The 144,179-nt window shown below is 43.2% G+C and overlaps 2 protein-coding genes across 5 annotated transcripts in view; both read right to left on the bottom strand.

Moving 5' to 3' along the window:
* Positions 1-3,316, bottom strand: part of NEK2 (NIMA related kinase 2) — a 12,584-nt gene extending 9,268 nt beyond the window's left edge. The window contains exons 1-3 of the mRNA XM_061161012.1: positions 3,093-3,316; positions 1,754-1,971; positions 1,232-1,472 (exon numbers count right to left, since the gene is read on the bottom strand). Of these exons, the coding sequence (XP_061016995.1) occupies positions 1,232-1,472; positions 1,754-1,971; positions 3,093-3,188 (555 nt within the window). The 5' untranslated portion in view covers positions 3,189-3,316. The remainder of the gene's footprint in view (positions 1-1,231; positions 1,473-1,753; positions 1,972-3,092) is intronic.
* Positions 3,317-60,603: 57,287 nt separating this feature from the next.
* On the bottom strand, positions 60,604-143,288 carry LPGAT1 (lysophosphatidylglycerol acyltransferase 1). Of its 4 annotated transcripts, XR_009695852.1 has the most exons (9): positions 143,168-143,287; positions 141,542-141,806; positions 104,909-105,027; positions 99,415-99,510; positions 96,393-96,666; positions 92,935-93,061; positions 70,397-70,503; positions 66,650-67,123; positions 60,604-60,968 (listed from the first exon to the last, which is right to left on the bottom strand). XR_009695852.1 is itself a non-coding variant. In XM_061161010.1 (8 exons), the coding sequence occupies exons 2-8, from the start codon at positions 141,777-141,779 to the stop codon at positions 60,850-60,852; spliced, it is 1,080 nt and encodes a 359-aa protein (XP_061016993.1). In that variant the 5' UTR covers positions 141,780-141,806; positions 143,168-143,288; the 3' UTR covers positions 60,604-60,849. The 4 variants fall into 4 exon arrangements, 3 of the variants coding, with proteins under 3 accessions (XP_061016993.1, XP_061016992.1, XP_061016994.1); XM_061161010.1 differs by lacking the exon at positions 66,650-67,123 and having other exon boundaries at positions 143,168-143,288; XM_061161009.1 differs by having other exon boundaries at positions 60,604-67,123.
* Positions 143,289-144,179: the final 891 nt, after the last annotated feature.

Here is a 144,179-nt window from a genome sequence, read left to right as displayed (position 1 = left end):
TGGAGTGGGTTGCCATGCCGTCCTCCAGGGGGATCTTCCCAACCCAGGGATCAAACCCATGTCTCCTGCATTGCAGGCAGATTCTTTATCATCTGAGTCACCAGGGAAGCCCAGGAATACTGGAGTGGGTAACCTATCCATTCTCCATGGGAACTTCCCAACCCAGGAATCGAACCAGGGTCTCCTGCAGGTGGATTCTTTACCAACTGAGCTACCAGGGAAGTCCCAAGAGTCACTAGAGAGCCATAAATAGTTCATATCCTTTGACACAGCAGTTTCATTTTGAGAGCTATACACCAAGGAAATAACCAAAGCAGAAGAAAGAATAATTCCTACAAAGATATACATAGCAGTCCTCCTTAGAATAGTGACATATTTTGGAAACAAATTATCCAGCAATTGAGGAAACCAGTAAGTGGGTGGAAACAGTACCTCCACAGTAGGAAAAGGCAGCAACAACAAAAAAGAACAAATACTAAAGGTTAACACAGCAAAAATATGCTGTGGGAAGTGAGTGAGTCTCCTGGGTCCCGAATCTCCACATACAAGAATCATCCAGGGTGTCTTAAAATACAGAGTCCAAAATAAAAAGGTGGGGGACAAAAAGACAAAAAGTTGAGTGCAAAGACCTGTCCAGAGGGCCTAAGTCCCTGGATTGGAGCCCAGGACTCTGCATTTTAAACTATCACTCCAGCTGAGAACAAGCTGGTGTCCAGACCTATGGCACTTTGGGAAGTACTGTACATAAGGGCAGAGACAAAACCTATTTCATCTCTGTGATCCCAGAGCTTAGCACATGGCAGCACATTCAGTGAAAGTCTGACTTGCATTGCTGATATAGGAGTTTAGTGGTCTAGTGGTGGGACTTCCCTGGGGGTCCAATGATGAAGACTTTGCCTTCCAATGCAGGGAGTGCAGGTTTGCTCCCTGGTTGGGGAGCGAAGATCCCACATGCCTTGTGGCCAAAAAAACAAAACATAAACAACAGAAGCAATATTGTAACACATTCAATAAAGACTTTAAAAATAGTCCACATCAAAAAAAAAAAAAAAAAAAATCTTTTAATGGTCTGGTGGTCCATTTGAAAAACATCAATTTAAAATAAAACAGTATTATTAATTCTTGGCTATTAGATATTACTAAACAAAGAAATAAACAAAAAGCTCAATTTCCTTGCTTGAATGCTTAGCATTAAGATGTTTTAAAAGTATATAAATTTTGAAATACTTACAGGAGACATGTAATAAGGTGTGCCAACAAATGTTTTTGCAAAACTCGTATCGTGGTTTAATATTCTAGCTAGTCCAAAGTCTCCAAGCTTAACGTTCTGCTTGCCATCCAGAAAGACATTGGCTGGTTTCAGATCCCGATGCAGCACAGTGTGGCCACCATCACTTCGTCTGTGACATTCCTTTAGAGCCAGAGTCAACTGAGCCATCACACGAAGAACAAACTCTTCATCCAAGTATTGTCTGAAATCAAAGCAGTTATGTAGCATGTATCTGCTGAATAAAACCATTGCAAAGATGAAAGGATGTGAATTATCTAGTTTTCTAAGTATACACATAGGGAAATAAATTATTTGGATACGAAATTCAAGTGTTGACTTACCAGGGATTTTCTAAAGTACTGTGGACCCATTGAACAAACACAAGAAGACTCTTCCCCATTACTAAGTACTTTGTCCCTGATCCTAATATAGGATGCTTACAGAAACAAAACTAGGCCCATTTAAGAGATGAATTTATCTTACCTTTCCTTGGTTCCCTTTGAAATTACACTAGCTAGGTCTCCTCCTTCACAACATTCCATTACAATGTACAGTGTCGTGTTGGTCCGGTCAATAATTCTATCATAGTAGCGGACAATGTTTGGATGTTTCAGCTCACGAAGCAAATTCACTTCAGAAACAAGCATTTGTTTCTCAGTTTCTGTCATGGAGCCATAGTCAAGTTCTTTCCAAACTAATATCTGAAATAAAAATTTCCAAGGTATAAATGAACTCATTATAACTCCAAATTTTTAAAATTAAAAAAAGTTACTTCTCTAGTAAATAGATCATACAGTCACTATTATCTAATTTAGTTTAATGAACTGAGGACCCCTGAGTTTATTTACATCACCTTCCCCTAATTTTTAAGCAGTAAATGATGCAACAGAGGGTGATGAGGTAGGTTGGGCTGCCCCCAACCCCCTACCCTCAGTGCCTAGTGGGAGGTTGGCAGAAGGTACTCTAGTCAAAGCTGGAGCAGAGGTAATTCAAGTCCCCAACCATTCCAACTAGTCAAGATTTCCAGGGTAAGAAAACTTAGTAAAGACCCCTCCATCAGAGCTAACTTCCTTTCCACTTTTTTTTTTTTTTTTTCTGTGTAGGTCAACCCACACACCTTGGGAGATATGACTCTAACAATCAGGATAATGGGTAACTTAAATATTAATTCTGACTACAAAAGTTCTAGGTTCTGCTGGTTATGACAGAGAGAATTACACTTCTCTAAAAACAGCTCAGGAGTCAGCTACCAGTCACCAACAGAAGGCCCATGGCAGGTCAAAGCAGGAAAAAGGAAGAAAATGGAAGAGAACAGAAAAAAGACAGGAGAAGAAAAAATACACATATATATATACCTTCTACTTGGCACATTTTATTAGTTTTACTTTGGCCACATGATGAGAAAAGCTGACTCACTGGAAAAGACTGATGCTGGGAAAGACTAAGGGCAGGAGAAGGGGACGACAGAGGACGAGATGGTTGGATGGCATCACCGACTCAATGGACATGAACTCGGGCAAACTCCAGGAGCTGGTGAAAGACAGGGAAGCCTGGCGTGCTGCAGTCCATAAGGTTGTAAAGAGTCGGACACGACTGAGCGACCGAACAACAACAAAGAATTAAGGGACAGATTCACAAATTAAAAAAGAAAAAAAAAAAAAAGGATGCGGCTTCCCATCCCTTGAGAGACCCGGGTCAGGCACAGATCTAGGGGAAAGGGCTGCCTCTTCTGAGCAGTCTTGCGTTTCAGAAGCACACCGCCAGGCTCCCTGCTTCCTCTGGGCGGCCGGGGAGCGCAGGCAGGGACCAGGCCCGCGCTCACCTTGCCGTCGCTCTTCCTGCGGATCTTCTGGCAGCGGCCGTAGGAGCCCGTGCCAATGGTGTACAGCACCTCGTAGTCCTCCACCCGAGTCGGCATGGCGGGGCCCGCGCAGGACGCCTGCAGGCCGTACCGTCTCCTCGGAGGTGCAGCCACCGACCCACAGACCTCCAGCCCGGGTGCCCGGCCGCCCTGATCTGCGGCTCCGGTTTAACCGTCGCGGGCCCCGGCCTCGCAGCCTATTGGCCCGCGGTAAGGCCGCTTCGCCTCTCTAATTGGTTAAGAAGAACACAACACGCTGGGCATCTTGGGAAAAAGGTATCGCTAGGCAACCGCGTCGGCGTCGGTGTCGACTTCCGCTCCCAACCTCCCGGGAGAGAGGGGCGGAGCTAAAGCCTAAGGTGGGGCTGGGGACGGAAAGCTGCAGCGGGGGCGAGTCGGGGGGGCGGTCCCCGCCACCTTGTGCCTCCTCCGGCTGAGGTTGCCGAGGCAACCGAAGTCCAGAGATCTTTCTTCACTTTTAGGCGCACAGCCTCAACCGACTGCCTTCTGACCTTTGCACTCTGACCTCTCACACTACCCCACTCTCCGGCCCGCGCCCTCCGCTTTCAGGTTTCCGCCCCCTGAACCCGGGCGGGGTCATATACTACATCCTGGGAGAAAGCTGAGTGCAGAGATGAAAAGTACTGGCCCTCTCTAAAGGGTGCGCGAGTGAGGCCGACACTGCTGCGGGATTGTGCCAAGCACTTTACATGTATTGTCTGGTTTGTAATGCAGGAATTAGTGTTATTTCCGAATGAAGAAACGGAAGCGTAAAAAGCGAGGAAGAGAAGACTCAATGCAAAAACTGGATATTCATAGTAATGATTTAAAGTTTTCACATGACTTTAGGGTGCAGACATCCTAGAGAGACTTTATTTTTGAACACCAAACTTAGAGAGGCCTATTTAACATGCAGACGACGTGTATAAAATCTCCAGGTGGAAAATGGAATATGGAAGTCTTTGATGTTTTGAACCCAGAAGAATATGGTGGTTCTATAAGACAGAGATGGGCTTACCTGGTAGCTCAGTGGTGAAACAATGTGCCTGCCAATGCAGGAGAGGCGGGTTTGATCCCTGGATGGGGAAGATCCCCTGGAGAAGGAACTGGCAGCCCACTCCAATATTCTTGCCTGGGAAATCTCATGGACAGGGGAGCCTGGTGGGCTACAGTCCATGGGGTCGCAAAGGATTTGGACACAACTTAGTGACTAAACAAAAACATAAAGCAGAGACAGTCAGGTTTACCTTTAAGACTGTTAAAATTTTTTGTTGTTGTTAGAAAAGACTACTGAATAGGTTATCTGAGGTGCCAGACACATAATTAATTGAAACACTTCATTGAATGCAGCCTCTTCTGAGTGCACACAGAAACCAACATTTTCAACTCATCCTGCCAGCTGGAATTGTCCCACTTTTACCTGGGAGACTGCACCTGGAGCCCTCTATCCACGGGTGGATGGAGGAATTTATACACTACAAGAAGGCTAATAATTTGGCAATGCACAAATAGGTCAATTTTCTTTAACTATCTGTTCAGCAGGGGATTAAAAGGAAACTGATTTTCTATTAATAAGAATTACAATCCTCTTTATGTTAAAAATGAGGAATTCATTACATGTGCTGAATATTACATAATTGGAATTGCCAGCCAGGAGATTTTTTTAAAGTAATATTCAAGAGCATTGTCTTACCTCAAGGGAATGGAACCATTCTATTACAAAAATTATGTAAGGTGCCACACATGGCTGAGTTAATTGGCTTTATATTTTTTAATTTTAGTACCTCTTAAAGATTTGATGGGCTTCCTTGGTGGCTCAGCTATAAAGAATCTGCCTGCAATACAGGAGGCACAAGTTTGATCCCTGGGTTGGTAGGGTCACCTGGAGGAGGGCACAGCAACCCACTTCAGCATTCTTGCCAGGAATATCCCATGGACAGAGGAGCCCAGCAGGCTTCAGTCCATAGGGTCGCGAAGAGTTGGACACGACTGGAGTGACTGAGCATGAGCCACTAGCAAAGCTTGACATCCACGGAATTCTCCTGCTGGCCTGCCTCACGTTCGCTCCTGTACCTTCTCCCTGGCCATTGTCACGCTCTCCTGCTTTGCCCCAGTTCCCCAAACCCAGCACACTTTCTCAGTTCCCTCCTACCACCTCCCTTTCACCTGTTTCTCCATTTGTCTGTAATACTGTCCGTCCCATTCCCTTAGCAACTCCCCTACCCTGATGATGTCTGTCTAGGGGGCACAAGTTGTCTTTCAAGACTCAATGCCAGTTTTCTCTCCTTTCTCCTGTACCCTTTACTCTTTTCCTAGCATCCTGAAACAATGCAAGCATCAAGCAATTCCTCCATCTACAGTGTTCTTAGACCACTTTGTACATAAATCCACGTTAACTTGTTGTATATCATTATTTGTTTACATGGATCACACAGTAGCTCAACTCCAAGCTCCTTGTAGATAGCATAAGTCCTGTAATAAAAGAAGCGTGCAATAAATCTTTATTAAATGAAAATATAAGAAAGCAGTTTATTAATGATCATGTAAGAATTTGTTTCAATAGCCTCCAGCCCTATGGCAGAGACTAAATACCAGGGGGAAAGCTATCCCAAGAATATGGAGAGTGGTTCTGAAGCACACGTGTTCATTCAACAAATGTTTATTGAGTACTTTCTATGTGCCAGATATAATGATAGGCATTAATGTGCTGGGTGTTCATTAAAAAAGAGACAGAGATGATAAAGAGTGATAGAGGTATGGCATGGCAAACCCTAATAACTGGCTGGGGTTAACCCCGATCATTGGGTGGGAGTAAGGGGCAGAACACTTGGGCAGAGACCACTAGATACTGAGTAGAAAGAGACATTGGTGGCTGAAGAGCATGTGAAGGGCAATCAGGGACTCTTTAGGAAATACCTCTTCCTCCATCACTTCCTCCCTCCTTCCTTCATATCCTAGCCACTCTTTCAGACTCAGCTCAAGCCTGGTTTCTTCCCTTAAAACTTCCCTGGCTGCCTTCAACCCACAGAGATCTCCTAAAAGAACAACTAACTGTGTTCTTTACTCTTTTAGAATGTATAATATAATAGTCTGAATTACAGGCTTCTCACATACATCTATCTTACCTAATCTGATGATTATCTGACCTAATTATCCTTCAACAAATATAAGCCAAGGCCCCTCCAGGTGCGGAAGATGCCGTGGCAGTGGGACGGACATGCAGTCCTGGAGTTGGAGAAAGTAGACATACCAAAGTAGACAGAGAAATTCAACCATTCCAAATTCTGCTAAGAATTAAGAAAACAGGGGCTTCCCTGGCAGTCCAGTGGTTAAGATTCCATGCTCCCAATGCAGGGGGAACAAGTTTGATATCTGGTTGGGGAACTAATCCCACATTCTACACAACTCAGCCTAAAATAAATAAAAACAAGCAAACAAACAAACAAAAAAGAACTAACATAGAAACAGAGAAAATTATGTTGAAAGAACTAAGAGACGACCAGCTCCATGAAGGTGGGGTCAAGGCTTGAACTTGTCTATAACCAGACTCCTATGCCCAGGGTCTGTCTGATTCACTGTCTTCACAATTTTCTTGCTAAATATGCTCATGGTTGTTAGTTTTAATTTGAATTTGGTGAAATCTCAAAGATTTTTAACAGTATGTGTGTTCTGCTCACAAGTGTCCTACAGGTGTTCCCAGAGACACCAGCTAATTTTTAAAAGAAGATACTGGGAAGACTAATGTGTATGTGTATGTATTAAATTCCAGAATCAAACTCTTGAGCTTTGCCCCAAATTTGTTCTACTTACTGTCTTCTTCGTCTTAAGCAACTAATGTATATGATTGTGGTGGTGTTTGTTTTGTTTACTGCAGTATCTCCAGCACCTAAACTATGCCTGGACGGTAGTAAGCACTGCATTGGCATTTTACATTGAAAGAAAGTACTAGCGAAAGGACAAACAAATGAACCATCATACTCCACTGCTCTTGGCATTCCTTTGCAAGTTGCATAAGGACCCACTAGAGGGCTGTAAATCACCGCATGACAAACGAGGCATCAGCACCTCTGGACCAGTCCACCCCCAGGCCTGTCCTGATGGGACAGTCTGAGATTTGCATGTGGAGACTTCCAATCTGAGACAAGATGTTTTGTATGCCTTATCTCCACAACTACTTGGGGCCATTTGAAGTCAGGGATTATGGAAATTCTTTGAAGTGCTTAATAAAGATTTCTAGAAATCAAAAAAAGAGAGAGGGAGATTCTTTGTTTGGGAAGAGCAGAAACTAAAAGATGTTAAAGAAAGTTGCGTGGGATAGTATGTGATCAATAAATAACCAGCTGAGTGCTGAAGAATTGATGCTTTTGAACTGTGGTGTTGGAGGAGACTCTTGAGAGTCCTTTGGACTGCAAGGAGATCCAACCAGTCCATCCTAAAAGAAATCAGTCCTGAATATTCATTGGAAGGACTGATGCTGAAGCTGAAAATCCAATACTTTGGCCATCTGACGTGAAAACCTGACTCACTGAAAAAGACTCTGATGCTGAGAAAGATTGAAGGCAGGAGGAGAAGGGGATGACAGAGGATAAGATGGTTGGATGGCATCACCGACTTGATGGATGTGAGTTTGAGCAAGCTCCGGGAGCTGGTGATGGACAGGGAAGCCTGTCGTGCTGCAGTCCATGGGGTCACAGAGTCAAACACGACTGAGTGACTGAGCTGAACTGACTGAATAAATAACCATGTTCTAGAAAAAAGAATGAGTGTTATGGAGATTGACCCTAAAAGTGATTCGCTTCTTGATATAAACAGAAGGACAAGATGAATGGCAGAGACAGCTTTGAATTTAATGACAGGCAGCTGATGGAAAAGCGTGATGAGAAGAAATTTATCTTTGAAACCACATTGTGGTTGGTTCTGTGCTCTATCACATTTTAAAGAGGGATAGTGTCAGGCTTACAACCAAAGATGCAAGTTAGGGGAAGGCCAACATCTGTTCAATACAAGGATAAACTTTCAGACACAGATATTCACAAATTTTACATGCTCAATGACATTTGTATATTCACAATATGTATTATCAAATCTCTAAGAATATTGATAATATAAACTGGTTAAGAAGAGTGTTAAAGTGAATCACATATGGGAAGCCATAATGTATATCTAAGAGACTTTAGGACCTTTTAGAAAACACTCCTAATTTTCCCTTCAGGTGTCAGCACAGTGAAATTATAGGAGCGGTGGGCTTGAATTCTAGGAACCCAGGTTCCCCTAGTTCTGTTTTGATGAGCTGTATGACCAAGGGAGGGCTTCCCTGGTGGCTCAGTGGTAAAGAACCCGCCAGCCAATGCAGGAGACACAGGTTCAATCCCTGGATGGGGAGGATCCCCTGGAGAAGGAAATGTCAACCCACTCCAGTATTTTTGCCTTGAAAAATACTGTGGACAGAGCCTGGTGGGTTACAGTCCACGGAGCCACAGAAGAGTTAGACATGACTTAGTGACTAAACAACAAAAGAACAACATGACCTAGGGAATCCACTTTGTCTCTCTGTAAAGTAATACTCTGTAAAGTATTACACTAGATGGCCTTTAATGACCCTTCCAGTTTCAGAAGCTATGATTCTTTCTCCTCCTCCTAATAATTCACCAGAACTTCTGTCAGAGCCAGAACACTGCTTAGTTCTTGGTTTGGCCCCCAGATGACAGTTCTTATTAAGTAGCTATGTCTGCATTAGCTTTCTCAGCATCCTCTCTCTTCATTCTTGATTTTTATTAGCAACAGAGTGAGAAGTGCTGGAGATAGAAAGATAGAAGATCAGCCCTGGACCTCAAAGAGGAACCCCTTGAAAGGGGGACACAGGTGTAAATCAGTTATCCCTCTTTGGTGTGATAATCTGTCTGAAAGAGCTTTGCCTAAATGTTAAGGGACCCTGGAGGGAGGAGACAGGCTCTGATAAGAAAGGCAGGAAGTACAGGTCAGGGCAAATGTTCCTAATGGAGGTGACCCCTGAACTACATCTAAAGGATGGGTTAGAATTAGGAGAGAGGGGACTGTGGTTTGTAAAAACATGGAGGCAGGCAGGGACCTGCAGGCTGGTGAAGCCAAGGGTGCTGGTGAGACTTTGTGAGACAGCCAGTTAGACCAGTGAGCAGGATGACCCAGGAGTTGAGGCGATCTTCTGCAGGTGACGGAGTCCCAGTGGAAGCTTTGAACAGTGGAGCATTACCAGCTCGTGCTCTAGAAAGGTCACCCCAATAACAAGATAGAGAATGAACCTGGGAGGGCAGGAACATGGTGTGGGAGGGTGTGGCCGCAGCCCAGGAGGAAATGATACCAGCTGGACTAAGGTAATGGAGAAGCAGGGAGTCTAGAACCACTGGAGAGGCCGATTTGATGAGGCGTGGTAAGCAACCACATGTAGGGGAAGTCAGGCGGACAGCTCCGGGCTTGGGTGCCCAGAAGCTTGGGGGTGTCGTCCACTGCAGGAGCCAGCACTAGAGGAGGAGCAGGCTGGGGTGGGCACCGAGGGCATGCGAGCCCACAGGCCTGTGGGGGCGCCGACCAGGGGGCACTCGGATATAGAGTCTCAACAGAGTGGTTTAGGCGGGAGCCAGAGAGCAGGAGTAGTTGGGGAGAGAACCCAGTTGTGGGGATGAACATGCCCCGAGAGTGGCAGAATGAGAGGGCACATGGGAGGGGAGCCTGGAGGTTACACTGGGCTGGAAAGAAAGAAGGGCTTCCCAGGTGGCGCGAGTGGTTAAGAATCCACCTGCCAACGCAGGAGACATAAGAGACAAGGGTTCGATCCCTAGGTCTGGAAGATCTGTTGGAGAAGAACATGGCAACCCATTCCAGTATTCTTTCCTGGAAAATCCCATGGACAGAGGGTCCTGGTGGGCTACAGTCCTCAGGGTCGCAAAGAGTCGGACACGACTGAGCGACTAAGCACAGCACCGCACCGCACGGCACAAAAAGGAAGAAAGACCAGCAAAGGAGACCAAGAAACAGGACTAAAGAGGTAGGAGGCCACATGGAGACAGTACCTAACCCCGGTTCCAATAGGAGAGATGGTTTTAAGAATGCGAGAGTGCAGATGTTGCAGAAAGAGCATGTAAGGGGAAGGCAGAAATGTAAACACTGGATTCGGTCATTTGGAGAGTACAGTGCATGCGTGCATGCGTGCTCAGACACTGCAGTCGTGTCCGATTCTTTGCCACCCCATGGACTGTAGCCCACCAGACTCCTCTGTCCATGGGCTTCTCTAGGCAAGAGAGGGTTGCCATTTCTTCCTCTTGGGGAGTAAGGTGACCTCCCTAAGAGACTGGCAAGTTAGGTGGGGCAGAGACCAGTCTGCAGGGTTTGCAGCTGGACCCGATGGGGAGGGAGGCTAGATGAAGCGTGTGTGTGGACAGCCCTGGGTGGCCTTCCAGAGCAGCTGTGGGCCCAGCCTGTCTGCCCCTTCTGCACCTTGGTCCTGTGCCCCAGGAGAATGAACGACCCGTCCCAGAGGCGTCTCCACCCTCCTTCAGTCTGCAGCTGCCACGCGGCACCCCGAGTCAGTTACGTAACATCTCTGTGCCTCCAGCTCCTCATCTGTAAACCCCCCACGGGCCGCTGTCATGACACCAGCCATCCACCCATCTGGTCACTCAAACCAAGAGTTGTCTGCCCGACTTCCCCTGACGTCACAGAGCATGCTCAGGACGTATCACCCAGAGAGGCGCGTTGTTCTTCACAACAAACACCTGTCCCAGGTTCTCAGCCGGTGCCAGCTGCCGCCAAGGCTGGCGTCCGCCAAGACCCGAGTGCCAACCCACGGAGACCCTGGGAGAGGTTGCATTTGCTTAGTGAGGAGGGTCTGAAAAGAGATCAGGGGAGGATCTTCTATTTTGACTTGCAGGAGGCAGAACTCAAAGGCACCCGCTGGGGCCTGTTCCACCACCAGGGCGCACGCTAAGCTTCCAGGTTACCTCCGATCAGCAGCATACTTGAGTCTGGATTCAGTGCGGAAAAGCCCTGGGCTCTTTGGGCTGCTTTTCTGCATTAATCCTTGAACAAAGCCCCGCTGGACAGTCACCTCTGTGCTGCTGCCTCTCCTCAGTGAGGATGCCCCGGGGCAGAGGCGGAAAGGAGAGCCTGCAGCCACAGCCGTGGAGACCAGTGACCGTCATGGAGCTCAGGCCCAGCACCGGGGAGCCCGTCTCGCTCCATCTCTCAAGGGCCCGTGGGGGGTTTACAGATGAGGAGCTGGAGGCACAGAGATGTTACATAACTGACTCGGGGTGCCGCGTGGCAGCTGCAGACTGAAGGCCGGGTGGGCTCCAGCGCAGGACCCAGGATCTTGACGGCGAGTCTGTGAGGCTTGCCTGGTCTCGTCTAAGAGGGAGAGGGTTTCAAACAGGCAGCCACCCAACGTCTGCTTCAGGTTGTGTTTTAACAGCCCCGCCGCGAAGCCTGGCATCCCCCTGCTGATCAGACCTCCCCACCCTCGCTGGACCCGGGGAGCTCACCTACTGAACTGTGGGAGACAGAGGTGAGCGTCCATGTGGGGCTCTGAGCGCCTGCTCCTGAATCACACAGACCCGAGGCAGACCCCCAGCCGGGCATGCGAGCTGGGTGAGACCTTAGCAGTGGCCCTGTGGAATCAGGGAGACACTGCCAATCTCCTGGGGCTTCACTGAGCAGTGGAAGAAATCATGTAGGAAGTGTCTGCCCTTCGGCCAAGACATCCGTGATGGCTCTTAGGGTCTTTCGTACCATTCTCTCGCTGGGTGGAGCCCTGGAGGACAGCACAATACCAAGGCCTTTCTGCTCACTGCCAAGGCCCCCTGACCGGCACTTTACACGGCCTCCACCCCGCCCGCCCTGGCTGAGGGCAAACACCTCCCTGCACTGGCCTGGCCCCTTCCCCTGGCTTCTGTTCTGTCTGCCCACACATGGCATCCCGGCTCGGGCGGGATCTCAAGCCTGCATTCAAGGGCATTTGAGTTCATAGCTCTCAAGACGAGGCCAGGGGAGCAAGGCCGAGACACGGCTGTTTTCTGGGTGGTTTTAAATCCACTTCCCCATGGAGGAGCAGGTGCAAACGGCCCCCAGGTGCCTGCCAGCCTCCTCTGGCTGCTCTTACCTCATCTCTCTCCTGTCCCCTTCTCTTCCTGTCCTCGGCTACCCTCACATTGCAGAGAGGAGGGGATCTGAGGAGAGTCCTCGGCCCTTCAGACTTTATTCCCTCCCCCACAAGCCTCCAGTTTCAGAACTGGCCTCACTCAGGTCTGAGACACGATGTGAGACCTCACTCTTCCGCTCTTCATGTTCAGGAAACATCTGGAAGCTCCCCTGGGGAGATCTGTCTGTTCACATGGCCTCTGGTGAACTTCAGACTTCTGCATACTCTTTCAGAATTGTTCTTCTGTTGGGTTTTATGAGAAATTATATATATATATATATATATATATATATGTATGTATGTGTGTGCATATATTTATGTATACATATATATGTATAGACATGTACCTATGTATGTATATTTATGTATGGATGGATATATGTATGTATGTATATATATTTATGGGCTTCCCAGGTGGTGCTGGTGGTAAACAGCCCACCTGCCAAGGCAGGAAGTGTTAAGAGATGCAGGTTCGATCTCTGGGTCAGAAAGAGCTCCTGGAGAAGGCAATGGCAACCCACTCCAGTATTCTTGCCTGGAGAATTTTACGGACAGAGGAGCCTGGCGGGCTACAGTCCAAGGACTCGCAAAGAGTCGGACACGACTGAGCGACTGACACTTCCTTCCTTACTTAAGGTCTCAGGCACTATACTGGTTCTCATCTGAAAAAGAGAAAGCAGAAATGTGCCCACCCTAGAGATGCTTAGAGGTCTGGCTCATGAATCTCTGAGGAAGCTCCCCCATCCCAACCCCTGCACCCTGGACCACCTAGAAAACAGATGACTCCTGCAAGGACTCTGTTTGGTACTAGCGCCTGCAGGGGGACAAGTCAGGGGTGTTGGCACGGGCCTGGCACGGCAGGCGGACCTGTCACCCTGGGTGACTATATGCCACGGGTAGGCATGTCCCCACACAGAGGCAAAGGTGCAGGTGGGGATGCGGGTTGTTTCTATAAATGAAAAGGCTGCAGTCTCCTCACAGTCTCACCACAGGAAAAGGGAAGCCAGACAAAACCCGAACAGCGGGGCCCCAGCAAGCCCTGCCCAGCAGGGCGGCGGTGCGGGGCTCCCTGGGAGACAAGGAGGGCCTGGGGGGCAGGTCGAGGCTGCTCAGCACTGCCCGCTTGCCCAGGGACCCAGCCTGAAGGTGGGTTCCTCTCTCCTCCCCATCCCCGTGATGTGAGAGGCCTGGCAGGTGCCTGGCGGGGCCCTGGCCTGGGCTGGGGCTGACAGGAAGAGCAGCCAGCCAGGGAAGGGCGTGGGGATGTAGGAGGTCCAAGGAATCGAGGGTGTCCAGCAAGAGCCACTGACTCGCCAGAGGGGCACGTTAATGCAGAGCCTGGGTTGTTCGGTGCCTGGCAGAGACTGACCTCCGCGCTCGCCGTGACGGAAGGGTTTGCTGCGCTCCGCTCCAGGGCAAAAGGCCACGGAGGAGAGAGTTCTGTACTCTGAAGCAGCTCTGCCGTCTCCTAGTCCGCGCTTCCTCCTTTGTGAAAGGCAGCTCCACAGTGTGAAGATCTGTCAGGGCATCAAAAACAAGGCCAGTCTAAGAAACTGCCAGTCTGGAGAACCTCAAGGAGCTGTGGCCAGGACAACTCAGCATCACGTGGCATGCTAGACGCCATCTTGGGACAGAAAAGGGACATTAGGTTAAAAAAAAAAAAACCCATTGTAAAGTAATTAGCCTCCAACTAATAAAAATAAATGGAAAAAAAAAAAATCAGAATCCAGAGAGGACTTTGGTCTGTGATGTCCCGGTGTTGCTCCGTTCTTCGTCAGCCGTGCCACACCAGGATGTTAGCAGCGGGGACACAGTGTGTGGGGCAGGTGAGGAGTCTCTGTGGCAGCTTTACAACTTTTCTACAAGTTGAGGACTCTTCAGAAATAAACCATTTATTTGAAAAAATAAGTCCGCCTGATCTCTAAGTTCTGTGAACTGAGAATTTTGATCTCCTTGAGCAGACATGGATTTCTAATACATCTTTTCAAACCACTTGGCAGCATCTTGGAGCTTTCAGTTACTATGTGCCAATGACGAGTGGCTCTAAAGGAGGCCCAGCAGGGGTCCTGCCCGGCTCCTTCTCCAGGGTTCTGTGAAACTGTGACAATATCAGTGACCACAACGTGGCTTCTCTTCTGGGGCCCTGACTGCGTGCCAGCCGAGGCACCAGGCGCCACAACCCAAAGACCAGATACTAACATACTCTCTGTTTACAGATGAGGAAACCAGGGGTCTGGGGGTTAAGTAATTTGCCAAGGTCAGACTGCTAGAAAACTCCAGAACTGACCTTGCCCTTATTCCTGCCCAACTCCAAAGCTCATACCCTAACCACTGCTGAAGAAATAAAGCTGCACTTATTTCAATATATTTTATAGGAAGCTTTTCTGTGCCCCAGCCCAGAGTACAGTGTATTCCAAACCCACACACTCTGAATTCTAGGAATCAGAACCCAGAGGCCAGAGTATGGCTGCGTTGCTGAAAGCACTGTGTGTAGTCTTGGTGTCAGAGCCTTCCCAGAGCAGCCCCCTGGCTTTCCCAGGTCTGTCAAGCTTTGGTGAGGCCCCATGTCTCCAGGAGCCCCTCAGGGCCCTTGTGCCCAGGCTGCAGCCCTCAGACCTCAGCACTGTGTGACATTCTCCGGAAGCCATCTGGGCGGGGAGGCCAGGGCAACTTCTGTGCAGGCCACCTGCTGTGGGCATGCGGGAAGAAAGTGGCTATTAAGAATTAGATGGAGGCCTTCAATACAAATACACCAGAGCGTGCTTGGACATGATTTTTAATGGCCTTGTAGCTCCTGACAAACGAGACAGAATGGCTTCAGGCAAAATCAACACCCACCAAAGCTGGCTTGTGTAGGAGTGAGAACCCTTCCCCTCACCCGGGCCTCGGGTCACTCTCCAATCTCTTCATGTCCCATCACAACTCAGAGCTCAGCCTTCGGTGATCATCCCCACTTCTCGGAGACCATGAGTTTAATTCACCTACCCCCAATGCTTTCCTATGGAGTCGACGTGTCTTGGGTTTAACTAGAAAGAACACACATTTAAAAATTTTTAAATCGACTTACCAGCACTTATGGATCTCAGATTGAGACCCATGTAAGACAATGTTTTAGTCTGTGACTCGGCATATTCTTTTATAAGTGAAATTTTCAGAGAATAAAAATTGGGGGTAACATGATATGAAAAAGAAGTCCCTTTTCTACAGGAAAATGATTTATAACATCTTGTTTGTTACTTCATAAGTGTTCTTGACCACCGCCCTGCCCCACCCCCCATGTCTATTTCAGGTCTTCACCTAAACTAACTGTCCGGGGACATGGGCTTATAGGCGGGTGGTCCTCACATGGTGGGGATTCCCTCAGTCCCAGGCAAACCAAGACGGTTGGTCACCATGGCTGTGGTATGTCCTCTCTGCAAGCACCCAGACCCATTCATAGCGAGAGCTGTGTTGTTTGTAAGTGGTGTAGATCTGAGTGTGGTCCTTGGACAGTAGCAACGGCCTCCCCTGGGAGCTCGCTAGAAATGTAGACTCTCAGGCTGCACCCCAGACCCTCAGAACCACAGCCTGCTCTGGAACACAGTCCCCAGGGGATCCCTGGGCAGGTTAAAAGCTGAGAACGGCCGCTCGGGATTGCTGACTTCCAGCCTTTTTCTGCTGAGAAATATAGCATAGACAACGTCTTCTTTCAAGACACACTTCCTTGGATGTCTCAGACTGGCAGTGAGCCCGAGGTTTGGAGAGGCAATAAATCACTAGACCGAGTTCAGAGCATCCTGGCTGTGAGTGGGTGTCAGGGGCAGGCTGTCAGGGAAGGCTCACCCCTCAGAGCTGCCCCATCTGCCTTTTCTCCTTGAGAGTGTGAGCCGGAGGAGACTTAGAGGACCAGCCTCAAACCTGCAACTCACGTATTTCAAAACGTCGAATGTTGACACCTTAATAGTGGTTGGCATATCTGATCTTCACACCCTGCAGCTCTCAACTTGGGTGCAGGTCAGAAGCCCTGTGTGGCTTTTTTTTTTTTTTTTAAGTAAAAAGTGCCAGGGAGTAAAAGTAAAAATACCCTGGGGAGTCCAAGTAGTTGGACTCCTGGTCGGGGAACTAAGGACTGATGCTGAAGCTGAAGCTCCAATACTTTGGCCACCTGATGTGAAGAGCCAACTCACCAGAAAAGATGAGTTTCCTGATGCTGGGAAAGATTGAAGGCAGGAGGAGAAGAGGAAGACAGAGGATGAATCGCTGGATGTCATCACCGACTCAATGGACAAGAGTTTGAACAAGCTCCAGGAGATGGTGAAGGACAGGGGAGCCTGGCGTGCTGCAGTCCCCTGGGTTGCAAAGAGTTGGACACGACTTAGTGACTGAACAACAACAATGGAGATCTAAGATCCCACAAGCTGTACCATGGCTAAAATAAAAGATAACTTGAATTGTGATTGATTGAATTATTAAAAAAGGAAAAAAAAATGTCAGGGCCACAAGTCAGCCATCCTGCATCAGGGTCTCTGGTGAGGACCAGGCTTCAGTGACGGGAAAGTCCCCTGGGTGGTTGTGAGGGGCATCCAGGAACCAGGACCACTAGCAGAGCCTGCGGCCCTCAGTGTGGCCTTCTGTCCACCACCTGCCTGTCACCAGAGGTGGGTGCCCTTCCCTCCGGGCTCTGAAGTGGGAGGAGCCTCGGCCCTCACCTAGCTGGGCTGGCACAAGCTTTTGGGAGGAGGGTTGGGGAGTGAGTCGTGAAAGGAGGGACTCCAGGGAACTCAAAACCCTTGGGAGGCTTAGAGACTGCACAGCATCCAAATATAGAAACATCAACTCCATTCCAGAAAAGAGAACAGCAAACAGCCACTTCTCAGGGGCAGACGTGTTCTAGAAGGTGCTTGACCAGGTCTGGGGGTGGTTTGCTCTGAATCATCCCATCCCTTCACTTCCAGTTTTTCTCCTACCCACCCAGATTTGACTTGGAGAAGAACCTGTCCCTGGCTGTCAGGCATTTTCCTCCTGTGCCATGAATGTTTCTCAGGAAGCCTTTGCAGACACAGCCTCCCTGTTTGGAGGTGAACTTCACAGGGCTGGGCCTTTAGGCCAGATGCCAAAGCAGGGGGCTGCACTTGAAGAGCCATTCTCCAGGCATAGGGAGGGGACATGGACACAGGAGCTGGGGGAGGAAGAGAAGGGCCAGGGGCGGGCCGTCGGGGAGCCTGCCTCCCGGTCCTGACTTGTCCAGATGGTTGTGAGTTGCATGGCCTTAGCCATCTCTTCTCCTCTCTGGGCCTCAGTCCTCTCCACATGATGTTAGAGGCTCCGTGATGTGGGTCTCTGAGTTCTGCTCCAGCTTCATGAAACTATGCTTCCATGGCTTTCTATGATTCCACGATTTCCCCATGATTCCATGGCACTTTTATGGACGTGGGTCCCTGTCCACCAGATGGGCCAGAGAGTACCTGTGCAGGACACATTCCTGCAGACACACTCTCATGATGTAAGTTCTGAGGAGCACGTTCGGGAGAGCTGGAGATACAGGCCACCTCCTGACCCACCAATATCCTCCCCAGTGTCCTCTATGTCCCTGCTTTGCACATTGGTCTCTTTCAACCCTCCCCCCAACTCAATGAGGAAGTATTATTATCCTCATTTTGTTTTATCTTAGTTTTATAAAAAGCAATTTTTGTGTGAGTTTAAACTGCATCAAATGTACCAGGTCCGCTGAACTGTGTAATGTTTGGTCTTTTCCCTGTTTAACTTGTGTCATCCTTTGGCTCTTAAAGCACTAAGCGTTTGTCCATTGAGAAGCAACAGATCTCACTGGGGGACAAAACCAAGATAGTTTCTTAAATCATCACGAAGTATTTATCCCCTCTTTAGCATGTAACCGATTACCCTGAGAGTGAGTTGAACTTTTCTCGAACCCTGGGCACAGGTGTGATTTAGTTTGATTCAATGCATCCCAAAACAATAAAGTCTTAGGGGATTTTGTTGTTGTTATTGTGTAGGTTTTTTTGTTTTGTCAAAAATTCTGAAGTATAATCAGCACAGGGTTTTAACTAAAACAGCTGGAGCACCATTAACATATATTCTAAACCCTACATCCCACACCCGGCCCTCTCATTTATTCTCATTTTACACATTAGGCAACTGAAGCTCAGAGAGGTAAAGACACTTGCCCAGGATGACAGAATGGTGAAGCCAAGATTTGGACCCGAGCCTGGCTGATCTCAAAACCCATGCTAGTGCCACGACATCAGGCCATCTTAGTGACGAGATGAGTGTGTGACCACCGCTGTTCACTGTGGATCAAGTGCTGGTTCTATACCATATAGTCTGAGTAACTGACCAACCAAAGCCATCTCTTCTGGATGTGCCAGGCCGTGTTCTAGGTGCTGGGGATCCCTTGATGACTAAGACTCAGAGACCGGTTGGGTTGAGAAAAGAAAAAAAAAAAATTGATCATGGCCATATAGTGTGTTAAGTGCTTTGATAGAGTTAAGTACACATGCTCAGGGTCCATGTTAGAGCATCACCTACCTCATCTTCGGGATCACCAAAGGCTTCCCAGGAGATGACCCTTGAGGTGGGTTTTGAAGGTCAAGTAGAGGTTGGCCAGACAGATAAGAGCTAGGATAGGGGACAGTGTCAGACATAGAGAACAAGGGATAGTCCTGGGTGTGTATGAAGATGCTACTGGGAAGTAAGAGGCTGAATCAGGTGTCAAAAGTTCTTAAATCTTTGCTAAGGCGGTTGTACTTGAGCCTTACAGTGTCAGGAAGCCACTGATAGGCCCTCGGCAGGGGATGGTAGGAGCATAACCATGTACATTTACAAAAATCACATCAGACTCAAGAAGAAAGGTAAATGTTATGCCTGAATACAGGGCATCCAGACAAGAGGGTCTTTTGGGATCCTGGGCACCTGAAGGTGCCTTAGCCAAGGCACTGGGGCAAAGAGGACACCATCTGGTCCCAGTTAGAAAGTAGAATGACTGGGATGTGGTGACTCAAGGTGGGTGAGACATAGGTGGGAGGAGCTGAGGCAGACAGGCCGGCTCCTGGGTGTGCAACCCAGGAGTGATGTTCCTGGAGATAAAGAGGAGAAGCTGTGGGCGGAGCTCAGGCTGGCCCAGACCTGGAGATCTGAAGTATCTGTGGCCCTCCCACCGGAGATTCGGAAACAAGGCAGATTGACAATCCGGGAAGGAGATACACAGAGATATGGGGTCATCCAAGGTAAATGGTAATGGAAGCCACAGCTGTGGGTGTGGCTGAGGAGGCCCGGAGGGTCAAGTGGAGGGAAACACGTGGGGCAGACTGAGCTGAGCCGGGGGTCACAGGCAGGTGGCACAGGCGGCACGTGTGATTTTGCCAAACTCCTGAGGAATCCATAACCAGCTAAATTCTACCTGTATGTGTGTGCATGTGTGTGTGTCTGACCTGTCTGTCAGTTATGTCTAGCTCTTTGCAACCCCATGGACTGTAGCCCACCAGACTTCTCTGTCCATGGAATTTTCCAGGCAAGAATACTGGAGTGGGTTGCCATTTCCTCCTCCAGGGGATATTCCCGACCCAGGGATCGAACCCACGTCTCTTGTGTCTCGTCCAATGGCAGGCGGATTTTTACCGCTGCTCCACCTACAGTCACTAAATTAAAAAGCAGAGACATTACTTTTGTCAAGAAAGGTCTGTCTAGACAAGACTATGGTTTTTCCAGTAGTCATGTATGAATGTGAGAGTTGGACTATAAAGAAAGCTGAGTGTGAAAGAAATGATGCTTTTGAACTATGGTGTTGGAGAAGACTCTTGAGAGTCCCTTGGACTGCAAGGAGATCCAACCAGTCCATCCTAAAGGAGATCAGTCCTGGGTGTTCATTGGAAGGACTGATGCTGAAGCTGAAACTCCAATACTTTGGTCACCTGATGCAAAGAGCTGACTCTTTTGAAAAGACCCTGATGCTGGGAAAGATTGAGGGCAGGAGGAGAAGGGGACGACAGAGGATGAGATGGTTGGATGGCATCACTGACTCAATGGACATGAGTTTGAGTAAACTCCAGGAGTTGGTGATGGACAGGGAGGCCTTGTGTGCTGCGGTTCATGGGGTCGCAAAGAGTCAGACACGACTGAGTGACTGAACTGAACTGAACCTCAGATTGAAAGTTGTTTTCCAATAAATTGTTTTATGTAGTTATTAGCTACTGCCTTCTTTAGGAGCTATGGATCAAAGCCTGAAAACCTAGTTTATTGAAATAGATGCTAGAGAGGGTGTGGAGAAAAGGGAACTCTCCTACACTGTTGGTGGGAATATAAGCTGGTGCAGCCACTCTGGAAAACAGTATGGAAGTTCTTCAGAAAACTAAAAATCAAACTACCATATGATCCAGCAATCCCACTCCTGGACAGATGCCTGGACAAAACTCTAATTCAAAAGGATACATGCATCCTGATGTTCATAGCAGCACTATTCACAACAGCCAAAACATGGAGACAACCTAAATGTCCACTGACAGAGGAATGGATAAAGAAGATGTGGTACATACATACAATGGAATATTACTCAGCCATAAAAAAGAATGAAATGATGCCATTTGCAGCTACACAGATGCAACTAGAGATTGTCATACTAAGTGAAGTAAGTTAGAAAGAGAAGGGCAGATAAATGATATCCCTTATATGTGAAATCTAAAATGCAAGGCAGGAGGAAAGGCCCTGAAACAGCGGCATGGGGCGGCACTGCAGCAGCTCAGCCTGGCCCAGGTGGGTCCATGCCCGAAAGTGACCTTCCTGCCTTCCTTCCTGGGCCACACAAAAGAGGCGGCGGAGAGGTGGCAGTGTTGAAATTTGCATCTGGGACCAGAAGCACCAGAAAGGGAAGTCTGCAAGGGGAGCATGAGTCTTTTTGTTCCTCTGGTCACTTCTGCCCTTGCCCGGAGGTAGTGGACTGGGTTCAGGAAGGCCACCTCCCAGAGGAGAGCTGGTCCAGTCCCAGCAGCACCTGGGGGATGGGGCCTGCATTCTGGCCCACCCTCAGCCTTTCAACCTATCTGCCAGCTCCAGGAAGCAGGTGCAGCTGCCCTGCTGGTATGGTCTGAAGCCTGCTGTCCTGGGGACAAGCACCTCAGCCCGCCTCCTCGGCGAGGCTTCTCGTGGTTTTACTTTCTTCTTCATTTTTAAAAAAATTTTGGCCACACTGGTGGGCATCTTGGATCCTAGATCCCCAACCAGGGATCGAACCCATGCCCCCTGCGTGGAAGCAAGGAGTTTAAACCACTGGACCGCCAGGGAAGTCCCACCTGGTCTTACTTTCACACTGCCTCTAGCGTGTTTTCCTCATAGACTTAAAAGCTGTGTTAACAGATTACCACTAGCAACTAAAGAAAAGGACCTACTTTTGGAAATTGTACCTGAAAGCACAATTGCTGCATAGACCTCTCTGTGGGGTTGAAGTACGTCCCCCCCAGAAAAGTTATGTTGGAGTCCTAACCACCAGTACTTCAGAATGTGACCTTACTTAGAAATAGAATCATTGCAGATATAATTAAAGACAAGGTCATTTCAGGGACTTCCCCGGTGGTCCAGTGATTAAGAATCCATCTTGCAATGCAGAGGACGTGGGTCTGATCCCTGGTCAAGGAACTAAGATCCCACATGCTGCAGAACAACCAAGCCCTGTGCCACACTAGAGAGTCCACGCACCACAGCGGTGGATCCTGAATGCTGCAACTGAGGCCTGACACAGACAAATAAATGTTTATAAGAGAGAGAGAGCTAAAAGGCAATCCGTAGGATGGGAGAACATTAAAAAAAAAAAAAGACAAGGTCATTTCAGTGGGGCCTCATCCAATATGACTGGTGTTCTTATTAAACAGGGAAATTTGGAGACAGGTACACAGGGAGAATGCCCATGTGATGCTGAAGGCAGAGAAAGGTCATGCTTCTACAAGCCAAGTCACATCACAGATGTCTGCAAACCACCAGAAGCCAGGAGAGAGGATGGAACAGGCACTTCTCACAGCCTGTAGAAGGAACTGGCCCTGCCCATACCTGGATCTCAGACTTCCAGCCTCCAGACCTGTGGGATGTCAATTTCTGTTGCTTCCTCCATCCAGTGTGTGACATTTGTAAGGGCAGCCCTAGCAGACGAATACACCTTTGTTCAGATGACTGTGTGGGCAGGACACCAGGTCCCACCTCTTACACCTGTTGAAAGTATTTTTAGAAAGAAGGTTCGAGGAGCTGAGTGTCCCAGAACAGTCTTTCTTCTGATTTCTCTTCTCAAGGTCCTATCCCAGCTTCTCACCAAGTCACGCTTGGCGCTCTCCAGGGCCTGTTTGTGGTCCTCTGCATTTGGTCTTTCGTGTCTTCATCTGTTTGTCCATTGTCCACCTGTCTCTTCTTTCAAGACACCTTTCTTGCCCACATCCTGTGTGCAGCTGCTGTTCTAGCTGTTTGGCAACGGTGGGAACGAGGCCGACAGGAGGCCGGCCCTCACAGAGCTTTCACAGAGTCAGAGGACGGGGCGTTAGTGGAACAGCGCTGAAGTCAGAGTCAGTTTCGACCATGGTCAGAGCTGCAATGACGGGAGCAGCAATTAGCGAGGAGGGTCTTGAAGTCCCAGAACCGTGACCCTGACCCCCATCTGCTTCCACCAACTGAGGACAAAGATGACTCAGTTATACATAAGCAGCCTCGTCGAGCTCTGAAGTGTCTTGCTGTCTGCGAAAAGCTCTGCATCTTGGGTACAGACAGGGACATGAGTTTGTGTCTGCTCCACCCCTGCATCGTGCTTTTTTGGGAGATGCGCTGTCTAGCCAAGATGGCAGTGACGCATCACTCGTGCAGTGGCTGGCCTTCCTAGGTGAAGACCACGAGATGACAACACCGGGGGCTGTGAGAGACTCAGGTGGTCTCTGCAGGTCGGGCATCCTAAGTGTGGTGCGGGGCAGTGAAACATGAAGGGTCCCTCCTGGGACCACAAGTGCCACCCGCTCGTGAGCCTTCGAAAAGTGCAAGTCCAGGCTCCCCGCCAGACTCACCGAATCAGGACCTCCGGGTGGGAGCCTCAGGAGTTGCTGCTGCTCCTGGAAGTCGAGAAACACTGGTTACGGGTACAGTTATGGTTCACGGGACGAATGGAGTCCACTTTGAGAACTGACTCTCTGCTTTCTTAGGTTTGGTTCTCCTATCTTATAAGGACATAAAGTGAAAGTGTTATTTGCTCAATTGTGTCCAACCCACGGACTGTAGCCTACCAGGTTTCTCTGTCCATAAAATTCTCCAGGCAAGAACATTGGAGTGGGTTGCTACTCTCTTCTCCAGGGGACCTTCCCAACCCAGGGATTAAACTTATGTCTCCCTCGTTGCTGGTAAAGTCTTTACCATCTGAGCCACAGGAAGCCCATATTGCCACAAGGTAGTACCTAACTTCCAGTACTGACTTCTAAAATTATGCAGAGGATTGTAAATAATTCATGTAAATGCCTGGGGCCTGGCACACATACAGTAAGTTATTCTTACTCAGCTAGTTATTCTTTTAGTATGATGCTATTCTCCTGTCTGCTAACGGACAGCAGGGCTTCCTACCCAAAGCTTTGGAGGTTGTCGAACACAACAGCATGAGCTGAGGCGTCCTCTCTTGATCTGGCTGCCTGGCTCGCTCCAGTGCTCTTTGCCACCCAGCCGAACTGGTGAGGCTGGTCAGCTCACCGCCTTGCGGCCCCGAGGGTTTATAAGCCAAGAATTGTCAGAAATCTGGCCTCAACTTGCTGTACGAAATATGGCCTCAGATAAGGTTACAAGCGCACACCGTCCTCACAAGACTGGATGGTGCAAAACCAGTGCCTCGTGCAGGGTCTGAAGAGAGGAGGCCGTGGGCACTGGGATGGACACAGGAGGCGGTGGTGATGTCTAGGTGTATGTGAGAGGGAGGGAGTCCCAAGGACCCGGGAGGGTGGGAGCACAGTCTTGGTGTTCGTGTCGCCTATTTGACTTCTTGATTAGATCTCTTTAAGCACCTCTGTTCATCTCCCCAGGGAGTAGGAGGTTGTTTGAAGCTGCAATAAAGCTCTGTGCTTGAACCAGCTCTGCTACTGCTGGGGGCACCCGCCCAGAGCAGTTAGGAAATGCAAGGGATATGTGTGTGCACACGGAGCTAATTCCCAGGGTGTGTGTTTCCTGAGTCCTGCCCCCAGCCCTCTGCCGGGAAAGCTTAACCGGGTTTTGCTGGTGGGGCCCCTCCACGGCCTGAAGACTCCCAGGGTTGGCCACAGGGTGCAACTGGTCAGAGACCGGCTAGCCTCCTCTGGCAGGGGGCGGAGGCGGGACTCGCTCACCTCATCAGAGGATGTCCTCAGCACCAAGAACTCCCTGGGAGGTGATCCTGTCTCCGGGCCAATATGTCAAGGTCACCCGGCCCCAGAGGAGGACCCACAGCCCAGTTTACAGTCCTTGCCTGCTAGGATGAGGCCCTGGAGAGGCCGGGGTGTGGTAGCCTCACCTGCACACACAGGTGGCACCTTCCTGCTTTGTTCCTGGGTTTCCTCTGCAGAGGGCTCGCCACCGTAATCCCATCCCAACCCTTGCACAGACCACCAGCAAGCCTCCGTCTGGCCCGTTCTCTGGTGTGCTCTCCTGGCCTCCCCCTGGGGCTCAGGAAATGGGGAGAGAAGGCTAGCATTACAGCAAAAGATACGCCAGGTCAGGGACAAGTCAGAGACAGAAAAAAGGTCATCTATTCCTGTCGCTCTCACGTTCAAGTATGTGTTTTCCCCAGTGACCCTGATTTTTGTCAAATTATTTATATGTCTTTTTGTTACCTGAATTCTTGAAAACCACCTAAAACTGTTGATGAAAAGGATTTTTTTTTAGTGTTCATCTACTCCTTCTCTTGTGGCCTTCCTGTGGCTTCCCTCGTGGCTCAGACAGTAAAGTGTCTGCCTGCAATGTGGGAGACCAGGGGGTCAGGAAGATCCCCTGAAAAAGGAAATGGCAACCCACTCCAGTATTCTTGCCTAGAGAATCCCATGAACGGAGGAGCCTGGTGGGCTACAGTCCATGGGGTCACAAACAGTCGGACTCGACTGAGCGACTTCACTTTCTTCCTTTCACTCCGTCTCTCAAAGGGGGTGAAATGTGATTATGGGAAGAAAATGCTCCCCAGGGCAGGGCACAGTCCTGTCTATGACACGTGGAGGGGGCTGGGGTCTGGAGGACCTGGTGAACTGGCCACTGTGCCCATTCGGCCTCTGTGCCTCTCTCCTGCTGCCCTCTTTCCCTAGTTCCTGCCCACAGAAGAGGGTCTGATGCTCCTCTGTTCCTCCAGGAGCCCCCACAGAGGTAAAGGAAGCAGGTCAGCACCCCCCTCCCCCTCTCCCCTCATTAACCTCGGCTCCTTGGCACAGCCACCCTCACACAACCTCCCGCCCTCCCGCCCAGTTCCACCATCTCAGGTTGTCGCCTCTCCCCACACACTGGTACTTTTCTGTCTTCCTAAAGCCAGAGCATCCCATCAGATCTGAGAGCCCCGTGTGGACCGCTCACTCCTGCTGGGAGTAAGCCCCAGGCCTGAGTCTGCAGCTGGGCACATCTGTGATGACCTGGAAGTCCTGGGGGCTTCAGGCTTTATGTGCATCGCTTCTGTTCCTGGCGGCGGGTAGGCACAGCGCTGGCCCCGGCACCCGCCCATTTGGGTGTGGGTCTGCTGCTGACTGTGTGCCCTTGAGCACGTCTCCTCACCTACTGTTTTGTTTTTTTTTTAACTTGGCTGCACCGGGTCTTCATTGCGGCATGTGAACTCTGAGTCGAGGCATGTAGGGTCTAGTTCCCTGACCAGGGATCAAACTGGGAGCTCGGAGTCTCTTAGTCCCCGGAGCACCAGGGAAGTCCCTCCTCACCTGTTTTTGTTGTTGTTATTTTAATTGTAGTAAAATACAAATAACTTAAAATTCACCATTTTCACGCGGCATTAAGTACCTTTGCATTGTTGTACAAATCACCACCACGCATCTCCAGAATTCTGGTCAACTTGCAAAACTGAACCTCTGTGAAATTCTGTCACAGGCTACAACACAGACAAACCTTGAGGATATTATGCTAGGTGAAGCAAGCCAGTCACCAAAGGACAAATACTGTATGATTCCATTTATATGGGGACACCTTAGAGACAGAAAGTATAATGGTGGGTGCCAGGGGCTGGGCGGAAGGGGACGTGGGGAGCTGGTGTTTAATGGGTACAGAGCTTCAGTTTTGCAAAAGGAAAAGAGTTTTGCAGATGGATGAACAGCAATGTGAACATATTTAACACTACTGAACTGTACATTTTAAAAAATGGCTAAGATGATGAATTTTATGTTGTGTGTAATTTACTACAAATAAAAAATTTTAAACTAAAACAACAGCAACAAAAAACTCCAAACAAAGCTGGAAACTCTGTACCCTCCTCTCACCTCTTTTTGGCGCGATTTCCTCATTTGTAAGTTAGGAATAATCACGCTACCCCTCTGATAGCATTGTCATGAGGATTTGTTGGGTAATATATATAATGGGTTTGGGGACTTGGTCCCGTGGTTAAGAATCCCCCTTGCAATGCAGGAGACACCAGTTCGATCCCTGGTCGGAGAACTAAGGTCCCACATACTCAGGAGAACTAAGCCTTCAAGCCACAACTAGAGAGCCTGTAGCTGAAACAAAGGATACCGCATGATGCAACAAAGATCTGATGCAGCCAACTAACTAAATAAATATTTTAAAAAATTTGTTTAAGAAAAAAAGCTTTAAAAAATAATTTTTAAAAAATCACACCTTTGTAAATATGGGAAGTATAGACCCCAATTATTTTGAGATCCTATCACAGTGAATCCTCGGTCCTGAGCTCCTGAACTGTCCCCCTCACTGTCCCTGTTCCATGACCCTGACTGCAGGATAGCGACTGGGCAGAGGCCCCCCCACTACCCAAAAGATGCAGTTGTAGAGAGGCGGCAAAGACTAATGAAGCAAAGAAAGGAGATTACTCCAAGGGGTTTTCCAGCATCTGTCGGACCAAATGTTTTCTGACATTTGTATCAACTCTCAGGGGCTCTGGCTCCAAGGTCTCTAATGACCTTATTTCCCCTAACGTTCCCCACACCCCATGGCCAGCCCCAGCCCACAGGCAAGCACGGGGGTCTCCCGAGGGAGGGGCTAAGCAGTGGGGACCACAGCCTGCTGCCTTTGCATCCAGTGTCCAGGGTTTGAGTGTGGAGTGGGTGGGCTTCATGGCTGCCTAGGGGTGAGGGCCGTGGGACCCCTCAGTGCCTCGGCCCTTCCGGCCCTCCATCCTTAGGCAAGTGAGGCTGGGAGCACTGGAGACATTGGTTTTTCTTTTTTCTCATTTTACAGCTTTTTGAGGCTTACCTGACACACAGTAAACTGCACCAATTTCAAGCATGCACTTTGGTAAGTGTGACACATGTTCCCCATGAAACCATCACCATGAGCTAATGAATATATCCACCCTCCCCTCCAATTTCTCCCCTCTCCTCCACACCTCCCTAAGCCCCTACTTTAGGCAGCCATTGATCTGCTTTTTCTCACTATAGATTCGGTTCATTTTATAAAATTTTACATAAATGGGATGGTGCATTATGTACTTTTTTTGGTCCAGATTCTTTTCACTCGGCTTAACTATTTTGTGATTCATTCATTGTTGCATGCATCACTGGTTTATTCCTTTTTACAGCTGTGTAGAAGCCCATTGTATAAGTACCTCAGTTTATCTGTCCATCTAACTGCTGATGGCTATTTGTGTACAGGTCTCTGTGTGAACGTGTGCTTTCATTACCTTTGGGTAACTACTTGGGAGTGGAATAGCTGGATCACGTCTAGGTACATGTTTACTTAAAAGCCATCTGTCTTCTGAAGTGGCTGTACCATTTTTGCATTCCTGCCGGCAGTGGGTGAGAACGCCAGTTGCTGCCTTCTTGCCAGCATTTGGAACTGAAGGTCTTTAATTATAGACATTCTGATAAGTGTGCAGTAGTACCTTGCGGTTTTGATTTCCATTTCCCTAACTAATGATTTTGAGCATCTTTTGTATGCTTATTTGCCATCTGTGAAGCATCTATTTGAATTTTTGTCTACTTTTAACACTGGGTTGTTTGTATTTTTATTACTGAGTTCTGAGAGTTTAAAAAATCTATAATTTAAACCTGAGTCTTTCATCCGATATATGCACGGCAATCTGTGACTCATCTTTTCATTCTCTTGATGGTATCATCTGACGAGTACAAGACTTTGATTTTAAGAAGTCCAGTTTATCAGTTTTTAATGGATCATGCTTTGGTGTCACGTCTAAAAATAATCTTGCTTAACAGAAGGTCACAAAGGCTTTTTCTTAAGAGTTTTTCCAGATATTTCATAGACTTGGTTTTCCATGTATGTACCATTTTGAGTTAATTTTTATATATGCTAAAAGGTATCAATCCAAGTTTACATATTTGCATATTCACATCCAATGGTCCCAGCACCGTTTGTGGGAAAGACTGTTTTCGTTCCTCTGACTTGCCTTTGCACTTTTGCAGAGTATCAGTTATGTATTGTATTCTTTGGAATCTAGGACTGCCTAACAAAATACCACAAACCTGATGGCTGAAAACAACAGAAATGGACTCTCTCCCAATTCTAGAAAAGCCAGAAGTCTGAGACCAAGGTATTGGCAGGCAGTACTGTCTCCGGAGGCTCTCGGCCTCTTCCAGCCCCTGACTGCTCTCAGACATTCCTTGGTTTGTGGCAACAGAACTCCAACCTGTCTTTACCTCGCCCTCTTCCCAGGTATTTCTGTCTTCCCCTCTTCTTATAAGGATACCTGTCATTGGATTTAGGGCCTATCCTTAATCTGGGATGATCTCATCTTAAGATCCTTAACTTAATTACATCTGCACAGACCCTTTTTCCTGATGTCACAATCACAAGTCCCAGGTGGACATGGGTCTATCTGGTTACTGTATCTTTATGATACATTTTGAAATCAAGTAGTTTTGGCCTCCAACTTTGTTCTTTTTCAAAGTCGTTTTGGCTATTCTAGGTTCTTTGCATTTTTCATGTGAATTTTAGAGTCAGCCTGTCAATTTCTATTAAAAAAAAAAAAACTACTGGGATTTGGGGGAGATTGTGTTGAATCCATTTGAGGAGACTTGACAGCTTAACCACCTTGAGTCTTCCAAACTATAACCAAAGTATATACACTCCTTCTTTAATTTCTCTAAGCAATGTTTTGTAGTTTTCAACATACAGGTCTTTCTCGTCTATTGTCATCCCTATTTCATGTTTTTTTGATGCTATTGAAAAGGGTATCGATATTTTAATTTCAACTCTATTTGTTCATTGCCAGTGTGTAGAAATCCAGTTGATTTGTGAATATTCACTTGGATCTGACAGTCTTACTAGACTCACTTACTAGTTCCAGTGGCTCTTTCATAGAGTCAGTAAGATTTTCTTCATAGACGATCATATCATCTGAGCATGAGAACAGTTTTATTTCTTCCTTTCCAATATGGATTTCTTCTCCTTGCCTTATTAATTGGCTGGAATCTCAAATACATTGTTGCTAAAGTAATGAGTGAGTGTGGACATTCTGTTGTGCACCTGATCTTAGACAGCAGGTATTCAGTCTTTCACTAAGTACTGATGTTAGTTGCAGTAAGGGTCCAATTGTCCTAGACTTCGCTGAACTGAGGGATTTGCTGGGATGTACCACTTTAAGTGCTAAAACTGGGATGTGTGTGTGTGTGAGTGCTAATTCGCTTCAGTCATGTCTGACTCTGCAACTCTATGGACTGTAGCCCTCTAGGCTCCTCTGTCTATGGGATTCTTAAGGCAAGAACACGAGTGGGTTGCCATGCCCTCCTCCAGGGGATCTTCCCGACCTGGGGAGCAAATCTACATCTCCTGCATTGCAGATGGATTCTTTATCACTGAGCCACCAAGGAAGCCCCAAACTGGGATATCCCCAGATAAACTAGGACAGTTGTTCACCTAGTTGTAGGGCCAGTTTCAATTTTTCCTCTTCATCATGGGTTGTATTTTCCTGTTTTCTTTGCATGCCTGGTAATTTTTTATTGGATGCCAGACAGAGGGAATTTTACTTTATTGGGTGCTAGGTATTTTTGTATCCCTATAAATGTCCTTGAACTCCTTCCAGGTTGTGGCAGTTTTATCCTTTCAGATCTTTTAAGATTTGTTAGATGAGATGAAAGCAGTATTTAGACCAGGGCTACTTTCCACTATTGAAGCAAGATCCTTCTGAGTAATCTCCCTAAAAATTATGGTTTTTTCCAATCTGACTGGTGGGAGTAGGAAGTATTCCCAGCCCTGTGTGAGCCCTGGGCACTCTTCATCTTTTTGGGTGGTTCTTTCCCCAGCTGTGGGTAGTTGTCCCATACATATATGCTAATCAGTGCTTTGCTGAAAACTTGGTTTTCCAGGGTTCTCTCTGGGCAGCTCTCTCCTCTTGGGTACTCTTTTGCATGTACTATGTAGGAACTGAGGGCTTGAGTCTCCCCAGACTCCCAGTTCCTTTTCCTCACTCACAAATGCTCCTGGACTCTGCCTTGGTTTCCCTTCCCTGCACTGTGGCTTAGACATTCTCCCAAGGCTGTACACTGGGGCATCTCTCGGGCATCGCTGACCTTCGTTGCCTGATGTCCAGTGTCTTGGAAGCCATCATTTCCTATGCCCCGCCATTAGGCTGGGAGCTCCCAGGAGGTTCTGTGGTTGCTCTTATCAGGCTGGGGCTGCTTGAGCACGGAGACCTGGGCTCCCTCTTTCCTATCTATCCTTGTTTCAAAGCATGTTCCAACAGATATTAAGTCCATCCCGTTAACTGCACAGTTATTCTCCCCCAAGTACATATCTGCTTTCATGTGACACAAATTAGCTCAGTCCCTTCGAATTGCCCTTTCTTCCCTCGATTGTTCCCAAGGCCACACATCCTCCAGGAAGCCTTCCTGGGTGGAGTAAGATAGATGACACATCCCCTTGCCATACCATCTGCCCGTGAGTTAATGAATTCTTTTTCCCCTGTTTACTCATGTCATAGTGACTTCTCAGAACTTCCACCCACAATCTTGCACAACTTTAGGGGGTGCCCTACACTTGCTTCTCCTGTAGTCATACAACACCCAGTAGTTGCATGGGTATTGCAGACTAAGAATGGGTTCATAAGTAAACACTCTATGGGCTTCCTCATTTCTCATCTCCAATCACACCATTGTTCTGCTTGGAATGCTCTTGGAATGCACACTATCTTGTTGAAATTCTCCTCAAGTCATAACTAAATGCAGCCTCAATGAAACTACCCCGATTTCCTCAAAGGGTGGTAGTGACTTCTTTTTTTTTTTTTGTAGAGTTTAATTTTTTTAAATTGGAGTGTAACTGCTTTACAATATTGTATTAGTTTCTGTTGTACGCAACATGAATCAGCTATATGTCAACATACATCCCCTCCCTCTGCTTTTCATTTTATTCATCTGTTTTTAATTGGAGAATACTTGCTTTACATTGTTGTGATGGTTTCTGCTGTACAATGATATGAGTCAGCCATAGGTACACATATGTCCCCTCCACTTTGAGCCTCCTCCCACCCACCCCCAGTCCACCCCTCTGGGCCATCACAGAGCACTGGGCTGAGCTCCCTGTGACATACAGCAGCTTCCCACTAGCTAGCTATTTTACACATGCTAGTGGATATATGTCAGTGCTGCTCTCTCAGTTCAGGTCCCACCCTCTCCTTCCCTGTGTCCGCAAGTCCATTCTCTATGTCTGCATCTCTATTCCCACCCTGCACATATGCTCATCAGTAGCATTTTTCTAGATTCCACATATATGAGTGGTAGTGACTTCCTTCTCGGCCATAGTCTCACCAGGGTCTGCCTTTGAACACGACAGGTTGTGTCCACACCTTTTTCCCTGACTGGAGTGTGCCTTTCATGGAGACAGGGGCCATGAAATACTCGTTTCAGTATTTCTGACTTTTAACACAGGGTCTGGCCCAGCAGAAGCTCAGTGATTGTTTGAGGAATAAATGACCAGATGAACTGAGGTCCAGTGGAAGCTGCAAAGAGCAGACATGCTCAGCTCTTCCGGGGAAGCCTCAGGTGTAGCAAACCAGAGTCCTGCAGGGACTCAGGCAGACCGAGCGGAGGGGTGGTTGCGGATATTCGGATACACACGTCAGCTCTGGGCAAAGCCAGGGGAGCGGCAAGACTCAGTTCAACATCCGGCCCACTGTGTTGATGTCATCACATTGCTGGACGCTAAAATCTGGAAGAAGAACACTCAGTGTGTTTGAAAAAGGGGATCCCCACCAAGTACACCTGCACACACTGGTGTGTGCACACTTAGGCAAACAGGAATTACCACATGCGGTCACACCCACGTGGAGATGTGTGGATGTGCACTTGGATGGCCCGGCGTGTAGAGATGAACACGAGGCTTCCGTGAAGATGTACACACACACAAGCTTGGCAGTTTTTGAGAGCCCACGAAACACAGCGAATGTGATCACAGTTGTTAAACAGCAGAGAAGTGAGAGTCTGGAGCAGACGCTCAGGTTGTCTCCTGATAACCAAAGCTGAAGGATGCTCAGAGGGGTTGAACTCCTCCCCGCCTTCCTGTCCTCTTCCTGAGAGGAGTCTGGGACTTTAGCAAGACCTTTTCCGCTTTGCCCTGGGAACCACAGGGTTTGATGTTCACCAGCTAGAAACAGCAAGCGTGTGTGTGTGTGTGTGTGTGTGTGTGTGTGTGTGTGTGTGCGCGCGCGCGCGCATGCGTGTGTGTGTGCACGTGTGTGTGCGTGTGCGCATGTGTGTGTGTGTCCTCCATCTGTCCAGGAGCTCCCCAAGGGCAGGCAGCGTGTCTTCCATGATGCTGCTGCTGCTGCTAAGTCGTGTCAGTCGTGTCCGACTCTGTGCAACCCCACAGACAGCAGTCCACCAGGCTCCCCAGTCCCTGGGATTCTCCAGGCAAGAACACTGGCGTGGGTTGCCCTTTCCTTCTCCAATGCATGAAAGTGAAAAGTGAAAGTGAAGGCTGCGTCTTTCTTGAGGGAAGACCCTCCCCCACCTGGGCCCCTCCTGAGGGAGCAGACATTGCCTCCTCCTCCTCACCTTCCCACACGCCCAGGGTTAGGGTTAGGCCCCGGGGGAGTGCTTCTAAGCTGGGTTTCTCAGTAACCTGATGCACTCTCTCCCCTACAGATCTTGGGAAATCCTGGCTGCCGAGGTCCTGGGGAGCGATCAGGCTTTGGGGTTCAATCACTGCAGGTTCAGAGCTCAGAGGCCTGGGCAGTGATGCTGTCCAATCCCGGCGGCCAGGTCCCCAGAGCCAGTCTGCTCAGGTTTCCAGGCAGATTGGAATGGCTAGGGAGTTGTTGAGAACCTGAGGTTTCCTCAATAATTTACATCTCTGCTTCTCCCTGGACGGGATCGCATGGCTCTGGACAAAATCGGTGAACACTCAGCTGGGGGAACCTGATCTCTTAGGTCGGGTGACAACAACAAGGGGAACAATGTGAGGATTACCTTGAACACCGGCCAGCGCTCCAGGAGATCTGGACCCGGTGGGAGGTGGGTGACCTGATAGGGCTGTTTCAGCTCGGCGGTGGCCCATCCCTGGCGGGGGTTGGCGAGTGATTGTGGAAAAGAAAGCTGAACACTTTGGGAGCTTTAGGAACAAGATGGAGGCTCTATTTTGCCCAACCTCACTAGCCTGTGGGCTGCTGAATGAGGTCACTCTGGCATGGACTCCCCCCCTCTCTCCACTGGCTCCTTTCCCTCAATATATAAGCACATTTGGGACCTTGGAATATTTTTTTAATGTTTGTTTATTTTTTTGGCTGCACCAGGTATTAGTGGCCACACACAGGAACTTCAGTTTTCATTGTGGCATGTGGGACCTCGTTCCCTGACCAGGGGTCAAACCCAGGCCCCCTGCATTGGGAGTGCAGAGTCCCAGCCACAGGACCACCAGGGAAGGACTTTGGAATCTTAAAAAAAATTCTCCCTTCGTCCCTCCAGTCACCAGCCCACTTTTCTCCTTCCCTTCTTGGAGAGACAGAGGGCACCCCACCCTCTTCACTGCCCACAGTCCACTGGTCTCCACCTCCTACACTGACACAGAGACCCCCCCTCCGATTTGTAGACCCACAACTCTCCTGGGCACCTGAATGCTCCACACATGGACTTTGAACTTATTATTCATTCATCATAAGTTTATAAAACTCTTTCTTTGTGCCAGACATTGAGCTGTAAGGTGAATACAATGAGGCTCAAGGAGCTTATGATTTGACGGTAAACAGAGATGTAAGCCAACTCTTACAGATTTGATTAGGAAGGGATGCAATTGAAATCTGCCCAAAATAGTATGCACAAGAACCCAGGGAAGTGCACCAGATGGGGAAGGGAGGAGCAACTGGTCACAGTAGGCTTTCTGGAAGAATTGGGTTAGAACTGAGTTTGAAAGGGTATGTAGGAAGTGGGCAGAAGAAACCAGAATTTTGGTTGCAGGACTCTTTCAATTTTAAGTGACAGGACTAACTTAAGCACACCAGAACTCTCTAACTGGGAGGACTGACTGGGGGAAAAGCCTCCATATCTGCAGCTCTTGCACTCACATCTGTTGTCTCCCCCTCTGTGTTAGACTCATTTTCTCCTAACCAGTGAGCTTCCTCTGTGTTTCATGGGGCTAAAGGAGCATGGCCACACAAATTTCCAGGCTTATGTCACTTCAGTGTGTTGGCTCTTTAAGAAAGAGAAAACTATCCCAGCACCCATATATTAAATCCCAGAGAAGGGCTCTGATTGGTCCAGACTGGATCATGTGCCAATCTTGGACCAATCACTGAGGGTTGTGATACTATGCTTGAGGAGGCTTGGATCTCCTGCCCATCCCTGGGGTCAGAGAGCAGGATACTGTGATGTTCCATCAGGATCACATGGAATGAAACAAAGATAAGCCAGAGGAGAGGATACTGAAAACACAAAAACAACATATACCCCTAACAGAGAACTTTCTAAACAGAGAGAATCACATGTTCAAAACTATACAACAGCCACATGGAATGGGCAGACACATGGAATGTGTCTGGGGAATTACTAGTAGTTTCAAATAGCTGGATTTGTGGATGAACTTGGTTGACTAGCAAGAAATAAACTTGGAGAAGAAGAAAAAAATTGGAGAGCCATATGTGCTGAACAAGAGTTTAAATATCTTCTTAAAAGCTATGGCAAATTTTTGGAAAATATTCTATCAGATATTTATATGATCAAATTCTTATATTTGGGGGGAAAAATAATTTTGGCCATAAACCTGTTCTTTTCTTCCCTGTTTCAGTTAATGGCATCCTTATCTTGCCAGTTCCATGAGCTGAAATCGGTGGCAGGGGCAGGGGGAACAGGGTTATCACCCTCAGCCAAGTCCTCCTTGGACCCCCTCCCCATTAGCCATTCCTTTCCATTCTATGGCACTGTCTTAGTTCAGGCTTCAGGCCTGGGTCTGTTCTTGCAAGGACACCTATGATGGACCCTGCTAACTTAGACCGAGGCATCCATTCTTCCTGGTGGGTTTCTGTGGTGCAACCCAGGCTGGGTTAGACTGGGTTCTCCCTGCTTCCACCCATAGTACACACCCTCCTCACAGCAGCCATCTCTGCATTGTTAACTGTACCATCTGGCTCTGACCATATGCTCTGTGTACACAGGCTCTGTGGATGCCTTGGGAGTATGACCTGGTTTTTCATTTCTCATCCCAGCTGCACTGATGCTGTCCAATACTCTACAGATACTGGGTAAATATTTGTTGATTAATGAAAAGACAAATGAATAAATGAACCTCACCTCCTGACACTAAGGCAAATTTAAATGCACCCGTAACTGGGAAAAAAAAAAGTTATAAAGACTTAGTGAGGCTCTGAAACAAAGGTGTTTTCCTCATCAACTTCCAAAGCTCATGTTCTTTTTCTCTATCCTTCCAGGTCCACTTTTCAATTTCCCTCTGTCTATGGAAGCGTAGACAGGGAATGTTACCTGCCATTCCAGTAAACAAAGAATATTGCCCGCCATCTCAGTTCTACAAAGATCAAGGCATTAGCCACTGCAACCATTCACCTATGACGCACCCTGAGGGAAATTCAGGATGGAGGAAAAGCAGGACACATTCTGTGTTTTGGATGCTGGCCCTGGATAGTTAAGATACATATCTAAGCAATAATTTCAAGTGATCCCAGGTTCTTGCATCTTCCATACATAGAAAAAGCACTAAAATCACTACCTTGACGTGTCTGTTCTTTATCATTAGCAATAAACTTTAGGTCTAAATTTAGATTATTCCACTTTGTTCAACTATATGTTGTTGTTGTTTTTTTCCCAGCAAAAAACACCTTCAATATATGCTGGCGCCTCCCTTACCATTTCAGAGCAGTTCCTCAGAGCTATCTGAGAGACTAGTTTTCCAGGCTATAGTCCTTAGCGGGTCCCCAAATAAAACTTAACTCACAACTTCTAGGCTGTGCAAAAATTTTTCTTCAGCTGACAGAATTTTCTATCTGTCTAGCCACGCAAACTGAAGTCTGTAATGTGTGTATATGTGTGTGTGTGTGTGTGTATGTGTGTGTGTATAGAGGAAATGCTTTGTAACAAATTCCCCCAACCATTAGTGGCTTAAAATATCACACAGAGTGTCTGTGTATCAGGAGGCTGGGTTCAGCTGATCTGAGCCCTCTGTTTTGGGGAATCTCACCCAGCTGTAACCAGGTTTCAACTGGGGTCTGATCTACTTCCAAGCTCCCTTACATGGTAGTGGCAGGGTTCAGTCCCTTGCTGGCTGTTGGCTGGAGGCCACCCTGGATTCCTTGCCCTGTGGGCTTATCCACCATGGCAGCTTCTTTCATCAAAGTCAGCAAAAGACAGACTCAGCAAGATTATCTTTTGTAACCTAATTGTAGAAGTGACACTCCCCAACTTTTGCTGTGTTCTATTTGTCAGAAGCAAGTTACTAGGTTTATCTCCTAGTGAAGGGATAGTCTTGAGTACCAGGGGATGCAGTCACTGGGGACCATCTTAGAAGTCTGCCTATCACAGAGTGTAGCCATTAAAATCATGAGGCTATTTGAATATCACTTTTGTTCTTTCTTACTGAATTTAAAAAGAGCTCTGTCAACACTTCTGTGGTAACCTGTTGATTAAATAAATTTATTTATTTAAATATGAAATACTTTGCTAACATTAAGTTGAAAACCAAATATGATTTCTAACTTTGTTTACTGACCTCGTTATTGTCAACTGAGCTTGTTTACACATTTACATTGCTATACGAAGCCCTGAGGTATACATCGCGAAGAAGAGGCTCTGCTTTCCTTTGAATCACGTGTCCATCTCTGGACCATCGAGGGCAGTCAGCAGGGATGCCCTGGCACTTATTTTGGGGCAGGTGTTGGGCCCCAGGTGAACTCCTGTGCTGGGCAGGCGGGGAGGTCCTGTCAGAGCATCGTTGTCTCCACAGCACCACATGACTGAAAAGGCCGAGCCAACTTGATAGAAGAGGGGGGAGAGCTGGACAGTCAAGACGAAGCTCCTTCTTGCCCTCCCTGTCTGTCTCTCTCGCACACACACAGCACTTGTCTAAAGGGAATAACACTTGGGTGGTAGGGCAGGAATTGAAATCTGAGGATCTATCCCCACCTACTAATTATATGACCATGGGGTGGTTCACTTCTCTCTAGACCCTGGCTTCTCAATGCCTAAAAAGGGAATTAGAGTACCTGTAACTAGAGGAAGGCTCTGGGGGGAGGTGCAGAGGATTAAATAGTGTCTACCAAAATTCATGTTTACACAGATCTCAGAATATGACTTTATTTCAAGAGTATTTGTAGATATAATTAACTAAGTATCCTGAGATGAAATGATACTGGGGTTGGGAGCAGTGCCTAAATCTAGTGACAGGTGTCTCTGTCAGAAGAGAAGAGGACACAAAGAGACAGAGAAAAAGGTCACGAGAAGAGGGAGGCAGAGACTGGAGAGGTGTGTCTATAAACCAAAGGATGCTGAACATCGAGGGAAGTCTCCAGAAGCCAGGAGAGAGGAACAGGGTGGGCTCTCCCTCACAGCCCTCAGAAGGAACCAACCTGGACAGTACCTTGACTTCAGGTTTCTGGCCTCCTGAAGTGTGAGCGAATAAGCATCTGTTGTTTTAAGCCATTCAGTTGGTGGGCAATTTGTTATGGCAGCCAGAGGAGACAATGTAGTTGTTCGGTGGCTAAGTCATGTCTGACTCTGCGACCCCATGAACTGCAGCATGCCAGGCCTCTCTGTCCTCCACTATCTTCCAGAGTTTGCTCAAATTCATGTCCATTGAGTTGAGGATGTTATCTAACATCTCACCCTCACCTCCTTCTCCTTTTGTCTTCAGTCTTTCCCAGCATCAGGGTCTTTTACAACGAGTTGGCTCTTCACATTGGGTGGCCAAAGTATTGGAGCTTCCACCTCAGTATCAGTCCTTCCAATGAATATTCAGGGTTGATTTCCTTTAAGATGGACGGGTTTGATCTCCTTCCAGCCCAAGGGACTCTCAAGAATCTTCTTCAGCACCACGGTTTGAAAGCATCAGTTCTTCAGTGCTCAGCCTTCTTTGTGGTTCAGCTCTCACATTCATACACAACTGCTGGAGAAAACCATAGCATAGCTTTGACTACATAGGCTTGGTCAGCAAAGTGATGTTTCTCTGCTTTTTTATACGCTGTCTAGGTTTGTCATAGCTTTCCTTCCCAGGAGCAAGTGTCTTTTAATTACATGGCTGCAGATTTTGGAGGCCAAGAAAATAAAATTTGTTCACTGCTTCCACTTTGTCCCCTTCTATTTGCCATGAAGTGAAGGGACTGGATGCCATGATCTTAGTTTTTTAATGCTGAGTTTTAAGCCAGCTTTTTCACTTCCCTCTTTCACCCTCTTCAAGAGGCTCTTTAATTCCTCTTCACTTTCTGCCATTAGAGTAGTATCTGCATATCTGAAGTTGTTATTTTTCCTGACAATCTTGATTCCAGCTTGTGATTCATCCAGTCCAGCATTTCACATGATGTACTCTGCATGCATAAAAGTTAAATAAGCAGGATGACAATATTCAGCCTTGTCGTACTCCTCTCCCAATTTTGGACCAGTCAGTTGTTCCGTGTCTGATTTTAACTGTTGCTTCTGACCCACATACAGGTTTCTTAGGAGACAGTTAAAGTGGTCTGGTACTCCCATCTCTTTGAGAATTTTCCAGTTTGTTGTGACCCACACAGTTAAAGGCTTTAGCATAGGCAATGAAGCAGACATAGATTTTTTTTTAGAATCCGCTTGCTTTCTCCACGATCCAATGGATGTTGGCAATTTGCTCTCTGGCTCCTCTTCCTGGATCACAGCCCTGCTGTGGTGAAGGGACTTGTGTAACTCAGTGAAGCTATGAACCACGCTGTGCAGGGCCACCCAAGACAGACGAGTCATCGTGAAGAGTTCTGACAAAACACGATCCACCGGAGGAGGGAGTAAAAACCCACCCCAGCATTCTTCCTGCAAGAACCCCATAAACAGTATGAAAAGGCAAAAAAATATGACATTGGAAGATGAGCCCCTCACATCAGAAGGTGTCCAATATGCTACTGGAGAATGGCAGAGGGCAATTACTAACAGCTTCAGAAAGAATGAAGTGGCTAGGCCAAAGCAGAAGTGACGCTCAGTTACGGATGGGTCTGGTGGTGAAAGTAAAGTCCAATGCTGTAAAGAACAATATTGATTAGAAACCTGGAATATTAGGTCCATGAATCAAGGTAAATTGGACATGGTCAAGCAGAAGATGGCAAGAGTGAACATTGACATCTCAGGAATCAGTGAACTAAATTACATGGAAATGGGCAAATTTAATTCAGGTGATCATTACTGTGGGCAAGAATCCCTTGGAAGAAATAGAGTAGCCCTCATAGTCAACAAAAGAGTCCAAAATGCAGTACTTGGGTGCAATCTCAAAAAAGACAGAATGATCTTGGTCATTGAACAGGAAAACTGTTCAACATCACAGTAAGACAAGTCTATGCCTGAACCACCGATGCCGAAGAAACTGAAGTTGACAAGTTCTACGAAGACCTACAAGACCTTCTAGAACACCAAAAAAAAAAAAAAGACAGGAAGTCAAGAGGTACCCAGACTAGTAGGCAAGTCTGGCCTTGGAGTACAATGAAGCAGGGCAAAGGCTAACAGAGTTTTGCCAAGAGAACATGCTGGTCATAGCAAACACCCTTTTCCAACAACACAAGAGATGACTCTACACATGGACATCGCCAGATGGCCAAAACTGAAATCAGATTGATTATGTTCTTTGCAGCCAAAGATGAATAAGCTCTATACAATCAGCAAAAATAAGACCGGGAGCTGACTATGGCCTAGATCATGAGCTCTTTGTTGCAAAATTCAGGCTTAAACTGAAGAAAGTAGAGAGAACCACTAGGCCATTCAGGTATGACCTAAATCAAACCCCTTATGATTATTCAGTAGAGGTGATGAATAGATTCAAGGGATTAGATCTGATAGACAGTGTGCCTGAAGAACTACAGATGGAGGTTCATAACACTGTATAGGAGACAGTGACCAAAACCATCCCAAAGAAAAAGAAATGCAAGAAGACAGAATGGTTGTCTGAGGAGGCTTTAAAAATAGCTGAGAAAAGAAGACAAACAAAAGGCAAGGGGAAAAGGAAAGATACACCCATCTGAATGCAGAGTTCCAGAGAGAGCAAGGAGAGATAAGAAAGCCTTCCTAAATGAACAATGTGAAGAAATAGAGGAAAGCAACAGAATGGGAAAGACTAGAGATCTCTTTAAGAAAAATGGAGAAATAAAGCGAATATTTCATGCAAGGATGGGCACAATAAAGAATAGAAATGGTAAGGGCCTAACAGAAGAAGACATCAAGAAGAGGTAGCAAGAATACATAGAGGAACCATGCATAAAAAGATCATAATGACCCGGATAACCACGATGGTGCAGTCACTCACCTAGAGCCAGAAATCCTGGAGTGTGACGTCAAGTGGGCCTTAGGAAGCATCACTATGAACAAAGCTAATGAAGGTGACAGAATTCCAGCTGAGCTATTTTAAGTCCTAATAGATGATGCCGTTAAAGTGCCACACTCATTATGTCAGCAAATTTGGAAAATACGGCAGTGGCCACAGGACTGGAAAAAGTCAGTTTTCAATTGCATTCCAATCCCAAAGAAGGGCAATGCCAAGAATGTTCAAAACTACCATACAGTTGCACCCATCTCACATGCTAGCAAGGTAATGCAAAAAATCCTTCAAATTAGGCTTCAACAGTACATGAACTGAGAACTTGCAGATGTAGAAGCTGGGTTGAGAAAAAGCAGAGCAACCAGAGAGGAGACAATACATAAGCATAATATGAAGAGAAGAAACACATGGCATTATAGGATCAGGAATGCTAATATAATAGGCATTGCCAGTGCACAGAAACCTATTGAACTCGGGGTTCTTTTGCCTGGTTCTGAGTGCCGTCCAGATCTGTTCATTACGCTGTTGCCTCATCCACAGCCTTGATCTAGCCACAGCCACCTCTCTTGTCATCTGTGCAGATGTGACCTGGACTCTGAAATCATGCCTGAGCTCAGAGGAGGGAGTTAAATGGACAGCTATGGACACTGACCGCTGAGTGCTGGCCCGAGTGCTGCCCTGATCTGAGCACTCCACAAGGGCACCGTGCGCTCAGCGCTTTTATGCAGATGCAAAGACCAGGCAAGTGGCAGCAGTAAGAACAAAACCCAAAGGTCAGGCCTTAGAGCGTGTGTGGGAAGTGCCTCCCTGTGCTGCCTCGGGCAACAAGGATGACCCCTTCCTGATTGATTGGGCAGAACACAGCTACTCAGAGCCTTGGCTGCCAGCCTGTCCTTCCTTCTCCTCCTATCTCTGCCCCCTCATCCAAGGCGATGACAGGCTCAGAAAATCCCCGCGTTCTCTCATCTCACTCCACCTCAGGCCAGTCCTGCCTTTGGTCTCCACACTGAATGCCCAGCAGCAAGGGAAACGAGCTGGTTAGAAACGTGAATCAGCTATTACCCTGCTCAGGTGCTTCCTGGCAGGTGGCCCAGGACAAGGCACTGGAGGACTGTCACGGGCGCCAGGCTGGCCTTAGATCCTGCCACTCACCAGGAAGCTTGGGCCTGCCCGCTTCGGCAGAGGGGGCTGCCTGGGGTGCCTCCCACCGTCCCTCCGCCCCGAGCTTCAGAACTCTTCAGGTCCCCTTTCTATCACTCCCACAACCATGAACCCTCAACGACTTCAGCTGTATCCTCACCTCCATAGGCCCTGGCCTCGGCCAGCCTTTCCCTGCCACCACCCACTTATGTCTGAATCCTGCAGGGGTCCCCCACACCCACCAGCTACGGGTGAGCTTGTCCAACCCCCTCATGTCCAAACTGACCTCTCAAACACCCCCAGAGCTTCAGATCCATGTTTTCAGTCACTTGTGTGATATGTCCTGGTTCATAGCTAGGTAATGCTCAAAGTCCTTCAAACGAGGCTTCTGAAAGTCAGCCTGAATGTCTGAAAATGTAAATGCCTGAAACATCACATACTGTTATTTTCCACGGCCCTAGTCATCGCCATCTGAGCAGATGGCACCCCAGTTCAGGCAGTCGCTTCAGCTCCCAACCTAGGCGTTGTCTTAATTCCTCTCTCTCTTTCACTTTCTGTCGTTGATTCATCAGCCAGTCAGGTTTTACTCTTCCTCCAAAATATACCCGCCATCTGTCTCCAGCGCCACAACCCGCGAGGCCACGCCTGTCTCAGCCTGGACCCGGCAGCCACCACCCAGCTGGCCCCCGCTTCCCCCGTGGTCTCTGAGCCCTTCTCCACAACAGCAGCTGGGCATCTTTGAAAACCCAGCAATCAGTTTCATGACTCCTTTAATGGCTTCCACAGGACCTGGAGTAAAAGCCTAAGTCCTCCTGTGTCCTCAGGGGGCCCCGCTCCCAGGCCCTCCAGATGCATGGCTCTGCGTGCCTGGCCCTGCCCCCCACAGGATCTGAGCACCTGGCTTCTGCCCTCGGACCGCTCTGCTCGGGTCTCCCAGCTGGTTGCCTGCTTCTCTGCAGATCTCAGCTCCAGTGTCACCTCCTGAAGACACTGCCTTGATCAACACCACCTTCCAATCACATCGATCACGCTGATCATCTCCCTCTTTGATCTTCCTCAAGCTAGTTATCACAGATGAAATGACAGTATTTCTCATTATTGGAGGTACTTATGCTCTGAAAGGGCTTCCCAGGTGGTGCTAGTGGTAAAGAACCTGCTGGCCAACGCAGGAGACGTAAGAGATGGGGATTTGATCCCTGGGTTGGGAAGATCCCCCGGAGAAGGGAATGGCAACCTGCTCCAGTATTCTTGCCTGGACAATCCCATGGAGAGAGGAGCCTGGCGGGCTATAGTCCACAGGGTCGCAAAGCGTTGGACACGACTGAAGTGACTTAGCACACAGAACACATATTCTGTAAACTCATCCTGAACAACCGATGAGCAAATATTGAGCCATTGGGGAAACACAGGTTTAGGCACCTATGAGCCTCTGGCCACAAAATTTTCATCAAGATCTTAACCGTGTTCTTTGCTTGTTTCTGCTTAAAGACAGCTTGCTTAAAATATTCTGTTGATTCATTAACACTGAATTCCCAGCCAACAGCATGCATGCCTGAGGGAAGCTTATGTAACATTCGATTTCTCCTTCATGGGGGCACTTTCCAGCGTTCTTACACTTACAAACCTTAGACAACTTCAGCGCTGAACTTGGGGCCATTTTAAAACAGGGAAACCACCAATAGAAATGACAAAAATGTTTAAAAAAAAAAAAAGTGGCATTAAATAGTCCCCAGAAGGTCGCTTGTTTAGCGTATGCGAGCTAAAGCAAGAAGACTCCACCTCATCTGGGAATATGCCCATCTCACTCAGAATTCTCACTGCTCAGTTCTTGTCTCCGGATGACTCTGAAAGTACGAGGTGTATTGATCTTGGGATTGCAAATACATCCTAACAAATAGGTGAGCTTGCAAATAAAGCAATCTGAGGAGGAGGAGGACCAGCCTCACTTCGCTTAGTGGTGTTATATTCCTCCTGACCGGAGGATAAACCCCAGGAGATCTTGTCTGCTCTGTTCACTGCCATGTCCTCAGCTCTTGGCCCCGGGCTTAGCGAGTGGGAAGCACTCAGTAGATATTTGTTGACTGAAAGAAAACTCAGAAGGAAGGCAGGCTTAGGGGCCAGAAGTGAGGGGAGGGAGGGGCTCCCCTGGAGTGGTGGAGGAACTTGCCACCTCCTTCATCTGTCTACCTCCCCACCCCACACTGTCAGGTGACACCCTGGCCTCAGTTCCTCCACCCAATATCTGACCGAGTTGATGGTCAGATTCTCTTTTACTCTCTTCTGGACTCTTCTTGGCAGTGAGAGTAAGGAGCTGTCCGACTTTCTGTTTTAGTGTCTGGAGGCATTTGTGTCTCCCTCTGTTTAGTTCTGATTTCTATCTCTTGCAGTAGACTTGGAATGGAAAGCCTACTGGACCAAGAGTCAGAAAACCTGACCTAGGATATTAGACCTACCACCAATTAGCTGTGTGATTTGGGGGGTCACTTCCCTTCCCTGACCTCAGTTTACTCGTGTGTTTTAAAAAAGGATAAGGTCACTTGTCCTCTTGTCTTTTGTGACAATCAAATAGCATAAGTGTATATAAAAGTGCAATGGAAACTAGAATGTTCCCTCCCATGACACATACTATCAGTGTTATTTTATCCCTGGTCCTCTTGTCAATGGATTACATTAGATTACAAGTGACTTAAACTGATCGACAACTCCAAGATGCAGCGACTTGAACACTGTCCAGGGCAGAAGAGGCTTCGTCATCTCTTTTATTTTAATCTAGGATGAAAAATATCTTTCCCCAAAGCTCCCAGTAGACTAACTCTCCCAGATTCTATCAACAGGACTGGGTCACACTAATAAGCTGATTACTGGTGCAGAATGAGATTCTAAACCAATCATGGTTCATCCATAGTGGGTCAGGGAGGGCCCCTGCAGGCGGAGGAGCCAAGATCACCTGCATTTACTGCCTCGTCTTCTCCTGGCCCTAAGCACCCCCTCTGGTACCCCCTCTTGCACCCCATATCTTCTTCTGCACCCCACTCCCTCCTGCACCCCCCCACCCTCTCCTGCACCTCCACACCCTCTCCTGCCCACTCCTGCATCCCTTCCTTTACTCCCACACCCCCTCCTGCTCCCCCCTCCCTCCTGCACCCCACACCCCCTCCTGCTGCCCCCTCCCTCCTGCACCACACACCCTCTCCTGCTGCCCCCTCCCTCCTGCACCCCACACCCTCTCCTGCACCCCACACCCCCTCCTGCTGCCCCCTCCCTCCTGCACCCCACACCCTCTCCTGCACCCCACACCCCCTCCTGCTGCCCCCTCCCTCCTGCACCCCACACCCTCTCCTGCACCCCACACCCCCTCCTGCTGCCCCCTCCCTCCTGCACCCCACACCCTCTCCTGCTCCCCCCTCCCTCCTGCACCCCACACCCTCTCCTGCACCCCACACCCCCTCCTGCTGCCCCCTCCCTCCTGCACCCCACACCCTCTCCTGCACCCCACACCCCCTCCTGCTGCCCCCTCCCTCCTGCACCCCACACCCTCTCCTGCTCCCCCCTCCCTCCTGCACCCCACACCCTCTCCTGCACCCCACACCCCCTCCTGCTGCCCCCTCCCTCCTGCACCCCACACCCTCTCCTGCTCCCCCCTCCCTCCTGCACCCCACACCCCCTCCTGCTGCCCCCTCCCTCCTGCACCCCACACCCTCTCCTGCTGCCCCCTCCCTCCTGCACCCCACACCCTCTCCTGCACCCCACACCCCCTCCTGCTGCCCCCTCCCTCCTGCACCCCACACCCTCTCCTGCTCCCCCCTCCCTCCTGCACCCCACACCCTCTCCTGCACCCCACACCCTCTCCTGCTGCCCCCTCCCTCCTGCACCCCACACCCTCTCCTGCACCCCACACCCCCTCCTGCTGCCCCCTCCCTCCTGCACCCCACACCCCCTCCTGCTGCCCCCTCCCTCCTGCACCCCACACCCTCTCCTGCTCCCCCCTCCCTCCTGCACCCCACACCCTCTCCTGCACCCCACACCCCCTCCTGCTGCCCCCTCCCTCCTGCACCCCACACCCTCTCCTGCACCCCACACCCCCTCCTGCTGCCCCCTCCCTCCTGCACCCCACACCCTCTCCTGCTCCCCCCTCCCTCCTGCACCCCACACCCTCTCCTGCACCCCACACCCCCTCCTGCTGCCCCCTCCCTCCTGCACCCCACACCCTCTCCTGCTCCCCCCTCCCTCCTGCACCCCACACCCCCTCCTGCTGCCCCCTTCCTCCTGCACCCCACACCCTCTCCTGCTCCCCCCTCCCTCCTGCACCCCACACCCTCTCCTGCACCCCACACCCTCTCCTGCTCCCCCCTCCCTCCTGCACCCCACACCCTCTCCTGCACCCCACACCCTCTCCTGCACCCCACACCCCCTCCTGCTGCCCCCTCCCTCCTGCACCCCACACCCTCTCCTGCACCCCACACCCCCTCCTGCTGCCCCCTCCCTCCTGCACCCCACACCCTCTCCTGCACCCCCTCCCTCCTGCACCCCACACCCTCTCCTGCACCCCACACCCCCTCCTGCTGCCCCCTCCCTCCTGCACCCCACACCCTCTCCTGCACCCCACACCCCCTCCTGCTGCCCCCTCCCTCCTGCACCCCACACCCCCTCCTGCTGCCCCCTCCCTCCTGCACCCCACACCCTCTCCTGCACCCCACACCCCCTCCTGCTGCCCCCTCCCTCCTGCACCCCACACCCTCTCCTGCTCCCCCCTCCCTCCTGCACCCCACACCCTCTCCTGCACCCCACACCCCCTCCTGCTGCCCCCTCCCTCCTGCACCCCACACCCTCTCCTGCACCCCACACCCCCTCCTGCTGCCCCCTCCCTCCTGCACCCCACACCCCCTCCTACTCCCCCCTCCCTCCTGCACCCCACACCCTCTCCTGCACCCCACACCCCCTCCTGCTGCCCCCTCCCTCCTGCACCCCACACCCTCTCCTGCTCCCCCCTCCCTCCTGCACCCCACACCCCCTCCTACTCCCCCCTCCCTCCTGCACCCCACACCCTCTCCTGCACCCCACACCCTCTCCTGCTCCCCCCTCCCTCCTGCTGCCCCCTCCCTCCTGCACCCCACACCCCCTCCTGCTCCCCCCTCCCTCCTGCTCCCCCCTCCCTCCTGCACCCCACACCCCCTCCTACTCCCCCCTCCCTCCTGCACCCCACACCCTCTCCTGCACCCCACACCCTCTCCTGCTCCCCCCTCCCTCCTGCTGCCCCCTCCCTCCTGCACCCCACACCCCCTCCTACTCCCCCCTCCCTCCTGCACCCCACACCCTCTCCTGCTCCCCCCTCCCTCCTGCTCCCCCCTCCCTCCTGCACCCCACACCCTCTCCTGCACCCCACACCCCCTCCTGCTGCCCCCTCCCTCCTGCACCCCACACCCTCTCCTGCTCCCCCCTCCCTCCTGCACCCCACACCCTCTCCTGCACCCCACACCCCCTCCTGCTGCCCCCTCCCTCCTGCACCCCACACCCCCTCCTGCTGCCCCCTCCCTCCTGCACCCCACACCCTCTCCTGCTGCCCCCTCCCTCCTGCACCCCACACCCCCTCCTGCTGCCCCCTCCCTCCTGCACCCCACACCCCCTCCTGCTGCCCCCTCCCTCCTGCACCCCACACCCTCTCCTGCTGCCCCCTCCCTCCTGCACCCCACACCCTCTCCTGCTGCCCCCTCCCTCCTGCACCCCACACCCCCTCCTGCTGCCCCCTCCCTCCTGCACCCCACACCCCCTCCTGCTGCCCCCTCCCTCCTGCACCCCACACCCTCTCCTGCTCCCCCCTCCCTCCTGCACCCCACACCCCCTCCTGCTGCCCCCTCCCTCCTGCACCCCACACCCTCTCCTGCACCCCACACCCTCTCCTGCACCCCACACCCCCTCCTGCAGCCCCCTCCTGCTGCCCCCTCCCTCCTGCACCCCACACCCCCTCCTGCACCCCACACCCCCTCCTGCTCCCCCCTCCCTCCTGCACCCCACACCCTCTCCTGCACCCCACACCCCCTCCTGCTCCCCCCTCCTGCTGCCCCCTCCCTCCTGCACCCCACACCCCCTCCTGCTGCCCCCTCCCTCCTGCACCCCACACCCTCTCCTGCTGCCCCCTCCCTCCTGCACCCCACACCCTCTCCTGCTGCCCCCTCCCTCCTGCACCCCACACCCCCTCCTGCTGCCCCCTCCCTCCTGCACCCCACACCCCCTCCTGCTCCCCCCTCCCTCCTGCACCCCACACCCCCTCCTGCTGCCCCCTCCCTCCTGCACCCCACACCCTCTCCTGCTCCCCCCTCCCTCCTGCACCCCACACCCCCTCCTGCTGCCCCCTCCCTCCTGCACCCCACACCCCCTCCTGCACCCCACACCCCCTCCTGCTCCCCCCTCCCTCCTGCACCCCACACCCTCTCCTGCACCCCACACCCTCTCCTGCACCCCACACCCCCTCCTGCTGCCCCCTCCCTCCTGCACCCCACACCCTCTCCTGCTCCCCCCTCCCTCCTGCACCCCACACCCCCTCCTGCTCCCCCCTCCCTCCTGCACCCCACACCCTCTCCTGCACCCCACACCCTCTCCTGCACCCCACACCCTCTCCTGCTCCCCCCTCCCTCCTGCTGCCCCCTCCCTCCTGCACCCCACACCCCCTCCTGCTCCCCCCTCCCTCCTGCACCCCACACCCCCTCCTGCTCCCCCCTCCCTCCTGCACCCCACACCCTCTCCTGCACCCCACACCCCCTCCTGCTGCCCCCTCCCTCCTGCACCCCACACCCCCTCCTGCTGCCCCCTCCCTCCTGCACCCCACACCCTCTCCTGCACCCCACACCCCCTCCTGCTCCCCCCTCCCTCCTGCACCCCACACCCTCTCCTGCTCCCCCCTCCCTCCTGCACCCCACACCCCCCTCCTGCTCCCCCCTCCCTCCTGCACCCCACACCCTCTCCTGCACCCCACACCCTCTCCTGCACCCCACACCCTCTCCTGCTCCCCCCTCCCTCCTGCTGCCCCCTCCCTCCTGCACCCCACACCCCCTCCTGCTCCCCCCTCCCTCCTGCACCCCACACCCCCTCCTGCACCCCACACCCCCTCCTGCTCCCCCCTCCCTCCTGCTGCCCCCTCCCTCCTGCACCCCACACCCTCTCCTGCTCCCCCCTCCCTCCTGCTGCCCCCTCCCTCCTGCACCCCACACCCCCTCCTGCTCCCCCCTCCCTCCTGCACCCCACACCCTCTCCTGCACCCCACACCCCCTCCTGCTGCCCCCTCCCTCCTGCACCCCACACCCTCTCCTGCACCCCACACCCCCTCCTGCTGCCCCCTCCCTCCTGCACCCCACACGCTCTCCTGCACCCCACACCCTCTCCTGCACCCCACACCTCCTCCTGCTGCCCCCTCCCTCCTGCACCCCACACCCCCTCCTGCTGCCCCCTCCCTCCTGCACCCCACACCCTCTCCTGCTCCCCCCTCCCTCCTGCACCCCACACCCTCTCCTGCACCCCACACCCTCTCCTGCTGCCCCCTCCCTCCTGCACCCCACACCCTCTCCTGCACCCCACACCCCCTCCTGCTGCCCCCTCCCTCCTGCACCCCACACCCTCTCCTGCACCCCACACCCCCTCCTGCTGCCCCCTCCCTCCTGCACCCCACACCCCCTCCTGCACCCCACACCCTCTCCTGCACCCCACACCCCCTCCTGCTGCCCCCTCCCTCCTGCACCCCACACCCCCTCCTGCTGCCCCCTCCCTCCTGCACCCCACACCCTCTCCTGCTCCCCCCTCCCTCCTGCACCCCACACCCTCTCCTGCACCCCACACCCCCTCCTGCTGCCCCCTCCCTCCTGCACCCCACACCCCCTCCTGCTGCCCCCTCCCTCCTGCACCCCACACCCCCTCCTGCTGCCCCCTCCCTCCTGCACCCCACACCCTCTCCTGCTGCCCCCTCCCTCCTGCACCCCACACCCCCTCCTGCTGCCCCCTCCCTCCTGCACCCCACACCCCCTCCTGCTGCCCCCTCCCTCCTGCACCCCACACCCTCTCCTGCTGCCCTCTCCCTCCTGCACCCCACACCCCCTCCTGCTGCCCCCTCCCTCCTGCACCCCACACCCCCTCCTGCTGCCCCCTCCCTCCTGCACCCCACACCCCCTCCTGCTGCCCCCTCCCTCCTGCACCCCACACCCTCTCCTGCTCCCCCCTCCCTCCTGCACCCCACACCCCCTCCTGCTGCCCCCTCCCTCCTGCACCCCACACCCTCTCCTGCACCCCACACCCTCTCCTGCTCCCCCCTCCCTCCTGCACCCCACACCCTCTCCTGCACCCCACACCTCCTCCTGCTGCCCCCTCCCTCCTGCACCCCACACCCTCTCCTGCACCCCACACCCTCTCCTGCTCCCCCCTCCCTCCTGCACCCCACACACCCTCCTGCTGCCCCCTCCCTCCTGCACCCCACACCCTCTCCTGCTCCCCCCTCCCTCCTGCACCCCACACACCCTCCTGCTGCCCCCTCCCTCCTGCACCCCACACCCCCTCCTGCTCCCCCCTCCCTCCTGCACCCCACACCCTCTCCTGCTGCCCCCTCCCTCCTGCACCCCACACCCTCTCCTGCTCCCCCCTCCCTCCTGCACCCCACACCCCCTCCTGCTGCCCCCTCCCTCCTGCACCCCACACCCTCTCCTGCACCCCACACCCTCTCCTGCTCCCCCCTCCCTCCTGCACCCCACACCCTCTCCTGCACCCCACACCTCCTCCTGCTGCCCCCTCCCTCCTGCACCCCACACCCTCTCCTGCACCCCACACCCCCTCCTGCTCCCCCCTCCCTCCTGCACCCCACACCCTCTCCTGCTCCCCCCTCCCTCCTGCACCCCACACACCCTCCTGCTGCCCCCTCCCTCCTGCACCCCACACCCTCTCCTGCTCCCCCCTCCCTCCTGCACCCCACACACCCTCCTGCTGCCCCCTCCCTCCTGCACCCCACACCCCCTCCTGCTCCCCCCTCCCTCCTGCACCCCACACCCCCTCCTGCTGCCCCCTCCCTCCTGCACCCCACACCCCCTCTTGCTCCCCCCTCCCTCCTGCACCCCACACCCTCTCCTGCTCCCCCCTCCCTCCTGCACCCCACACCCCTCTCCTGCTCCCCCCTCCCTCCTGCACCCCACACCCTCTCCTGCTCCCCCCTCCCTCCTGCACCCCACACCCCCTCCTGCTGCCCCCTCCCTCCTGCACCCCACACCCCCTCCTGCTCCCCCCTCCCTCCTGCACCCCACACCCCCTCCTGCTGCCCCCTCCCTCCTGCACCCCACACCCCCTCCTGCTCCCCTCTCCCTCCTGCACCCCACACCCCCTCCTGCTCCCCCCTCCCTCCTGCACCCCCCCACCCTCTCCTGCTCCCCCTCCCGCCCCTCCTCCCATAGCCCCCAGGGTGTCCCTTGTCTCCTTCCAGGCTCTGCTCGGAAGCCCCTGCCACATGCTCCTTCTTTCTGGCTCCTGTCACCCCTCCCAAGACTTCTTACCATTTTCTTCTTCCTTTTCTGGGACTCCAAGTCCACCCCTTACCTTTTCTTCCTTCTGACCCACAGTACCTTCATACCACCGCCATGATGGTGCCCCTGGCTGGTGAGAGCGGCGGCCTTTCTCTTGTGCACCGAGTTTCCTAGGAGATCCGGGAAGCCTTTCAGGATCTCAGCCTGCCTCTGAGGCCACCCCAGGCCTGGTGGGTGGTTGTGTGCTACGGAATGAAGTCAGAAAGCCTTTCCTCAGAGGCGACCCCCAATATGTACAGAGCACCTGAACATCGGGTGGGCCCTTTTAATCTAGCTTGACCCTCAGGAGAACCCAGGAGGCAGCCTGGGCAGGCACAATAAGCCCTTTTGTCAGATGCCTCACAAAGGCCCTAGGAAATCAGGGAGGTTGCCCAAGGCCACGGGGCTCCTGGATCTGAAGAGAGAATTCTTGGCTCTGGCCCTGGACTGTGTGCCCCTTCCATTGCCCCACGACCCCAGACAACTCACAACCGGCCTGTGTGAGCATCCAGTTTAGATTCCAGACAAACAGGAGTTGGCCAAGAGAACAAATTCCAAACAACAAAGTCCACTGCGTGTGCCAGGAAGGTCTAAAGCGATGCCAGGCACGAGGGCAGAAACAATGGTCATCATGTTACTCACAGTAAACGCCAGGGGTTCGGAAATTCCGCTGCCAGACGCTACTCCCTGTGGTCTCACGGCAACCCTGGGGAGTGGCCGTGGCAGGGCAGGTTGCCCTTGCTCCTGTGGAGATGAAGGCCCCTGACCTCACGGGCTAGGGGGAAGCTGAGCAGGAAGCCCAGCCTTGAGGGGCCCGGGTGTTTCCCTTCACGGAAGAGTAACGGTCATACACTCGCCCCTCTGCTCCCGGGCTCAGGGCTTTGGGCCGGTCAACTTGTCAACCCGCTTCTCAGAACAGTGTGGGAGGCAACCAGAGCCTAGAAAGTGGCTTCGAGGAAATGGGGCCAAGGGAAGAAAGGACTTGGCAAGCGGCTCGGAGCAGGCCTGACTCAGCCACCCTGACTCAGCCCGGAAAGCTCCAGGCCGGCAGCCCGGGAGACCCCAGGGGGCAGGAGGGGGTTGGGGGTGGGGGTGAGTCCTTGCCTGGCCACCGGGGCTCCTTCTCCAGGAAACCCCTGGGGATTAACCCCTCCCCACGCCCTTCAGCAGGGCCTCCGCTAATCTCCGCGATGCCATCTGGGGTGTGTCAGCTGCTGGAAGGGTGACGGAGCTGGGCCCTCTCTCCCGCCTTGACCCCTCCGCCAGTCTACCCGGAAACACACCCACCCAGGAAACAATAGCTGACCGACCCTGCCCCACTGTTCTGCTCTCGGGTTCCGGTTCCGGTTCTGTGGTGCGACTGGGCGAAGAGGGAGTGGGACCTAAGGCACTGAGGACCCTCACCTGCCGTAAGGGAGGGGAGGCAACAGGGCGATGCCCAGGAGAACAAGGCAAAATGGCGCTCCGTCCACAGGGCATCTTGCCACTCTGGGCCCCTATGGGGAGCCTGTTCCTGGGGAAATCTGGTGGCCCCTATTCAGGTGGGTTCCCTGGGGACTCACACTCACCTCCAGCACATGCCCTGAGTCTTCTGGTTTTTGGCCTTAGGACTTGGGGGGCAGCCCCCCAAATAGTGGGTGACTGCCCACCTCCTGCAGAGCTGTGCTCCCACTGCCTACAGTGGCAGCCTCAGCAATACCCCCAATACTGACTTTTCCTCATCCCTTTTCCTTTCCATGCCCTCTGCTTCCTGACTCATTCTGGGAACCATCTCCCAAATAACTACCTGCACCTAGTCTTTAGCTCAGGCTTTGCTTTAGAGGGAACCCATGCTAAGACACCCCCCGGATGCATGGTTATCTCTGCCTGTCTGTCCCCCCAGCCTTGCACTCCTCCTCGGTGGGTCTGGTGTGGTTTTACTAAGGACGATAAAGGAGAAGAGGCCACAGCCTGGTGATTCATTTCTGTAGCAGTTTCCCCTGCCACTGTTCCCATCTCTGAGCCACTGCACAGAACCCCCCTGGAAAAAGGGTAAATCCTAGTGGCTACAAGGCCAGACTGCCTGCATCTGAATCCCGGCTCTGCTGCCACTGGTTGGGTGGTCTTGGGCAAGTCAGGCAAGTTCTGTGTCATTTCATACATCTGTGAAACAGTGACAGTAATAGTAGCTACCCACGGGGTTGTTGTGAAGGTTAGAGGAGTGGGCGAGGGACGTGCTTAGAACACTGCCTTCATGTTTGAGATTTGTCTCCTATCTAAGAGCTCCTTGTGCGGTGCCCTGGGGGAGGGCACAGCGGGGACCCTAAGGACCCCAGCGCTGGGTGCTTCCCATTCCTCATGTCCTTCCTGGTGGTCCTGGTGGCAAGGCTGACTTCATAAACCTGTGACCTACCTGTACTTGGTTAAATGGTCTGTTGTTGCAATTTTGAAAATCTTTACATTTTTGAACCGGGGACTCCACATTTCATTTTGCACTGAGTCTCGCAAACTGCGTAGCTGGCCTTGCCTGGTGGCTTGAGTCTCTAAGACTCAAGGGTCTTGAGTCTTTGGGGAGAGGGTCTCCAAATGCTGAGGGCGAGATGAACCCTGTCCTCTGGCCAAGCTGGGCTCATCGATTCTCCCTTCCCCGAGCAGAGCAGAAAATGCAAACACAGTGGCAGCTTTTATCACGGCCGGTGTGATGTGACCGACAATGACTCCTGGGGGTGGGAGTGCAGTGAGGAGAGGCCTTAGGGCCAGCTGGTCCAGCCCCACCCAGAGTTGTGATCTCTTGCCTGGCACCCCTGGCACAGACTCATCCAAGCCTCTTTGTGAATTCTTTTAGTGGCAAGAAAGGACTCGTTTCATTATTGATTCTAAGTGTAACCACCCCTCACTCCTGTGGGTCTTTTAAGGTTCTCCAAACCTTTTCACAAGGACCTGGGCCTCTGGCAGGTTACCTGCTCCTTTGACCCAGGTAAACTGAAATGCAGTCAACATATCCACTGGATTCTCGCCAACCCTCTTAGGTGGTAGTCATTTCCTTAGGCATGGAGGTTGAGGAAATTGTACCTTCCAGATTAACAGGCTTTGCTGCTTCATTCAGCCTTCCCTTCCTTCTATCAGCAATTGGAATCTCACTTCACCTATCTGCAGAGAAGAAAAAAACTCCTTCATTCTTTTTTCCCTTAATTCTTTATATGGTAGTAAATTATTTTTCTCCCTGGGGTAGGAAATAAAATGCCTTTTTTTTTTTCAGATGTGCTTTACTTTGAATAACGGCCATGAAAATGGCGTGAGCTAAGCAGACTTTCAATGAACTGAACCTTAAAAAACTGAGCTGAGCTGTTAGACTTCTGTTTAAAGATGATAGGGGACTTCCCTGCTGCACCAGTGGTTAAGAAGCTGCCTTCCAATGCAGGGGATGTGGGTTCGATCCCTGGTAGAGGAACTAAGATCCTACATTCCCCAGGGCAACTAAAGCCAATGCCACAACTATAGAAGCCCATGGACTGCCATGAAGACCCAGTGTAGGCAAAAAAAAGAAAAGATAAATAAAACAGGATCACAGAAACTCCTTCTGCTATTTCCCAAAGAAATATCATAGAAATTTTAAAACAAAAAAACCCCACAACAACCCCAAACAGCCAAAGAGTCCATCATACAAGGAAAGCAGGTAGAACACACGCGTCAACAACAGCCAGTCAAGGAAAGACACAGAAGCTTCTAGAACCAAGTGACGTTTGTCCAGGGGGCTTTGACCCCCACCCCAGACTGGGGGAAGAGATCCACGGAGAAAATCCTGAGCCTTCACCAGTGCCCTCAGATTCGATGGCAGCCACCTGAGGGAGGGGAAGGGCAAGGAGCTTTGTGAGAGTGGGCCGGAAGGGCCATCCGGAGCCTGCTGTCTGCCCGGTGGGTACAGGGTCGACAGGAAGAGCTGGAGCCCCTGGAGGGGTCACACAGGTAGAAGAAGCCTCACATGCCACCCTGCCGGTGAGAACACCCCGACCGCCCAGCTGAACGCGCGGCGGGAGCTGCCTGGAGGCCATGCTTCTTGTTTCTCCCCTGTCCTGTAGACTTTCCTGCTCTCCTGCTTCCCCAGGTAATAGTCAAGCAAAGGCCTTTACTTTCATTTGCTTCTTGTCTGTGATTTTCAGGTTCTTCGTAGCTGTCCTGTGCCTACAAACAGCATTCCTTGCCACCCCGACCGGAACCATAAATACCTTTCAAATGAAAACCCACAGGGCTGCCATTTGAGCTGGTCTCTCTTTGCTAGAATCCCTGCCTGCGGTGACAGAGGTGGCCCCTGTGGGGCTAGGGAGGGAGCCTGCCTGTCACTCCTCTCCTTCCTCCTTCAATAAAGGGTAAGTTAATCTGAGTCAACACTTCATCTGACACACCACTTTTCCTCACTATTCAGGTAGGACTCCTATTTATTCCAGGCGCTATTCCTGATCTAAAATGGAATGGATTCTTCAGGTTGAGTCGTCAGCTAGACCACATCTTTGCCTCCAAAGAGAAACTGCTTTATAAATTCCTCGTTCATGAACTTGCTCAGTCCCTTGCCTTTTTCAGTAGTTCTTTAGGGAAACAAAACTAGGTTCTCATCATTAGAAGGCAGATCAGGGCTTCTCTGAATAGTGCCGCGCCAGGGTACTGTGGTATTGGAGAAGACTCTTGAGAGTCCCTTGGCCTGCAAGGAGATCAAACCAGTCCATCCTAAAGTCAGTCAGTCCTGAATATTCATTGGAAGGACTGATGCTGAAGCTGAAATGCCAATATTTTGGCCACCTGATGCAAAGAGCTGACTCATTGGAAAAGACCCTGATGCTGGGAAAGATTGAAGGCGGGAGGAGAAGGGGACAACAGAAGATGAGATGGTTGGATGGCATCACTGACTCAATGGACCTGAGTTTGAGCAAGCTCCGGGAGATGGTGAAGGACAGGGAAGCCTGGCGTGCTGCAGGCCATGGGGTCTCGAAGAGTCAGACTCGACCGAGCAACTGAATGACTGAACTGATTTGAGGGCAGGCACAGGTGTATCTCTGTGAGTCATCACCAGATGGTGGATTCTAAGTATTTCCAAATCTCCTCTCAGGGACCTGTTCCATCCTCTTATCATTGCCTTTGTCCTCTTTCTCATGGAGTTCTACCTTCAGGTGTTGGTGCTCTGAAGAAGTTCTGTGAATGGTAGATGGAACAGCCTGAGGGCTATCTGGCTGGGAACTCAAAGGCCTTTAGGGCCAGATTGGGCTTTGAAACATCACCTTTCTATCATTTCTCCCCTCCAACCTTCAGCAGAGCCAGGCCTCAAACCTATGCCTGCTGTCTCAGCTCTGCTGAAAGTCCCTCTGTACTTCATGACACCTCCATAACCACAAGCAACATTTGATTCTAATCTGCCCACTTCCTTCTGGTACCCAGATTTCCAAGAATTGAGGATACCGTACTTACAACTGGAAGATGAAATGTCAGTTCTCAGGATACAAACTTCAGAATCTTCTGCAACTAGAAAGGAAAAGGTTTTCACAATTAGTGCAGCTTCCTAAATCTTTAGGATGCTGTCAACGCACGCTTTTATATTTAGGATCATATGAATTATACATAGAGAACCGTGGGCTGGTGGGTAGCTTCCAACTACTAGAAGTTTTATTTCCCTCACTTTTGATAATGAGTTCAAGGTCTTCACCACAAGTGACATCATGTCTCAGAAGCAAAAATAGGTCCCTATTAGGACTATGTAATGTCTTCTGTCTAGCAGGTCCTATTTCCTCTTTATGCCCTCGCCTCCTCACCTTTCTAATTGGCTCTCTGCCTACAAAGCCTTTTCTTGCAGCTGTCTGGAGCCTTAGATAATTAGATAGCATCTACTAGGTGAGGTTAGGAGCTTGGCTATGCTAACTGCATTTCAGTTTCCCTGGGACTCTGGAAAATGAGACAGTGGGCATTATAGCATATGCCATAGTGATAAAATTCCTATGCACCAAACCAGCTATTTGGCCCTTAGGCACAGCTAGGTGTAAGAATAATTTACGTCCTCTGCTAAACCTACTTGGAGTGGGATAAAACAGCCTCCTTTACTGAGGCTTCTCCATACAATGTGCTTCACATACATGATCTCATTTAACACTGAAGAGACCTCCTTGAAACTTTCCCATTTAAAACACGAGCATGAGGTTGAGTGAATAAGAAACTTGTCAAAGGGGTTGCTATTCAAACTCATTGGACGAGTCCTGGGTTCCACCACTTGTCTGGGGCTCTTACTTGAAGAAGCCCTGGAACTCAGAGGCCACCATGATGAAGGGACATTTAGGTGCTAGAGCTAGTAAAGAATTTGTCACCTGCTTCTGGTTTCATACCTGGAATTCAGAAATGAAAGGAACCATCGTTGAGACTGAAATCTCTATCCCCTTTAGTCGGAAACAAAGCCATTCTCTTTATGTTGCAGTCCATATGGCAAAAATAAAAACAAAATACATTTCATATCCATATCCAAAAAGATAAAAAACATGGGTTTCCAACTTTTTTAGTGGTTAATTGTATTTCTGTAACAGCTGAGGGGACCGTATCTTATCTTAAAAAGTAATCTTCTAGGGTTTGGGAGCTCTTATGTTTAGTTTAAAATTGGGGAAAATGAAATTATAGAAGGCTTTAGGTCCATCACCCCCTTTAACAAGCATACCTAATCATTTAGATTTAACTCTCATTTACTAAAAACAGAAATCCAACAGAGGCAATCTGCTGTTTTGAGGAAAACATTTGAAAGGAAATCAAAAGGCCTGGTTCTAGTCCCCACAATTCAATTAAGCAGTCATTTAATGCTACCAGCAATGGACCAAAATTGTCCCAGAACGGAATCTGCCATCTCAAAATAAGGTAATTTCTAAAGTTCCAGGAGCTCTGAAATTCTAAGGGCCAATGAGTTATGCATCAATCAGTGCCAAAAGTAATACGGAGATTACTCCCAAACAAAACCTCCATTGTTTCAGATTGGTGTCCCTTTGATTAATGTGATTTGTACGAATGAGTGATGGATCAACAGATCTAATCCTCTTAAAGTATTCGGACTCAAGAAATTTCCAATTATTGAAATTATGGGCACTTTTAGAAGGGAGAGAGTTCTTCTAGACCCATGTAGCATTCTTTAATTATTCAAATAGCTGAGGAATTGTTTCACTGTGATAGCTGGTCTTCAAAGATGGCTCCCAAATGAGCCATGCCTCCTGGTATCCATACCCTTAGTAGGCCCTCCCATACTGCCCTGAGTCACTGTGGCCAAAGTAACATTGTGCCAGTCCTGGGTCTAAGCCAAAAGAAGTCTTGGTTGCTGCTTTTGGGGGTGCTCCAAGTTGCCATTGCTCTCCCTGCTCCACACCGGACCTACCAGAGTTCAACAGATCCAATGCAGGCCCAGATGTCTCATTTCCAATGCCATTCTTTGTCCTTATTAAGATGTGTACATATCAGGGAAAGAGAAAAAGCCCTATTGTGGGCTCTAGATGCCTTGATTAAAAGAGGCTCGTGTCACCAATATTTTGAATCGTCCCTTTGTTTTGGTATCCGGGAGATGCCTGATGGCTGAGAGGCATGTCTTTCTTCTGCCAAGAGGGCAGAGTATCTAAAATGGCAGCGGGGATCCTCTAGACTTCTCTGGTGGCTCAGATAGTAAAGAATCTACCTGCAGTGCAGGATACCTGGGTTTGATCCCTGGACCAGGAAGATCCCCTGGAGAAGGAAATGGCAACCCACTCCAGTGTTCTTGCCTGAAGAATTCCACGGATGGAGGAGCCTGGTGGGCCACAGAGTGGCTAACTCTACACTCTGTGATCCTCTAGACGTGAGTCCGCAGGAATGGCAGCCTGAGGACAGTTCACACAGAAGCTGATTTCCTTAAGGCCGTGTCTGAATACTCCCTGGGGTCCTCATTGATTAGGGGTGTGTGTACCTGTTCGTAGACAGCAGACTTTGGCATTTTCTTTGTCTCTTAACACTCCTGGGTTCCTCTTCCTAGTATTTCAACCTCTTCTAATCCCCTCCCAACTCCATCAGCTGACCCTGATAGTATTAGGTGTTAACTGGTAAGAACTGAAGATAAAGACCTTTTCAGGTAGTTTGGTGTCAAAAATGAAACAAAGGAATGAAGATGCAGCAATTGATATTTTAGGGGAGGTGTCCTAGCCATGTGATTTCTCAATGACATCACTGAGACAGCTGCTATCATCACAAGGATGGCCCAGAGCTCCCTCTTCAACAGTGAGAACTTTACCACCACCTCTAGAATGAATCGCACACCTAAAAAGCAGAAAGTTTTCCAAGGAGAGGCAACAGAAATTTTCCGGGGGAAAACTCAGGAGGGAGCTTTGTAATATGCTCATGCTTTCCATCAAAAAAACAAAAACAAACCCAAACGGTTCTAATTTCTTCCTTTGTAAAATGGGTTTACTCAGCTAATAAAGAGCATTTTGCTGACTAGGAAAGGAGCCTGTCTTATTTCCAGTGGTTGGCCAGCCCGCCTCCCACAGTCCATTCGTGTGTGTTTCTATACGATCTGGGTAGCTGATACTCAGTTTGTTTCTCAAGCATCTAAGAGTGAAGAACAAGGTTATCCAAGTCCTGAGAGGTAAAAATTTATTGACTTATATCATATCAGCATGTTATGATATGGTCACACCTGCTCATATACAGCTGACTTTTTCTTATAGCCAAAAGAGGAAATTTTTTCCTTTTAAAAATACATTTTCTTTTTCAGCAGGAAGAAACATTTTCTGAAAACAAACATTTTCATATTAAGTGGAAATTAAAAACAATGGCTTTTCTTTTGTTCCTAACGCATGAAGAATAGGGCTGGTCAGCAACAGATCTCAGAGTTCTTCACACTTGCTTTCAGGGCTCTGTCCTCAGTCTGTTCTTCATCTTCCACAGAAACCACACTGGGGAAAACAACAACAGCCTCACCAAAACAGCATCCTACATCCAGAGAGAAAAAGAAGAGGCAGACCGAACTTAAACTGTTTAACTTGTTTGGTAGACTGTGTGAGATATTTAAATACATTTAAGTTTTCAGTGGGATCAAACATATTCTCCAAATATCTAAACAATAAGTGTTTTCAGTGCTCAAAACAGAATCTTAGCGATGCCTATTATCAATTTACCTAGTTTTGAGAAATGAAAGCAAAGGACCAACTTTAGAAAAATGCAAGCTTCCCATGCACTTGAGGAAAGATTTGCTGTTTCTCAAATTCTTCAAATCAAAAGCCCGCTCTGGGGACTCCCCTGGCTGTCCAGTGGTTAAAACTTCACCTTCCAATGTAGGGTGTGAGGGTTCAACACCTGGTCAGGGAGCTAGGAGATCCCACATGCCTCATAGCCAAAAAATATAAAAGAGAACAATATTGTGACAAATTTGATAAAGACTTTTTAAATGACCCACATTAAAAAAAACTTTAAAAAAATAAACAAAAGCATGCTTTGTAGGACTGATATTAATGCTTTCCACCCATTAAGCCCCTGCAAGGGTCAGTAATAGGACCCTTAGTGTTGAGCAGTGAGTTTACTCGATACTAACAGTTAATTTAAAAAAAAAAGCACAGGACAGTGGTATGCTGGAGACAGCTCCTACTGGCTCACTACAGCTGATTGCTAAATTTTAAAATTTTGCCAGCAGTTACTAAACTGTTGTTATTAAAATTAAGTTATATAAGCTTACAAAGAGTAATGAAGCCAAATGTGGTTCACTTTAGTGTGAATAATTTGCACGAGGGTAAGAAACAATTTTTTCTGCATGGGGTAGCAAAGAGTCAGACACGACTAAGCAACTGAACTGAACTGAAGGAACACTTTATCAGATCACGTATCAGATTGAATGACAATAAATTTGAGAAATAAGTAATTATGATGTAATTCCATTTTTCAAATTATGGCTGAATTGCAATCAAAGATTGGCTACAACAGTTCAGCAAAAATCAATTACAGCATCCTGGGAGAATGAACTGGCTATATGGACTTGACAATAAAGTATACTTTATTATTATTTGTTAGCTGTGTTATATGTCTTTGCTATCAGCAAAATTTTAACAAACATGTACACTTGTATACAGAATTTTTTTTCTAGTAGAGTGGACTATTCAACATTTACCACTATACCACTGGATGGGGAAAATGGGGAAGGAGTGGGGGGAATAGTTTAAAACCAAAGAAGGAAGTACAATGTTTTTTTCTTTTGGTTTTTCAGTTTGCCTTCAGCATCCAACTGCCATAATACACGTCTACAGATGTTAATGCCTAAATCTCTCCAGTAAAATACAAACAACCCATCCCCACTACTAAGAATTAAAAGCACTTTACTTGAAAAAAATCAACTTTATTTTTTCTAGATTAAAAAAAATAGAACCAGCTATTAATATTTGTTGGGAAAAATGTTTCTTTTGGTGTTCACATCTAAATTTCTGAAAAGGTGATCTGGTTACTAAAATAATCCCAAATGCATTCATAAACCAGATAGATCCACGAGTGACCAGCCCTTTACAAAATTTAATGACAGTTGCCACAGCCTTTACATTCATTCTTATCATACATTACAACATGCAGCTAGACAAAGAAAGACAGGTCAACAAGCTGAAGTAAACATTATGGCATCAGGAAAAGGAAAATCCACCTGTATAAAATAAATACAACTCTGTAACAACTGTAAAGAAAAGGAAAGCACTTAACACAACAATGGCAAGTCAATGTATAACTGCTTCATTACCCAGTCATGAAAATGAGTTACTGTAAAATGCGTAGATCCCTTACATGTAAAGAATTTGTGCATTACAGTCATGTGTTCAACAGTTTTACACAATAAAAATAAAGCCAGTCAACATATGTGCGCATATCTTGCAACTAGATTACACATATTTTTTTTGCTCTTTTAACTGTTTTAAAAAAATATTAAATGTAAAAATCCTCAAATGGAAATTTTGCAGAAAAACCCTTATTTTATCTTCTGTATGGCTACAGTCACCCTCCCCCAATAGTACAGCACCCTCAGCTTATTCCCAGGGTCCGGTTCCTAACTGTTGGGTATCAACGCAAAATGACTGCAATAAAGCACCAACCGGTGACTGCTCCAGAGAACACCTGGCCCCTCTGTGACCCCAAAATGTCCAATTTAGGTGGTTTTGGTCCCAACGTATTAGTCCCTACTGTCTCATAAAATAAACCAGGATACTTGCTGCCCAGGGTGGCTCTGACTTTGCCTTTCCTGTTAACAGATGTAAAATTCACAGCACTACATTGCAAGAAAATAAGGCGAACCATTTTTATCCATCCTTTGTAGACCAGAGCTGACATACTCATAATGGTAACTCTGGAGCGAAGTCCTATAGTGTAATGAAGAAAATAACTTCCTACTTAGCAATATAAATAAAATTTTCTTAAATATAAAAAGAATCCAATAAGACTATCCATGATTAACTTTCTACAATTATAACCAGGTCCCAGTAGTTTAGAACAGTCTGTAGGGAAATGATTGTCAGAAACATTACCAAGACAAATCCACAAGATGTGAGTGGCGTGAACAAAGAATGAAGAGGCATTGCAATACCAATCCAAATGCTATAATACTACAGTGATGTTTTGAGGTTTACATTCGGTGATTTAACATTTCATTTCCATAAAAAGACTTGAAAAAAAATGACAATACCACTAGCTTTTGATTATTCATGGATTCCTTTTCTAGCCCATGGATTATTCAGGTTTTTGTGTTTCCTCTTCCTGAAGCTATTTTTCCAAATCTTTTCACTACTCATGAACAGTCATAAATAGATAGGCAAGAGAAATCTTTTTTTTTTTTAATTAATATGCATCCCTAGAAGAAAAACAGTTTGATGAGAATAAGGACTCAAACTCCTAAACACAATTAGATTTTTGGTTTACTATGACTTATTACTGGATTAACTATCCGGTAATCTCTAGGTCTTTTCCCATGGAAAAATTAAGGGTTGGTTGTAATATGAAAGACTACTTAATGAAAGATTGGAACTCATAGCTAGCTTAAAAAAAAAAATCTACTATTTAGATTCTCAACTATTTGCTCACCCAAAACATCATTTTCCCTTCTGTAATTTTTCTTTACCTTCCATTGGCATATAGGTTTCTCCATGCTATTTGTATGTTTTAACACCAATGACAGTTTCTGAAGTTAAGTGTGAACTGCTGGGGTGGTCCCCTCTGGAGTCACTGCGCCTGCCCGTGGCCAAGCAATGCTCGATCACTGTGACTCATGGAGACCAAAATCCAGCAGGGAGATCTCAGCCCTCTCTGCTGTGTGAATCCAGGCAGATCGGCTGAGACCAGGAAGTGCTGAGACTCTACAAGCTGCTTGCATAGAAACTGGCGCAGTTTTATTTTCTTTTCCCTTGACAAAAATGTATACTCTCTAAACATCCTTTGATCTCACTTTGCAAAGAAAATACAGATTAGGACTTTTAATTTGGTTCTGTACAGTGGCATATTCCTGCTTCCCTGGTTGCCATACAAAAACACAGATTCTCTCTTTACTTTCCCTAGTGCAAGCAGGAGAACTCCAGTTACTGATGAGGAAAGCACTATCAATGCTCTCAGACAAACATGTTTTGCCAACAGGAGAGAGAGAACATGTTGATAAGGAATCAAAGACGGATAGGACAGACCAAACACACATCTATTTACAACTCACAGACCTATTTTCAAAAATTAACTCACACATCTGTTGGTATTTTTCACTCTAGAGACTGCTGAAATGACTGCACTTGAAAACAAAAGCATCTTACAGAACAGTCTGCTTGACATGTACATTAAACAATATTATGTTCCTTTGGAGAACAATGATGGCAAAAGTGGCCCTAAATTACACTGACGTATGCATTTCTTTTCTTTTTTTTGGATGGGAGAACTGGCCACTCTATCTGTGGTTTGCTTAGCAATGACGAAAAAGGTCTATTGGCTAGGACTATGCATGCCAGACTCCACAGTGAGCTACTTATCCCCCAGCTGGCTGAATAATCTCTCAAGGGAACAATTTCGATTCATCTTGTCTAGTAGTGTTTGCTGGGCCTCAAACAGAATCATCTTTAAGTTTCTATCCAGCTTCCTATCATCCTTCATACCTTTAATTGAGATTGGCTTTACCTAATTACTGTCACTGTAAAACACATATAGCGAACTGCTCAGATTTCCAAAAAACTGCATCTTATAACAACCACTACCAAACCAAACATATTAACACTGTCTTCTGCATTTCACCAGGTAGCTGTCTACTATTCAATGAGGTATTTCAAGTAATGAAGCAGTCTTTCACCTCTGTACTGAATGGAGCTGCTGGGGGCTTTTATTTGGTGTTGCTTTGCCTTTCCCACATAACTGGGAGAAAATTCACATCTTTTCAGTTTTTGGTTTTTTTGGTTTTATTTAAAAATAGAAAACAATTGCCTTTACTTTTAGTTTCTGGCCTACTTCTCAAAATTGTCATTTGTACAATTACTGACGACAGGGGCATCACAATGTTCATGACCAACAAGTACGCTGACTCACCAGGGTCTAAACAGTCCTATAGTTCCAAGCCAAAACACAAGCTCCCTCTCAACACTGGGAGTGCAGGTGACCAGTTGACACCGTGCCAGCACTTTTTGAGGAGTGTTTGGTTCTCCTATGAGGTAAATCATATAAATATAGTGACACATTGTTTAAAAAAAAAAAAAGTTTTCTAGAAATAGGAACTTGACTCTATCCTCTCCAAGATCAATTGAAAGAAACTGGGAAGCCTCTTTGCTGGACTCTCCTGGTTACGCCACTCTGACACAGGCAGCTCCTTGACGTGCTAAGGGAACAAACGCAGGTTCTGGGGGTGTCGTGTGAGAACGTGTCACCATTGGAAGCCAGTGCCTGGCTCTAGCTCTTATATTCCTTATATTAAACAAGTCTATTTCACCTTAACTTGATCAGTTAAATGCCTTAATTTATTTCAACTGTCCCCATATGCATTTGAGGCTAAAATGCAAAATGGAAAGAAAACAAAACCAAACAAAAAAAAAGGCTCTGAGTGGGACAGAAGCCTCGGTGTGGTGCCCAGTGCAGATGGCGCTGGAGGGCGTCAGCGCCCAGATCAACATGCAGACAGACAGGCAGCCTCTCAAGAATTCGCTGATCATGTTCACGTCTGTTTCCAACCTATAGTGCTAATCCTCTGCTGTAGATGCATCTGATAAAAGTGCATTTTGTAAAAGACAATGATCAATCTATGATATGCCTTCTATACAAAAAGATAAATCAAGTGAACCCCCCCTCCCTGTACAAGGGGCAGCGTGAATGCATGTAAACACGGCATTGGACTGAGCTGGTCTTCTGGAAGAACACCTTCTAGTACCGGAATGTGTCACTGGACACTGCTTTGCCCCCCGGGGGCATGCTTGACACTGAACCTCATGGAGCTGCTGAGGACTGGGGCATTGCTGCAAACGACAGGGAAGCAGTTCTTCGAAGGTGCCAACCAGCTCCCCTCGAGGTTACTGGGAACACAGCCAGAGCTGACAGAGGTGAGGGCGTGCCCCAGCGCTGCCTAGTAGAGATGACTAGCTAAGAGGAACGGACGTGGACAGTTTTCTGAGCCTGGGAAAGATTATCACACACACCTGGTGGCAACAGAATTTCTCTCAGATAGTCTTCTAGGATGATTTGATGATTTCCTCTTCTCCAAATGTGATGTTTGCATAAATGGGTGGTAGAGTGTATCGTTTTAAAACATGAAAAGTCCTTAAAACATATTAGCAGGTCATTATATTACTGATCCTCATTTTAGTAGAGTTTAAAAATATCCCAAAGGGGGATAAATATTAATCCATCCATTGAATCTCCTTTGCTTGTTTTTTAATATTCTGATTTGCACATGTAAAATAATGCACACTCATGAAAGTCCAAATTCCTATGGTGACCATGACAAGTCCAAGTCAATTCCTAAAACAGGCAATGGTAAAAGTACTGAAAGATGTTGTACCACATATAGCCTGACAAAAATGCAAAAGACTGTATGAGAAATATCCACATATTGCTGAGGGTCATCTCCCTGGAAACAGCTTCCTTATGGCCCTTGGTAGGTGGAAAAGCCCCTAAAAGACAAAATAGAAATATTAATTTGTTTTCTTGTGGTGGGAGGTGTCCTAGAGCAAAGGTTGAACATGAGTTTAGCTACAGTGTTTTTTGCTGCTGCTGTTGTTTGTTTTTGCTTTTGTGTGTTCTTGTGTGCTGGGTCTTCATCGCTGCTTGCGGGCTTTCTCTAGCTGCAGTCAGCCGAGGCTACTCTTCATTGCCACGTGTGGGCTACTCACTGCGGTGGCTTCTCTTGTTGCAGAGCACAGGCTCTGGGCCTACAGGATTCGGTAGTTGCAGCACTCAGGCTCTTAGAGTGCTGGCTCATTAGTTGTGGCACACATGCTTAGTTGCTCCGCCACATGCGGGATCTTCCTGGACCAGGGATCAAACCCACATCCTCTGCACTGACAGGTGGATTTTTAACCACTAGACCACCAGGGAGGCCCTGCATTTGTTTTTGTTTGTTTGTTTTAAGCATCTCGGTGATTTCTTCTTGCTCTTAAAGAGAGATATCATTTGAGATACAGTTTTCAAACCACAGAGCCCTTTCCCACCTCTGAGCCTTTGCCTTTTTCTCTGCCTAGAGAGCTCCTCCCTCCACCTCTGTGAAAGGCAGGCTCAGGGCATTCTTCCAATATCAGAAAAACACCACTGTCTTGTCTCCCCTTCCCCACCAGACACTGGTATCTTCATGTTTATTTCCTTCTTGGCACTTTCCACTGTCTGTACTGATTCCAATCTACCTTTTCCTCTTTTCTACAGACTGCTTTACTTTCTGTCTCCTGCAGGAACATATACTGCACGAGAGCGGGCACTATAGCTGCCTTGTTTCCCACTGTATCCCCACAGATTTCTACAACGGCCAGGACGCAGGATGTGTAAGTCAATTAAATAATTTCCAGAGATTTCCCTGCTGGACAAGTGGTTAGGACTCTGTACCCTCTGCCAAAGGCACAGGTTCAACTCCTGGTTGGGGAACTAAGATCCTATAAGCTGAACTTTGTGGCCAAAAATTATTTTCTTTTTCAAAATAGCGTGATTTATACTAATTCTTCTATTTACAAATTAAATGTTTTTGCCACAAAAGGGGTTGTAAATTACCAATGTTGTTTAGTCGCTAAATCATGCCCTTTGCGTAGCCTACCAGGCTCCTCTGGTGGACTGTAGCTCACCAGGCTCCTCTGTCCATTGGATTTCCCAGGCAAGAATACTGGAGTGGTTGCCATTTCCTCTCCAGGGGATCTGCCTGACCCAGGGATCAAACCTGTGTCTTCTGTCTTGGCAGGCGGGTTCTTTACCACTGAGCCACCATGCTGCTGCTAAGTCGCTTCTGTCATGTCTGACTCTGTGTGCCCCATAGACGGCAGCCCACCAGGCTCCTCTGTCCCTGGGATTCTCCAGGCAAGAACACTGGAGTGGCCGCCATGGAAGCCCTTAAATTGCTGATACTATTTTCAAAAGGCAACATGGTTTATTCCTTTTTTCAAAAGGAATATGTCAATAATAAAAAAAATAAAAAGGAGAAACAAAGTAAACAGATGTCTTTAAATTCTTTTCTGGAAAGAAAAGCTAGACCACTTTGGAGCAATATTTCCTAAGGTCATCTTGAAAACACTCTTCAGCATTTCAAATAGTCTTTGTTCTTGAGGATAATCCCCGAGGGTAAGCTGATTCAAGAGAGGATTTGCTTCTCACAAACAATTTACAGAGAACACTTTAAAGTTTCAAGGTCTATTATGCAAATAGATTTCTTAAAAAGAATTTCTATTATTGTTGCTACTATTTAGGTCAAATATTATAAAGAGATTGAGATGAATAAGAAGAGGGATCTTGCTGGCCTTTTAATCACCTGATGCCTTTTTATGCTGGGTTGGCCAAAAATGTTTGTTTGAGTTTACATTACATCTTACAGAAAAACCCAAACAAGCTTTTTGGCCTCCCCAGTACATCCATTCTGTCTCATCCTGAAAGAAAATCCTGGAGAGCAAGGAATGCAAAACAGCAGAGAGGGACATCTTGTTCAACTAGCCTTACTAGGCATTTTAACGGCACAGACGATGTCCTGCTCCTGTCATGTTAATATGCGTGATTCCAAAGTCCCCGGGTGGGAAAGTTAAGATGAGGAAGGAGTCTAACTGAGGATAAAGTGAAACAATCCTAAATACAAACACAAAAGCCTTAAAGATAATTAACAGTATCAGCCTTTGCTTATGACTATCGGGGGGCTTCCCTGGTAGCTCAGACGGTAAAGAATCTGCCTGCAATGCAGGAGACCCTGGTTCGATCCCTGGGTCAGGAAGATCCCCTGAAGGAGGAAATGGCAACCCATTCTGGTATCCTTGCCTGGAGAATCCCATGGACAGAGGAGCCCAGTGGGCTATAGTCCATGGGGTTGCAAAGAGTTGGACATGACTGAGCGATTAACATTATGAGTATTAGACCTTTGATAGACTGATTTAATATCTACTTCAATTCTGTCCCCAAAAAGTCTAGATGGGAAGAAAACTGGGCCTCTATTCATCTAAAACCCCACGGCTATCCTCAGACCCAGGACATGTTTCTCTTCATCTTCTTATTCCTGTTGCTCTGGAAACAGGCGTGCAGCACGGCTGTCTGTGAAAACCTGGGGTCTGCTGGGGCTCCAGGCAGGTGAGTTCCTGCTTCCCCAACTTCCTGGTTTCCTCCCTCTCTTTTCCTCTTCTCTGCGTTTTTCATCGCATTGCAGTTGTCATAGAAAGTACAGAATACTGAGTACAGAAAAGGGATCTTAGAGTAAATAGATCTTTTTCTCCCTAGGAGAAAAATGTAATAAGGTTATATCTATGACGACTTAAAATGTAAACGTTATCCCTCCACGTAAAGAAAAGAATAAGCATGTGAAAATGCAGTTAAAAATAATCTAAAATGACTGCATGGTGATGGTTATCAGTCAAACAATCAAGTGCAGGATCACAACATGAATGATATTTGCTATTTCATAAAATAGACCATATAATCACAGAGGTATGTCTACAGTCTTCCACAGATGTGTATTCTCTTGAACTCGATCTGTTTGTGCGATGTTTTACTCATCATTTGATTGTTCCACACTGGCTGATGAAGTAAGGGCCTGGATAAATTTCACATGCATTTATTTGTCTTTATAAAGGTTCTAAGCTGAAATTGTAAAATATGGAAATACTTTGATTCCTTTAGGGTGCCTGAAGAATTGAAAAATGGTTATCTCCCCTAAAATACATCTTTGAAACCATCAGTAACTTCAGGAATACGTGTAATAGGATTCTGTGTACCTGTTTCATAAAAATGCGATAAGAGGTCCTCTTTTTCAATAAAACGCTGATAGAGCCAGTCAGAAAGGTCATCGGTCTCCAGGGGTACATCTTTAACTGGAAAGATTCTATCAAGAGTCAGAAAAAAAAGCAAAAACTACTTTAATTCAGAACTCAAAATCATTCAGAACCACAACTTAGCTTTAGAGTATCCTATATCTACAAAAAATTATTGAGAAATACCTGTCTTCCCATGTTTGTAGGTTTAAGTAGGAATGTTTTTTGGAAGAAGTGAAGTTTTAGAATGCAGCTTTCTTAGAACACATTTAGAATACTCAAACACTAGGCCAAATAATGTATCTTAGCAATGTTCCTTTGTTGGGAATATCTATGAACCAGACAGAATCTGTGTTAATTGGTGCCCTTTTGCTAATTATATCAGAGATACTGGTTTCATGAGCAGGGCCAGCTCATGACTGAATGTAGTTGTTGGAACATGATTCTGAAGGATTCTGTGACTGTCCTCACTCAACAGGAACTGGACTGGGATGATGAGTGACACATATCCACTGCAAGTGAGAACAGAACAGGGGCCTTAAACAAGTGTTTCTTTTCTTTTTTGTTTTCCAATTTTGAGAAAAAGGTGTTCTTGATTTTTTTTCTTCATCAAAAGTATAAAGTCTGCAAAATGTTTGTATGAAAAACGCAGCCCCCCTCCCCTTCCTCTGCCCTTTGTTTCTCCTTCCCCAGAGGAATAGCTTTTTCCCTCTTATTATTTATCACTGCTTCTTCTCTAGTTTTAGGGCTTATCTACTGACAATCAAAGATGAGGGTTAAGCTCCTTTCTCTTCCTATCCCACCACACAGGCACATCTTTCCCATCTTCCCATGCACTCGTATGGTCATTTTAATTATCACAATATTTGATATTTACATTATTATAATCATGTAAGTATATTCAAAAGTAAACCAGGTGGTAAATCAAGGGTATGTTTCCTTTCCTCTCCAATTTCTGTTCTCCCCTAAATTGAGCAATTTGCATTGTTTCCTAGGTAGACATAACTAATTCAACCATAAACTATGGACCAATCAAATCTAAAATCAAATCTCTAGATGAGGTCGACAAACTTAAAGGGCCAGAGAAAAAATATTTAGACACTGCAGGCTATTAAGATCTTTGTCACAACTATTCTACTCTGCTTTGTGTAGTGTGCAGGCAGTCACAGACAAGGTATAAATAAATTAGTGTAGTTGTGTTCAAATGCAACTTTATTTAAAAACCAGGCAGAGGGCCAGAGGGACTCGGGTCTAGAACTCCTCCCAAGGGATTCAAGTTCATTAGACAGTCTTTCAATTTCACCTTCATGAGGAAATTTCAGCAAGGTTCTGGAGGTGTTGCCTGTAGTTTTCATCCTGCAAAGGCTCTTCACTATCATCCTGGTGATCCTTCATAATCCTAAAGTGGATTTAATGCTTCCTATATCTCATGTCTTACTTTTTCTCTATTTACTCCACATTTTGATGGAGTACACCCTCCAGTAGTTTCCTCAGAAAAGGCACTTTTATGTTGCGTTTCTGCTGGTGTCTTTTTTTCTGTCCTCATAGCTGGTTGATAATTTGACTAAATATAGGATTCAGAGTTGAAATTAATTTTCTTTCATCTGTCTTTTGTCCTCCTTTCTGAGAGATTTTTTATTTAAATTTTAAACTTTTTACTGAGTTTTACTTTTTTTTTTAACCATACTTTTAGTTTCTAAGAGATCTCCGAGTGTTCCTTTTTTTTTTTTTACAGAATGCTATTATTCTTACAATATTTAATCTCTATGAGAATCTCATTTCTATGAGAATTATCATGTGAATTTTAAAACATACACAGAAGTAGAGAAAAAGGTTAATGAACTCTCATGTACTATGAGGACTTTGGAAGCCACACAGTCTGTTTCTCACATGACCCTCCTATGTTTGTTTTTGTCTCCATCTTTAAGAGTGGAGGCTGATCAGATTCCCAGTTACCTGGGGATTCTCTGTTGTTCACACACATTTACAGATGTGGGACTACACAGCTGATTCAAAGTTCTTTGCCTGTGAGTCAAGTTTGTTGACTGTGAGTCACCCTGAAGATTATCTGAATGGGCCATTTAAATTAGTCTTTCCTCTTGAATTCACCCTTTACTCACAGAAAGATCCCTGAATTTCCTGCTGAGAGAGAGGAAAGGCCTTGTTGCTAGCTTTCTGGCGGCAGAGCGAGGTGAGGGCTGGGAGTCTCAACACTCAGCACACAGACGTCACCTAACCATGCTATTCTCATCTCATTATGGGATCTCTGCCTCAACTGCACCTGGGGTTCCTGAGTCCAGAGAGCCTCTATTTCCCTCTCCAGGGCAGGCCTCCAGTATTTGCCAGGGCAGGGAAAGAACAAGGGCCCAGGAATGGAATGCAGGATAGGGATTCTCGAGTTCTGGGGATCTGAGTTCTCCTTAAAAGATTTCAACCAGTCTTCCCAAGTTTAGCAACTTTCCACCACATTTACACAGCTGCTGATGCTGCCAGCTTCTTGGTTTTCAAAAGAGGAAATAGACTCAACTTAAATCCACTTTCGTGCCCTTCCAAAACCCCAGTAAAATACTAGAGAGGTTTTTCAAGGGTAAACTCACAAGGATGGGGTGAATCTAGGAATGACAATAGCAATAAAACTTGGGATGTTAGAAAACAGAGCAGTAAATAAAGTAACAGGATCCTAAGCCAGCTTTACATATATTAGTGTGTGTGTCTATCTTTTATACCATGGAGGCAATAAAAAAGCCAGCTTCAAGCCAGCCATACAAAAGGACAGCTGTTATGAGTATTATAAAACTGAATTCTTGACAGAGTTTTTTTAATATCAAAATTTATATAATCAGAGGAGTAGAGGCAGAGAGAGAAAATTTCAAAAGAGGAAGAGTCCGTGGGATATTTAAACGAGTTTGTTTTCCCTTCTCTTCAGAGGATAATTTCTATCTTTGAATTATAAGAAATCCTCAAATTAGAAATCATAGTCCAAGAATTCTATTGTTTCTTTCTTCTTTCCCCATTTAAACTAAGAAAGCAGATTCCTATGGGGGAAGTTACCAAAGATACACAAGATCCTAAGAGTGCTTGCAGACTACTTCACCTACAGTGTACATAAAATCCTGCAGAATGAACAATTAGACAAACACATTTCTGCGGAAAAATGTTCTCAGTGTTCAACAGATAATACCAAGTTCACATTTTCTCACCCTGCTGTGTATTTGCTCGTCAGCTACGAAAGGCCTAGCACCCTATCTCAAGCCTGTATCTCCACTTAAAGTGAGTTTTTAAGAGGGAGATAATTAAAAACAAAAGTCAGTTTTGTGAAGTTGTTTTTCCTAACTCCGTTTCTCCCCTAAGAAGACCCTTTGGGTACTTGGTTGCATGAAACAGTCATTTATATGTAAGGACTGAATGTCTCTATCAAACTGCTTTATAATCTTAATTTGCAGGTAGGAAGATGAATTAATGCAAATGATGACAATTTTGTTTTACGTCTTCTATATTTACACTTCCAATTTCTTTTTCTTATCACGTTGCTAAGACCTCTAGCACAATGCTGAATAGAAGTGGTGATAATGAGCACCCTGTCTTTCATTTTTGATCTTCCAGGGGGAAATATTCAATAGTGTCCCATTTAGTTTACTTGCTGTAGATTTCTTTGGTAGATGACATTAATCAGATTAAAGAAAACCCCTTCTATTCTCAATTGGCTAAAAGTTTTCTTTTTCATCATGAATAGTAGTTGCACTTTTATCAATTTTTTCCATCTATTGAAATGCTTATATAATTTCCCACTTTATTCTGTTAATGTGATTAATTAAAGGGATTGCTTTTAGATATTTTTTTGATTTGTAGATTTTATTTTTGTATTACAGACACATGCCCTTTATCAGATAAATGTACTGTTAATATCTTCTATTCAGTTTTCATTATTGCATATTATAGAGCTTCTTATAAAATATTGTAAAGGTGCTGATAAAAAGCATCATTCTCTTAGTTAGGGAGTTTGGGACTGACACATTCACACTGCTATACTTAAAGTGGATCACCAGCAAGGTCCTACTGTATAGCACAGGGAACTCTGCTGAATGTCATGTGGCAGCCTGGATGAGAGGGGATTTTAGGGGAGAATGGATACATGTATAACTACAGCTGAGTCCCTTTGCTGTCCACTGGAAACTATCACAATACTGTTAATCAGTTATACCCAAAACAAAACTTTCTTTTTTTTTTTAAGCATCATTCTCTTATTCCTGATCTTGGGAAGAAATATTTTAGTATATCATCCTTTAATATGGTGTTTTCTGAAGATTTTTGTAGATATCCTTTATCAGAATGAGGAAACTCCTTTAAAATCTACAGAGTTTCTATCATGAATAGTAAGAATTTATATTTAGTTAAGTGATTTTAGTTAAAAATCCAAGCTTATTTTGAATGTTGAGCCAAACTTTCATTCCTGAAATATATGCTCTCAGTACATAATATGATGAATTTAAAATATTTTGCTGGGTTATTCTCATAGCCATAATTATGTAAGAGATTTGCCTGTAAATTTTCCTTTCTTATAATATTTTTGGTTCAGGTTTTGGTATCCTAGTTATACTGGCCTCATAAAAGAAGCTAGGAAGTATCCTCTTTTTGATGCTCTGGAATAACTGCACTTAATATCCTTTAATTTTCTTTTTTAATGACTACAGAATCTGAGGTAATGTCCCCTTTGTCATTCCTGATATCGATAACACTGACCCTTTTTTCCTTATCAGTCTTGCCAGGAGTTGATCACATTAATGTTATCAAAAAATAAAATTTTTTGATGTCATTTTTCTTTCTATTGTATGTTTTCTATTTTAGTAAGTTCTCCCTTATTATTCCCTGTCTTCTACGATCTTAGGATTGCATTTGCTTCTTTTTTTCTAACTTCTTAAAATAGACATTTAGATTCTGATTTTTAACTGTCTTCTCTTTTAATAGAAGTGTTCTTTTTGCTTTTCTTTACATTACTATTTTTCGGCTGTGCTGAGTCGTCAGTGCTTTGCGCCAGCCTTCCCTAGCTGTGGAGAGCAGTGTGCAGGCTTCTCAGGCGGCTGTTCTTCTTGCAGCATGCAGTCTCTAGGTGCGCAGCCTTCGGCAGTTAAAGCACGCGGGCTCTGCAGCCGGGGCTCAAGGGCTCTAAGGTGTGGCCTCAGAGGTTGTGGTGCACAGGCCTCGCTGCTCCGTGGCACCTGGAATCCTCTCAGACCAGGGACTGAACCTGTGTCCCGTGCACTGGCAGGCAGATTCCTATCCACTGTGCCACCAGGGAAGTCTCAGAAGTTTTTAAGGCTGTAAATTTTCCTTTAAAATACAGGTTAATACAGATTAAGTTGTACCCCATAGATTTTTATAGATCATATTTTCACAATCATTCTGCTAAAAATATTTTCTACTTTCATTGTAATCTCTTTAAACATGGTAAGCCTTAAATTCCTCTTATTCTCTACCACTTGATGTGAAGATCCAACTCACTGGAAAAGACCCTGATGCTGGGAAAGATCGAAAGCAAAAGGGGAAGAGGGTGGCAGAGGATGATATGGTTAGACAGTTTCACCAACTCAATGGACATGAACTTGAGCAAACTCCAGGGGACAGTGAAGGACAGTGAAGCCTGGCATGCTGCAGTCTATGGGGCTGCAAAGAGTCTGACACAATTAGTGACTGAACAATAACAACCACCAACTGATGAACAGTTTCTCTTTTTTTGTTACAGCAGTGTGCAAATGTCCATTCATATATGTACATATATAGGATAAAATTACAGGAGTGAAATTGCTAAGTCAAAGGTTAATTTTGAAAGATGTTACTACATTATCTTCATAAAGATTATACCAATTTATGTTCCCACTAGCAATTTATGAGAATGCCTCTCAGAGAAAGATTTTTAAACTGGAGAAGAACGAAATCTGAAGGCTCTGATTTAGGTGTAGAAGATGATGAGCAGTGTTTCACAACTCAGTTCAGTTCAGTCACTCAGTCGTATCCAACTCTTTGTGATCCCATGGACTGCAGCATGCCAGGCTTCCCTGTCCATCACCAACTCTTGGAGCTTGCTCAAACTCATGTCCATCAAGTCGGTGATGCCATCCAACCATCTCATCCTCTGTCGTCCCCCTCTTCTCCTGCCTTCAATCTTTCCCAGCATCAAGGTCTTTGCCAATGAGTCAGTTCTTCACATCAGGTGGCCAAACTAAAGTACTGGAGCTTCAGCTTCAGCATCAGTCCTTCCAATGAATATTCAGGACTGATCTCCTTTAGGATTGACTGGTTTGATCTCCTTGCTATCCAAGGGACTCTCAAGAGTCTTCTCCAACACCACAGTTCAAAAGCATCAATTCTTTAGCGCTCAGCTTTATTTATAGTCCAACTCTCACATCCATACATGAATACGAAAAACCATAGCTTTGACTAGATGGACCTTTGTCAGCAAAGTAATGTCTCTGCTTTTTAACATACTGTCTAGGTTTGTCATAGCTTTTCTTCCAAGGAGCAAGAGTCTTTTAATTTCAGGCATCATCTGCAGTGATTCTGGAGCCCAAGAAAATAAAGTCTGTCACAGTTTCCATTGTTTCCCCATCTATTTGCTATGACATGATGGGACAAGATGTCATGATCTTCATTTTTTGAATGTTGAGTTTTAAGCCAGCTTTTTCACTGTCCTCTTTCACTTTCATCAAGAGGCTCTTTAGTTCTTCTTCACTTTCTGCCATAAGGGTGGTGTCATCTGCATATCTGAGGTTATTGATATTTCTCCTGGCAATCCTGATTCCAGTTTGTGTTTCATCTAGCCCAGCATTTCGCATGATGCACTTTGCATATAAGTTAAACAAGCCGGGTGACAATATACAGCCTTGACGTACTTTTTTCACAATTTGGAAGCAGTCCATTGTTCCATGTCTGGTTCTAACTGTTGCTTCTTGACCTGCATACACATTCTCAGGAAGCGAGTAAAGTGGTCTGGTATTTCCATCTCTTTGAGAATTTTCCACAGTTTATTGTGATCCACACAGTCAAAGGTTCTGGCATAGTCAATAAAGCAGATGTTTTTCTGGAACTCTCTTGCTTTTTCTATGATCCAAGGGATGTTGGCAATTTGATCTCTGGTTCCTCTGCCTTTCACAACTGGGATATGCCAATTTGGGGACACATTCTTAGGAATCCACTTATGAGCTTTCTTTAAGAATAAAGATCCTTAAGTCTTCATTTCAATATTAACCTTAATGCAAATATTCTGAATCTTACAGAGAAACACATTAGCACTGCCATCTGACTGCAGAGCCTATGTTTATAGTCACTTTAGGGCTTCCCTGGTGGCTCAGAAGGTAAAGAATCCACCTTCAGTGCAGGAGACCCCGGTTTGACTTATGGGTTGGGAAGATACCCTGGAGAAGGGAACAGCTACCCATTCCAGTATTCTGGCCTGGAGAATTCCATGGACTGTATAGTCCATAGGGTCGCAAAGAGTTGGACACAACTGAGCAACTTTCACTTACTGAATTTGTTAGATGAATTTGTTGAGCACTGACATCTTTTGGAGAGGGACATGGCAACCCACTCCAGTATTCTTGCCTGGAGATTCCATGGACAGAGGAGACTGGCAGCCTGCAGTCCATGGGGTCGCAAAGAGTCAGACACGACTGAGTGACTGGCACTGCAACACACTGGCACGATGCAGTACTACTTTAAATGTATGCGGCCAGAGAAGCTTAACAAGGGCACCCTTAGGAGCAAAATCTATTCTTCCAGCTCTCAAAGGTCACCTCTCCTGTGACTTTATAATATCCACTAAAATAAATGTTTTAAATAAAATAAAACAAGAGTTCTGTTTCTTGAAATGATAGGGTAATGGTTATAAATTCTGGACAAAATGCAAAAAGTAATTAGTGGAAGGCACTGGAGAGTGACTAAAAGCAGTCGGACACTGGAGGAGCGTCAACACTTGGCAGACAGGAAAGCAGGTGCATTTTCCATTTTTTACAGCTCTTTACCTCAAAATAGTTCCCAGTTAGTGCCACACAGAGAATCAAGACTTATATAAGAACATGTCGTCTTATTCATTGAAGAATCAGAAGACAGATATTAGGGTGGCTATAACATTTGAAATGTGAGGAATCTCAGACAGAAGTAAGCACTGAGTGAGAGCCATGACTTCTGAGTCTGCTCCACACTCGAATTTCTAGGTGACTCCCGAACTATGTATGTACGGGGCAGAAGCCAGCAAAATAAAGCCAGCACAGTGCTGGACACGAGAGAGATGCCCAGAGCTATGCAGAAAATTGAACTACTCAGGAAATTTAATCATTTGTTTCTTTTTGTTTTTTCCAAATTAAATGTCCTTAATATTTGGATTTTTAGTAAAGTCAGTTAGTCATCCTGATACTAGAGGGATGTTTTGTTTGTTTCTTCCATGGAAGTGTTTTTTTTTTTTCAATTGAAATAGAGTTGATTCAGGGAATGTTTTAAAATTTAAATTTAAAAATCAAAGTTTGTTTTTTAAATGAATGGTATTACAAATCACTGACTTTTTACTTTTAGATAGTTTAATACTGTCTTAACACAGTTTTGTAATATAAGTGGTGCTCTTTAAACTCTTTATCCACCTCTACCACACTGAGTACAGTCGAATGGTTTGGGGAATTATCTATACTACTTTTTAGCCCCTAAAAATACACTATTTCTGTAAATAAAAAAGCAGGTCTAATCAACCTGAGGATAACTTAGCAAGAGCTATCTTGGAAATAGTATTTAAAACATCTTTATAAGGAGGAAAGTGACATTAAAAATAAGGCTGAAAGAGGAAGTTTGGGTTGACCAACTTAACTCGTGAAAGACTGTGGTGAGGTTGGTGAAGTATCTTGCTTTAAATGGGGTTAGTGTCGGGAGTGGGGCCGTGTTTTAACAGAAAATCTACCCTACCATCTGCCTAGAATAGCTTGGACTTTCTCTTGCTTTAAGAGGCAGCCAGGAGGGAAGACCAAATGCTCACTCAAGAGCAGTCTACTGCTATTACTCTGATTGTTTGGTCACCATGCGATTAAAATATTAAAATGACTAATCTCCTAATATGGCAGAGTGTCAAATGCACTGAATACCAGTCTTCTTGGAATCAAATAAAAGGAATTCTTGTGGGATATAAAGAAATAAATCTTTGCAATACCAAAAGTTATCCAATTGAGAAACCAGCTCCTAGTGTTCCAGAAACAAAAATTCTTATTAATAGTAATCCAGAATGTGCTCCTAAATACAGAGTATTCCACCAAAAAGCATAGGGTCAGATTTAGGAGCACTAGATAAACTATATTAAAAAAAAAAAAAAAGATGTAAAATAATGCTTAGCAGCTGACACCTATATACCTTCTCATTAGAATGTTTGAATTTTCATGCCACAATGACTCCAAAATGTGAGCTAACAAAGAACATGGCTAAAGCCTCAATTCAGTTATGTCAATGGTATGTTAGGAGCCAATAAGCACTGAAGAAGATAAACTGCTGACGCTTTCTTAAACCAAATAATCTAGCAGAGGGACAAGGAAAGTAAATAATCTAAAATCAGAATAAGGTAAACGTTATATAAGGATTTTTGGAGAAGGAAATGGACTTGCAACCCACTCCAGTATTCTTGCCTGGAGAATTCCATGGACAGAGGAGCCTGGTGGGCTACAGTCCATGGGGTTGCAAAGAGTTGGACATGACTGAGCAACTTTCACTATATAAGGACTTTAAAGAATTTCTGTGTAAGTTTAAATGAAGGGGTGTGCATGTCTACTTATGACACGGGATACATGGAAAAGGCATCACTTGAGTTGGCTTAAAAGAGTCAGTAAATTCAAAAAACTTAAATTTTCAACAGAGTAATGATAGGCATGCAGTTTTCAAGAGTCAGAGTACTATTAGGTTGATGGTGAAAAATAATAGGCCTATTTTTTCCCTCCTCAGATACCTATTTCAGATACAACCTCTTTCAACTTTATTTTGCTGTTCACTTCCACACTGCTTATATAATATGCTAGACTGTCCAATTTAAAATGTATTCATCAACTTCCTAACAGGGAAGACAAGGACTTGGCTCTCTTCTACCTTTGTTCTCTGTCTTTTTGACTTCCTCCTCCTCTCCTGCAGTTAGTAATTCCTTCTTGGTGCCAACTCTGCCCTTTGTAACTATGCTTATTAGTTTATGTTCTATTTATTTTCTTACGTGTCTGTTTACTCTATCAGACTGTGCTATACTCATCTTTGCATATCCAGTGTATAAATCAGTGCCCCCTCCTCTGTGGGAACTCAAATTTGCTGAACTGAAGTAAATTCAAAGTAATCTGCCAGGGTAAAACTTGATGAGGTGCCATCTGTAGACAGCCATCAACAACACAACCATGGTTAACTGACACCACAAGGGCTAGTATGACAAGAATAGCTCAGAAATACGGAAACTACTTGTCACCAAAAATAGATTTATAGACAAGAACAGATCCTGTCAAACCTAACACATCAGAATATCTCTGAGTACTCAGTTCCCAGAAGTTTTGCTTTGAGTCACTGTCCTTAGGTAAGCTGCTCAGGCCTCATCCTCAACATACTAAGGAATAATATTTAGAGCTTCCTCCTGGATCCACTAGAAAAGTTTTTTGGTTTTTTTTTTTTTTTTTTTTGGCTGACTTAAAAAATTTTTTTCTTTATTTTTGATTGAAGGATAATTACAATACTGTGTTGCTTTCTGTCATATTGATTGACTTTCTTTTTTTTTTTTTTTAATTTTTTTATTAGTTGGAGGCTAATTACTTCACAACATTTCAGTGGGTTTTGTCATACATTGATATGAATCAGCTATCTGAAAAAATAATTCAGCAACTCAGATATAAACTTTTACTCACTTTATTAGAGGAATAAATCAAGGCTCTATGGTAGCAAACCTGGGATCATATAGGAGAGAATTCAGAGTGACTTTAAGGTTTATGTTTAAATAAAGATAGCAAATACTCAGAACCTAGATCACTGCCTCCCTTCTTGGTCAGGGACAACTGAGCCGAATAAGAGAAGTAAATAATCTAAAACCAGAATGTGGTTATATAAGGACTTTAAAAGAGTTTCTGGGTAAGTTTAAGTGAAGGGGCTTGCATGTCTACTTAGGATAGAGGATACATGGAAAAGGCATCACTTGAGTCCTGCTCCTGTAACAGTCAGAGCTATAGCAAACCAACACGCCACTGAGGGCACAAACAATGAGATAGCATTGTTTATACCCCAAATTTATTCATTATATCTTTTTTGTGTTGCATCCTTTGAGACATAAATGCTTGCTGAATGAACTGAACTATCCAGTAAGCAAAATGTAACACTGGTATATATTCTAACGAGAATCATTATTATGTTTTCCATGAGTCTAATGACTTCTTAATATTTTTGTTAAGACTTTCTTTTTTAAAGAGTAGTTTAAGGTTCACAGCAAAATTGAGGAGAAGGGACAGAGATTTCTTTGTATCTCTCTAAAGACTTTAAATTTTTTTTATTTTGAAATAATTTCAGACTCAAAGCAAAGTTACAAAAATACTGCAAAGAATTCATATATATGCTTCAATCAGATTCCCAAAGTATCATTATTTCTCATATTTACTCTATCATCTTTCTATATATGTTTTTTCCTGATCTATCTATATAGTCTTTCCTCAACTTTTGAGAGTAAGTTACAGATAGTGTGTCCCCTAAAATACTTCCATGAACGTTTTTTAAAATACAAGAACAGTCCTTTATATAACTATGCTTCAATGATAAAAATCAGGAAATGAACACCGCTACTATTATCTAAAATTTACAATCTACAGATTTCATTCAAATTATGCCGTGTTACACTAATGTCTATAACAAAAAAAGGAAAGAAAAAAGAGAAACAAAGGAATAAAGAAACAAGAAAAGAAACAAAGGGGGAAAGAAGGCACCATGCTTTAGGAAAAGGAGAATAGCAGTGAAATAAAAAAGACAGGGTAAAGTATCAGTATCAATAAAGGGAATATTTAATAGGCAAACATATACTAGGTAAAAAGTACTGAAATCTGAGCTGGGTTATGGCATTTAGATAAAAAGAGAGAACAGAAACAAACATTGCATGAGTAACTTTCATAGGAACCGGCAGCTGAATCTGAGAGAGAGGATAAAATTTTAAAGTGGAAGAGTCAAAAAACTCCAAAATTTTCATTCTGGGTGAGGGTAGAATTATGTTAACATAAACCCCAACTGGAAAGCCAGGAGAAACAAGTTTGTGTGAAGGAAAATGAGTTAAGTTCTAGACATATTAGGTTTGAAGAAGACAGGGTATCCAGGTGGAGGAAAGAAAGCTAAGTGAGGATTTGGAACTTGGGAAAAAGACTGAGAGCTAGAGGTACACCTACACAGGATCCACTTCCACATACTCTCCTATCATGAACCTCTTTCATGACAGAAAAAAGAGAAGACTAAAAACAGGATTCTAGAGAAGGTCTATGTTTAAGTAATCTGTGCGTGTGCGTGTGCGTGTGTGTGTGTGTGTGTATTCCTGTATTAAATGGAAGGTTAGACAAAAAGACCTAGCTAGCCTTTCTACTTCGCAGATCCAATTCAATGACTTTAAGTAACTATAAAATATAAATAATGATCAGTGAGAGTTATGCTTAACCATTATTCAATTAAAATTTAAACTCTAAGAATTTTTTTTTTAATTTGGAAGCTATAATATTTCCAACAAAACTTCCTTAGAAAACAAAAAGCATTTTTTTAATACCAATGGCAGTAACTATGCTTGACTCTAGAGAAATCTGAAAAAGAAAAGATGAACCCCCAGAGGGCCAAGGAAGGGAGGATAGAGCTTCATTTCTAAAGCTTACTCTCTCCAGATTCATACAATGAAAATAACTTAGCAAAGTAGATTTTAGGTTATTAGATTCTTGGTTCTGTGTTAACAGTAAAAAATTTCTTTCATGTATAACTTCTTATAAAAATTTGAGATTAAGCATATCTTCTAAGTAGAGGATGGAGATTTTATCTTATTTGAAATGATGATTCACCCCTCTTTCAAATCATCAATTTCATTACAGAAATACAGAATTCAATCCATAATACAGTCAAACCTAAATTAAGACCACTTATTTAATGTTGTCAAGCATCCTGAATTGTGTCAAACTAAAATGTTTTGTTTTCTTAAAGAAGAAAGAAAAAACTGTTGGGGTAGAAAAGAAAAAATAACTTGGGGGTGATGAATATCAATAAAAACAGCCAAGCAGAACTAAAAACCTGAAGATTAAATTTAATGGGTAACTTCCCATTTTCCAACTGGAAGCTTTGAAAAAATCCAGACTTTTCCACGATAAAGCTAGGGCACAGAGGCAAAGCAATAAAAAACAAGAGATGACAAGAAAAGTAGATAGGAAGAAGAGAATCATTAGATAGCGAAAATAGAGGTGAAATGAGTGAAAACTATGGTGATAAAGAAAAGCTCTATAAGAAAAACTAAAGACAGGACAATGTTTCCTTTTGCTAGGGAAAAAAAGTCACTTTAAGTTCAAGAGGCAATTTAATGACCTTACTTTCAGATGAGTAATTTGGGGGCCTCAGGTGGTAAACCTCTAAAGCTGCATCATCAGTACCTGGTGTGTACCACTTAGGTGTGTATTACTTTAGAGTTACTCACAGTTGCTGAGAAAAGTGATCTGAAACCTCAATATGTTGAATAACTTATTTTTAATACATTAATTATATTCTACTTTATTCTAGGTTTTATACCAAAAAATTATTACACAAATTTAAGCTGTTTAAACTCACTTTAAAATTATGGATAGGGGACTTTCCTGGTGGTCCAGTGGTTAAGAATCCGCCTTGCAATGCAAGGGATGTGGGTTTGATCCCTAGTTGGGGAACTAAGATCCCACATACCCCAGTGCAGTTCAGCTTGTGTGCTGCAACTACCAAGTCCTTGCACCGCAAGTAGAGAATCCCTGCACCACAATGAAAAATCCCCCATGACACAAGGAAGGTCCTATGTGCCACAACTAAGACCCAACACAGTCATGTAAAACAAATACATTTTAAAAAATTATGGATAAAGCACTAGAATAAGAAAACCTAGACTATACAACATTTCAATTTGTATTTAATTTAAATCAAACATTTCAGTTTGATTTAAAGGGTTAAAATCTATTTAGTGCTTATTAAATAGCATGCAATTTAAATGTGAACTTATTAAATTCTTATAACTACATGATGAAAATGCTTTTGGTGCAATTACTCAGATGATTATTAAATTCTAAATTCTGTGGGCAATTTTTTTTTCAATCAATTTTTAAAATTTTATTTATTTATTTTTGGCTATGCTGGGTCTTCCTTGCTGTGCATGGGCTTTCTCTAGTTGCAGTGAGTAGGGGTTACTCTCCAGTCGTGTTGTACAGGCTTCTCACTGAGGTGGCATCTCCTGTTTCAGAGCAGGGCTCTAGGGCATGCAGGCTTCAGGAGTTGCAGGTTGCAGGCTTTAGAGTGCGGGCTCAGAGGTTGTGGTGTACAGGTTTAGTTGCCCTGCGGCATGCAGATTCCCAACCACTGAACCACCAGGGACGTCCTCAAATAATTTTTTAAATTGAAGAATTAATACATTCACACTGTAAAAAACAAACAAACTAAAGGCCTAAAATAGTACAAAGATTCACTCCCCAGAGGCAGAGGGGGAGAGGAGAGAGGCAGCAACTACTTTTTTTAGCAGCATGCCAAATATCTAACTAAATAATGTGAAGAGAAGTGAAGTGAAAGTCGTTCAGTTGTGTCCAACTCTTTGCGACCCCATGGATGTCCATGGAATTGTCTAGGCCAGAATACTGGAATGAGTAGCCTTTCCCTTCTCCAGGGGATCTTCCCAACCCAGGGATCAAACCCAGGTCTCCCACATTGCAGGCGGATTCTTTACCAGCTGAGCCATAAGGGAAGCCCAATTAAATAATAACTAAAGCTTTATTTTACTGGGTTTTAAGATGACTCTCAGTTTCAGAGATATTATTATGTGAAAAAATATGTATCTTAATGGATGAAATAGGATATATGATGTCTCACTTATTGTGTTTTTCAGAACTTAATTGTAGTTTCTAAGAAGTAACACTATTTTATCTCTATCGATGGGCTTCAAATATCCCCTTTAAAACTACCAAATATAGAAAATATAGTTAGAAAATCATCAACCATACACAAGTTCCCAAGTAAATCCAGATTCTCTAATCTTTCCATTGATCTAATCCTGCCCTTAAAGTACACTGTTTTAATTACAGTAAGCCTTGACATCTGGTAGGAAGAATTCCTCTGTCCTGTTTATCTTCAAAACTATCTTAGCTATTCATTTGTCTTTACTCTCTCAAGTGAATTTTAGAACCATCTGTCAAGTTTCCAGAAAAAACATCCTGAATTATGATCCTAATACTCCTGGATATAATGTAACTACAATTATATTAAGTTTATGGATTAAATTTAATTAAATTTATAGATTGGGAGAATTGACATCTCTATACTTTTCAGCCTTCCCTCTATGAACACAGTATCTCTTTCCACTTTTTCAGTTTTTTTATGTTCTTCAATGTAGTTTTATATTTTCCTTCATAGAAGCCTTCTACATTTTTTCTTAAGTTTTATTGGTAAATACTTAACAGTCTTCTTGTTTCTCAGATAAGCATCTTTTAAAAAAATCACATTTTATATGTATTGTCAGGATAAAGAGATAATATTGATTTTTCTGTGATGATTTTATATCAAGATTGCTGAACTCTATAAAAAGATGTGAACTCACTTTCTTGGGTTTTCTACATAGGCCATTGCAATGTGTCAACCTGACTGGGCTAAAGGATGTCCAGATAATGTCTTCCATTATTTGTAAATAAATAAATAAAAAATAATGTTTTACATTACCTGAAACAATGTTTGGTGTGCTATAAGGGTATGCTCTAAGGATGCCACTGGAAGAGATTATCATTCAAATCAGGAGACTTAAGTGAAGAAGATCCGCTTCACCAATGCTGGTGGGCAGCGTCTAATCCACTGAGGGCCTGACTAGAACAGAAAAGTGGAAGAAGGGGGAGTCCACTGTCTTTGCTAAGACCTCCTGCTGCTGCTCTAGAACATCAGTGCCCCTAGTTCTTAGGCTTTCAGACTTCCTTCCCCACCTTTCTCAGACCTTGGGACCACTGGCTTTCCTGGTTCTCTAGCTTGCACATACTAGATCATGGGACTTCCTCGCTTCCATAACCAGGAGAGCCAACTCCTGTAATAAATCTATTCTTGATCTCTCTCTATATCCTACTGGTTCTATTTCTCTGAAGAACCCTAATTAATACAACTATCCATCATCCCAGTGGATGATTTATAGCTCATTTGTCAATGAAGTTTGGAACAATTTCAATATCTTTATAGTTAGGGACATAGTAGGGAAAAATCTTTTTTAATGACTCATTTAACAATAAAAGACTATGGACTTTCTTAATCCATCACTATCAGGGTATCTTAGACAAATTGATTCTCTTTATATGTTCTATGCCAGAAGAGGTCACAACTCTAAATTGAAGTTTCTGACGTTATTGTTTGGGGTTAAAGGGATGGTATAAGAAGGTATCATTTTTTTTCTCAAAGCACTGGATATATTTGTTTGAAACTTTTAAACTAATAACAGCATTCAAAAACTATTTCTGACAATCAGACATTATTTACCTCTTTGATAGAAGTAAGCATCATCACTTACAAAATATTTCTTGTGAAATAAATTTAACCCTTAATCTGATGAAGTTGTAGTACCTACCCACAAATTTATAGGAAATATAGCGAACAGAGGAATACACAGGATACAATCAGCAAAACAAAAACTATATGAACTCTACAGGGCAAATGATACGGTATTTCAAAAAAATAAGCTACAAGGAAAATAAAAGGAGGAGGAATCTGGACACAAAAGAAACTTGAGATACATCAACCAATTGCAAGTTAACTGAATCCAAAGTGTCAAAAAAATAATTTATAAAAAAAATAATAATAGTAATAATTTATGAGACAATCCAGGAAAATTGATGACTGACTAGATAGTTGATAATATTAATAAACTATTAATATTTTAGGTATGATACTGTGTACCGTTTTTTACAAAAAGAATTATTACATTTTAGAGAATATATAATAAAACATTTACAAATAAAATAACATAATGTCTGAGCCTTCCTTCAAAATAATCCATTGGAACCTGGGAAATAACACAGAGGAAACAACATTCACTGTAAGTGTAAGACAAGTACATCGGGTTTCATTTCTAGGTTTGAAATTTTCCGTAACAAAAAGTTTTGGAGGAAAACACTATTTCTGAAATTATAGCCCCCAAAACTGATAAAAACTTGTAACTTGTTTTAAGAAGGGAAAAAACAGAAAGAAAAATCAAAGTGATATAATATTAATCACAAATATTATAGGTTTATGCATAACATTAACAAAATATTATACTATTTTAAAATGTTGGTAATTTTTCTGATAAATAAGTTTTTCTGTAATTTTAATAACACTCTCCAATCTAACATCAGAACTAATAGGCTAAATATATCTATTATAAAAAAATCTAAAATATGGGGTAGGATAAACTATAGGTATGTACTGACATTCAGCATGAAAGTGAAAGTGAAGTCGCTCATTTATGTCCGACTCTTTGCGACCTCATGGACTGTAGCCTACCACGCTCCTCCGTCTATGGGGTTTTCCAGGCAAAAGTACTTGAGTGGGTTGCCATTTCCTTCTCCAGAGGAATCTTCCCGACCCAGGGATCAAACCCGGGTCTCCCGCGTTGTAGCCAGACACTACCGTCTGAGCCACAAGGGAATTCAGCATAGTATTATTAAAATCAAGAATGAAACCTGAGAAGTCTATGATCAATAGGGAAATAATTAAATGTATCTAGTAGCCAGGATTTTGGGAAGCCACTAAAAATGTAAAAACTTCATAAAGGTACTTACAAATACTTATAAAATTTGTAATCTTAACATCTAGAACATGTGTAGTACAGGTTTAACATTCATTAAAATGCAATGTGGAATAAAGTAGAATAAAAATAACTTTTATGCATATTACAACTGCAGCTACACTATAAACATACATAAAACAATATTGAAATATAAAAAAAAAATTATGTGAGCATGCTGGGAGAGATTTTTTTCCCTCTGTGACATATTTTCATAGTTACATGCTTTTATTTTTAAAAATAAATTTAATGTTTTACAAAGTACACAATAGAGAGCATCTAATAACATTAAAGAAATTAAATCCTTTAATCCCCTAAATCTAAAATATTTTAGTATATCAACAAAAATTATTAGTGAGATATTTTATATTCCTTTTTCCTACTAGTCTTTAAAATTCACTGTGTATTTTACACATACAGAACATCTCAAATCAGACTAGCTACATTTTAAGTGCTCAACAGCATATGTGGCTAGTGGCTGCTGTAATTGGACAGTCCATGTCTAAACAGCACAAACTTTAGCATTCATACATTCAACAAGTACTGCATTCTAGAAATGCTTTATTTTCTTTACTGATAAAACTATCCTGAGGCAAATACGTCAGAACGTTAACACGTGTCCATTCTTGCTAGTGAATATATTTTCTTTCAAAATATTCATTAAATAGTACTTTTCTGAATTAATTCCCACCCTCCTACAAACAGAAAATAATTTACTACCCAAAGTCTCTAAATGAACACCTTCAAAGTTACCAACGTTCCAATCAAATTAGACATGAAAGTAACAACTTATCTATTTAAATTATCTATTTAGCAATTTATCCATTCCACTACACTTATGGTTATAACTTATTTTAAGACTTTTAGAAATATAAGCTATTTCTGCACGACAGAATCATCTTCTCCAACTCACTTTTTCTAATTTGGAGTGAAGCAGACCTGTGTATTAAGGACAGGTCTTTTATCTCTATAACATTCTATCCCTGTAATTAAAATCTAATTCATGTTTAATTTTGCTACTAATTCCTTAACAGCAGCACACTGTGCCCACTTCTACTTTACAGGAATAAGCTGTCTTTTGATGTGACTCTAATATGAAGGGGAGGAAAAAGTTGTTCCCCTCAAATGGTTCTCATATTTAAGCCTTAGTTCCTCTTTTAAAGGGGCTTCCCTGGTGGCTCAGATGGTAAAGAGTCTGCCTCAGTGCAGGGGGGACCTGGGTTAGATCCCTGGGTTGGGAAGATTCCCTGGAGAAGGAAATGGCAACCCACTCCAGTATTCTTGCCTTGAAAATCCCATGGACAGAGGAGCCTGGCAGGCTACAGTCCATGCGGTTGCAAGGAGTCAGACATGACTGAGCGACTTCACTTTCTTCTTTCACTTTCCTCTTTTAAAACAACCTTCACTTTTGAAAGAGATCCATAATGCAGTTATATCCATAGTAACAAAAAATATTTCCCTAGTTAAATAATATATAGCATTGGGAAGTAAAGAAGAGACACCTTTTAAAGTAACTTGTGCTTAGTCACTCCATCGGGCCAACTCTTTGCGACCCCATGGACTGTACCACCAGACTTCTCTGTCCATGGAATTTTCCAGGCAAGAATACTGGAGTGGGTTGTCATTTCCTTCTCCATTAAAGTAGTTTAGATCCAATCTATGCAGAATGCTATTAGTACTGGATTTATCAATAACCCATACAAACCTTATATATCTTAGTAACAGTACTTTGTGTAGCCTTTTAAACACTTCAAAAATCAGTGTATCATTTGGTGCTCAAACAATGCATTTACGGCACTGTTATTTACGACCTGTTCATAGGATAGAATCTAATAAATAACCACATCACAAATTTTAACTTTCTCACTTATGTGGTATTTTAGGAAAGTATTCTATAGTATACAACAATATGTATATTTAGAGTTCATCTCTTCCAGAAATCCTAAAAATCAACATAAGCCTAAGAAGTAAGAATTGAACTGACAATGTAGAAAACTGCTTTTGGAAGAAAAAACAGTTTATTTCAGGACAGTTAAAATTAGCTATTGCATTCTTCTAATTTTTCTCCCTAAGCATCAGTACAGAAACATAAAATCCAAAAGAACATTCAGCTGCACATTCTGGTAACTGGATATTCTTCTCCTATTTAACTAAAGACCAAATGTTTTCTAAGCACTTAATTGTACTAACGCATTATGGCTGAAGTCACTTGGTAGGGGAAATGTCTTTCTTGCTCAGAGATCTCCGTACACCTGTCACAGTACATTGCAAAGAGATACAGAACAGGTAGTGCAATCCACTTAGTAGCCTTGACAATAATTTCCAAGAAGAGAAAAGAAATGCATTAAAGCAATTTAAAATGGCCTAACCACTGATTAATGGTAAATAAATGATGGCAATTTTATTGTTTCCCAAGTGTACTCTGATGGTCAGCAATGTTACAGTATAATAATACAGTATAATAATAGAGTGCTCCAGCCATCCAGAGGCACACTCTGCTATTCTCAGCAGGCTCCAAGATGATTGCACAGGGAAGGACAGTTACTACCTTCTATTCAGTTCAGTTCATTCAGTTCAGTCGCTCAGTTGTGTCCAACTCTTTGTGACCCCATGGACTGCAACAACCAGGCTTCCCTGTCCACCACCAACTCCCGGAGCCTACTCAAATTCATGTCCATTGAGTCAGTGATGCCATCCAATCATCTCATCCTCTGTCGTCCCCTTCTCCTACCGCCTTCAATCTGTCCCAGCATCAGGGTCTTTTCAAAGGAGTCAGTTCTTCGCATCAGACTACCTTCCATGAAATCTACTTAAAATACGATAAAAATACTTCATATACACAGAAACCTATTACAAATTTAATACTTATGAATTGTTAAACTTCTCTTTAACCTGTGTGTACCTTCACCTTGGAGTTTCACTTCCCTGGTGGTTTAGTGGTTAGGATTTGGTGCTTTCAACTTGGAGTTTCTCCTAGCATTATGTTTCATTTAGTCACTACTATCTCCAAATTTGATTTGCTCTAAAACAACTGCATTTTAAGTGGTAGTAGTGATCTATTATATTGGCTCTTTGCAAACTTTTCTACTAATTGCATTATTTCTTTTGAAGTAGAGAAATTAAAATACATGCAATAAGTGGGATCTGATAAATACTGAGCAAAACAGAATAATTCCTTTCTGACTCTCACACGTTGCTGTTGCTGTTGTTTAGTTGCTAAGGCATGTTGGACACTCTAAGTCACGCCAACACTCTGGGACCCTATGGACTGTAGCCCACCAGGCTCCTCTGTCCATGGGATTTCCCAGGCAAGATATTGGAGTGGGTTGCCATTTCCTCTTCCTGGAGATCTTCCTGACCCAAGGGTCAAACGCTCATCTCCTGCAGTGGCAGGCACCTCCTTTACCACTGGGTCGCCAGGGAAGCCCAGCTATCACATGCATTGCTGCTGTTGTTTCAGTCGCTCAGTCCTGTCTGACTCTTTGCGACCCCGTGGACCGCTCACCAGGCTCCTCTGTCCATGGGATTCTCCAGGCAAGAACAATGGAGTGAGTTGCCATTTCCTTCTCCAATCACATGTATACTCTTCTAAATTTTACTGGGTTGGGGGGGAGGACTAGCAAAAGTACTACCTTGTCTAGCTACACCAAATTACCAAAGTGATCATTTCAATTAAATTCTCTAAGAATGGGTGTTGCTTTATCTTTAGTTGAGATGAAGAAGAAAAACATTTTCTATGTCACGTGAAGCAAAACTGGCTTGTAGTAATTTGGGGCCAACAGTAATGTTCTGAATAAAATATGCTTAATGGCAGAAAAAGAATACATTCATGAATAGACTTTTAAATCTACCTATATCTACACCAACATTAAGCAAAATTATCATTTTTCAGTGAACTTCATAGTTTCCAAACTACCTTCTATCTGTGTGCACCTATTCCCCACTTTAAGCAGTCAACGCTACTTAGTTTTTCTTGCCAATCTCTCCACATTAAAAGAGAAAGAGATCTAACCTCATTATTTGTATTATTCACATCTGTATATATATGATTTCTAATGCTGCATTTTAAATCTCTTATTCTAATTGGAAACATTTCGTTCTTGTTTAAAAATTTTAAAATATAACCAAACAACTGGACAGTCTGAACAGAAACCAATTCTTCTGAGAACAATAAACAAACAAACAAAACAGAAAACCAAAAATGGGTAAGGAGTACCATGTATGTTCATTTACTTTAATTTCAAAGGTGTTATTCCTGACAGGACAAATCTAGAATATGCAATAAACAGACTGTTTTGGAATTAAGAAAGCTAGGGGTTAAAATAAAGCCAAAATCCTCCCAACAGCCAAACAAAACACCAATCTTTCTTTTCCTATCCCCCAGGGTGTCCTTGTAGCCAAGAATAATACATGCGGTGACCTAGTCAACCTATGGCTGATAGAGACAGTACTTTATGTTGGATTTATGCTGAGTACTAATGCAGGATCTTACCTGTAATGTACATGTGTGACTGCTGGTTTCCTGTATCCAAGGATCCAGGTTTGAATATCTATGGGTTCAGCTTTGGGATAAGCTATGGTTGTATCTATTATCCACTGGAGGCCTTTTGATTTGTTGTCTGAGAACAATATAAAATTGGATCAATTTTTATATTATTTGCATCAAATAACATTAAAAAAAAAACTAACCTGCAGCAAGCATATAAAGTACAAAGCATCTTGCAAACATCAGAAGCTAAAGTATCACATCACGAAAGTGAAAAGCAGACCTCGAAACAAACAAAAAATCCATTCACTAAATATAACACAAGATAATACAAACACTAAGATTTGTGATACTTGGAAGACATTAATAAATATTGGAGTAAGGCAGTAAAACTAAGCATTTTATTGACACACATGATCTTCAGTTGCTGCTTTTGTTCAAAACCAACAACAAAAAACCCCTCCCATTATGGCAAGAGTTATAGAAAAATAAAGCAATAAACCTGTCCATCCTGTGGTAGGAACAACAGGTGGTAACCACTGTTGTGACAGGGGCCAGGGAAGTTCTGCTTACTTCAGTCCTCTGCACGCTGTTTCTGTTCCCAGCTCAGGGTACAAAGTTGAGCAAGAATTGAGAGGGGAATCCTCACAGAGAATGCTAATAGGTAGACTTTAAAGTATAAAGGTCTATCCTTTGTTTGAAGTAATTAAAGGATCTTTAAAACAATAAAACTTACTTTTTAAACATAAGGCCAAATATACAGAAGGAATCAGCAATATCTTACTTAAAATGTCAAATAATTAAAACCTGGCCTAAAATTCTTTTGAAATTTTAGATAACATTCTAAAGGGGAAAAAATACTCATATAAGAAATAAGTTTAAAAAATTTAATTTTTAAATAATATATTGCTGAAGGAATAGTGTTATGTAAAGAGAGACATTTTAACAAGCTACCCATGACATACAGGCTGAAATGTTTGGAGCTAAAGTGATGACTGCAACTTACCTTGAGTTGCGTTAAAAAAAAACAAAAAAACCACCAAGATGGACTAACAGACAGATAGAAGGATGGAGAGACATGTGATAAAACAAATACAGTAAAGTGTTAACTGTAAAATCTAGTTGGTCTGCTAACTGCAAAATTGCAAAGTTCTTTTAATTTTTATGTATGTTTAAAAATTTTTATAATAAAATGGTTGGGAAAAATCACCAGAGTTCAGTTTAATATTGATTAAATCATACAAAAATGAAAATACTAATCCTTTTAAAGTTAATTAGATACAACTTTATTTTTACATGTTTATGTTTACATGTTTAAAACCAACATGAAGGCATGGTTTGTGTTTATATAGAATAAAATACTAAATAGTGAATATGAACACAAAAAATAAAATAAAATACAAATACCAAAACATAGAGAAGAAAAGGTAAAATTTAAGTAAAACTAGTTTTGGGGTACACAGTTTTATAGCATTTCTTATGGGATTTTTCCTAATCTACTAGAATAAAAAAAATTTTTTTTTCTTGACAGGTAAGAAGTGGATTTATTTGGAGAGATACACATCCCATAGACAGAACGTGATCTGTCTCAGAAGGCGAGTGCAGCCCTGGAAGAAACACACTCCACAGAGTGTGGGTCATCTCAGAAGGTGAGAGGCCTAAAAATTTCAACTAAGGTAAGAAAAGTAATAAACAATTTCACTTTGGTTATAAACAGACTGTTTCTCTCCAAAAGGAAAACAAAATAAAACATTTTTCTTCCCTTGTGTGTAATCAATATGATAAGTACCCATTCCTTTGGGATCTAGACCACTAAAGAATATTGACTGGGTAAAACTATTTAAAAACAGCAGCCTTTATTAGTGCAATTAATCCTGTTTGGAAGACCTTTGCCTTCAAGCTTTGGCTTGGCTGACATTGCTACAGTGTCTCTGCAGCCGTGAAGCTATTCTGAACCTTCCTTTTCTATTAAAAGACTCTTTCAATTTGTCTTTTTAATAGATGATGAAAGATCAAGAGAGCTGACTGCCAGACAGCTGTTTGGAAAAAACAAATAAAAGAACTCAGCACAATCTCATGGCATGATTTTTATATCTGACCCTTACTGCCATCTAAAATAACACATATTTCTGAGGGTCCATCATTTCCAGTTTTATTTTATCTAAAGACTATTAAAAGAAATAGCAAAATGCTACTAAGGAAACAGACCTAGTCAGTTTCTTTCAGCTTTCTGATTTATAATTTATCAGCAAACATTCATAGTGTCTTAGAGAAAATTGTTCAAAAGAGCCTTCACGTTGTCTGCACAATAGATGCTGCAGATCTGCATACCTCACCAGACTATCTGTAAGAGAGCTGCATCTTTGAGGGTGGTTTACTTTTTCCTGGCCATGAAAGTAATACGTAATATTTTTTTTTAATTCAGAAAAGTATTAAGAAATGGGGAAAAACTATCCATAATGTTACAATTCAGAGAAGCAATCACTAATATTCTGGAATCTTTCCTTTCACAAATTTTCTACTGCCTTATTATTTACAAATTTAAGCTCATATTGTTTACACAAGAGTTGTTATGTTCCTCCTACTCCATTAATATTATAGAGCAGAAGCATTTTCTAAGTCCATAGACATCATTCATAATGGCTGTGTTGTATTCTGTTAGATGGATATTTAATAATTACGTATCTATTCTCTCTTCTGGCTATTTCCAATTTCCTGCCATTTGATATAATTCTGTGATAAACTACTGCGCCAGTATTTCAGATCATTCTATTTTGATAAGTATTATATGCAGTGGAGTAACTAATCAAAATTTTAAGACTTTCAATAAATATTGCCCAAATGTATTAAACTCATTCTCTGTATTAAAAAAAAAAAAAAACTTTCTAAATTTGATAAATGCAATATATATATATATCATTACAATTTCATTTGCTTACAGTTTTTCAAATTAGTCATTTCTATTCCTATATCTTTTAATATAGTAATTCCACTTATAGGAATTTACACTACTTACATGCTCCACATATGTGAGAAGATATTTACAGGGATGGCAGCTGAAGCAGTGGGGATGGCCAGGAGAAAGGTATACAGGAAGGGAAAGACACCTTTGACCTTATATATTTCTATACTATTTGAAAAACTTAATGTAAGCATGGACTACTTTGTAAATAGTAACATTAAAAAGTTATATTTTCAGGACTTCCCTGGCAGTCCAGTGGCTTAGGATGTGCCTTCCAATGCAGGGGATGCGGGTTCAATTCCAGGTTGGGGAACTAAGATCCCACATGTGAGCCATGAGCTGCAACTAAAACCCAACATAGCCAAACAAATAAATATTTTAAATTATATTTTCATCTTCTTCCTCAGTATTATTTCTATTCAACAAAATTATAAATATAAAAAAGAACTCCAGAAAAGCCTCTAATTCCAAGAAAAGAAAAAAATGCTAAAAACCATCATACCTAATTCCTTAGTGTCTCCTCCTGCTGGACTTCCATTTTCCTGTCGTGCTACAAGCGCACGCAAAATAATTTTTGTTGCCCCAACTCTCGGCAAAGTGACATGTGTAAGAAATGGCAAGTTATTTTTCTTGGCAAATGACTGACTGGTTTCTCGCCTCTTCCTGAGGAAGCCCCCTTCTGGAAACAGAACAATCCATTTTCGATCTCTGCTCCTGTAATTATTTTCTAGGTGCTTCTTAAGAAGAAGAAGCTGTTGGTCACGATGAGATTTTCCCTAGAGGGCAGATATATGTATAATAAGCATAGGCATGTTTGAAATTTAAAGACCATAAATGCTAGAAATTACTGCTTCCAGAGTAAATCCCAAACACAGGCTAGAATAGTGACTTCCCCCTGCACCCTGTTACTTACTTCCCCTTTTGACCACAGTGGCAAAAGGAAGTTATTAGCACTTGCATAAATAAACCCTTCTCTCTGCAGAAACAAATTGCTCTAATTGCCCCTGAGAGTTTATTCACTCATCATTAGTGAGTATTTACGGAGTACCTACTACTTACTTGCCAGGCACCTCTTAGAGATGGAAAAGTAAGACACCTCATGGAGGATTCATGCAACTGGTGATAAGTGTTAGGAAGAAGAGTAAGAGGCTGGAGAAAGGCAACAGGGTCGGGGGAAGCAACTCCAGGGAGGTGAAATTTAAGCAAAGAGCTGATAATGTGAGAGAATAAGCCATGTGAACGTGAGTGGCAGAGACAAAAGTGACGAGGACAAAAGAGACAAAGGGCCCTGAGGTGGGAGTAACCTCGGCATTTCAGAGAGCATGACAAGGTCAGTGTGGCTGAGAATTGCAGAGAGGTGGAGATCGTATGAGAAAGGCCTTGAGTTTGGTGAGCAGTAATTTGGGATGGGATGTCATTAAACAGTTTTCAAAAAGGGAAAGTCATGATCTTATTTACATTAAATATCTTCTGGCTCTGGTGACAAAAAGACTGCAGGAAATAAGTTAGGAGACTGCTGTAGAGTCTGGACAGGGGAGTTTGATGAGATTCAACTATAGGATATAGATGAGAGGTGCATACATCTAGGAAAAAGTCTGAATGCTAACAGGATGTTCTGATGGACTGGGTCTCAGTTGTGAGGGAAAGTAAGGAAAGAGGATAACTTGGATACTGAAAAAAAGAATTCAGAAGCATTTTCAGGAAAGTCCCAAACTTATGACTAAATATTAGAAAGGTTCTTCCTTTCAGTATGATCAATTTGCTAGTAATTTTCCAGCCAACAAAATTACAGAAGCTCCCCCAAATAATTTGTATGCTTTCGGTCTTTAAATTATTCCAAATGCAAAACAAGTAACAATTTTCTTAGCTGATTTATGGAACTGATTATGATTAAACTTTATTTATTAAGTTCCCAAGACTACATGTAAACTATTTTTAATATCCTTGGAAATATTTTATTAAAAATGTCTGGCAGCAAAGGCCCAAGAGATTTTCTTTAATATTAATATTTTTTTCTCTCTCTCTTACCCTCAAGTTATAGATTTTAATTACTATCTAACAGGGAAAATATTTTTGCTCTTTATAAGTGAATTTGTAAGTCTCTCCAATAATCTGAAATATAGTCTTAAGTATGCAAAACACTGTAATAAAAAAAGGAAATGTTTTGGAGTACATTATTTTCTATTTTCAACTCCTCAAAGTTCACTGACAATTTAGTTTAATTTAGCCTCTTCTTGAGGCCTAAGGATCATCATGGTAACAAGGTCAACTGTTACAACACCATAAATTCAATAATTTCCTCAGACTCCTAAGTAGTTCATACAGCTTTTCCTCTGGACTCCACCCAGACTGCTTCAATTGTCAGTTCTGCTGTCTTTCCCTCCAGCGACACTAAGATGTTAGGTTAGTTTCTTCATTAAGTTGCTCTGAATCACTTATAAGTTGATCTGCTTATTTTGTTTCAGTCTTATTGTGGCCAATCCCCATTCTCAGTTCTTCCTGAGGTTCCAAGCCTGCTTTTTTTCCCATCTCTCTGCTCAGAAAAACCAAGGGCCTTCCCAGAAGGAACGAAGCAATTATACAGAATGGGGAAAAAAAATGTTTTGTACATAAAACTGTCTGGAGCAAAGTTTATGTATGTGAAAATACATGGGATATGTATTTTCATAGGGCTCAGAAGTTTTTCTACATTATTCCAGCTTATTTCTGAATTTGCAGTTCTCAGAAGAGGTTTAATTAGATTCACTAGCAATTCATTAAATAAATTAATATGTACAAGGTACCGCACCATCCAAGGTGAAGTTGCTAAATATATAAACAGTAGATTAGTGTGGCATTACCATACATAAAAACTCTTGATATCATATTTCAGTTATCCAGTTTTGAGAAAATAAAGCATGTGACTCTAAGTAGCATATCAGGGAAACACTATTTTGATAGGTGAGTATTTTTTTTTCCTACTAAACTATTCCTAATGCTTGGGATCCATTCCCAATCCATCTTCGTACATCAAACTCATACTCATTCTTTAAATTTATGCCATGTATTATGTTCTTCTCTAAGGTTTTTCCGGATTTACAGAAATCTGATGTACTCAGTTTTCATATTATGAATTCACAAAATATTTTCTCTTATTTATTTAATTATTTAATATTCTCCCTACTGGTAATCTTATTTAACAATCTCACAATTGCTAATTTAGGTATCTTCCGTGTCATGTAACAGTGACTCGTAAATAAAATTAACAGTGATCTCAGAAGAGCTGAGAATGTGGCAGGTGCTTGAAAACTGTTTAGAAAGGGAGGAGGAGAGTAGAGATGAAAATGTTTGCATTTTTAATACTTATGCCTACTCAAATTCAGACTGAAATAATTCAAACTCTGTTTTAGGGAACAGATTCCCAGCTCCCTGAGATAACTACAAGAGGCTCTACCTATTTTAATTAGTTTTGTGATATCTCTTTTTACACTAAAGAATCAGACTGATCAAGACTCTCACTATGGAAAAAAATGCTCATTAGTTACCTGTCTTATAAAGAAGTCTCCATGAATTAGAGAAACAATTCCAAAGTTTGTGTATTTAAAAATATGATCCATCAACCACATCATCTGAGCAACAACCTGAAATATTTAAAAGCAAAAAATAATTAAATATTGGATAGAAAAAATACTGAGTATAGTCTAGCCAGTATCTAAATTTTAAGCATAATCATCCAACCATACTTTTCATTAACCTAAATATTTAAAATCTAATGCTATTTCTACAAATAAAGTGCTACATGAAAAATTACAGGTCTTGATTCCAAGTCTTGGATTCTTAAATCACAGATATATACATCACTGGGTAACAGATAAAACTGAATTAACTTAAATTTGAACCTAATGATTTCCAATTTGTTCTACGTAATCATCACTGGTAATTCTTACATAACTTGTAAAGTTATTCTGAAACAATACAATATGCCTAAATTATCAAATGAGGGCTGTGAGTTTAATTAATAAGCACTAAGCCTTTGTAAAGGCTTCCTTAATAGCTCGGATGGTAAAGAATCTGCCTGCAATGCAGGAGACCTGGGTTTGATCCCTGGGTGAGGAAGATCCCCTGGAGGAGGAAATGGCAACCACTCCAGTATCCCTGCCTGGAGAATCCCAGGGACAGAGGAGCCTGGTGCACTACAGTCCATGGGGCTGCAAAGTCAGATACGACTGAGCGATTAACATTTTTATTAAGGCTTTATAAAAACCTTAATATCTTTGTTAACATCTTTTTTAAGGCTTTATAAAATGTGACTTTACCTTAATGGTTAAAATATTAAAAGTCAAAAAATGTAAAGATATAAATACGAAAATATAAAAATGTTCAACAAAAAGAACACTAAACAATTCATTTACTCGATAAATACACTGTACATTTTAAAAAATTAATTCAGTAGGTTGATTTACACATTCTACTATGAAGTGTATTTGTTAGCTTATACAAAGCCATACTCTTTATCACCATAAAAATACTGTTTCTTAAACACAAAAATATTATCCATTGCTGATAAGAGTATCCATTGCTGATAAGAATTAATACTCTATCAGGAGGAGAAGCAAAATTTCAAAATTAAAAAGAAGTGTAAACAGGATCTAGTTAATGAATTCATTAATTGCTCTCCCCTGCTGAGATAACAGCATCCCTTGTTATAAGCCTTAAATAAATAAAGTGAAAACTAAAGCCTCAATCAAGAATGCAACAGAGCTCTACTTCAGTTCCTACAGGAATAACAAACATAAATTCCATCTCTAAGCACAAAATTGTATGAACACATAAGGAAAAAATGAAGCATTGACACCCATGTGTTGCTTTTACAAAAACATAAAACCCCACAAATAATATAATACTTAAGCTTCTGCCTTAATTTTTCAGCATTACTAAATAATTCAGTTGCATGACTCCTATTCCACCAGTTTTACTATATAAAATAACTTTAAAAAAGTAAAGACACATGCCCAGTGAAAGACTGATTTTCAAATCAATTAATACAGAATAAAATAATTACCAACATCTCATGTTTAATCTTGTTTTGCTTTGTAATGATAACTACTTTGTGTAAATAAATTTGAGATCTGAACTAAATGGAATTTACTGAAAAGTTTCCCAAGAAACAAAACAAAAAGCAAGTGGATTCAACGTGTAAAATCTTTGAGCTTTATACACAGTATGAAGTGTGGTTGCAAATTATTGATCTCTGGGTTTAATATACCAACACTATAGTAACTAGCTTTTATGTTTAATCTTACATTTATAGCGGATTTACCTCCTCAGTTAGAAAGTAACCTAAAACAAATTCAATAAGACAGTCAAGCTATCTTCTAAGATTTGTACAGATAATTCTGTCCTAACTTATTTTAGCAGAAATATTACAAGTCAATAAATATATATTACATGTCCAATAGAGTTCTATTAGTAGAAATGAAAATTCTTAGTTTTATCATCAGCTGCCATGAAAGGGCAAGACCCCTCACTTTACAGACATTTCTTAAAAAGGTACTAGAATATTTAGAAAATATAACTAATCCTTTGACTCATATTCCTGAAAAAAGGAAGTCAGTAAACACAAGCCGCCTGAGTCAACTCAGTCGACATTTTACAGGTTGTCTGTCAGAACACTGCTAGGTATTTCCAAGGGACAAAGTTCAGTTCAGTTCAGTCGCTCAGTCATGTTCAACTCTTTGTGACCCCATGGACTGCAGCACGCCAGGCCTCCCTGTCCACCAACTCCCAGAGTTTACTCAAATTCATGTCCATTGAGTCGGTGATGCCATCCAGCCATCTCAACCTCTGTTGTCCCCTTCTCCTCCTGCCCCCAGTCCCTCCCAGCAGCAGGGTCTTTTCCAATGAGTCAACTCTTCACATCAGGTGGCCAAAGTATTGGAGTTTCAGCTTTAGCATCAGTCCTTCCAATGAACACCCAGGACTGATCTCCTTTAGGATGGACTGGTTGGATCTCCTTGCAGTCCAAGGGACTCTCAAGAGTCTTCTCCAACACCACAGTTTAAAAGCATCAATTTTTTGGTGCTCAGCTTTCTGTATAGTCCAACTCTCACATCTATACATGACTACTGGAAAAACCATAGTCTTGACTAGATGGACCTTTGTTGGCAAAGTAATGTCTCTGCTTTTTAATATGCTGTCTAGGTTGGTCATAACTTTTCTTCCAAGGAGTAAGCGTCTTTTTATTTCATGGCTGCAGTCACCATCTGCAGTGATTTTGGAGCCCAAGAAAATAAAGTCTGACACTGTTTCCACTGTTTTCCCATCTATTTGCCATGAAGTGATGGGACCAGATGCCATGATCTTAGTTTTCTGAATGTTGAGCCTTAAGCCACCTTTTTCACTCTCCTCTTTCACTTTCATCATGAGGGTCTTTAGTTCTTCTTCACTTTCTGCCATAAGGGTGGTGTCATCTGTATATCTGAGGTTATTGATATTTCTCCCATCAATCTTGATTCCAGCTTGTGCTTTATCCTCTACATTAATTATCCTTTACCCATAAGCATGGATTTTCTACATATTCAAACGTCTGGAGAGGCTTACATAAACGGCTCCATTCTTTATATCATTCTGAAATGTTAGTAAAGTCAATGGTTCTCCAGTTTAGAAATCTGCAAGGACAGTTTTGGCTGTCACAATAGCTAGGGAGTTCTACCAGCATGCAGTAGGTTGCAGCCGGATAAGGAAAACAATTCCAGCAGGACAGTTGAGAACAACAGTGCTGTCCTACCAAAATGCAAGCAGTGCCCCTGCTCCACAGAGGAATGATGACGGGCACCACAGGAATTCCTGAATTCAAAAAGCTATGTTACACTTATATCACCATTAAACTAATATTTTTAAGTGTTACTTGCTCAGTCATGTCCGACTCTGCAGCCCAATGGGTTCCTCTGTCCATGGGATTTTCCAGGCAAGAATACTGGAGTGGGTTGCCATTTCCTTCTCTAGGGGATCTTCCCGACTCAGGGATTGAACCCGGGTCTCCTGCATTGCAGGCAGATTCTTTACCATCTGAGCCACCAGGGAAGCCCTAGTGGGCCAGTTTTAAACTGACATTAGCTTTCTTTCTTTGAAAGTGCCCACGGAGTATGCAATTAATCAAGTAAACATTTCTACTTGTGAGTATAAATTAATATTGCCCCACACTTACTAGGTAGGAGGTAGAGATCATAATGTTCTACCTTTTATTTTTCAACTACTCCTTTATGAAACAAGATAAAAATTCTCTAAATTTCACATTATTTAGTAATATCAGATGGTAAAAAATATTTAGTATAACTAATCTGAAAATGGGAATAATTCTGGACAGAAAAATGAGAAGACCAACTAACTGAAATCTTTTTACAAAAGCAAACAAATAAACCAAAATTTCTTTTGTCCACAATATTGGTGAATCTCAGATTACCTATATTCTGACTAATACAGTCATTATTTCTGCCAAACTGAAGTTAAGAGTACCAAAGTTAGGATATTTATACTTATCATTTTAAGCACTTTTTGAGACTCAAAAACCAATGGAAGACATCATAGGCCCTCAGAAAAATCACTATAAATATAAGTATCTTATCAGTAAGAATAAAAATGTTCACCTCACGGCATGTGGGATCTTAGTTCCCCAACCAGGGATCGAACCTATGCCCCTTGCAGTGGAAGCAGAGTCTTAACCACTGGACCACCAGAGAAGTCCAAAAAACTAGTTTTTACAAAATTTTAATATCAATAATTTAGAGGACAAGTGATATATTATTATAAATGCAAATATATCTATACAGTGATGTTATTTCAATAATTCTGAATATAAGAAATTATTGAATTTATTCTACATTCTATCAAAATAATGCCTTTGCTTCTCAGATAAACAACAAAAACAGATTTCATAACAAGCAAACCTTTTCCATTTACTCTCATCTCATTTTCTGACCCTTGACTTGCTGAATCAAACTCTGAGGACCTAAACACACCAGGTGTATTCTTGCCTTGGGTTTTGGCCACGATTATTTCACTACGGAAGACGCCCTTGCTTCACTACTCTGCTTAAGTTCTACTCAGACCTTTCAGGTCAAGTTTATGTCCTTCTCTCCACAGTTTTCTATATCCACCAAGTACATGGTGAGCTCACCTTCCACCAAATACTTCTCACTTTGTAATTAAGTATTGTTTGCTATTCCGTCTCTTCACGTATCACTAGTTTATCAGTTCCTTTAAGAGGACATCTTATAGGATGATGTTCTTCTATATTTATAGTTGGTGACCATGAACATGAAACACTGATAAAATACCTATTGGTTTCTTCATTATTAGGCCAAATACTAACTCCATTAATTCTATATACTTTCTGTTTATTTACTTTTCTATGAACATAACCTCTTTACCTTCTCCTAAGGTGTTAATTCTTTTAATGTTAAGGATTGACTTTTATACCCTCCCATTTTATAGATATATTTTAGTTATTAATATAAGCAATGGGAAATCAACAGTTCAAACACAGCCCTAGAACACTGTATAAAATGGACGTGCTATCTTTCCTTTCAATTTGCTTTCTAAGTGAAATTCAAAACAATATCTACCTTACTTTCTTCTGGCTAAAAATCCCCAAGATCACCTAATTCCCCATCCAATTTTACTCTTCAGTCTTATGTGGTTGGATTTCTCAAACTGGCAATCCACCACTCACCTCAAGACAGCCCCATGTTGAATCATATTAACTTTGCTTTCATTTCAGTTCTTTAAAAAAAAAAAAAAAAGCTTCATGGAGGTATAATCCGCGTTATCCCAGTTGGTTTTCTTTAAGTCTATAAATTTCTCTTAGAGTGATTTAGAATTACATACACAATATATTTTTTTTCAAGATTTTTCTAAATTTTCAGGAAAAGTAAGCATATTAAAGTGTAAGTCTACATTCCCAACTGTAGTATGATACTCAGCTGACCCTCTGTCAACCCCTCTTTCCTGCAGTCTGTCTCTGCCTTCAGTATGGCTTACCAGTCCTTTGTCCTGGAGGCACATCATCAGGGTGCACACATCTCCTGTTGCCTGATGGTTCACCAACATGACTGCTTCATCTTCTGAAATTGTTTTAATATCTTCCCCCCACTCCATCACTGTTAAGGACAAAAAGTTTCAAAGCTGTCATTTTAAAGATTTATCTATTTCCAGAAACCTTATGTTAGAAACACTGGTGCACATTAAAACTTCTAAAAGTTTATTTCCTAAAAGTATATTTCCTAGAAAAATCAGGATGTTCATATTTTAGAGAGACCCAAAAAAATCCATGAAAATGTAAAATGGCCATACCTTTGATTTAGAAATTCAATTTAAGAGTTTATTCTACAGAAACATTTGTCCAAATGGACAAAAATATGCATAAAGGATAATTAGTTCACCAATGGGAATGGATAATTTTCATACAATGAAAGAGTATAAATTCATTAAAGAATGGAAGATATCTCTATACACTAACCTCAAAAGACTTCTTATCAAGTAAACAAATCACAAAACAGTATATATAATATGATCCCATTTTTTCAAAGAAGGAATAAAATTTACATGTAATTTAACACATTGAAAAAAGTCTGGGGGAATGAATTCAAAACTATTAGTACTGATCTTCAATGGGAGGCAGTTCCCAAAGATCCTTAAATTCTACTTTAGAATAAAATATGCAAATATTATAAAATGTGTAAACATTTTCCTTTTATAAGAAAACTAATTAAAGATGTTACATTTATTAAAAATCTCCAGATGAAAAATCATTGCACCAAAACCTCTATGTACACTGTAAGGAAAACAGTGATATCTCCAAGCAGGTATGCCTCATTTTATAGCACACTTACTACACACATAAAAGATAAAAGTAAACATCAGTTTCAAACATCAGGATTCTATGGAGAAGCTTCTAGGTTCTTCAAATGTCTGACACAAATTACCAGAGGCTGAATATACACTAGTATTCACTCATCTCACTCCCTGCTATAAGGAAAGAAGCTGGGCTCCCTGTGTGTAATAGTTCTGGAGGAAACAGGGGTAGGAGACCTGGAGTTCAGCTGCTTTACCTCTGCCAGCCCCCACTCCTCCGCAGCCACACTTCACTGTCACCCCAGTATAGCGGAGCTCCTCTTAAGACATCATTTGAGAAAAGAGTTCTGCTAATTTTTTCTTTCTATTAAAATCTAAGAAAAGCAACTATGCCTTCATTTTAAAAATTTGTATTAAGGGAATTTCAGCTAGGTTGAACATATCTTCAATTGTGGTTGTTACTATTGTTCAGTTGTTAAGTCTTGTCCAACTCTTAGCAACCTCATGAACTGCAGCACACCAGGCTTCCCTGTCCTTCACTATCTGCTAGAGTTTGCTCAGATTCGTGTCCATTCAGTCAGTGATGCTATCTAACCATCTCAGCCTCTGCCGCCCTCTTCTTCTTTTGCCTTCAATCAGCTGTGGTATCTACTTGCATAATCATTCTCTCAGAAGTTATTACTAAAACACAAGTAGCTAACACTGTGTGCTGAAACCTTTTACTTTAAGATTTTTAAATGAATGCAGAATGGAAACCACATTACAGATGTCAAGTAATCTTTAAGGAACAGAGGTAGAACACTGGGGACAGTCCAGTGGCAACAACTTTCCTTCAGAATGGCCTTTCCCTTCTCAAGTTGCCAGTGAAGTTTAGCTGACAAGTTAACTTTACTTAAACTTATCTGAACAGCTGATATATCATACATTGTATGTGTGGGGGGTGGGAGTATAAATTGGTACAAGAGTTTGGAAGTCAATCTGGATTAGGGCGGGCTCTAAACCTATATCCAATATGACTGGTGTCCTTATAAAATGAGGGAAATTTGGACAGAGATACACAAAGAAAATGTCATGTGACGACAGAGACAGAAACTGCAGTGATGCGTCTGCAAGCCAAGGACTGCAGACAACCAACCAAAGTGAGCAAGAGGCAAGGAAGGATCCTTCCCACTAGAGCCGTCAGACAGAACATCCCTGCCAACACTTCAGACTTCTAACCCTGAACCCTGAGATAATAAATTCCTGTTGTTTTAAGTCCCCCAGTTTGTGGCACTTTGTTATGGAAGCCCTCTAAAACTAATATATCCCACCCTCCTCAACTTTCCTCATTTCGCTTTTCCATTCTATTCTCTTCAAATAATAGTTTTTTTCTAACCAACTATAAGAACAACACTGTACTTTAAACACCCAGAAGATTATACAGAAATCTAATATTAAATATTACAAATGTTTCTAAATGTTCATTTCTACAAATAGTTTAAGGGTATAATCATTAAGAGTTAACCCAATACATATTTTATCTCTGCCACAACTTAGCTAAAATTACTTTTCAAACTAAATGTCAATTTATTATACTAAGACTTACATGAATACTAAACCAAACAAGGGAAGGTAGCTGGATCAATTTTTAAAAAATTATCCTGATGTAGCAATAAAGTCACGCTATATTTTATAATAAGCTGAATTTTATTCAACAATAAATTTCACTTCTAGTATCTATGGCATTCTTCTTTTACCAATACTTTTACCATACCATTATGTACTTCAAAGATCACTGTTACACAAAATCAAGATTCAAAAATGCTTGCAGAGAAAAAACATTTATTTTGTGTATGAAATAGCTGTGTTCCTCAAATCATAGCCTACTATCCAAACCAGTACGTATAATAATGAAGCCAGTATCTTAATCAAGGAATAGAATTATTCTCATGTTAAAGAACAGAAACTATGGATGATTGCCAGTTCTTACACTGTAAGAAAAAAAATATTTTAACATACTGTTCTGTGAAATGAAGTCTCAAAAAAGAACTGGGTCAGGTCCACTATTTCCAAAGGGAATGAAAAACAAATGGGTAAAAACTGGAAGAAAAGTTCCCTAGTTATAACTGACTTTTTAAAAATTCTTATTAAAAACCAAAGCCAAAGATTATTACCTACTACACACACACACACACATATTAATAAATCTCCCCAAAAGTTATAGACTAGAATTGATCAGGATAGTTCATATCTCAAAAAGAAAATAAAAACAACAATTAAACCATCACAAATTCCTTAAAAACATTGCTGCTAAAGCTGTTATACTGATCCACAAAACAGAAATAATGTGGAGAAGAAAGGTTGCTTTTTACATACAATCATAATAACACAATCATAATCATACTTGCTTTTCAAAAATCAAAAAAAATATCAGCAAGCTAATGGCACAAACTATTTTATGATTCTGTGCCTCAGCTTTTCACTTAAGAAACATAATGATATCATTATGCTATTCAAACTTATTGTGAAATGAACGAGATATAATTGATAGAATCACAGACATCCTGGGTAATTAGATTACACGACAGCTGAAGTTCCCTTTGAAATCACTATTAAGTGAGTCATACAACTACTGTGTCACTCATAAGGTCAGGTATTCTAACATGAATAGTAAAGATTAGAGAGAAAAAAAAAAAAAAAACACGTGAAAGAATCTCATGAAACTCCAGAACTGTGGCTTTCAGCAGCCCAGATTGGAGGCAGACTAGACTGGACTCATCCAAAGTCAGGGGTTAGCAGAGGAAGATAAAAAAGGAGAGAGGACATTACCAGTGGCTATGAGAAAACAGCTTACGGTACTGATTAACAGAGAAGAGACAGGAGGGGAGGAAGCAAGTAAGGGAGTGATTCATTAAAAGAAAACAGAGGGAGGGCTATTATAATAGAGATAATTGAAGCCTCCCTCTAGGCCCACCTTTACCCATCCTATTCAAACCTCCACAAATAGGGTCCAGGCATTTTGAGAAAGCCCCCAGGAGAATCTATGCCAATAAACAAGAATCACTGGAATTTATGCAGCAATGTTTTTAAGAATACTGAACATACTGGGAAGCTGTGGTCAGCACCCCTTTTTGGCACTTTAAGAGGTTAAACTTGAGGCGGCAAGGTTCAAGGTATAGCTTTTGGAAGGGTTGTGTAACTAAAAGAATAATAGTAGCATATATTATTAAATAGATATACAATTAAATACTAATAATATTAATAGCTATCATTTATAGAATGTTTACTATGTGTCAGGCATTAATGATTAGTAATAGAAAATAATTCACATTACTTTCTTATGTAACCTTCACAAAAATCCCAAAGGTATAGACACTATTATCCACAATTTACAATTGAAGAAAATGAAATACAAAAGGTTAAGCAATATCTTCAAAGTTACATGGTTAGGAAGTAGAGGAACTGGGATTCAAAACCACTGTATCATGCTGTAACTGCAGGTGTCTTATGGCGTCAAGGAACCTTGAGGAGAGGAACAAACAGGTACGCTGCCCACACAGCCCCTGACATTGCCCATGATCATACCAGGAAATGGGGTGAACAAGTTAGTGGTTAGGTCCACTAACCTTATTTGTTCTCAACAACAACTATTGAGGACAAATAAGGTTAGTGGACAACAACAATAAGGAGTGGAACAGAAGCCAAGAATCAAGTTGGTTTTTTTTTTGCCTGACAGTTAAATAATAACCCAGACTAAAGAGGCAAAGGATAACTAAGAAAAAAGAATCAATATTGCTTTTAGGCCCAGATGCTGTCATCTTAAATTTAATATGCTCAATACAGAACCAGTTCTTTACCCTAGACTTCTCCATCTCAACAAAGGACATCATCATTCACCCAACCAACTCAAGAAAAAATCTAAGGCCACCTTTGATTCCTTCCTTTCCTTAATTCTCCACATTTAATCTAAGTCCTTTGAGCTCTACGTCCAAGACACATCCTGCAACCTCTATGTTGCTCCTTCTTTACTACCTCTACTCTAGGCCAAGCCATCGACACCTCTTTCTTGGACTTCTAAAGTGACCTCCTAACTAGACCTCTTACTTCTACTTTAGCCACCTGCTTAAAACAAAATTTTAAAATAGTTTATAATTTCAAATACCAATATGATCTGAATCACCACTGGCAAGACTGGAAAAAGAAAGAGGAGGAAAGTCAAAGATAACTGATATTAACTCTAACTGATTTACCTCAAATCTAGACAGATTTGTTTCACCTCAAACCTAAAGATTTTCTTTACCTCAAACCTAGACAGTTTCCCAAAGGGAAGATATGTATCTCAGAAGAAGCAATTCTACCTGCGGTCACAGCACTGCAAAACTTTCAGCACTGCTGGTCAACATCCTGCGTTACAACCCCAAAGACCCTACACATGTCCAAACATCCTACTCCCACCTCTATCCCATTTAAAACCACTAAGAGAGTTCAAAATGACTGAGGTCAATATGACCCTGTAATAAAATCAGAGTTAAATAACAAATGAGAATAGTGCAGACAACATGAGGACTGAGTGAACACATGCTTATTAAAAACAAAGATCAAGCCCTTTGACACCCAGCTTTTACCCACTCACCCCCCAGGATATGGCAGCAAGGAGACTGCTAGAGTCTTCTCTGGGAAATCTGATAAGCTCATGAAAAAAGATATAAAAATACTGACATTTAGGACTCTCCAGTGAAGTATTCCAATCATTATCTTACAATGAGGCTTAGTGTGGACAAGCCTCAACCACTAGCAGGGCTGCCAATCAACTTTATAGTCCAAATTGCCAATATCCGCTGGATCATCGAAAAAGCAAGAGAGTTCCAGAAAAACATCTATTTCTGCTTTATTGACTACGCCAAAGCCTTCGACTGTGTGGATCACAATAAACTGTGGAAAATTCTGAAAGAGATGGGAATACCAGACCACCTGACCTGCCTCTTGAGAAACCTGTATGCAGGTCAGGAAGCAACAGTTAGAACTGGACATGGAACAACAGACTGGTTCCAAATAGAAAAAGGAGTACGTCAAGGCTGTATATTGTCACCCTGCTTATTTAACTTATATGCAGAGTACATCATGAGACACGCTGGGCTGGAAGAAGCACAAGCTGGAATCAAGATTGCCGGGAGAAATATCAATAACCTCAGATATGACACCACCCTTATGGCAGAAAGTGAAGAGGAACTGAAAAGCCTCTTGATGAAAGTGAAAGAGGAGAGTGAAAAAGTTGGTTTAAAGATCAACATTCAGAAAACTAAGATCATGGCATCTGGTCCCATCACCTCATGGGAAATAGATGGGGAGACAGTGGAAACAGTGTCAGACTTTATTTTTTTTGGGCTCCAAAATCACTGCAGATGGTGACTGCAGCCATGAAATTAAAAGATGCTTACTCCTTGGAAGGAAAGTTTTGACCAACCTAGATAGCATATTAAAAAGCAGAGACATTACTTTGCCAACAAAGGTCTGTCTGGTCAAGGCTATGGTTTTTCCAGTGGTCGTGTATGGATATGAGAGTTGGACTGTGAAGAAAGCTGAGCGCCAAAAAATTGATGCTTTTGAACTGTGGTGTTGGAGAAGACTCTTGAGAGTCCCTTGGACTGCAAGGAGATCCAACCAGTCCATCCCAAAGGAGATCAGTCCTGGGTGGTCATTGGAAGGACTGATGCTGAAGCTGAAACTCCAATACTTTGGCCACCTGATGTGAAGAGTTGACTCATTGGAGAAGACCCTGATGCTGGGAGGGATTGGGGGCAGGAGGAGAAGGGGGTGACAGAGGATGAGATGGCTGGATGGCATCACCGACTCGATGGGCATGAGTTTGAGTAAACTCCAGGAGTTGGTGATGGACAGGGAAGTCTGGCATGCTGCGATTCATGGGGTCACAGAGTCGGACACAACTGAGCGACCGAACTGAACTGAGCTCTTAAATAGGAACACATTGTCATGTATTACCAGATAACCAGAAAAAGCCCTTAATGTGAAAGAAAATAAAGCAAATAGTCTATTAAAGAAATTTATTTTATAGTCAAAAACCTTCCAAAAAATAATTCTTCTGGCCCAAATGATTTCACTAGCAAATTCCACTATTCTTTTTAAAAAGAAATAACACCAATTTTATACCATCTCTTCCAGAAAATAGAAAAGAAGGGAAAGATTACCCTTATACCAAAACCAGAAAAAGACAACAACAACAAAAAACCCTGTAGACTCACGTTCATTAAAATCCTCAAAAAATATCAGGAAATGGACTCCAATAATATACACTGCAATCAAGTAAGGTTTATCATCACAGGAACTGAAGGTAATAATCCAACATATTTACAGCTAAGGAAGAAAAACCTCACAATTATATTGCAACGGTTTGAAGGTCTGTATCCCTCTAAAATTCATATCTTAAAGTCCCAACCCTCCAAGGTGATGGTATTAGTAGACAAGGACTTTGGAAAGTAATTAAAGGCTTGAGCCCTCATGAATGGGATTAGTGGGCTTATAAGAGAGCCCACAGAGCTATCCAGCTCATTCTACCCAGTGAGGGCACGGTGAAAATGCTATGAACCATGAAGAGAGCTTTTATCATTGGTGACTGCTGGCACCTTGATTTTGGACTTCTAAGCCTCCTGAATTATAAGCAGTAAATTTCTGTTGTTCATAAAGCACCCAGCCTGTGACACTTTGTTACAGCAGTCCCAAAGACCAAGACACGTATGAATTAATACACAAAAAGCACTTAAATTTCAATATCCATGCATGATAAAAACTCTCGGTAAACTAAGAACAGAAGGGAATTTCCTCAGTGTGATAAAGTGTTTCTACACAAAACCAATAGTTAACATATTATTTGGTATTAATTATATATGAGTGCTTTCTCCCTAAGACTGAGAACAAGGCAAGGATGCCCAATCTCACCTGTCTTATTTAACATTATTCCAGAAGTCTTAGCCAGTTCAGTAACAGGAGAAAAAAGAAAGAAAAGGGGTGGGGGAGGGGAGGAATGAAAAAGAAATGAAAGCTATGCAGATTGAAAAGGAAGAGATAATTCTGCCCATATTCACAAATGGCATGACTATCTCTGTATAATGTCCCAATCCCAATCAATCTATAAAAAGCTCCTATTATTAATAAATGTGGAGAAGGAAATGGCAACCCACTCCAGTATTCTTGTCTGGAGAATCCCATGGATAGAGGAGCCTAGCAGTCTACAGTTCATGGGATTGCACAGAGTCAGACATGACTGAAGCAACTTAGCACATTAATAAATATGAGTTTAGAAAAGTTGAAGGATACAAACTCAACAATAAGTATCATATTTTTATATTAGGAATGAATGATATGAAGTTTTAAAAATTAAATCCCACTGACAACAGATCAAAATACAGATCAACAGTACAAAATATACTTAGGTATAAATCTAAAACACACGGACAGGATCTGTATGCTTCCAACTACAAAGTGTTGATGAAAGAAATCCAAGAAGGCTAAAATGAAATGAATACCATGTTAATGGGTTGAAAGATTCAACACAGTAAAGATATCAATTCTCCCACAAATTGATCTACAAATAAAACACAATTCTTATAAAAATCCCAATAAGAATTTTTGCAGATACAGACAATTGGATTCTAAAACTTACAAAGACCAACAAATTAGAATAACCAAAATAACTTTGAAAAGGAAAAATAAAGTAAAAATAAATTTTACTTACTTACTCTAAAGCTACACTAATCAAATGGCATGGTACCAGTGAAGGATGAGACACACAAATCAACAGATCAGAAAAAAGACTCCAGAAATAGATCACACAAATATGGCTAAATGATTTTTGACAAAGGTGCAAAGTCAATCCAATGGAGAAAGGAGAGTCTTTTCAACAAACCATGTTAGAAAAATATGAAACCTAAACCTTACTACAATTAATTCACAATGGATCACAGAGTTAAATGTGAAACTTAGAACTACAAAAGAAGAAAATTTAGGGGAAAATCTCCATGACCTGGAGTTAGGCAAAGTGTTCTTAGACTTGACAAAAGAAGCATAATTCATAAAAGAAAAAATCAGTAAACTGGCCTTATCGAAATTTAAACCTTTGCTCAGGAAAAGACACTGTTAAGAGAATAACAAGAGTGGGTGAAAATGGAAGCAATCACAACAAAGTATTTGTGTCTTTGTATCCAGAATGTTTACAGAACTTCTAAAACTCAAGAGGAAGATAACAAATCACTCAATTAAAAACTAGGCAAAAAATGTGGACGCCTCGCCACAGAGGAGAGCAGGGTGACAAAGGACCTTGTGAAACGGCGCTCAGCATCATCAGACATTGGGGAAAGGACAAAGCAAAGCCGCGGAGAGCTGGGAGCTGCAGACTCCACTGTCTGAGCCGCAAGGGACGCCCGTACACGTACTAGAATCGTTAAAATCAAACATACTGATAGTACCAAATTTTGATAAGGATGCAGAAAAACTGGAACTTGCAGACACTGCTGATGGGAATGAAAAATACACAGCCACTCTGGAAACAGTTTGGCAGTTTCTTCTAAAGTTAAAAATACACTTACCATCTGACCTAAGAAACCCACTCCTGGGTATTTACCCTAAAGCAAGGGTTAGCAAACTTTTTCGGTGAATAGTCAGCCATTACATATTCTAAGCTTTGAGGGCCACATATGGTCTCTGTTGCATATTCTCTCTCTCTCTCTTTTTTTAAACAAACCTTTACAAATATAAAAGGCATTCTTAGCTCATAGTGCCATACAAAAACAGGCAACAGGAAAATTTGGGCATAGTCTGTTGACTGCTACCCTAGAGAAATGAAAACTTATGTCAATACAGAAAACTTTACATGAATGTTTACACCAGCTATAGTCATAATTGCTAAATACTAGAAACAACCCAAATGTCCTTCAGTAGCTGAATGGATATCAACTGTGATACATCTATAAAATGGAATACAATTCAGCAGCAAAAAAGGACATTCTAATGATACACACCACAACTTGGACAACTTTAAAAGGCATGCTGAGTCAAAGAAGTCAGTCTCAAAAAAGTTACATAACGCATGATTCTATTTTATGACAGTCTCAAAAAGACAAAATTATGGTGAAAGAAAACAGACCAGGAATTGCCTCTCAAAAGGTTACATAATGCATGATTCTATTTTATGACATTCTCAAAAAGACAAAATTATAGTGAAAGAGGACAGATCAGGGATTGCCAGGGGTTACAGGTAGGGGGAGGATGTGATTACCAAGGATAGAGATCATTGCAGCATGGCAGAACTACAGATGATTTTTTACTCTGTTGTTTCTTCCTTTCAAAAATAATTTTCTGTTTTCTCCAAGTTTTCAGCATTTGACTTCTTACTTTAGTAATTCAGGGAGGTTTTTGCCCCAGATCTATGTATTAATGGAAGATGTTACTAATGGATTGCACTCTTTTTGTTTCTTAAATGTTAGTTTTCTCACATTCTAAAAACCTCTCCCTTTGAGTAGTCTGCTTCAAATGTATTTTGTTAAATCACTGAGAATTGAAGTAGCTAAGACTTTATATTGATTCTTTTTACAGAATGTTCCAATAAAAGTACTTCACTCTACACAAAATCCTCAACTTGTTCAAAGTTTTGTTTTCTCAACCTTTTAAATAGCTTCTCTCATTTACTTGTAAGATGACAAACAGAACACTACACTAAATTCAAAGATTTGGATTTAAGTCAAAAGTACTTTAATTTGATTCCCTTGGGAAAGTGTAAGCAATGGGATTAAGTAGTGTCTGCCTTAGGTTACTAAAATGAATAATTAGAAGAAGGGAAATTCTAACTTCTCCTAAAGGTAGAGGATTACACCAAACTGCTAGGAAATAAGTAAGCAATGTAGATGCTTCTCTGCTTTGCTACTAGAGTTCTAAATAGCTTTAGAATCAGACCATTACATATGGGAGGAGTTTTTATTTTAATGAAGTTTACAGCTTGAAAGGAACATAGAGGTATTTGAATCAAGTTCCTTACTTCACAGATACTTTTTCAAATACAAGAAGCAGAACTCTATGGCTACCCCTTGACTGACTGAATTAGTTGCAAGAAAAAAACATGCAAATGATAAGGATAATTAATTTACAACCACTCTTGCTTACTATCCCCTAAAGCACTTACTGATGTATTCATTCATTCAATTAGTTTTATTTTCTTCATAGATAAATAGGATTCTGCCATTTTGGGGGACATAGACATATACAGTTCAGTTCAGTTCAGTCGCTTAGTCATATCTGACTCTTTGCGACCCCGTGGACTGCAGCACACCAGGCCTCGCTGTCCATCACCAACTCCAGGAGTTTACTCAAATTCATGTCCATTGAGTCGGTGATGCCATCCAACCATATCATCCTCTGTTGTCCCCTTCTCCTCCTGCCTTCAATCCTTCCCAGCATCAGGGTCTTTTCCAATGAATCAGCTCTTCACATCAAGTGGCCAAAGTATTGGAGTTTCAGCTTCAACGTCAATCCTTCCAATGAACATTCGGACTGATTTCCTTTAGGATGGACTGGTTGGATCTCCTTGCAGTCCAAGGGACTCTCAAGAGTCTTCTCCAACACCACAGTTTAAAAGCATCAATTCTTTGGCGCTCAGCTTTCTTTATAGTCTAACTCTCACATCCATATATGACTACTGGAAAAACCATAGCTTTGACTAGATGGGCCTCTGTCAGCAAAGTAATGTCTCTGCTTTTTGATATGCTGTCTAGGTTGGTCATAACTTTTCTTCCAAGGAACAAGTGTGCTTTAATCTCATGGCTGCAGTCACCATCTGTGGTGATTTTGGAGCCCAAGAAAATAAAGTCTGTCACTGTTCCCATTGTTTCCCATATATTTGCAATGAAGTGATGGGACCAGATGTCATGATCTTAGTTTTTCTGAATGTTGAGTTTTAAGCCACCTTTTTCACTCTCCTCTTTCACTTTCATCATGAGGGTCTTTAGTTCTTCTTCACTTTCTGCCATAAGGGTGGTGTCATCTGCATATCTGAGGTTATTGATATTTCTCCCAGCAATCTTGATTTCAGCTTGTGCTTCATCCAGCCCAGCGTTTCTCTGCATATATAGGGATTGTATCAAAAAGTAATTCTCTCATTAAATTCAACTACATGAGCTTAGCAAGAAAACTAAGAGAGAAAAAAAGGTAAAGGTCGAGAGAAGATAGAGTAAGGAAGGGAAGAAGTAAAAGACTGAGACAGAGAACATTTTAAAGCAACTCTGCCTGCCCTTCCAGTCCTCAGGTGTATGCCCTGGGGGAAGCCTCAGACCGAACTTGTGAATCCGCTGCTGCTGCTGCTAAGTCGCTTCAGTCGTGTCCGACTCTGTGCGACCCCATAGACGGCAGCCCTCCAGGCTCCCCCGTCCCTGGGATTCTCCAGGCAAGAATACTGGAGTGGGTTGCCATTTCCTTCTCCAATGCATGAAAGTGAAAAGTGAAAGTGAAGTTGCTCAGCCGTGTCCAACTCGTAGTGACTCCATGGACTGCAGCCTACCAGGCTCCTCCGTTCATGGCATTTTCCAGACAAGAGTACTGAAGTGGGGTGCCATTGCCTTCTGCAGTGAATCTGCTATGCCGCCTCAATTCAGCTCTCATGTGCCAGTCATTATGATAGCAGCCCACTGAGCAGGATGATTTCGGTTTTTTTAAAAAATTCATTTTCTTCCATAAAAAACATAAGCAAACTTTTTAATTGATGCAACATGATCCCTGCCCTCAAGAAGTTTGCTCACTTATTAGGAATAAAAGATAAATTAGGGAATAATGCATGACACATGAAAATATGTACTACAAGAGGCATGGAGAGAAGAAGTCATTGGGAGATAAAACATGAATGGAAGAGACACCAAAGACATGGGGGAAATACCCTTGAACAGACAGTTGCTATTGGGAAGATTGGAAAATGAGGTTGCATCTGTAAATAAAAGGTCAGATTACAGAGGTACTTTTAGAAGTCAGATACTAGAACTGAGACCAGGAAATATAAAATTCCTTTTTTTGTCACCAGGCAGGTGACAAAATTGAGGGCAGTGGGTTTCCTATATGACAGAAGGGAGAAGTGGTATTGTGTTCAAAACAGTGTGCATGCTTCACCCTCTCCAAGCATTCCAGTTCTAAGCTGTTTCTGATATCCAGAAATGTGGACCCAGGTTACCAGACCCTCCAATTCAACAGTAATTGGACATTTGAGAGTATTTATGAAATTTAAATAGAGAGAAGATTAACAATGATGGAAGACTCCTGGGTTAGCAGGAATAGAATGTAATCAAAGAGACAACTGGCTTTTGGTAAAAAGGACATTCTGCAATGTAACAGGAGGAATAAAGGAAAGGAATACCAAAAGATGTGCCAAAGAGGCAGGTTTGGGCCAGGCTAGTAGACACCAGAGCTCTGCACATTATCTCACAAATCATAGAAAGCCTGTAGGAAAGGAACTGACAAGATGTGGGATGGAGGGAAGAGATGCAGGACTGCAGGGATGAGGGAGAGTAGCTATTTGTTAAGTGGTGGATTTTTTTTTTTTAAAGATGAGAACGTCTTTAGTATTTTTATATCCTAAAGACTAAACTAAAACACAAATAGAAGGAGACAATAATCAATAAAGTGAAACAAGACAGACAGGGAAATTGCTTTGGGTAAGGGATGATCTATTGATGAATGAGGGTACGAAGAAGTTCGGGAGTAGGACAGAGAAAGGGGGAGAGTCTCCAGAGCACAATTCCAGGGCACTAACCAAATTCATGGCAAAAGGCAATGAGTGGAATTCAAAACTGACCTGGGAAAGAGAATTGCTCACAAAAGCATCATGAACGTAGACATCCTAAGTGGAACTGAGCTAGACAAAATTGGGGATGCCTCTCAAAACAGAGGAGCAGAAAGCAGATACAAGCATTCACACCAGCTAACTGCCCAAGAGGCCTGAAGCAAAGAAGTTCATAGTTGGAGCTATTAATAATACAGCCCCTGGCTTGAGGTTTGACCATATTCCTAAGTGTTGAAATCCAGGATACTAAAAGAAGAAAGCACTAAGAATATAACTAAATGAGAAACTACACATTAGTAAAAACTTCCTATTTTAAAGGGCTTTCATTCCTATTCTCTCAATTGCCACAGCAGCACTAAACATATATAAGCCATGCATAGTCTTACTTAAAGCTAAGACTCAGAGAAGATATTGTAAAAGGTAACACTATAAGTAAGCACTATAAATCTGACTGAAACCTGTCTCTTTGTCCCTAAGACCAAAGCATAGATAGCCCCTGTTTAACAAAATTACTAACCACTCAACTAAAAGGGAAGTATGCTGCTTTCAATGTGTAATGAAAACAGAATGGACTTTACAGTAGACTTCCATTCAAAGATCAGCTCTATCCCTCGCTAGCTCTACATCCACATTAAGCAAGTTACTTAGCATCCAGAAGTCCTCCTTTTCTCATTTATGTAATGGGGTTGATACTACTTCCCTCTCAGGACTGTTATCAGTATTTAATAAGAAGTCACATATAAGCACTTGGTAAATAGCCTGGAACATCAGGTACTCAGCTAAGGTAAGTTTCTCTCCTCACTGGAAGCATTACTGACAGGATTAAGTAAAAAGGATTGTGAAAGCTTTGTATTTTAACAATAAATCTTACTAGGGAAACTAACTCAAAGCATACTATAAATTGAAGAAACTAAGTCACAAGTAGAAAACATCATCATTCTGAGATTCATATTAACAGGAGATGAATGTAACTTGACATAGAGGAGAGAGTCGACAGACGAGAATACACTAAAGGTGTAAAGTTCTCACTGAGCGTGGAGTTCAAACCTGGAGTCTGTGGGTCAATAAATGGACTTTATGTTCCCCTACACCCACTCCACAAGATAACCATGTCAAGTTTCTGGAACCTGTGAATGTTATCTTATATGGTAAAAGATATGATTCAGTTAAGGCTCTTGAGAAGAGGAGCTAATTCCGGATTACCCAGGTGGGCGCTCAGCCAATGACAAACATCCTTACAAGAGACACAGAGAGGACAGAGGCAGAGAAAAGGGGATGGCCACATGACCCTGGAGGCAGAGCTCGGAGTGCTGCCGCCACAAGCCCAGGAATGCTGACAGCTACCAGAAGAGGCATTCTCCCCCTAGAGCCTCTGTGGGGAGTTGAACTTCAGGCCTCCAGAAATGTGACAAGAATTCACTTCTGTTGTTTTAAACGCTTCTGTGCTCATGTTGTTATGCAACCACATGAAATTAATACAGGTGCAATTTTCTGAGGGGAGAGCCCAGAGCTTTCACCAGACTCTAAAAGAGGTTCTTATGAATCCCACAAGGTCAAAGAACTTCTATTATAGAGGATTAAGCAAAATTCTCTATGAACAAAGGAACTAGAAATTTTTTTTTTTTTAAGTTGGAGGCTAATTACTTCACAACATTTCAGTGGGTTTTGTCATACATTGACATGAATCAGCCATGGAGTTACATGTATTCCCCATCCCAATCCCCGCTCCCACCTCCCTCTCCACCCAATTTCCCTGGGTCTTCCCAGTGCACCAGGCCAGAGTACTTGTCTCATGCATCCCACCTGGGCTGGTGATCTGTTTCACTATAGATAATATACATGCTGTTCTTTCGAAACATCCCACCCTCACCTTCTCCCACAGAGTTCAAAAGTCTGTTCTGTACTTCTGTGTCTCTTTTTCTGTTTTGCATATAGGGTTATCATTACCATCTTTCTAAATTCCATATATATGTGTTAGTACGCTGTAATGTTCTTTATCTTTCTGGCTTACTTCACTCTGTATAATGGGCTCCAGTTTCATCCATCTCATTAGAACTGATTCAAATGAATTCTTTTTAATGGCTGAGTAATATTCCATGGTGTATATGTACCACAGCTTCCTTATCCATTCATCTGCTGATGGGCATCTAGGTTGCTTCCATGTCCTGGCTATTATCAACAGTGCTGCAATGAACATTGGGGTACACGTGTCTCTTTCAGATCTGGTTTCCTCAGTGTGTATGCCCAGAAGTGGGATTGCTGGGTCATATGGCAGTTCTATTTCCAGTTTTTTAAGAAATCTCCACACTGTTCTCCATAGCGGCTGTACTAGTTTGCATTCCCACCAACAGTGTAAGAGGGTTCCCTTTTCTCCACACCCTCTCCAGCATTTATTGCTTGCAGACTTTTGGATAGCAGCCATCCTGACTGGCGTGTAATGGTACCTCATTGTGGTTTTGATTTGCATTTCTCTGATAATGAGTGATGTTGAGCATCTTTTCATGTGTTTGTTAGCCATCTGTATGTCTTCTTTGGAGAAATGTCTGTTTAGTTCTTTGGTCCATTTTTTGATTGGGTCATTTATTTTTCTGGAATTGAGCTTCAGGAGTTCCTTGTATATTTTTGAGATTAATCCTTTGTCTGTTGCTTCATTTGCTATTATTTTCTCCCAATATGAGGGTTGTCTTTTCACCTTACTTATAGTTTCCTTTGTTGTGCAAAAGCTTTTAAGTTTCATTAGGTCCCATTTGTTTATTTTTGCTTTTATTTCCAATATTCTGGGAGGTGGGTCATAGAGGATCTTGCTGTGATTTATGTCGGAGAGTGTTTTGCCTATGTTCTCCTCTAGGAGTTTTATAGTTTCTGGTCTTACATTTAGATCTTTAATCCATTTTGAGTTTATTTTTGTGTATGGTGTTAGAAAGTGTTCTAGTTTCATTCTTTTACAAGTGGTTGACCAGTTTTCCCAGCACCACTTGGTAAAGAGGTTGTCTTTTTTCCATTGTATATCCTTGCCTCCTTTGTCAAAGATAAGGTGTCCATAGGTTCGTGGATTTATCTCTGGGCTTTCTATTCTGTTCTATTGATCTATATTTCTGTCTTTGTGCCAGTATCATACTGTCTTGATGACTGTGGCTTTGTAGTAGAGTCTGAAGTCAGGCAGGTTGATTCCTTCAGTTCCATTCTTCTTTCTCAAGATTACTTTGGCTATTCAAGGTTTTTTGTATTTCCATACAAATTGTGAAATTATTTGTTCTAGTTCTGTGAAAAATACCGTTGGTAGCTTGATAGGGATTGCATTGAATCTATAGATTGCTTTGGGTAGAATAGCCATTTTAACAATATTGATTCTTCCAATCCATGAACACGGTATGTTTCTCCATCTGTTTGTGTCCTCTTTGATTTCTTTCATCAGTGTTTTATAGTTTTCTATGTATAGGTCTTTTGTTTCTTTAGGTAGATATACTCCTAAGTATTTTATGCTTTTTGTTGCAATGGTGAATGGTATTATTTCCTTAATTTCTCTTTCTGTTTTTTCATTGTTAGCATATAGGAATGCAAGGGATTTCTGTGTGTTAATTTTATATCCTGCAACTTTACTATATTCATTGATTAGCTCTAGTAATTTTCTGGAAGAGTCTTTAGGGTTTTCTATGTAGAGGATCATGTCATCTGCAAACAGTGAGAGTTTCACTTCTTCTTTTCCTATCTGGATTCCTTTTACTTCTTTTTCTGCTCTGATTGCTGTGGCCAAAACTTCCAACACTATGTTGAATAGTAGTGGTGAGAGTGGGCACCCTTGTCTTGTGGAACTAGAAATTTTTTTAAAACCTGCAGAACAAATAGTTACTTGGATAGGGCCACATAGTGAGTAAATATTGAGGTAGGAAAATGACAAGCTGTCCTCTGATATCTAATCCAATATTCATTTCACTATCTCTTGGGGTTCAACCCTATGAGTGCATTAATGGCAGTCTCCAACACTTTTAGGACCAGGGACTGGTTTCGTGAAAGACAATTTCTCCACAAAAAGAGAGAAGGGGTGGTATGGTTTTGGGATGATTCAAATGCATTATGTTTATTGTACACTTTATTTCTATAATTATTACATCAGTTCCACCTCAGATCATCAGGCATTAGGTCCCAGAGGTTGGGGACCCTTAAACAATTAAACGGCCTGTTAAAAATATAGGTTCTCAGGCTCCATCCCAATATGTTGATCAGACTCTCCAAGGTAGAGAAATTCATATACATACAAAGCTTCTCTGATAATACAGATGTGCAGACTAATTTGGGAATTATCACTATAAAGCAGGAATCAATAAACTGTTTCTCTAAAAGGTCAGATAGTAAGACTTTTAGGCTATGCGGGCCAAGAGTCAGAATTGAGTAAATTATATAGGTATTTACATAACAACTTTGTTTTACAACAAAACTCTACAAATCTTTATTGACAAAACTGAAACTGTAAAAATAACAGAATACAACTTTTTGTGATTTTGGTCTACTAAAGAGAGGAACAAAATTCTTTCTTGCCAGGGGTAAAATTTCAGTGAATTGGGGTTCAAAGTTAGTGTTTCCTGTCATCAGATCAACTGCAAACTGCCATTTGTAAAAAAAAAAAAAAAAAAACCTCTTGAGCTAGAGAGAACTTACGAAACAAACAGCTGGATTTGGCTTAAAGGCTGTAATGTAGCTTGCCAATTTCTGCAGAAAGGTATAAGGAAGAAGAAAGAACCACAGTCCCTGCCCTGAACTAACTGACAAGCTAGTTAAAGAGATGGGAACTGCAAAGGTAAAAACAACAGTGAAAAAATATGAACTGAATTCTGGCTGTGGAACAGTGAGCCTTAACTGTTTCAAGTGTGAACGGTTTTTTTTAACATCACAAAACATGACAAGACCTGGGCCTGGCAATATAGACCCTCTGAGCACAGAGAAATGAGACATGAAATCTGTGTAGGACTTCCCTGGTGGTCCAGTGGGTACGACTCAATGCTTCCAGCGCAGGGGCGTGGGCTTGACCCCTGGTCAGGGAACTTTAAGACCTGACATGCCGCACAGTGTGCAGTGCGTGACCAAGGAAATCTGAGCATTTCGCCAACACTTGTTTTCCCTACCTTAGTAACCTAATAAAAATTTCTGACTTTATATCTTATAAGATTTACCCCCTGACATTAATAGATTGTTTCTCAAAGTAAGTGGTATAGCATCCTAAAAGTAAGTGGTATAGCATCCTAAAATTAAGTGAAAAAATGTGGCAGATATCTATGCTAGTAGTTCTCTTAGCACTGAATGAAAAGATTGATAACAAAAAGCAACTGCAAAGTCTATAATGCTTTTAAGGGATTTCTTATTTAAAAAAAAAAACAGCAGCTACACATATTTGAAAAATATTAACATGTACTTATAAGACTCATTATTTATTCAACCATAGATGGCATTTAATATATTTTGGGATTCTCGAACCCCTGAGAGAACTCTGAAGCACTGCAGGAACTCTCAGTCCAAAGGTTTGTAACCACAGTTGCAGAGTAGATGTCAAAGAGGTTCAGAAAGAAAGAAACAGCAGAAACTAGAGCAGTAGGAAAGGAAGTCATGGGCTTAGATAAGGAGATACACTTTCAAAGAAACTGAAGAACAGATCATAGGGACAGGAAAAACATCAATGAGAAAATGCAGAGGGGCCCAGGGAGAGAAGCCTTACTGAATAAGGGCTTGGAACAGGATCCAACCATGGCAGCTCTGCCTTGCTACCTGCCTGTGTCACCAGAGGCAGCATTTACGTGCTTTCCACGTTTTATCGTGTCACGGAGCTCTGATAAGCCTTGTCTCATTCCATCTTAGAACAGTTTCCTAGTTACTTGAGCCGTGTAAGTAAATGACTCCGGTTTCATCAGGTACAACTCTAAGAGGGTCAAAAGCTAGAGTTTTAAATCTTAAAAAAAAAAAAATTAAAAGCCTTCCCTTGACCCAATTTCTCTCCTACAACTATCACCCTCTATTCCTTCAGAGCCATGTTTCTGGAAAATCATACATACATGTTTCCATTTTATTTCCTCCATTCATCATTCATCTCCAACTCACTCCAAGCTAGGTCCACTCCTACCTCAATGAAGGTGCTCTTGCCAAATAATTGAAAGGATGAATAAGCTCTTACCTTACAAAACGGACACTCAGCAGCTCTCCTGGAGAACCGCTGCCCTGGAACACTGCTGACCTCTGACACACACTCGTAGCCCAGGCATGCATTCTACTTCTCTAGCTGCTCCTTCACGGGCTCTGCTACCCTCCTCTCCCCAACCTCCAAGTGTCAGCATTCCTCAGAGTCTGGCCTGGGTCTCCCATCACTCAGTACTTACAATCTCCCTAGGTGAACCCATTCATCTTCATGGCTTTAAGTATCATTGTTAATTTCCCAGTTGATCTTTCTAGTTCACGTTTCTCTTCTGAGTTCTAAACTGCGTATCCATGTATCTACTTCAGAGCTGTTCTTAGATGATTCTCTCTCAGCCTGTGCTCAATTTTTCACCTTTCTTCTCAACACTGCTTCTTCTCTGGGCTTCCCTATGAATGCAGCGTCTCACACCAGAAACCTCATAGTCAATCCCATCACCTGTCCATGAATTCCGTCCTCTATGTCCAATCTCTCAGCAAGTCCCAATAATTTCCTCCAATAAAATCCCCAAATTAGTTCACTTCTTTCCATCTCCAATACCATCACCCCTGGACCAAGCAACTATCACCTCACCTGGGGAAGCTGAGAATCTTCCAGAGAGTACTACCTGCGTACTCTCACCTCTCTCTAATCCATTTTCACAAAACAGGCAGAGTTTTGTGGAAATGCATTAGAGAGTCTGATTTCCATCATTCCCTTGCTTAAAATCCTTGCATTATTTCCTCTTATGATAAATTTCAAAATTCTCAGTAAGTACCACAAGGCCTCAGTGGACTTGGCCTCGTCATCTCAGCCCCACCGCCGCTCCTCCCCTCCTCATTCACTTCCTGCTGCATCCCACCCGCTCTCCCCTTCATTCCTCAAACACAACAAGCTCCTCACATCCTCTGTACATGCAGCCCCTGCGCAGCACCACCTGGGCCACTCACACTTGAAGTCACAGTCTCAATGTCACTTTCTCAAGGAGGCCATTTCTCCCTGACACCATCATCTCCAGAACAAGCCCTCTATTACCTACTCTCACAGCCCCTATACTTGTTCTTTGCGGCCCTTTTCACACTTAGGGTTTCATGGTTATCATGCAACTCCTTCTGTCTCCCACGTGAAAAAGTCAACTGTAGAAGAACACGAGCTGTTCTGTTTTCTCACTGTTTTATTTCCACCACCAGCATGATGTCTGACAGAAAAGACACTCAAATATTTGGCATTAGAATAGGTGACAGAATGAATCAGAAAAGTTAAACATAAATTGCTTTGAAGCATTTCATAATTTACAAATGTGAAATTTAGTTAATATTTTAGCTAGACTATGGCTTAAACTACTAACAATAAATTATTTTTATTTATTGCTTAAAGCATAAGAACTATATTGAGCCAAGTTTGCGTATCCTCAAATGTGTTTCTAAAATTATTCCATAAGTTAGCTTTTATTCATTTATTCACACCTTTCCCCCAAAGGTAAACATAATTGTTTTCCTAGGCATTAATGTAATAATAATAATAATGATAATAATAATATTATTTATAGAGTACCAAATGCCAAGCTATTCACTTCACATTTAAACTTCACAAGAGATAAATATTATCAATACAACCTCCATTAATAAAGATGGTGAAACTGAAGCTCAGAGAAGTTAAGTTCAAGGTTATACAACTAGCAATGAGTCGTGGCAGAACTCAAGCTCATACTAACTCAAAAGTCAATGTTTTTCCCTAATACATCATGGTATCTCCAATAACATACATATTTAGAAATAATTATTAACTGTTATAGAATACTACAACTGTATACAAGGATCTGAGGTTTGAAACAGTTTTAAAAGGTTATTTCAGCTTTAAAATGATTGCCTAACTCAGTCTCTCACTCACAAAAACTCAGATCATCAGATCCTTATTGCAAAATTCAGGCTTAAATTGATGAATGTAGGGAAAAACCACCAATCCATTTAGGTATGACCTAAATCAAATCCTTTATGATTATACAGTGGAGGTGATGAGTAGATTCAAGGGATTAGATCTTGTAGACAGAATACCTGAAGAACTATGGACAGAGGTCTGTATCATTGTATAGGAGGCAGTGATCAAAACCATTCCAAAGGAAAAAAAACATTCAAGAAGGCAAAGCGGTTGTCTGAGGCGGCCTTACAAATAGCTGAGGAAAGAAAAGACGAAAAAGGCAAGGGAAAAAGGGAAAGATGCACCCAACTGAATGTAGAATTCCAGAGAATAGCAAGGAGAGACAAGAAGGCCTTCTTCGGTGAACAATGCAAAGAAATAGAGGAAAACAACAGAATGGGAAAGACTAGAGATCTCTTCAAGAAAATTAGAGCTATCAAGGGAGTATGGGAGCATTTCATGCAAGGATGGGCACAATAAAGGACAGAAACGGTAAGGACCCAACAGAAGCAGAAGAGATTAAGAAGAGGTGGCAAGAACACACAGGAGAACTATACAAAAAAGGTCTTAATGACCTGGATAACCATGATGGTGTGGCCACTTACCTATAGCCAGACATATAAAGTCAAGTGGGCCTTAGGAAGCATTACTATGAACAATGCTAGTGGAGGTGATATAATTCCAGCTGAGCTATTTAAAATCCTAAAAGATGATGCTGTGAAAGTCCTGCACTCAATATGCCAGCAAATTTGGAAAACTCAGCAGATGCCACAGGACTTGAAAAGGTCAGTTTTCACCCCAATCCCAAAGAAGTGAAGTGAAGTGAAAGTCGCTCAGTCGTGTCCAACTCTTTGCAACCCCATGGACTATAGTCCATGGAATTCTCCAGGCCAGAATACTGGAGTGGGTATCCTTTCCCTTCTCCAGGGAATGTTCCCAACCCAGGGATCAAACCCAGGTCTCCTGCATTGCAGGTGGATTCTTTACCAGCTGAGCCACAAGGGAAGCCCAAGAATACTGGAGTGGGTAGCCTATCCCTTCTCCAGTGCATCTTCCCAACCCAGGAATTGAACTGGGGTCTCCTACATTGCAGGTGGATTCTTTACCAACTGAGCTATGAGGGAAGATCGCAAAGAAAGCCAAAGCCAAAGAATGTTCAAACTACTGTACAATTGCACTCATTTCACATTCTAGCAAGGAAAAGCTCAAAATCCTACAAACTAGACTTCAGCAGTACATGAACTGAGAACTTCTGGATGTATGAGCTGTGTTTCAAAAATGCAGAAGAACCAGAGATCAAATTGCCAACATCCACTGGATCACAGAGAAAGAAAGGGAATTCCAGAAAAACATCTACTTCTGTTTCATTGACTACACTAATGCCTTTGACTGTGTGGATCACAACAAACTATGGAAAATTCTGAAAGAGACAAGAATACCCGACTGCCTTAGCTGTTTCCTGAGAAATCTGTATGCAAGTCAAGAAGCAACAGTTAAAAACCAAACATGGAACAATGGACTGGTTAAAAATTGGGAAAGGAGTACGTCAAGGCTATATGTTTTCACTCTGCTTATTTAACTTATACACAGAGTACCTCATGCAAAATACTAAGTTGGATGAAACACAAGATGGAATCAAAATTGGAGGGAGAAATATCAATAACCTCAGAAATACAGATGACATCACACTAACGGCAGAAAGTGAAGAGGAACTAAAGAGACTCTTCATGAGGGTGAAAAGAGGAGAGTGAAAAACTGGCTTAAAACTTAATATCCAGAAAACTAAGATCATGGCATCTGGTCCCATCACTTCATGGCAAATAAAAGGAAACAAAGTGGAAGCAGTGACAGATTTTATTCTCCTGAATTCCAAAATCACTGTGGATGGTGACTGCAATCATGAAATTAAAAGATGCTTGCTCCTTGAAAGGAAAGTTATGACAAATCTAGACAGTGTATTAAAAAGCAGAGATAATTAGTTTGCCCACAAAGGTCTGTATAGACAAAGCTATGGTTTTTCCAGTTGTCATGTATGGATGTGAGAGATGGACCATAAAGAAGGCTGAGTGTCAAAGAATTGATGCTTTTGAAGGACGGTGTTGGAGAAGACTCTTGAGAGTCCCTTGGCCAGCAAGGCGATCAAACCAGTCAATCCTAAAGGAATTCAACCCTGAATATTTATTGGAAGGACTGACGCTTAGGCTGAAGTGCTAATATTCTGGCCACCTGCTGTGAAGAGCCAGCCGACTCACTGGAAAAGACCCTGATGCTGGGCAACATTGAGGGCAGGCAGAGAAGGAGGTGACAGAGGATGAGATGGTTGGATGACATCACTTTCTCAATGGACATGAGTTGGAGCAAACTCCAGGAGACAGTGAAGGACAGGAAAGCCTGGTGTGCTGCAGTCCATGGGGTCAAAGAGTCAGACTTAGTGATTGAACAACAACAATCCCACCCATAAAAAAGAGCCTACAACTCATTCCAAACGACACCCTTTTTCCTGATCCATATAATCCATTTTATACATCCATTTTTAACGTCAATGTAGCTTCTAGTTAATTTTCTTCTCTGCAATAACTTTTAATTAACTTTAAAAAGTAGAACCAGCACATTGGGGAAAATGTGCATACTGAACATTGTTTTTCAGAAAATTTTTTGCAAAAGCATTTTGGACCCATCAGTCAGTCAGTCAGTTCAGTTCAGTTCAGTCGCTCAGTCGTGTCCGACTCTGCGACCCCATGAATCACAGCACACCAGGCCTCCCTGTCCATCACCAACTCCTGGAGTTTACTCCCATAGTTCAGAGCAAACTCAAAACCATCCATCAAACTAGAAACTATGCCAAAAATCCTTTGGGTAGAAATTAATCTAAATTACACACTTCAGCACAGTATTATATAAATCAATAACTTTGCTAACTGGCAGTAGACAATAAGCATTTGATTGATCAATTACACAAGATATTTCTACAACAAAGGCTCTACTTTCCTGACAGAGCAAACAGGAAAGAAATATTGTTAATTCTAATCACATTATTTCTAAGACAACTCCTAGTGAAATATGTAACTTGTAAGCATTTCCTCAACACAGAGGTAAAAATGGGTGATTTAACCCAATTATAAATTTTAGTTCTTGAAAAACACAGTATTCAGTAAACACTTTTAAATCCAAAACAACTTTAGGATTTCTGATTAGTGAACTAGCATGATTATTGAAGTCATTGTATGTAACAAAATGGATCATGAATTTTTAAAGTATTGAAATACAGCAAAATATACTTAAAATGTAAAATTTAGTTCAAAACTACAGTAATAAAGAAAAGTGTGATACTGGAACAAGGACAGAACTGAGAGCCCAGAAATAAACCCATATGTCCAACTGGATACTCAACAATGGTGCCAAGATCATTCAACATGGAAAGAACAGTCTTTTCAACAAACAATGCTAGAACAACTAGATATCCTCCATATGCAAAAGAATGAAGTATGAACCCCTACCTTATACTACCTAGAAAAATTAACTCAAAATGGGTCAAAAACTTAAGTATAAAATCTAAACTCTTAAAACATAGGACTTCCTTGGCAGTCCAGAGGTTAAGACTCTATGCTTCCAATGAAGAGGGCATGGGTTTGATCCCTGGTTAGGGAACTAAGATCCTGCATGCCACACAGAGGGACCAAAAAAAGAAAAACGAAGGAAAAAACAAAACAAAACACCCATAGGTGTAAACCTGCATGACCTTGGATTAGGCAGTGGTTTCTTAGATGACACCAAAAACACAAGTAACCAATGAAAAAACAGATAGAGTGTAGTATATAAAACACAGAAAAACCTTATAACTCAATACTAAGAAGACAAATAATTCAATTTAAAAATGGGCAAAGCATTTGAACAGACATTTCTCCAAAGATATATAACTGGCTAATTAAGCATATGCAAAGAAGCTCAACACCATTAGTCATTAGGAACATGGAAATCTATACCACAATGAGCTATTACTTCACATCCATTAGGATGGACAAACGAAAACAACAAAAACAAAACCCCAGATAATAGAAAGTATTAGTGAGGATACGGAGAAACTGGAACTCTTCTACCCTGCTGGTAAGAATGCACAATGAGACAACTGCTATGGAAAATAGTTTGGTAGTTCCTCAAAAAGTTAAACACAGAATTATTTTATGACCTGGCAATTGGACTCCTAGGTCCAAGAGAACTGAAAACATATATTCACCCCAAAACTCATACATGAAAGTTTCTGGAAGCATTATTTACAATAGCCAACATGTGGAAACAACCCAAATGTGCATCAACTGATAAATATATAAATGAAATGTGATCTGTCTACACAATGGAGTATTATTCAGACATACAAAGGAATAAAGTTCTAACACATTATAATATGGATGAACCTAGAAAACACTATGTTATGTGAAAGAAGCCAGACACATAAGAGTACATATTGTACAATTCCATTTGTATGAAAGTCCAGAATAGGCAAATCCATACAGACAGAATAGAGAATAGTGGTTGCCAGGACTTGAAGGGAGGAGAAATGGACAGTGAGGACTAAATGGTTTGGGGTTTCTTTTGGGTGTGATGAAATGTCTTAGGATTAGTCAGTGCTCATGGCTGTACAATCTTGTGACTTTAGTAAAACCCATTAAATTGTACATGCAAATATAGCAAAATTTATGGTATGTGAGTTCTATCTCAATTTTTATATATTTACATATACATATATATTCTTATCATATAGTGACTGAACAACAACAAAAGCTCTATTGATCATAAATCTTTGATGATTCAGAAACATCCCGATGTGTTTAAATTTACAGATGTTTTATCCCTTAAAAGTGTCAAAAAATGCATACTCCTAATAGCATATGTAAAACATATTTATATACTTGACTCATAATGGTTTCTTAAAGTTTAATGAGTAATAAAAAATTGGGGGGGAAAGGTGTTACTAGCAAAACTTGATCAAATCTAACAGACTTAAGAAAAAGTATAATCTTATAACTAAAATTTATGCATGCTTTTTATAACACTATTTTTAAATTATCTACACTATAATTTAAAGAAACAAATCAACTAGACTTGCTCTGTTTTTTGTATTCAAATATGAAAAGCAAAAAAAAATTACCAATTTTTAATCATCTAGGTTTTCCACGACTATATTAAAAAGAAGAAATGAGACATTCTACCTATTACTGAAGCACAAATAACAGGAAACATTTCATTAGACAAGTAATATGGTACATGAAACTTGAAAAACCTGTGACTAAAGTTCTTACTAATGGCATTTCATTTTGCAGTTTTCATCACATGCCTCTGCTGCATGAAATCAGAGCCTGAGGTCACTAACTAACTTTCACTAAGTTAATGGTACAACTCATTAGGATACAGGCATTGTTAAAGGCCATAAATGCAAAACTATCACATTCCCAGCAGAAATAGTCTAGTAATTGTTACTGGAGTATTTTTTAATGGATATCATTTAAGCCTCTGGGGTCCAGGCAGTAATGTAAGTGAGCAAAGCAGGTCCCGAGGAGGACAAGGAAGGGCTGGGGTCTTGGGTAAACAGGAGAGCACAGGACCATCTAAAGGAGACAGCCGTCACTCAACTCCAGCAAACTGCTGACAGATGTGAGGCCCCAACGGAGTCAGATTTCTCATTTCTTAAGAGCTGGAAACCTTGGTTTCATCTTTCATGTTTTGGGAAAATCCCCTAATTTTGAAATGTTGCCAACTAATTAAAAAAATTGAAAAACTGCAAAGATCAAATAAAGTCCCACTGGCTGCTGACTATGGCCACTAGTTTGCAAACTCTGAAAAGAAACTCTTGAAACTAGTTTATAACAGATAAACTATAAATATGGGCTTCCCTGGGTTCAGATTGTAAAAAAATCTGCCTGCAATGCAGGAGACCTGGGTTTGATCCCTGGGTTGGGAAGATCCCCTGGAGAAGGGAATGGCTACCTACTCCAGTATTCCTGCCTGGAAAATTCCATGGACAGAAGAGCTTGGTGGGCTACAATCCATGGGGTTGCAAAGAGTCGGACATGACTGAGTGACTGACATTTTCAAACTATAAATATACCATATTTAATACAGATAATATACTTTTTATATAATATATATTATATATACTTAATATATTTAATATTATAATATACTATAAATATGTTTATCAAAATTTGGTAGCACTAGTCACCTTTAAAGTTTTCAAAGTTCAATAGAACAGATCCTAGAGTATAGTATTAATATTTCATTTCATTCATCTTCCTTACTCAAATATCAAGGATAAATCACTTCTTCCATTCATTTTAGTGACATTTTCTTTCTGGAGTCAAGTGGAAACAGTATTTATCTTCTATATACTCCAGTGATAAGTATTTCAAGAAACAAAACAGTTTGAGAACCAAAATCCAGAACAGTTTGGGAGGGGAAAAAAAAAATGGGGAGGCTATGTCTTGCTTTCGGACAGAAAGAAAGGAACTCAAATATGTAGCAAAACTAGTCTCCACTTTATAACAATCAACCAGTAGTACATTTAAATGGACATAGAGTTGCCTGCATTATAATTACATAGTTGAATAAAAATCTTACATTGGCATGAACACTGTAGAGTTATAGGTGTGAATCTTTCTAGAAAATATACATAGCAACAAGGAGAAAGAGAAAAAGAGAACCTCACAAAACTCTTTTCCTGGAAGTACAGGAGAAAAACAAAAATATAAAAATTCCACAATACATGAGATCCAGCTGAGGTCAAACCAAGCTGACATGAGACAGAATCTATACTGGAAGTGGACAGCAGAGACAGACAGAATGTGTGGCATGTGATGAAGAGGGCTCCAAAATGGCAGATCTCAGAAAGCAACGTGAAAATGCACATCCTTAAGAAGAGGGATTTATGCTGGCATGCTGCGGTGGCAAAAAGCCTCCTGGACTTAGTCTGGTTTGGAGAGACAGAGGATTTGTGGCACCACAGAGAACACAATCAGGCTTCATATGTTAAAAAAAGAAAAAACTACCTCTGAAATCTGGAAATCTACTCTGGTCCCCCACCCATACCTCCTACAAATAACTGAATAGGGAAAATCCAGTTCACTAAATCACAGGAAACCAAAGGGAAACTGGCACAGCAATGACTTGGAGATACTGTAAGAAAAACGTAGAAATGAGCAGCATAACATACCAACTGTCAAAGAATACTGCTAGAAAAACATTACAACAGAGAAAATAAAAACTGTAACTACATACTCTTGCACAAAATTAAGAAAGTAATCAATGAAGTCACTCCAGTATAATAAGAACTCAAGGAAGAACTGACTAGACAACAGGAACAAAAGAAGCATAAACTATCAGAACTCAAGGCAGAAACAGAAGAATAAACAAAAGTATCACAGACATGAAGAAACTGGAAGGAGAACACAGAAAAGAGACACTGCAGAAGACACAGTCAGAGACATTAAAGATAGAAACAAATGAAAAAGTGTTTAAAAGGATCAGAGGAAAATAATAAACAGAAAAGATATAAAAAGGGAGATCCAACAGATATAATTAGGGTCACTAAGAAAGAAAACAAAAATAATCAAACAAAACAAACATTTAAAGATGCGATTAAAGAAAACTTTCCTGAATAAAAATAGATCTGAGTCTACATATTAAAAGAGCATACATTGTGAAGTAATTAGCCTCCAACTAATAAGAAAAAAAAAAAAAAGAAATGAAAATGAAAAGAAAAAATAAATAAAAAATAAGAGAGGGTTATGGATTTTAGGGGAGAAAGCCCTCAGTTGTGGAATAAATTTAAGCTTTATGTCTTCTTGTCATCTGCTGGATGATAACACAATATATGAAGAATAAAATTTTATCTTTCAAAAAAAAAAAAAAAAAGAGCATACATGTGCCAACGTATCCTACACCAGCATATCCTAGTAAAATTACTAAATATTCAGCTCAGTTCAGTTCAGTTCAGTCACTCAGTCGTGTCCGACTCTTTGTGACCCCATGAATCGCAGCACGCCAGGCCTCCCTGTCCATCACAAACTCCCGGAGTTTACTCAAACTCATGCCCATCGAGTCGGTAATACTAAATATTAGAGGCAGAATTCATTGGGCCAATAGGCAAAAAGATCAAATCATTAATAATGGGAAAAAATTCAAGTTGGCTTCACACATCTACACAGCAACGTTTAATGCCAGAAGACACTGAACAAACCTGTAAGATGCTCAAGGAAACAAGGAGTGAGCCAAGGACTTTATTATCTGCTAAGCCATCCTAAGTGTAAGGCAACAAAAAGAAGTTCTGAAAATGTTGTTAGAATAACATTCCCCTCTGTTTTCATGATTTGTTACTAAGAAACTACCAGATGACAAACTTTAACCAACTAGGAAAAACTTCTGCAAAAGTGTCTGGGTGAGCATTACACATATTTAACTGAAAAATTAGGACTAAAAGAGGAAGAGATAAAGGTGATAAAACAGAACACAAACATTATAGTCTATAATAATGTATAAATTCAAATAACAAAAATTAGGTGACGGGAGAAAGTGAGCAGGAAGTATAATAAGCTGACTCATTACCTTGACGTAACAGCTGGGAGTCAACAGATAGCCTTAAAGCTCACAAATCAAGTAGCATAAGTAAAAGCATACATAACAGTGCAAATGTAAATACAATAGTGAATAAATACTATTCACTATTGACTAAAATTGGGTGATAGAGAAGAGAAAGGGGAAGAGAGAAGAGAATATTTTAAAAGACTTACCTTTTTTCATAGAAGAAAACTAAGTTACTGTGAACTGTAATAGAAAAATATCATATAAAGCAACTAATAAGACAAAAACACAAACCTTCCTAAATACCAAAAGAACGAGAAAGCAAAAAAAAAAACAAGAAAGCAAGGGAAGACTGCACAGTGAAAGACTTAACATTTATATATTTTACAACAGAAAATATAAAATACAATGACATACCCCAGAAAAAAAGTCTGACATATCAATAAATATAAATGGATTCAACTCATGTTGAAAGAGATTTTCAAATTGACTCATAGAGCAAAACCTATCTTCATGCTGATTGAAAGATACATGTAAATCAAAGTAATTTAAATGGTTAGAAAACAAAAGGATGGGCAAAGATATACAAAGCAAATGTAAACAAAAAGAAAGTAGGAATTTTTTTATTCCAGCTCTTTTTGATTCCAGAATCTGAGGTCTTATCTTCTACAAGAACTGCAAATAATGTTTCATGTGCTTCTGTAACACATAGGGTATGTGTACATGATTAAATATACCATATATATATCTTAAAACTATATAATAATTACTCAATTATATACAAATATACAATCTTTGAAGTAATACTAGATATCAAATTGCTGAGTTAATGGTATATAAAAATTTTTCCACATAAAAATCAAAATACTTTACTGAGCACTCCTCACCTGTATTTACGTCAAGATCGGCTGTTGATCTAACATCATTGCAATACCTCCTTATCCTGATGACAATCTACTATCTAGCACTTAAAAACTAAAATTTCAGTTGTTTTCTGAATCAAGGAAGTGGAATTTTATGCAATTTATTTATTAAAAATAATTCTGTTGAAGCGACAATTTTTTTAACCTCTTGCAGAAATCCACAGCCATCAGACTGCTTTCAGAAGCTAAAAAATCTGTAGTTTCAGAAAGAGATTTCAGGCCTCAGAAACAAAAGTATGGGTAGTAAAAAAATTAAGAAACATTCTAAAAATATAATATAAAGGTCAATAATGGCTCTATAAATACAAAAATACACTCGTGGCAGCATCAACTCAGTTAATGCATATGAGGAAGTAATTGTGAAATCTGTGTTTCAATTTCAATATCAATAACAAAAGGAGAGGATAATAATAGTACCAACTTGATAAGACTGCTCTGAGCATCAAATGACTGAAACTCAACAAACACTGCTTGGCTTACATTGCAATAAATGTTAGCTAATATTATCATCATAGAGATGCAAATTTCAAACTGATGCATTATTCAAATCTTTTAAATCTATTATAATTACTGATGATAGAATTAGCCCCACAGACAAATATTTCCCTATGAAAAAAAAAGAATGTAAAGTTGCTCCTATCCTAAATTCCCTATTTCCTCTTGGCTACCACCTACCTCTGGCGCAAGATCAGCAGCCCTTCCTCTTTCATCCCGTGGTAAAACTCCATTAAGCCTTATACCAGGATGTGTTCATTGTTAGTGGCACTCACTGTCTTTCCGACCAAAGTTGCTGTGAACGACTTAAAGTCATAATTTATGTCTTACGCACCTGTTCCCACACAAACTAGAAGCTCAATTAAGATGTGTTAAATTAATGAATGTGGTATTGTAGTCAGTGTGTGTGTGTCCGTACATGTGTATGAAAAACATGATCCAGTTCAGGGTTTATATTCTGTGGATTGCAATGATCTTGATAACAGACTGAGCTGCCTTAGCTGCCTACCTTCCTGAAAGTTCTGATATCAAAATTAGGAAGGTAGGCAGCGGACTTCCCTGGCGCTTCAGTGATTAAGATGCCATGCTTTCAAGGGCGGGGGTTGGGAGGTAATGGAAGGTCAGCTAGGACTAAGAATGAAAGAAGGGATTCATTGAAAAAGAAAAACAGAAACTTAGAACACTTATAGAGCACCCTGTGAGCATCAGGCAATGAACTGGGTTCTAGGGGTATAAAGAACACTACCTCTCTGTCTATAGGGAGCTCACAGCCACCGGGCACAGAGCAGGGAAGGCTCTCCCTCCGACTAGTTAGGTAGCGATGTTAAAGCTAAAGCTAGATCAAGATAGCTGACTCTCAGAATTCTAAATTGCAGTTCTCTTTCCACCAGAAGAATGTCTTTCAAATGCTGACAGGGCTCACAGCAAAAAAAAAAAAAAATGAAATCTGTAGCACTGTGACTCACTCCAGTATTCTTGCCTGGAGAATCCCATGGACAGAGGAGCCTGGCGGGCTACCATCCACGGGGTCACAAAGAGTCAGACATGACTGAGTGACTAACAACAGCCACCCACCCAGTACAAATACACATACTTCTGATCTTTTCTATTTCACGTCTTTTTTTTAATGTTCGTCCTAACACATTAAATAGGTATACGGCTCAAAGGTGGAAAAATCCTACGCTAGATTAAAACTCTTAAATGTCAGGCAGACAAAATTCATAATAAATAATTTTCCTCACACAATGAATATCCCAGCAAAAAAATGTAAAACACTATCAAATAATCAAATAGCCCCCCAAAGACTAACATGGAGCCATGACAGCTGTCGCCTGGGGAGTGGGAGGAAGCTAAACCTATTCCCCATCAGCCATCCAAGTAAATAGCCAATCCAAGGGAAACGAGGATTGTGAAGCAAAGATAACTTGGTGCTAAGTCCCCTGGCAGCCAGACTGTGGCCCAAAAGACTCCCCTCATCCTGCATAAGAAATTTTGGAGCTTCTAATTACAGTGAATATTTTTTAAAGGATTTTGTGTAAGAGGCTTTAATTAGATGTGTTTGGGTGGGGAACAATGTATTTATTAAAAGAAGAGAATGAAAATCACAATAATCTATTTTAAATAAACATATTATTTCAAAGGAATATCTCATTGAGATTTGCCAATCTTCACGTAAACTGAAGACGAGGGAGTATGCTGATTTATCCTGGCTCTGAATAAAGCAGGTAGATGTGAATCATTAAGGAGTAGGTCTTTTGGTTTGCTTTTGAAATAAGAGAGCAAGGCAGTATACAACTTTCCCGCAACATGAGAGGCTTGGACAGCACTTGCCATTGAAAGAAATGTGATCACAACAATCATCACTACCTAGTAGCAAACTAAAGATGAAGAAACCCCAGTGTCCTCAGAGTTCTTTCAAGAAAAGTGTTCCCCTGAACAGAAAATGTAAAATCAGAAATGGGCAGAGAGACCAGAAAATCCTTTTCCCTCTTCTGGGTTCACAGATAGTACTCCAGCTCTGAGAAAACAAATCAAGTACAAGAACATCTAGTTAAGTTCTTAGACTTAACTAGTCTCACCATTCTCTATCCAAGAAGTGTGTTTGAGTTTAAAGGGCTCATTTTTTGTGTGATATTTGCCTCAAATTAAAGGACAATGTTATAAAACTTTAATAAATCTTCCTGTCTTCCCCAAAAGAAATCTGTTTAGAATTATATTGAGAAAAACATTCTTTTATAAAGATAAAATGCACTTTTTCTAAGAAATAGGAAAAAGTCATACCTACTATTTATCAGCTCTATTCAACAGAACTTCCTGTGATGATGGCAATGTTCTATTATCTCCACTGTCTACTACAGTAGCCACTAGCTACCTAGTACTGAGCACTTGGAATGTGGTTGGTGTGAATGAGAAACTGAGTTTTAAATTTATTTCATTTTAATTAATTTAAATAGTCAAATATGGCTGGCAGCTACTATATGGGGCAGTGTAGATTATATAATCCACATAAGTCTTCAGCAACAAAGCTGAGTAATTCACTTACCTTAGACTGAATGTCACAACATGAAAATTTGATATTCTATCAGTTCAGTTCAGTCGCTCATACCAATATTTAATTTTCAGTTTCCTAGTTAATAGTTAGCTAATTAACATTTAAGGTTTCCTTAGAAGTGGTTTTTCACCAAAGTCTGGCAATTTTTATTCTGAAACATAAACATACTAGATATGCTGAGCAGCACTGCTTTGGCAATGCTCAATTTTCCATGTGTGAAACTTAAAAACAGGGAAAGGGGAAGGGGGGAAAAAAACTCAGGCCCACCCTCTCCTTGATACAAAGGTAAGAAATGAAACATATAATCCAAACAAAGCCCAACACAACCTCCTTGTGGGTATATCTGCTCATCAACCCCTGCTTATGTTTGCTTCTTTAGACCCAGTTGTGGCTTTCAACAAAAGTCATTTCTACATTTGTTTGACCTTGTCTGTGTTCTGTTATGACCAGACTCTTAAGAAGTAGTCTACCTATAGGAAGACTATTTAAAATGCACATCAAGATATTCTATATTTAAATGAGACAAACCAATCAAATAGTCAAAAAGCAGTACCTTGAAGGAAAACAGATGCTTCAGAGAGATTCAAATATGCAGAGCATGCCAAGACCACCTTCCAAGCAGGTGGCCAAAGAAACTGCGTGGTTTTATAGGCAGCAAGGAAGAGACACTCCAAGAAAATATGCTTAAAAATATACTGCAGCCTTGTTGTAGCCATAGCATAATTAACTTTAACTTCAGTCAGCACCACTGCACTCCTTACAATCTCAAGGTCAATGCCAAATTATTTTTTTCCAGCTTCTGATCATGCTAACACTTACACACAAATATTCCACACACACACACACACACACACACACACAGGCACAAATGTTTCAATAATTTCATTATTTTTAAGTAGAATGAACTTCTAGAACTTATATCCAGAAATACTATGAGCTCATTTAAAACAAGCAAACTTAAGTATACTGTGCAAAGAACAAACCACTAGTACCGCATAGCATATTGGGGGAAGCTCAGACTCTACAGAGCAAAGCGATTCTATGACAGCAGTGCAGCACAGGTAAAAATTCAGCACCATAGACAAAAACTTCATTTTCACTTTGTTTTCTTTTCTCTCCTGCTACTGCTGCTACCACCAGGTCCCCCCAGAGAGGACCGGAAGTTCACCTACCATATCTAAAGACCACTGGAATCTCAACAAGACACATAGCAAAGAAGCAATGCGTATACTATCCCCAGGGCTTTGGGTCTTGCAGAATAATAAATGGCATTGCCAGAAGGAGAAAAGGCTTCATCTGGGGCAACTAAGAGCACTCTAACCTGGCAAGAGACAGTCAGACTCCATAAAGGCTGTGTGCTATCAGTGCCCTTGTGTGTGTACATAAAATCTGCAGATGTCGCCTGGGCAGGAAAGAGGGAGACAGAAAATTTTAAGTGGGGATCTGCGATGCTGTTCAACCCTAAAAGTACCCTGCTCACTCTTCCAAGATATGAGCTACAGACTCCACTGACCGCAGCATCTGTGGCACTATCTCTAAGGAGCTTATCAGTTATAAAATTCTATGATAAAGCCTCAATGTCCAAGACAAGGGCCAGAAACCTCAATGCTTTTTTCGTTATCCTACTTTTTAGAGGGGAAATGTCAAATAAATATAATAGTACACAATTTTCACAACCTGGGCACAAGTTCTCAAAGTATGTAAGGCTTATGAGCAGAAAATAAACACTGCTTCTTATTCAGTTCTTTAAAAGTTTGCTTTAGAATAGCATTACTCTTGCAGAAATAAAAATCTATTAAAAGACACTCTGAAGATACATTAGCTTAACAGGGATAAAACTTAATTTCTTACATTTAATATTCTAATATAGAATTATCAGATAAGATATAGATTCTAGTAAACAAAGGAAACATACATAACAGAAAAAAAGCCACCCTTTGCTTGGCTTCAAATGTGAACACAAGTACAACACACCATTAAATGAACAACTTTTATTAAACTATCTTAGCACAAATATGGCTCAGTACTTTTTCTTAATGCCCAATGATTATGAGCTAAACATCATACCTCTTCATTTTATAACTTCTGAAGTCCTATAAAACTCACTTCTACTCTTCTAGGACAGCTTACACTGATGGGTTTTAGTACATGTCAATCATTAAAAGCCATTATTTAAGGAATTTATCAATATATAATTATGAAATTATACTTCTGAAAATATCCTTTCTCAATTAGGATTCTTTAAAAAAAAAAAACTCAATAGAATTGTTCTCTGTGTTTACAATAGTCAAAGCATCTTCAACTTGAAGTGTAATATACATTTAAAACATGGCTCCTGATTTAAGGCAAACATTACACATTTTTAAATATGCATCTTAAAAACTGCTCATGCTCTTACCTGTATATCCAGCATACCATCCCCAAGAAGCCACCATTCCTAAAAGCCATTTGTACATCATTCCTTCAAGGTACCAGAACCGCTTGCTGTCCAGCAGTCGAAGGGGCAGAAGCACGATTATATAGCAGACGTAGGATGGAATCGCAACCAGGTTGTTGGCGACCATGAAGGCAAACCTCATCAGGGCTTTCACCAAGATCCAGCCCAGCCACGGAGCTTCTTCCAGAGTCACAGCCATTCTCACATCGAAGTCTCTCCCGTCTTGCTGAGGTGAAAAGAAAATTCATTTAAAAAGGAAAACGGAGTGAACACATCTAGACAGTCACTAATAAAGAAATCACCTCCGGCACAAAAACAAATGGGGAAAAAAAAAAAAAAAAAGGAAAGAAAAAAAATCGAGGATCTAAAGCTTTTCCCCCAGCGCTGTAGTACCTCAGCGATCCGTCCGGGAAATTCCAGAGGGGGACGGACAGCCAGCTGGAGGAGGAGCCCCACAAGGTCAAGGGAGCTGTTCACGGAGGCACAGGCTATGTCATAATATATTCAGCAAATGATAACACTATTCCCACCAACTCCTCAGCGGCCGGCCCGCAACCGCGTGTCACTGCAGTGTTCCGTTGGACTTTGAGGAAGAAGCAGCACAGCGACCTGCCTCACACGCCTTCCGCAGCTCCCTAACTGACAGGAGTGAAGAGAAGGCTGAGGCGGGCACCTCTCGATGCAGATCGGGACCTCACCACCACCCTTCCGCACTGATTCATCCTTTAAAACGGTCTCTCGCATTAGCGGGAAAAAAAAAGAGTTACGCTAAAATGGTTCATTTGCCGCAACTCTGGTCTGGCGTTCCTTTTTTCTTAGGTGTGTGGAGGAGGGTAGGGGGAAAGGAGGGGGACCAGAAAAGCCGGCAAAAGGGTGAGCGGGTGAGAGGAAGAAAGTGGGCGATAATAAGGCGAAAAGGAGGAAGAACGGGAGTAGGGGGAGGGGAGCGGCGGCGGCGGCGGCTGCAGGAGGCGCAGAGCCCGGGATGACGAGCCCCGTCCGCGGCCGGAGCGCAGGGGAGCCGAGGATGATGAAAGAAGCGGGGAAGAGGCGGCCGCGGCGCTTCAGTCAGGGGGGCGGCTGGGGCCGGCCGCGGGGTCCGAGGTGTGGGAGGGGTCGGGGCCGGAGGTCTCGGCCCGCGCGCCGGGCTCACCTCAGCGGGCGCGGGCGGCGGGCGGTAGAGCGCGGGGACCGGCGGGGCCGGGGGTCGGCGGCGGCGGCGGCGGGTGTCCTCGGCCGGGGGGTCGCGGTCATGGACGCGGCGGCGGCGGCCGAGGTGCGGCGCGAGCGGGCGCGAGGGCGCCCTACTCCCCTCGCGGCTGCCTGCGGACAGAGGGGACGGCAGGGACTCAGAGGCCGGACCTGTCACCGGGGCGGGTCCCAGGGAGGCGGGCGGATGCCCCGCGCCCCCGCCTCCTCCTTGGGGCCTACCGCGCCCTCGTCCCTCATGCCGCCGCCGCCGCCGCCTCCCCGGGCCACGCGACGACGACACCCGTTCCCCGCCTCCCCCCCACCCACCCCACAGCGCCTCCCCGGGGCCCAGCTTGCGGCAGCCGCGGGGCCTGCGCCCGCCGAGCCCGGACTCACCTCGGGCCGGCCCGGCCCCGGCCGGGGCTGCGGGAGCCAGAGGAGCCGGAAGACTGCATAGCCGGCGGAAGGAGGAGCGGCGCGGCCCGCACCCGGCCCCCGGCGGCGCCGAGACTCGGTCCCCGGGGCCCGGCCGCGTTTCGCCGGGCTGGCGGGGAGGGGCGGCGGGGAGGAAGCGGCGGGAGTCGGCGCTGCTGCAGAGCCGCCCCCAGAGCGCCCTCTAATGAAGGCGCGGCGGCCGTCGTCCGCCCGCCCGCCCGCGCCGCCGCCGCCGCCGCCGGGGATCCCGCTGTCCGTGGGTCGAGGCCCTTGGGGCCCGCCCGGTCCCTAGGCCGGGACCTGGCTCAGCCCGGGACCGAGGAAGAGGGCCGGTCGGAAAGATCTAGCAACGAGCTCCAGCCCTTCCACCACACGAGAAGGATTTGGTCCAGATTTAGAACCGCTTTTCTGCCGAAACAGCGGTTTTTCATTGTGAGGGCTCTCTTCTTGACAAACCCGATCACTGCCCAGATTGGGAAACTGTCCTCCTCGAAGACTGAATGCCCTCTTTTCTTTCCTAATGAAACCCAGCTGCTCTCACGGCTTTTCTTCTGACTCTCTCCAGAGGATTAAGGTCTAGAGTTTAAAATCAATTCATGTTAAGTGCCAGAACTCTTGTTCCTGGAAAGCACATGGAACATTAATGACAGTTCCAATGTCCCATCCATCCTCCTACCCCCTACCACCCCCACCCCCAAAAGAATCCAGTGGGAATGAGTGGTCTACACAGAGACACTAAAATTTGGTTAGTCGAAGAGGGAAAAGCAGGTAGGCGGTGACTGTCATTGAACGAGTGCTCAAGAATTAGTGTCCATAGGTACCCCTGGACAGGGCTGGGTCATTCCCAAGATACTGTAGTTGCAAAGGCTGGACCACCAGAAGAAAAATAGAGAGAGAGCCCAACGACCTTCCCACCTACACATTGTCATATGGCCTACTGTTGCTGCTGCTGCTAAATCGCTTTAATCTTGTC

The sequence above is a fragment of the Dama dama genome, chromosome 14, assembly GCF_033118175.1.
Source record: "Dama dama isolate Ldn47 chromosome 14, ASM3311817v1, whole genome shotgun sequence".
Lineage (NCBI taxonomy): Eukaryota > Metazoa > Chordata > Mammalia > Artiodactyla > Cervidae > Dama > Dama dama.
This window is presented reverse-complemented; position numbering and strand designations above follow the sequence as displayed.

Bases quoted from the DNA above. Each gene is read 5' to 3' on its own strand.
- LPGAT1 (XM_061161009.1), bottom strand. From the start codon at position 141,779: ATGGCTGTGACTCTGGAAGAAGCTCCGTGGCTGGGCTGGATCTTGGTG. The intron at 99,511-104,908 runs GTAAGCCATACT...TAAATATTTCAG, and splicing joins GCCTCCAGGACAAAGGACTG to GTTGTTGCTCAGATGATGTG. The intron at 67,124-70,396 runs GTACACAGAATC...TTTGTCTTTTAG, and splicing joins ATCGCATTTTTATGAAACAG to GGGCTTTTCCACCTACCAAG.